Raw genomic sequence first — 143603 nt, 5'->3', positions numbered from 1 at the left:
ACTTTAAAATATACTACTAGGTAACTATTAAGGTATTTTTTTAATACTTGAAATATACGTTGAACTGTACTTTAAACTTGCAATAGACAACTTTTTTGCTTTAACTTTTTGGAGTGAATAAATTCCCTATAAACCTCAAGGCAGTGTATCTGTCGTTGCGCAACCAAAACAGGAAGAGGCATTGTTCTCCCCGGTCACCATCCCCAGGTAACGGTGGAACGTCTGCAAAAGAGAAAGAACCAGCTGATGGAGGAGGTAAAGAAAGTGAAGAGGGAGAGTGATAGAAACCAAAGTAAAACAAGAGTGAACGGACGGACATTCACTCGATGGAGGGCGCTCCGGTGTTGTGTCATAGTCGGTGCCCTTGTTGATATGCGCTTCCTCTTACCACCGGGTCTTCTTTCTACTATATCAGCGAGTAACAAAACCTTGTTACTTATTAATACAACCAGGTGTTTTAACCTGTCTTTTCATGAGATTGGGGTTTCTTTGCCAAACTGGGATTCTTAGGGTTGTTTTTGGCTTTGGACAGTAGCCAGGCTGCTAGTGGTAGCCATGTTGCTAACGCTGCCTTCCACTTTAAGCAGACTTGAAGTTAACTCGTATTAAGTGTCAGTGGACTAGACATATAAAAATTCACATGACGTGATTCGGGGTTAAGAAGATATTTGTTTACTTTGTAAATCTAAATTTTAACAAAAATTGTATTGGATGCCAAAATATTAGAACAATCACAACTCAAATCGACATCCATTCCAAACAAAACACACAGTATTAGGACAGTCTTTCAGATTAGAAATGTTCTGTATAATACTGCATACTTTTCTTAAATACATTTGGATCAAAAGTACAAGTACAAGCCAAATATATTAAATACATAAAAAGTAAAGTGAAAGCATGCGCTCTCATTTTTAGTTTAAAACAAGTATACTAATAGCACACTTGAATAAACTTCCTCTTTGTAAGAGGAGACAGAATGAGATAGAGCTTCTATGTGCATGCAGAAGCATCTGGATTTGATCAGCCTCTGCCTGGTTGTGTGGTCATACAGTGTGTGGTGGTGCACAGCAGAGGAGCCTGATGTGTTTGTATGGTTCATGGCAGCGCTGTGACATAAGGACATCTGTAAGTTGTCCATCTGTACGGCTCTCTGGGGGGTTGCCAGTTATATAAGGATCCTAAAGGGAGCGCGTCGATCAAAGCCGCGCTCGTATACAACCGTGCCTCGCTGGAAAAACACAAGGTGAGAAGATGACGAAAAACAACACAACATGTTCGGAAGCGATGACTCCGATGTTTGTGCTAGTCGGCAGAGTTGGAAGACGTGAGAGAAGTGAAAACAAATTTAAATTGAAAACTGTCCTCCTGCAAAACAAGACGGTCGGGGGAGACAGAAAAATATTTGTGGGTAAAGTAGCCGTCTTCTCCCATGTGTTGAACTGGAGAATAAAATTCAATTACCGAGTTCACTGCTGTCAGTAGGAGCACATGTAAACAGACGCAGGAATGCCAGCCGGGGCCAGGTTAGCTGGGTTAAACATTCTGTGACTCAGACGCAGTTGCGTGGCCTCCCAGCCGCTGATATCTTCACTCATTAATGTGTGGCATGGAGGGAGAACACATGGCAGCAACGCGCCTTGGCTCGCTCGCACAAGTTTATGAAAGTAGGAGAAACCAGACACGCAAACGGATGCCGACCGGCTCGCTGGCCTCTCTGCGATGTACGTCTGGATGCCTGGATGTGCGTGTGTTTTTATGTAAGTGGCTGCTGTATTTCATTTCTTCACATTTATCTGCCCGCGCTGTGGCCTTTGAGGTGCGGCTCTTGTCCACCGGAGCTACAGATGTATGCTAACTAGTAGCAGAGCTCTCCCTCTCTCCCCTCTCAAAGGGTTTGGCCGAGGCCGCCCCACCAAACACAACCGCCCATACCAGACGAGTGCATCACCCCTGTTCGGAAAGAATGAACACATTGCTTCCTAATGTGTTCCCAATGGGTGCAGGTATTTGTCAGTGATCTGCAGTATAATTGGTCTTAAACTAGGCCATGATGCTCTGCAGACGAGTCCTCCCTCTGCTGTGACATCTGCACATTATACAGCAGAGACATAACAGCAGTTTGTAAACACTTGGTCCTGTGATCACAAGTCCAAACTGATGAAAAAAAAAAAAAAATTCTAAATGAAAACAAAGAAAATGACTTTCCAATCATCCTGAAACAGTATCTGAAAACGTTTTCCTGCTCAGAGCATCTTGGAATTGAATGCCTCTTCCCTGGCAGGGTCTGATCCAAACTAGTGGCCTCTATCGCAACAGGGTCGGCACTGTTTGTTCCTTTAACAGTTAGTGACCTGACTCGGTGGTCCCTCTGATTAGAGCCCAGCTGAGATCAGACAGCAGGCTCCGGCAAGAAGACATCAGGAGGACTCCGGAGCCCCTTAAAAACATGCCCTTTAATTATTTTTTTAAGTGTGAGTGAACAAGTGAATGGAAACTATGCAGAGTCCAGCCTCCCTCTGCAGGGGAGCCGGGCTGTTAGCTTGTGGCACAGCGATGGGGTAGGAACCATTTACACATCAGAGGTTTAGGTTGACGCGTTAGTGTAAACACCTTAATCAGGCCGGGACGGGCCAGGTGCACGCCATTGTCCACAAACTAGGTCATCCATACATTTATACAACATCCTTTCATGTTGTTCTGTATCATCTCCTGAAGGGACGAATACGACCTTCATCAGACCTTATGGGATGAACTCACATCACATCTCCTCACACAAACAGTAAAGTCAAATTTTCAAAACAGAAACAATTGACCCAATTAAAGCAGCTGCGTCACCATGCAAGTAAAATAATAATGGTTTTTCATGTTTATATTTCTTGAGGACAACGGAGGGAGGCAGATGAGACTCAGTGTGTCTTGAAATGTCAGAGAGGAGCAGAGCCCGAGCCAAAAAGGGAATTCTGAAAGAGTTTTGATCTGGTTATGAAACGGTCAGTTTAATACTGATGCCTTTATATGACCTATATAAGCAAAGATGACCATCAGCGTGAAGATGACTACCTCTGTGTAGTTATTTTAGTTATTAACGCCTGTGACCAGATCGGATTCAGACTCATCCAGGTTGGATGAGTCATAAAATGAAAAGTACAGTTTTGAGGATGAATTGAGGCGTCTCACAGTCCGAGGAAAGAAGCTGCTCTGTTTACTTTTGTCCACAGGGGTCGCCAGATCAACAAAAATATAATGTTCCTTACAGCAGCTTTAATTCCACTGTTGAGTATTTTTCAGGTTAATCACCCAAGCGTCATTAAATAGTGAAAAATGCAATTTCACAATGTCTTAGAGAACTCTTCAGATTGCTTATTTTGTCTGACCAACTGTTTAAAACCCAAAGAGAAGCTAGAACCAAAAATGTTTGGTCTTTTTGCCTAATAACACTCGCGATCCACACTGAATCCGTTAAATATGCATTCTGATCCGCATGCTAACAAACCATGTTCTCATCAGCTGTACGCTCAAGATCGTATTGGAAATTTAGGCCCTGTTTTACATGACAACAGTTTTGCGTTGGCTTTTTAAAAAAGCTCCATGTTCGTACGACAACGCTGTGAAAATGATCCTCGTGCACACAGATCCGCAAACATGATTAAAAAAGCTATAATATGCGTGCGTCACAGTTTTCACTGCAAATCGCGTATTGCTAGTTTACATTACAATGGTAAAAGTGTTGTTTTCAACAGATTACACTCAAAAGTTTGCATTTTCAGGTCCCCCAAAATGCTGTCATCATGCCAAAACTTAACAAAAGTTTACTGTTTTATGCCAAGAACCATTGTCGTGTTAACAGCGGCAGTAACGGAGCTGTTACAGAGACGAATCGATGTCTGTGTAAAATGTTAAGTCGGCAGGGCAGGACATGGGTGTGATGTTTTGATGACGTGTAATGGGATTTTAAAAAAAACAGCTAGCACCATAGAGCAGGCAATACAAAGAAGAGAAGAACATGGAATGAAAACGTCTGGAAATTGGGGGGACAATGAGGTCCACGAGTGTCTTGCACTGTGCGCAGGGGACGACATTACCTGCCACATCTCAGGGACGGTAAAGGATGGCCCATTGTTAGGCTGGCAAAGAAACAAGAAGTCTCCTCAAGAAGTACCATCAGGTCACCACTGACGCTGCTTGGTTCAGTATAACATTTTTTTTTTCCAAAAAAAATCAAATCTTTATCACGCGTCCAATCTCCTCTTGGGTGAAGCGACGTCATACGGACGGGTAAATCTTCACATCAACTTGCATAAAAGCTATGCCATTTTTTAAACCTCTTCCTCCTGTTCTATGGGCGTGTCTCGCTTGAACTATTGGCTACAATAGGTACTGCTCCATTGGCCCGTAAGCTTTCAGAAAACGTGCAGACGAAATGAAGTCTGAAATCAAGTACAGACAGGGGGCTCTGTCCGTATCTGTATGCATCGATGTTTGATGCGTGTTATGCGTTCTTTGATTACTGGGGGTCTGATGCATCAAGATGAAGTTGGTGGCACTTAATCTCCTGCCTGGTGCCAATAAACCACTGAAGAAGAAGAAGGAGAAGAAGAAGAAGAAGAAGAAGAAGAAGAAGAAGAAGAAGATGGAGAGGGCACAAGGAAATGACGCAAGTCTAACCTCGAAGGATGGAAAATCTGTGGAAAACGTGATGGAAAAATGTTTTATGTATTCATTTGACGAACACATAGATCTCAGATGTTTGTGTTTGCTGAAATGTTTCCTCTCTTCAGAGGTTTGAGTGACGTTTCAGTCCAATGCCTCACGTACGTCATGTTTTATTTGCTAAGTCTGTTTCCACTGGACTTAATTGCATTTTGTTTGTTTTGATCACCAACTTTTCTGCCTCAGCAAAGAAAAACTTTAGATTTTTTTTTTTCCCAAAAAACTGTTGTTTCCACTGATGCACAAAAAAAAAAAACACAAAAAAAAACAAGTGGATGAAAACACGCTTACACAGAGAGACACAAATTTCGGACTGTGTCTCCTTGAAGGGATTCCCGGTGTACTCAGTTGAACTCACAAAAAAATGAAAGCAGCTGGGTGAAGAATGAATCACGTTTAAGAGGGAAATGGCCACTGGGGGTGATATTTAGCTGATTAATTTTCTGCCAAACAACTATTTGATTAAGTTACTGATTGTTTGAGTGATTGTTGAGTTATCTATCCATCCACAATCCCATGAACCTCCCACGGACCTATTTTGATTTCCCCAGAGACAGATCGACACCTTAAGGTGTGCCTGCTTCTGTTTCTGTCACCATCTTCCCTCCTTACATCACGGAGAGTGTGTGGCCCGTCTATCACCCTGTGTCCTTTTTCTTTCTGCCACTCCCTTCTCCACAATCCCTTTCTCCTTTCCTGCTTCCCTCGCTCCTCCCTTCCTCACCTCAGCATCTCCACCGCACACTCTGTCCCGGTCAGCCTCTCATTATTTTTACCCACCAGAATGTGGACCAGCTCCACTTCATGCGAATAGAAAACCACAAGTTTTGTTCTGCCTGGACAGCACCCAGGCTCAAGAGCTGCTTCAGTCTGTTCGCTCGCATCTCCGCTTTCTGGCCAAACTGACACATTAAGAGGAGTATAAAAAGAGGAAGTGAGAGATAATTACTTTTCTGAATCCAAAAATCATAAATTAGGAGCAATCAATCATTTAAATCCATTAACTGGGTGCGACTGAAGGACACCGAGGGGTTGAGTGAGTGAAAACAAAATCAAAACATTCACTCGCCGCTCCATTTTTCTCGCTCAGGATGCTGGCACGTTTCCATCACATTATGAGTCTTCCGGTAACGCTTGCCAAGAAAGCCCACACACAGTAGTGACCAGAGCTGTGTGTGAGATGTACTGTCACTGGGTCAGATCAGGAAGGTGAAGAGGATCCATCAGGACTGAAATCGACTCGTCTTGTTATAATCGACAGTTTAATTCGGTTGAGTTAAGAGATGCTTTAACAAACTGGCAGCACTGACAGGAAACTGGCTGAGTTTTTGGGCAATAGACAACCACCATTCTCCACTCGCACATTGTAGAGTGCTTCTGGTGCTTCCAACTCTACAGTGTACATCTATAGTTATCTCAGTGCTTTTTCATCCCTAACTTTTTGTACATGGTTTTTAAAATATTTTTGACTATTTCGTAGGTGTTTTTTAAATAGCGAGGTTAGCCTTTCAGCTAGCCTAGCTGGCCGCCTAAAAAGCTCGGCATCTACACGTAACAGGAGAACCGTTCACCTTCCTCTCTGATTTGTGATTTAAATCACTTATCCAGCCTGCTGTCACTGTCATCTTTGGCAGCTCTTCTGTACTTAGGTTTATTTCATCACTGGTTGTCCAAAATTTTGGCGCAAAGAGTTTCATTTTTACTGCAAATGAATATCGGTCCCAAATATCTGTTTTCAGTCTCCTTGATTTTGAATAATCTGTATCGGTATCGTTCCTGAAAAAGTCATATCGGTCGACCCGTAAAAGCAACCAGCACGTTGAGTTTTGTGGTGGTGGTCCACAGGAATCTATCGACTACCATCTGATCCACATGAAGCGTTATGCTCATCTGGTAACGTTACAGTCAAGTAACACTTACTAGTTGCTGTGTTAGCTGGAATTAGCTCGACTATGCTAAGGTATGACAATGAAGATACACTCGTGTTCAAGAACACTTCTTTTGAAGAGGAAGTTGGGGTTCTGTTTGAACAAACCGACATCTATTCTGTATAAACCGAATCTAAAAGTGTCCCGGCATCTGACTGGTGTTTGGATTGGCTGATGAGGAACGACTCACAGGGCATTCTTTTCAACACCAACATCCCTGCAAGACACATGGTACTCTTCTCTCTATTCTTACAACCTCTTCAACCATATGAAAATGTGAAATGTGTGCACACGTACAGCTGCAAATTATTTTAAATGTGTTACATGGCAAGTGATTCTCAGTATCCCAGCAGATCAATGAAACCAGCCTTTGCGGACTATAACCATAAGCACAAATCATTTCATTATTGTGTTGGTGTGCTTTTATTTGCCCGGTGACGGTATCAACAAGGTATTTGCTGTTCAGCTCTGACCATGCCAAGAAATACATAACAATGAATAAAGGAGGGGAGAGAGAGGAAGCTCAAATGGCTTTTAAAAGAATAAAAAGGTTGTATCAATTTCCCAAAAAATACATCATGTCAAATGGGCAGGCAGCGCTCACACTTAAAGGAGTTTCAGGTTCATATAAAAAGGGATATGTTTTTCCATGTCATGTCTCATTTGCTTTTTCAACAATCAAAATCAACCCAACTGGGCCAAATAATTGAGTCCAGCCCCGAGTGTGTGAGCGAGAAAGAGAAAGCTGAATTGATTTATGCACTGAAACGTCTATAATCATTGAATAGTCGCTATTAAGTTAGAACAGAAGGCAAGGATTCAATTAAAATGCACCCTTACGAAGTATTACTCCACACAATCATGTGTCTGCGGGTTAACAAGAAACACAAGCTAATAAGCTCTTTAAAATGAGATGAACACTTTCTTCTTGCCTGCAGCGTCGCTCTGCTTTGTTCTAGTGGGAAAGATTTACTATTTGGTTGTTAGTTCAAAGTCGTAGCAGTAAATTCTTCACGCAGACAGGACAGGAAAAGTGAACTGTACCCTTGTTATGACTTGATTTTCCTCTGCTGTTGCCTTTATAGCTGCAGATTAATGTGAGAAGAACTGGAACACCCTTAAAGCTAGGTCCTGACTGTTCTGCACCTCACATCCCATAAAGCTAAATCAAGAAAGTGGAGTTGAAAATTGGATTTTTCAGAGGTAAAGCTCTGAGCGCATGTTGAACACTGGCGTCTGATGATAAGCCCTCTAATTGAAGCTCATGGGAACACTGGGTTCAAAGTCTAATCATTAGGTAAATGGTATATGGAGAAAATCTGGACACTCACTCCTCACATCTACTGCCTGTCCAACCAGGTCTCATCAATCTGTGTACCAATAACACAACTTTATACCTTCATATTGCATGCATTGTATACGTTAAAGTCCAATTTTGCCAGCTAGTGCTACAACAGTTCTTGTCTTCAACTTAGTTGAGTAGAGACATAGTCTTGGGGATAATTGTCATCAATTGTTTAGGCAACAACTGGAAAAGATTACGTTGAGTATGTGGCCGAAGTTAAAGCTCCTGTTCGTGAAAAAGTTGATTTTTTATGTCTTTTTCCCAACGCATCAAATGCTGACGCTTTCGGATGGCGGTCGACCCGACCCACGATCCCAAAGCGAGTTGGGAATGAAACTAAAATATCAACTATCTTACAAACAGGAGACATCAATTCAACGTCTTCGTCAATGTTGAAAAGACTCCCTGAGAGTCTGAGAGAATGAAAGTTTTTGTGACGTCTTCCTTCGACGTCTTTTCAACGTCTTAAAGGGTTGAAGATAACAATTTTTACAACAAACTTCAGCATCAACCTTAACTTTAGGTTTCACACTGGATACAAACACCAGTCTTCTGGGTAAACCTCTTGTGTTTGACCCATCCATGATCACCAACCTCCACCCTATATGGACTTTCATGGGCTTCGTACCAGGTCGCCTGACATTCTTATGCGTGGTATTAGATGCATCCGTTGTCCACAGAACTTGATGGGAAGAACTGGAGCATCACCTGCAAGGACAATCGGACTTTTGCCCGAAGCACTAACAACAACACTAACATTGTTATTGCAATTTGTGTCTTTGTATTGCCTTGTTCTTGAAAGGTGCTATACAAACAAACTTGCTTTACCTTTACACATCACTTTTCGATGGTATAGTCAGACTTTAACCAATCTGGTTACACTAAATGAACGCTCTTCCAACATTTCTGTCAGATTCTCTTATTGCAAAACTGTTTGTCAGATGTTGGGAGAACAAAGATCTGACATCCGGTGGACCTTGTGCTCATGAAACCATATGGGCCTGTGGATGCTAATGAGCACTTTGTCACACAGTGTTCGAGTTGTAACGTCAGCACGTTTTAATGATTCAACGACGAGGCCTGACGGAGAGGCAGAGTGTGTATGAATGGATTACTAAACTGCGTTTGCCAAACAGCTCACTCAACCGCTAACGTTTCTCATTAAAGTCTTCACAGTCGGCTTTGAGGTGTTGCTTCTGCACACACATTCGTAACATGTCTGTTTTTATAAAGGTTAATAAGCACATTAAATAGGGGCACTCATTTGGAATAGTGTGTAACATGAATAAATATTGTGCAAGCAAAGACTGGATAATGTGTGGATAATGTGTTGGGAGTGATTGAGCAAATGTGGGAAAATATCATGGAAAATATTAGCAAATCGGAAAATGTTACAGGTAGTTGGAATACAAGAGATATTATAACAATATAATGCATTCTGAGCTTGTGATGACAAATCTTCCAGAACAACATGAAATCTCACCCTTTACTCTCTCATTTGCTCATTCAGACACACACACACACATACACACCAGTGCGTGGTGAGGATTGTTTCACTAATGAGTTGGTTTGGCTGCAGTTGAGATATGGGCATGAGCGCATGGTGGGACCTCACCCCAGTGCAGTCTGGGAGAGTGTACTGAGTGCACCTAACGCCACGGGCTGCCAAGGTCCTGTACTGACTGATTTATCAGCCTGCAACTGCTGACTGTTGACAGAGGTGGCACGGGGCTGCAGACGGGTGTCATGACCTGACCACAAGCAGTTTGCAGGAAACATCCACGTCCTTAACTTCAAGTTGAACTGCAGTTTGATCATTATTCAGTTTCTGTGAAAAGAAATACAAAGTTCAATGATGCTGCAGCTGCTTTGTGCATTTTTTTCAATACTTTATATTCAAACTGCGTCACATGTGACAACCTGGAGCCATTGTTGCTCGAAGACGCTAGGGTTGAGTGAGTACTCGGCTCAAACGTATGTGCAGGTAATTTACTTTTTACGAGTATCATCCAAGTAAAACGGTCGATATCCGTACTCGTGATGAAGGGAAAAGTTATAGAAAACCTGTTTCATCAGCAAGTCCCCATGCAGAAGAAAAAGGTGCAACAAGATGTAGTTTAAGGTCCAGTATGCAGGATTTAGCATCATCCAGTGGTTTTGTTGCAGCCTGCAACCAACTGAACACCCCTCGTCTCACCCACCCATACTGAGACAAAACAGATTGTCCCTTCTGGGCTACTGTAGAAACATGCTGATGCCAAATGCTGGAGCCTGTGGAAGAGGGCCCGCTCCCTCTGTATAAATAAAAGGCTCATTCCAAAAAAATGACTAATCCTAATTTTTGGGGAGTATCCTCTAATGAAAACAGAATAATGAATATTAATAAAATTTCTGTCAATATTACATTCAAATCCTTAATTTTGAAGTTAACGAATTAATGAGATAAAAATCAGCTCTCCTACACACAGAAACACCTGACTCATCATTTATTCTCCTACTTACCCATCTGAATTCACTCACAGAATGACAAAAAAATTTGGTATGTTACTCTGAGCACAAGCCAAAAAATGCTTACAGCTCTGAAGTGTTGCAGAGCACTGTGCAACACTTCAGCCCTGCTGTTGAATTTCTGCTGTTTCAGTGTCTCAGTATCTCCATGTGAGTAGATAAACATGTCACTTTCTTGTTTGGTCTGAATGAATCAAAGGCCTCAGTGGACAGAGTCAGAGAGAGACGAAGTGAAAGAGACACACAGAGTGAACATGTAGAGGTAGAGTGAGGCGGGTGAGTGAGTAATTACCTGCAGCTGCGGTGCTTAGTTGGGGGGGTATAAATCTGTAACCACATCAGAAATTATCCATAAAATTTACAGCTTAGGAAAACCATGTGTGTGGCTCTTTAACACTCTTTAACCTACAGAGCCGTCTCTTACACTGGCCCGGAAAAAGAGCCGGTGGGCAGTCGGAACATTTACCTCCGACTGCAGCACACGGTGACATATGTCGTATAAATTTCTCAACGGAAAAAAGAGAGATCGTGTTACCATACGCTGGTGAGAACTCGAACACGCTTCAAAACAGGTAAATAAAGTGGTGGAAAAAGCAAAAACCCTGAGCAGCCAATCAATCACTTTAATGAGTCTGTGTGACTTAAAGGAGTTATGAGGACTGGGCATACTACAGTCTCACAAAAAACACAAATATATAAATGTAGGAAGAAGCCAGAGGTTGTAAAAGAGAGAGCATAACTCACTTTCTCACCAGGACTGGAACCATTCACACATCTGAGATCAATTAATCTGTCTGACCATTCATTTACTTCTCAATGAACTCGAAGGTACATGTAGTCCTGAGCTACTGTACTGTGCACGAGAGCCTGTATGAGTGCATGTATGGAGGACATGATGTATGGAGGACACTGTCACTGATTTATGCAATGAATATAAAGAAGCCTGGGTCTGAAAATGGCATCACAAATAGATTTATAATGACAAGGATGTACAAGCAACTAAGGACAATGAAAAAATAGTTCCAAGAGCAACAAATGTGAAAAAAATAAGCCCATAATTTAAACTCGAATTACTGCCAGACTCATATATTCTATCTATTTTTACAGAGGACTGATAGAGAGCTTCATCACATGGTGCAACAGCAATCACCGAGTTCAACATCAGTAAAACCAATGAGCTTGTGGTGGACTCTTGCTGTGTGTCTGTTAGTGCGACGGTTCATTGAGAGAAACATAAAAAACCAGTCAAATTAGTTGTGTTTAAAGTTCCTGGAAAATAAAGCTCATTCAAAGAGCTGCGAATTGTAAAACGTGGATGTGTCGCACACATGTTCAACCCGGCAGCACAGAAGATCTAAACCAGGGTCGCCCAAACTCTTCTTACCAAAAGCAAACACCTATGGCTATGATTCAAAATGGTACTAAGGCCCAAAGTTCCCTTCATACTGGCTTTCTGCGCAAAAAGTCACCTTGCCCACCTTGCACAGATTCTGAAAAATAATTAATGATTAGCTTAAACGTGCCACATGTAATTTTTGCAAAGCAAAGAATCATTAACTTTTTCATTTATCTTGCTGGCAACTGCAAGATGCATATGAAGGGCTTATTTAACAGCTTAGTAAATATTAAACAGGACAAAATCTACATGGGATTGTAATTAGTATCTGCACATCCTCGTCCTGCACATCTCCACCTGAAGCCTGACCTGACGCAGGTTACAGGTCTCAGGCTCAAAATGGTTCTCGGTAAAGTGGCACTAAATTAGGTCAAATTAACATCAAATATAAGGATTGGTGGTCTAAAATAAATAACTACAATAAACTGAACTACCAAAATCACTAAAATGATGTATAATCTAAACTGTATGGCAGTGTCTTTACCGGGTCAGCTTTAGGGGGTGTCCTGTAAATGCATGGGAGTGTGGGACATTTCTGGTCTGATCTGTCCCCAGGATGATCCCAGTGAAAGCATTAAATGGCGTCAGTGGACGGGAGGAGGTAATAAAGCTGTTTATTGTCACAGGTGGGGCAGAGTGTGTGATGCTGTTGAGGTTGTAGGCCCAGCTGGAGGAACCAGCAGTGTTCAGAATGAAGCCCCATCCGGGCCATGCCTGAGGGCCCGCTCCATGATCAAGTGGACATGTTTACATGGGACTACAGTACAGTGACTCCTCACTCGAAGAATGTAGGGCCTTAATAACTTTTGGTTTGATTTTCCAGCAGCTACATAAAAATATATCAACTGTACCCTCCATAAAACACCTCCTAACCCTGTGAACATAAACTGAGTAAGCACATTATTAAGTAGACCCAAACTGCTTTTTTAAAGGTGTCTCCTTGATATTTTGTACAATCTAAATTACACATATATGGAAAATGGGTTTGACACACTTGGTTGCATTAGAGCATAAAGGTGTTGATCATTGTTGAGACAACTGCACAACAATTTTGATAATTCTACAGCCACGCTTTGGCACAGAGTGCTTTAGGATAAATGCAAACATTAGCATGCTAACATGCTCACATTATTGACCGAATTAAAAATCTGACCTCATGATGGCGCTAGAGGAATAGTCAGTGAATCAAAGTTATTACAGTTCATCCTCTTGGGGCCATGAATACCTGGACCAAATTACACAACCATCCATTCAATAGCTGATGACACATTTCAATGACAACAGATAATGTCAACCTGCTAGTGGTCTCAGGGGATTGTCAAAGTCAGTGGGATGCATCCTCTGGGGACCATGAATGTCTGACCGAACATGGGAAATCATGAGCAATTCTTCAGTTATTTCTGTCTGGACAATGATTAAGGTCATTAAAGTTCATCCTTTACGACCTTGAATACATGTTTAATATGTTTCTTTACAACAAACAAAACATGTCACTCTTAAACAAAAATGTCAAACATATATTGGCGCTAGAAGAAAAGTCAGAGGATCACCAAAGTCAGGAGGGGTTCATCCTCTGGGGACCATGAACGTCTGAACAAAATTATTTGCCAATTCATTAAATAGATGTCGAGATATTTCAATGAACAAATCAAACCTTGATCTGCTGGTGACATGAGAGGAAAAGAGGGGGTTCATCCTCTGGGTACCATGAATGTCTGAAAAACTTTTATGGGAATTCAGACAATTTCTGGTATTTTCAGTCTGGTCCAAAGTGTTGGGCCGACCAACGGACCTATCAATAGATTCTTTGATCCTCAAAATAATAATTAGTTGCAGCCACAAAGAAAGAAAAGTGTTCAGTCCAGAGAAAACTAGACTCTCCAGTAATGCTTACCTCTTAATCTCTTCCAGAAGCCATGTGGGTCAAAGGACTGTGGTCTTAAAAAAATGCAGAGTCACAAACTTTCCAGGCCGCATAACACTTGCAGTTGCCGCTCGCTGCCATTTGGCGCAGCAGAGCGCAGCATTACACCAGAAAAGGGAAAGGAGATCATGAAAAAAAAGTCAACTGCCAAGAACCAGAGTTCAAGAGTGACATAAAGAGGAAGCGACTATAAAACAGCTTGTCTTTTCTGCGGTGTGCTATGAAACACTGTGACCCTCTCTGGTGGCCCATCGCGGTTTGCCCCTGGTCAAGCCCCGCCGACTCCTGCCAGACCAGCACGCACTGGCGAGGGACTCTGTGACAGCGCTGCAGTGGTTTCATCCAGTGGGACAGTGGCTAGTTTCCACTTCGAATTCTCCTCTTTCCTCCAGCTGAGCATCTCTGTGCTCATCAGGCCCATAAATCTAGAGTCCTTTCAGCAAAGTCTTTATTGCTATTCCCCTGAGAGGCGTGTATTCACACAGGCACAGTTCCTTGACATTTCCTCATCCTCTCTTCACTCAAGTGACTCAACACCCACTTCAGCAGTTCCAGAATGGGAAGATATATTCCGTTTATGTCTGTGTTTAACTTGACTGGGACTCTCGAGTGTCTGGGTTCACAGAGTTTCTCTTGCTTGTTATCCAGCTGACTAATGCTTCAAGTCCCACAGTACCTCTCATCTTACTGTGCTTCTTGTCAGATCCTCTCCTACCCAATTCTTAATCCTGCTTTTGATGTTTTGCTGCTCATTGTCCAGAACAAATAACTGTTTCTTCTCCCAGATCCTTCTTTTTGTCGTCACCGTGGCCTTTTGAGAGACGCACCAATTAGTTATAGTGGATATTAATTGTAAAGCTATGATGTGATATTGAAAAGCCTGCATGATGGGAACGATCTGCAGTCCACAACCAAAAAAGGTATATGTCCTAAAGGTGCTGACTCGACCAAAAAGCGAGTGGAAACCGTGGAAAAACCCAAATGGCTGGAAACACTTACAAGCCATTCTCCTCCACTGTTTCAATCTACAAATAAACTCCAGAGAATTTTCCAAAGCTGCGTAGAAGTGAAGAGAGAAAGAGAAGATTGGGGGGAAAAGAAAACTGACCTTTAATTTGCCTTTCTCATGCTATGTGCATTTACATTCACATCATGAACAACCTCCCCTGTGATTCCACCACAGACTGCTGCGATCGCTGCAGCGGTGCAGGACAGAGTCTAAAGCACATGTAGGGACAGATAAAAAGAAATCATAATGTCCTCTCCATTAGGAAAACCTTTTAGCCTGTGGTCAATTATTGCATAATATTTATATATAGCTCAGGGTGAAGTGGGTTATCCAATACTGTGTTTTGTTACTCAGTGAAAAGCTGCGACTAGCATTCAGCTTAAAGGCACCTTATCACACGTGAGAAGCAGCGGGCTAAGATCTGATTTGTGAGGAAAACACCACTTTGTCACATTTGGGAAAAGAAAGAGCAGGCTGTGTCTTTTTGCCGTTATAAAGAGTCTTTTTGTACATTATCTAACTAGGGTTTCACCTCACGTCAGTTTTTGAACGGTTAGCTAGCAGGTAGCTCGACAGCTGTCAAGTGTAAAGGTGTGTTTTGTAAGAAAAGTTAATGTTTGAGTCAAAAAGTGCCGCGTCATACTGTTTAGCATTTTCCCCCTCTCCGCAGGTGAAAGAGCTCAGGATGTTCTCTACTTTTCTTCAGAGTGCGTGCACCAGTGCGCTCACTCGAAGCAGGCGGTCCTCTTTGTCTAGTTTAGTAGCTGTCCTGTACTGGACTGTTTCTTCCAATACAGGACACTCCGCTGGTTTCTCAAAACAAAACCTCTCCCGTGGGTGAAACTTGCCAATGATTGACACCATGTGATAAACGTGTTTGTTTATTCTAAAAAAAAAAGAAATGAAAGTTTTGTCGGTGCAACAACGCTGACGTTTATTGACGCGGTCGCTTAACACAGGTCTCAACGCATCCTCACGTGGATCAAACGTACAACTGGTTTATGTCAGTAACTGTTGTAACATACATGTCGCCAAACACGTATCTCACACTCTAATTTGTAGAAAATAATTGCAATCTAAATTTGCAACATTGGTCCAAGAACGCCCTGCCTATGAGATAATTGGACTTCACTCACAGTAGCTTTTAAAAAACCCACTTTTCATTCCGTGCTCTGTCATCTGATGGGACTTTGTCCCCACATGCCATCAAGTCATTCATTTCTCGAGTGGTGTTTAATGTGCAATGACAGTGTCCAGGCTCATACTGTATGTTTTTGGAAGTAAGACGACACTCTCGGCCACAATGAACTCAAAGGAAGGAACAGAGCCTTTTTTTGGTGGGATTTAACATTTGGCATTAGTGTTTGGTAGTAAAATTTGAGAGAGAGAAAAAAAAAGCACCAAATCTCAGCGCCTGTTTTCCCAGTATTTGGAGTTGAACTCATCGGAAAAGTAAGTGGTTGTCTCACACACGTTACTGTGCAACTAACTGTCTTAAAACAATAAGTAAATACATTTGCGGTCTACTGTTTTTTCCTCTCTAAGAATCAGTTTAATCACACAAATCAGTTTGTGAATGAGCTTCAGGTCTCATTAAGCCTTCTAAACTGTCTAGTTTTCCTGACTGTAAAACTCTTTGGCTGTATTAAAGTCTATTTTTACCTCAGCACAGAGTTTAAAGTGACATGAAGCCAAGACTTTGATGGAGATTGTGGATGAATTAGAGGCTAAGTAAGCAAGCTGTAGTCCAATCATTGAATTTCGACCTCATGCTAAGATCTGAACACTTGCCCTGCAGAATGCTGTCAATCTGATTGGAAACTTTGTAGTTGATGTTCAAACCCGACTCTTGTAGCCCGAGACCGCAAGACAACGCTTGAAATCGATGATATTTTTAGTGCGGCTGGAATGAGATTGTTTAAACAAAAATATTTCCAAGAGATTTTAAGAGGTTGAATCATTTCATCCAAAGACATGAAGTTTGGCAGATCAACGTCTGGATGCTAGATCACTTATCGTGTTTCTTGAACTTAAAGAGAAATGACATAATTGTGCAAGAGAGGGAACAGATACATTGCAAAAGAAACACCAAATCAGAACAAAGTCAGCCGTGAAGACACAATAAGATGTAGCGGTAGCTCCTGCTTCCAAATGCAGCCCTCTGTGAAAATATAGTATGAGCTGAGTGAACACAGGCCCTGTTTTTATTGAGGTACCTAAGAGGCTGTTTACACTGCCTGTATAATAGCCAGTAAAGAGCACAAACAGACGAAGGAAATTGTTGTTTTGTCGGTACGTTTCAGACACCTTGATTTTATAGATCCAAACTCCAAGCATGGCACAATAAACAGGGCTTATAAACCATTTAATCTGTGATTAAAACCAAATAGGTTAATAGAGATTTGAATCTTTTATGAGTCTGTTTAATTAAATTAATGTCTTAAAACAATAATAGCTGCATCAGGAGGCTCAGGCTGTACATTCATGATGATAACAGAGGCCGAGCCAAGATTGTATGGGAGGAAGTCGACTGGGCCCATTAGTGCTTTACTAGGGTCACTGCTTGTATCCAAAAGATCATAAACAAACTGTTGAACTTTACACCCCTTCAGAGCGACAAAATAATATCGTATGGTACAAAAAGGTTTTTTAAATTACACTAGTGAAACAGTAATAACAAATAATGTAAAATCTCAAAGGTGAAAAAAACTCAAAGTTTATCTGTGTGCAGAAAACCGCACAACGATGTTAACTTTTAGTGACAACTGGATAATTCAAATTCCCTTTTTAATTATTTTAATGATTGCATTTAAAATGTGACAATATATTTACATCTATGTTATTGTGGTAATACTGACACACTGCTGGCAGATAAGAGATATCATCCAATGCAGCTCAGCATCACGGCAGTTTGTGAAATTGTAATGTATAGGATTAATGTAAATGGGCACGAATTGTCCAATTTTATCATGACTTTCAAGGGACACTATGTAGTTTTGGAGAAGAAATACAGTCTCAGAATTGTAATATTTGCAATATTAATGAGGTAATAAAACAAGCTGTTCTCAGAGAAAACTAGGGTCCCCAGAACACTGTTTGAAGTGAGAGAGGTGGCAGGGTCCGCCATGTATAATCAAGGTAAAACAATATGAAATTCTGTTGTCCTTTAAGGTCAGTTTGTTTATTCAGCCATGAAAACAACGATTAATCAGTAGATTCAGTGTGATCAGCAGATCACTCACATTAGTAAAGTACATGTACACAATTTTTTTTCTGTCTAGTTAAACTGGTGCCACAAATTTGCCCCACAAATCAATCTCAAGCCATCTTGACAATACTGACTTCTGAGGGAAGGGAGAGCCGGAGAGTCCAAAGTGGAGGAAGCTGGCGTAGCTTATTAGCTATGTGTCACGATCCACTTTTATTTAACCTCCTATGTCAGTTTATAAACTGCTCCACAAAAGAGGACTAGTTTGGAGGCAGTTATGAGACAGGAGTCAGGGGTACAAATAAGTGTGAACCTCCTCCAATAGCAACAGAGCATTGAGACAATGCAAGAAGCTAACAGAGCTAGCTTGATGGTGAGCAACTCTGAGAGCATTGGTTTCCAATAAAACGCTTGAAAATCTGATCAAAATCTACAAATGAGAAACCTGCGATCAGAGCAGTTCCTGCCCTCACTTTAATGGGAGACAGTTGACTAGTTTCATTTCTTCTTCTGCACAAGGACACAAAATTTAAAATGAGAGAAATAAGAGATGCACAAAGGAGATGAAAAGATGTGGGGGAAGAATAACAAGTGAAGATGGAAACCTGCAAACTTCGCCAAATGGTCTGGTGTGGTTAGAGCCAGCGTAGAGTAGCTGTTTCTCCTGGTGGTGCTGGGCTAGATTAGCGTCACATCACAGCCTCATGAGCCATGACATAAGAATGCTTATGAAACTCGCACACGCAACACATAGCAGTTGCTTCTGAATGAAACGAGACACAGTAAAATTACTGGAACATCGCGGATACCCAGCCAGTGAAGTGAGCCTGAAATTCCCTCCTGATCGATTTATCGCTTTTTTGGTCTAAACACAAGAGTGAGTGTGTGTGAGAGCTCTCCTGTCGAAGAGCTCTGAGATTTAAACAAAAGCATTTTTGAAAGTTAAGCCGTTTTTCCCGTACAGTCGAGTAACAAGACCTTACCTAAATCTTCTGAATCCAACGAGGCTTAAACACACATGAGAATATGTGGTGAGGGGAATAAAGAGAACAAAGACGAACTCCGTGACCAACTACTGGAATGAGTCTGTGATACCACACTCATGGTGGGAGAACTACTGAAACCCCTTATTTAATTACAGAAATGGAAAGACATCGTGTCCTGTGCTTCATATCTTATTTAAGTATAAGAAGTAAAATATAGTAATAACATAGTCCGGTTCTGCTCCGAGGTTTCTGCCTGTTAAAAGGCAGTTTTTGCTCGCCACTGTCACCAAGTGCTTGCTCATGGTGGAAATGTTGGGTCTGCTATTCAATAAAGCTATAAAACTTTCAGATTCTTCTCTACCGGTTGAGGCTGCATCCTGAGCTGAAGTGTGGCCTGTAGTGAACGTGAAAGGCAGGTCGATCTATACAAGGTGAAACCAGAGGCAGGATGTACAGTACAGTGTTCCCTGCTCTGTTAAGAGTCATTATGAGGCAGCTGAGCTGCAGCGAACCGAACCCCAGCAGCTGTTAAACAGCCGACCAGCTTCCTACTGCAAAGCTGTTTGTTTGCTTGTTCTGCCCGTTAGGAGAAGATACACCCTGTATCATTTCATGCCAACCACCCAAACCCGCTAATACAGGCTTACACACTATATGCATGCAATCGCTCACACACATATGTACACACACACGCTGCACAGATGGCCAAGAGATGGACACACGCAACACAAACATGCTCACGCACACACAGGAAACAAATGTGGGATCGGGACATGGCCGGATTTACCACCAGGGCTTCCTATGTGGACACGCAGGGGCCCGGCATGGCTGTGGGTTCTGGCATGTCCCCAAAGAAAAGAAAGGTCTAAAAATATATTGAGAAAGTGAAGCTACTGACAGGTGTGGGTACACTTCAGCAGCACAGAACATCTGATTTGAAAAGTACTATGATTTATTGATCAATCTGGCTTCTGCGCAGAGATTACGTACATTTTTCAAGGTCCTGTTTTCCTTTTTCCTGTACAACAATGTTAGCAACACTGAACATTTACACCAATCAGCTACAACATTAAAACAACCAACAGGTAAAGTGGATCACATTGATCATCTCGTTACAATACCTCGGGTCCTGGCAGTCATATGGACACCACTTGACGAGCACCACCCATCCACAAAAACTGCTCTGGAATGTGACAAAGAGCTCAAGGTGTCACCCTGGCCTACAAATAACCCAGGTACCAATCTGATCGAGCATCCGTGGGATGTGCCGGAACAAGTCCGATCCACAGAGGCCCCACCCTGGATCGGACTTGACTCTGATCCATCAAGGTATTAACACAAGGCCTCTGCAGGGTGTCCCGAGGTGTCCGGCACCAGGGCATTGGCAGCAGATCTTTTTAAATCATCTGGGTGGGGCCAAAGTGGATCGGACTTGTTCTGGATTGTCTCACAGATGCCCAATCTGATTGGAATATGGGAAATGTGGAGGCCAGGTCGACACCTTGAGCTCTTTGTTACATTCCCTGGGCCATAGAGGGGCGAAGTCACACCCACTCCGGTTTGCTCCATGACCTCCTTTGCACCTGTGGTGTTGCTAGTTTCAACTGTGAGGACAACAGAAACAATCTTCATGACAGCGGAGCAACAATAACACCACTTAGAAATGCTATCGGGGGGCAGAAGTTTTTGGTTTCTACTTTAAAGAAAGAGATTTGATTTGAGTAAATTGAAACTGACAATGCTCGTTACCTCAGTTCACCTTCTCTGTAATGTAACCTCTCTGCCTGTTGAAAGCCTGTGCAAGCAAAGACCCTCACTGATCTTTTGTTTCTAATAATGTCTTCCTCTTTCTTGACATTCTGGAAAAATCTGTACTTAGAAATCAGCCAGTGTCTGGATTTCACACCCTGAAATCTTTCTGGCCTCTTTAATTTTGTGCCTTGGCTTTGTGCAGGAACGTTTGATCAGAACTCTGTGCACAACATCGTGTTCATGTATTTTTGTGGATCATTTTTATTGGGAACAAATTATTTCTTTTTCCTGGAAATGAGGTGATTTGTTATGGGTCCACTTTTTGCTGAGACCCCCGTTAACCCACCAACTGTGTGCACACGTAACACTCCCGTGCACACAGACACACACATATGCACGCAGATTTGTTCACTTTTAAAAAATGCAGTCAGGTTCATAAACATAAAAACTGGCGTTCTTTCACAGACATACTCTGAGACACCCAGAGAAATTTACTGTGAGGACCCCCCACTGTGCTCCAACTAGAAAAATAAAACCATTGAGTCATTTCATACGCGTTGCCCTCTTAGTCTGCAGATTTTACAAAGGTGTCAAATAGCTTGCATTACTTAGTTTTCCTGCTGCAAGAGCCAGTGAGCATTTAGTGCTGTCACAGCAAAACACTGGACGGAGAAGTTTCGTGACTGAATGACCCAAGAAATCGCATCAGTCTCTCAAACATACCTGGTGGTTTAAGTTGTTTGAATATATGGCTGTTTTAGTCACACTCGCACTGTGACTACAGGAGACTGTGATTTTGGTTGATGCTCAGTGCAACAGAGTGGCCAGAGTTGGAAATGTAGGTGTGTATGTATGGTCCTCAGAGGATTTTTCTCTAATTGGGTTGAAAGTTGCAACCTCTGAATGTGTCCCGTTGATTGATCCGTTCTCCCTCCTCGTAACTACGGGACTACTGAGAAAGTGAGGCCAGCTCAGATGACAGATACAGTTATAGGCACAGAACGCCCTTACACAACATAGTTCAGCAGCCATTAGCTCGGCCACCTACACATTATTCATACAATAAACATCAACACCACCAGGATGGAAAAGTCATGTTGACCTGACTGCAGTCTCCCGTTTCCATCGGCCCAGATCTGTTTGTGGGTACATAAGAAAGGCAGCCCGTGTTATCAAAATACAGTATGTAAGACCGGCAAGCCTTTCTTGTTTTTTAAGCTCAGGCTGACGGTCAATAGATTTTCATGTTTGAAACCCGAGTGAGACTTTCTGCTCGGGACAATGAGTAGAGTTTGGTTGCAAAGCAGTTATTAAGTGAATGAGGCTCAGATATTTGAGTTGAGCTCTCTAAGGAGTTTCAGGCTGGGAATAAGGGATTTTTTGGTCGAGGCTTTCAAAAAGAGGCACAAAGGAGGGAAAGTGCACAGCAATTTGTAATTTGTCGTTGTGAATGAAGGTGTGCGAGGTGAAGCTATCGGAGGAGATCAAATTCTTAAAGACCAACAAATATTCAAACAGGGTTTTAGTCTGTTGTCATGTGCAGGTTAGGGAAAGGATTAGCTAAAGATTAGGCTGAATAGAAACAATATCACAGAAGTGGAACAATCCTACTTTTTCTCTGCAGAAATTGATATCGAAGACTTTAAATCCTGAAACCTCCTTGTTATAACTGATGGTATGATGCTGTGATTAATGATTAATGGTTTGGGCTATAAAATGTCAGAAAATAATAGAAAAAATGCCGATCACACCTTTCTCAAAGCTGAAGGATGAGAGCATGAGCGTAAGAGGTCGCTACATTTTGTCAGCACATTAAGAATCCAGTGATTCTTATAATGTAAAAATTACCAGATCTGCAGATAAATCCAGCCATCTTTAAATTTAAAAAAAAAAAGGCCAATCAAAGTCCGACCCTTTCTTTACTGAACTCTAACGTGCTCTGTCCATCTCAGCCTGCCGGTGTTGCAGTGCTGCTCTGCTTTACGGCCGCCTACAGCATCACAATTTCTAGCTGGTCACATCAATTCCAGGAGTTGCATTCTTCACACACCCAAAAATGTAAATTCGGTCATTATCTCCTCACCCTCCATGCTGCTGGAAAGTCAGGTTAAGTTTCGTAGTCCACAAAACATTTCTGGAGCTTCACAGCAAAACAGCGTTGCAGCGTTCTCCTAAACAACTGAAGTAGATGGAGACTTGTTTTAAAACATAAAAAACACCAAAAAAAGAACATAAAGGGGCTCCATACAGCTCGTCTGGAGTAATCCAATTCTCCTGTAGCCCCGAGATCGCAAAACTGATTTGAAAAGACGTTACTGACACCATTTTCTGAGCCGAAATCTCACTGTAGACCCCTGAAGTGGGTCCACAAGCTCGACTGTGTGTTGAGGTGTAAATGGCGTCATCTTTTCCAATCAATCATTTAGGATTGAGGGGCTTTTGAAGACTAAGTTTTCATTTTTGGATGAACTGTTCCTTTAAACTTTCATTGATGTTTTATCAATCATTCAAGCGTATCAACCTACCTCCAGTGTTTGGCTCAAAAACGTTTGGGAAGAATATGAAGTGCCACATTTGGCGGTGGTCAGCTGTTTTGTCTAACGTCATATTCGTATTTAATCAACAGTTATGTTGGTATATTTAAGCGATGTCTCGGAGTTGTTAGAAAACGGAACGGTGTTTTGCTTAAAACAAAGGTGTCGTGTCAGAAAGTGCCAAAAGCAATCTTGCACCGACGCCCAATAAACACCTGCATGTACGTATACTGACCGTCAACACACACTCATGCATATTCAGAATTAGCTGCAGGGACACACATTCAGAGTCACAAACACTCACCTGTCTGTGTGACACCATGTGACGCTGAAGGGAGGTGTTATTCTGTAGTTTTTGCAGTGACGAGCGGGCCGCCTCAGTCCAGCAGCAGGTGACTGTTAGAGCTACTGTACAGGAGAGCGTTTCTACTCAGGTGCACATATTCCTGCAACTGCTTCAGCTTTTACTTTACTAAACAGGTAGGAACTGATCCGTCTAATCTGTTGTGTCTGGACCTGAAATCTGAAGTATGTATGTTGTAAATTGTATAAGACAAGCATTTAGATACTAAAAAAGTGTTTTATTTGACTTTTTATGCAGAAAAATATTAATTGCATTCTCTTAAAAGTATTAAACTAGCTAATGGATAGCATGTATTGACCTCTTTGAACACAACTGTTTATTTGTGTGTAAGGTTAGAAGCTTCTGTTTGTTTGAAAGTGTCAAAAAAATCTCAGGTAACAAGTGATTAAAGGCTGTGGACAGCAGAACAAACAGTAATCTGAGCCGCAGTCTGAAGAGCAGTAATACAACGCCAGAATGAGTAAAAAACAAAACAAGATGTGGTCAAGGTGATAAGAAATGTTTGTGATCACGTTTCACAGTGACATTGCAAACAATGGCTGATTTCAGAGATAACGATGCATATGAATGCGTTTGTTGTATTTTGATTAAAAACAGGTGGAGTGTTGTACGAAGAAGATGTGGATGTTTGAGGCGTTGTCTCTGCTGACACAACACGGCTGACTGTTTCATAAATATGAGACTATTGATCTTTTAAACAGTGAATTATGCAAGGCTGCTGATTCTGAAGGTCATGTTGGTCTTAAAGACAAATTACGGCTGGGCAACATACCGATTTTATATCATTATCGTGATATGAGACTATATATGGTCTTAGAGTTTGGATATCATTGTTGATGTATTTGGTCAAAATATTGTGAAATTGGATTTTGACACCCAGTCCAAGAATTTATGAAGTGCTTTTGAGGAGATTTCAAAATATCGAGATATATATCATGTATCGTGAAAAAGCCTAAAACTATTGCGATGTTATTTTAAGACCAACAAATTCCACTCGACTACATTCAGTGGTACAGATCGAAAATAAAATTAGAGCTGCAATGATGAGTTGATTAATCGATTAGTTGATCTAAAGAAAACTAGTTGCCAACTGTCTTGATGATTGGTTAATCGTTGAACACATTTTTTGTGGAAAAAATGTTAAAAACTTCAATGTTTTCAAATTCTTTAATGTGAAGATTCTTGCAACTGTTTTGTCATTTATGACTGTAAATTAAGAGTCTTTGGGTTTGGGACAGTTGGTAGGACAAAGGAAGCCATTTGAAAACGTCACTTTGGGCTTTGGGAAACAGTAATGGGCAGTAATGACCTGTGCGATGGCCCCTTTGGAAATGCAAGGAATTTCTCTTTTTCTGGTATATGAGTGGCTTTTCTGAGGGCTTTAACATGCTCGTGAAACTTCAAACTTGAAATGTGATGGAAGTTACAAGCAAGAAACACCTTACAATCATTGTTTTTTTTCAAAGAAATTGGGTGAAAAGTGGCATTTTCCCAGTGTAATCAATTAATTGTGCAAATAATTGGTAGTTTCAGCCCAATGTCAAAATCCAGTACAAACAGCAAGAGAAGTGATGGACACTGAATCCATAGAAGTCTACCAGTAAGAGGTTAAATCCTGCGTCTGGTTTAAAGTGCTTCCTCTTTATAAAGCAACGTTAAGCTATTCCTGATGAAGCAAAACAAAACCAAACACGTGCACTGGTTCACTTGGCACTTTGAAGCCTGGATAAACTATTAACCATCAGGAACAGGGCTGCTAAAAGAAAAGACACGACTCCTGACTTGTCTCAGCGCTCCGGCCTTTGAACAAACTGCTGGACATCAGGTGAACCTGTCAACTAGGAAAAAGTCCTGAAACAAGTGGTGTGATGTCGCCAACGCTGCCAAACGCTTCACTTGTGAGAGGAGAAGCGACTAGTTAAGACGGAAACATTGTGCGGCGTTGAGGTTTTTGGAGGTCATTAGAGGTGGCAGAAAGCCCCGGGGCAGAGCTGAGACCAGCGGCCCGTGTACTTGGTTCTGTCCCAGTGAACCACAGATGGGTGGCACAATGTCATTTGCAGTAAGTGAGCATGTAATGGAGTTGTAAGTGCCCCGAGCAGGAGAGGAAACAAGCCAATTGCCTGAGTTGTTTCCAGAGTTCATCTCTATTGTCAGCGTTGGACGACAGACCTTTAGTCTAACTTCAGAGCACAAAGGGACTCTTTTTGATTCAAACCTCAGAAACTATAAAGTATCTTCGCTTTGTTCACAGAGAGTGCAGTGGAAACTTGAAGCCAAAGGTCGGGATGTGTTTTGGTTGTAAGAGGTTGTTCTGTGTGATGTCTTGTTTTGTACACAGAGCTGCTTGTTTCAGGTCAGAAGCTCCGCAGAGTGAATGTGGAGAAAACAGCTCAACCTAGTGGGTCAACACAAACACAGAGAACCATCAGGGCTGACTGAGATGCACTGCTCAGAGGGGGAAACCACATGATACAGTAAACATGATAATTAGTTAATTAGCAGAGCTTTTTAATGCTCAGCGTGATGAACAGAAGAATCCTTTATATTACAGTAGTATGCAGACTGCGAGTAGTGGAAATTCTTCCTCAGTATCTTGAACCATTTAAAAAACATTCAGTGTTGATTAAAAGTCTATTCGAGGCCCGATACTCCAGATGCTATTATGGTCCAAGTCACTCCGATAACAGTTACATCACGTTAAAAAATGCAGAATTAATAGTGGATTAATTGGGTCTTTTGAGGTCGAGTTTATTAGAAAACAAGATTCCGGTGTTCTAATTTAACTTTTATTTCCGTTTTAAAACACTAATTAAAATTCTGGTGGTTATGGTGCCAAATGAAAAGTTACAGGATGACCAAAGTTTTCACATTTCATCCAAATGGGATCAAACCCGAACTCTGTGATAGTCCAAAAGTCGTCAAAATATTTCACACAAAACCACAAACGTCAACCTCATGGAGACAGTGTTAATTCTGGCAGCCATTTTAGATTCAGTCTTATACTAGCTTTCGTCACATTTTAGACATTTTTATCCTTCAGTGTTTTAAAAGTCAGAATCTTTTGTCTCTTTAAACTGATTCAGTCAGGCTTCAGCTTCGTGTTTTTCGAACATGCCAGACAGTTCGATCAGACTGTCGTGTTGGCTGCAGTGGTGGACTCAGGATGCTAGAGGGGCAGGGGCAGAAAAAATAAAAAGGGCACCAGTGCACAGGAGGGGCACTGGAAGGGCACTCTATCATGTTTTAATCATGTTTTATCTACAATCAGGGCTGAACAAACTATTTGTACTTTGGCACTTACCACTTCTGGTCAACTGTGAGGGGTCGACTGACATGGCTTTTTAAGGACTGATACCGATTAATAGAAATTAGCGCGGCCGAAAACCGTAATTGGGGACCTATATTCATTTGCACTAAAAATGAAACTCTTTGTGCCAGTGATGGAATAAACCTAACTATGATCTATAATCAGAAAAATACTGAATATCAGCCCGATAATTGGCCAAGGCCGGTAATCAGGCTACCCCTAGTTTTTAGATTGTTTCGTTAATAAAATGTAACACTGCATGGTGGTGTCAGAGGAAAAAGTCGGTGGATTTTGAAGTTGGTAAGGTGCAACGACTGAGGACCATGAATGAACGTACAAATTTTCAGGTCAGCCCGTCCAGTAAAGATTGAGACCAGTATTGTAAGAATTAGGCAAGAAGATGACTTGGTTAGGGTTAGAAAAACATGGTGGTCTGGGTTCAAATAAGAATGTTACTTATTTAACGTCACTTAGGACTTTTGGTTTTACATCGGACACGAACAGCGGCCTCTTTCTTACTCTTTATTGTAGTTCACCTGACTTCCACCTTTGCTGCTGTAATAATTACAACAGCCAATAGATGTCGCCGCCTTACAAGAAATGTAAATATGGAACATAATAAGCTGCTTTCACAGTCGACCTATATGGTTGTTTTTTGATGAAGATGGGCTGGATAAGGCAGCAGTAAGTTAAAACTGCACTGTATATTGCTCCTGAGGAAATATAGATAACTGCATGTCTTTACACTTTATATTCCCCTTATAAAATTATATCTGCATGGCTGATAACTTGATTGCTGCAGCCACTCAGCGTCTCCTGGTTTTCCAGTGGGATGCTGCGTTTTTCTCCTCTCGTCCATATCAGGGTATTTAGGAGGGGATTATGGGAAGCTAATAGGACGTTATTTCTATGACCTCATGGAGTGAGCTCCACAGTCTGGCAGTGGGGACGCTCGCTGTAGCCAGGAGAAAGTGGAGTCTGTGACTGGAGCCCAGTTCACTCAGTCAGATAGCGGTGATTCAAACCCCATTTGTTTTGGGCGTAGAGGATGCTCTCAGTGGTTTGGCTGTGATTGATCCTTCCTCTGCCCGTGATCGCACCATGACACTATTCCAGTTTCCACATTCATTTTTCCCCTGCTAACTTAGACCAGTTCAGTCCCGTGGCGCTTCCTTTATTGGCCCTCTTACAGTTCTTTGACCTCCACCCAGAAAAAAAGGTCTTGGGCCATTACTTTGGACAAGAGCAAAGCTTTGCATGGAAACATTATTGTATGTTTACAGAGAGTTTAACGTTTCTGGAGTAAAAGACATCCTGCTACGGCACAACAGACTACTGGTCACTGAGAGTTTTAAAGTAGAACAAAAGAAAGGTCCACACTTTTTGATGCATTTACAAAATGTTTGCACATTTGTTGAAGTCCTACTGATACAACACTAGAAAATTGACTTTTATGCAGTTTCCATTTTCTGCTACTTTATTCTTCTACTCCATTACATTTATTTGATAACTGTAGTTACTAGTTACTGTGCAGATTCAGAATATTGAGTGTTGATAGGCCATTACTTGTGACGTTTAACCAAACATAGATATTGTTGTGGGCGGGACATTGAGTGAGACCACACAGTGGTGACTACAGACAGAAAGGATGCTATATCAGAGCCAAAGTATTGCTTTTTGCATAAATTTCATATATCAGCAGTCAGACACAAAAAACACTGATACCAATAATCAGAAAAATGCTGTATATCGGTATCGATCTGTGCCCAGTGTAAATAAGGCCTTTCAAATCAATTTGAGACTTGGATTACGACAGTAGGGAGAAGTTTGTTCACGTTCTAAAACAAGTCTCCAACTACTTCAGTTATTAAGGAGAATGCTGCAACACCGCTTGGCTGTGAAGCTGCAGAAATGTTTTGTGACTACGATACTTCACCTGACTTTCAGTAGGCATGGGGGATGAGGAGATAATGACTGAATTTTCATTTATTGGTGAACTGTTCCTTTAAATGGACAGGGTTTTTGTTTCTAAAGCTGCAGGGAATCAATGGAATATAGGTTTTTGCCACATCTTAAGTCTCCTTTGTTTACTGTACAAGAAGATAAATAATCAGTGGCCTAAAGTGGCACATCAGCAGCAGCCCAAGCGACTGCTGCAGCAGGTTTTGTATCTCCAGGCAACTGCCCCATTATGATTAAATGTATTGACACAGTACAAAGAGGCAGGAAAAAGAAACTCATACATGGTAAACATTCCCAGATTGCTATCTTAAAAATAAACCTCCAGAGCAATCAAAGGGCAGACAAAATATGAAAGAAAACATGTGAATGAAATTATAACCCATAACGGAAAAAACATAACAAGCTGCAACACAACATAGCCTCTTTTTCCCCTTGTCAGTGATTTTTTTTGTCCTCTCACTGTTCTTGTTGTCAACAGAGCGCTGCTCATTATGTATTTATATTAGATACTACAGTCAAAAGAGCAAGAGGTTGGAGATTTCCAGTGATCAGCCAATGCTTCTGAGACACGTAAGACTCTGCCGTTAATTGTTTTCCCCAACAAAAAGGTCGGAAAATGGGCAAGACTGGTTCAGCTGAGTGGCTGTATTCTGTATCAGAGAACAGGGAAGGACCTTTGGGAGTATTGTGAATGATCATTCTGTAGAAGCAGCAAAACATTCTGTAATATTTATTTTGCTTCAAGAGGGATGTAAAAATAAGTGGAACACATGTTTATACAATCCTCGTCCAAATTGGTGCAGAAACTTACTTTAGTCGAGACATAATTGGGATTTCCAGGTCCGATTGTGTTGCAAATGTTGACTCCTGAATCCTCATGTGGGTCAGAGATCAGGCAGACAGCTTTCAGTAGCTGTTTGTTCTCATCTGTCTGCTCCAGCTTTCATGACCTGCATTACTCTAATGACCTCCTCTCAGTGTTTTGGGTCAGTTGAACTACAAAACAGCAAACTTCAAAGCTCTTAGTCCAAATTGACAAATGTTAGAAAGTAGTGTACAGGGACTCTGATCAGAGGCTCATTTACACCTTGGTTGTAAGGTGAAGACAGTTAATTGCAATTGATTACGCAGAAGACCAGGATGACCCAGAAATCTGGGATGTTGGATGGGAAGCAACGTCTGAATTCATAAACCTAAATATCTGAAATCAGACCCAACAATGCCAAAGATTTTCATTTTTTATGGTATTCTGAATGGTTTTGCGTCCAATAAACGTTCTCTCAATTTTAATGGATGTATAGAAAGAAGGATGCCACCAAAATGGAACGCTTCTTGGGGACAGGCGCACAGATTACTGTACAAAAACAAAACTTCACTGTTTTGGGTCAACCTGGATCATATGTTGCGCAGCAAATATATTTTCCAGTGTCCTCTGACTGCTCTGCCTCAATTCTGGATGGATAGCTCTACTTGTTGCTAAAGTAAATGCTAACTTCCCAGCAGCTTCCCAATGTGCATCTCCGAACCATACGCAGCCTCCAAGAACGACGAAGGCCAGTTATAGAGTTTCCTGATTCATGTCAGGGGCCAAGGAGGCATATAACACATTCAGCGCTATTGGTTACTGTAAATGCCAATCAATGTCTATGAGGAGTCCCTCCCTAGATGCCTGTTCTTACAAGAAACACATAACATAACATTTCGAACTCGGCAACCCCCAGTGGTGGCATCAAAAAACACGGCATTGCTTTGACGCAAAGGCACAAAGTCAATGTCAATTATGCCCGATATTTACAAAGTCAGGCTGACGAACAAATTGCTAAACATTCTTTGTTGTCTTTCCTACAGATTGTAGAAGATGCATAAACAATATACATCAGTGAGCCCCGCCGATGACATCACTGTAAAGACTGAGAATGGACCTCGACCAAAGAAATACCGCTACGTACGCAAAGAGGGCAACTGTAACGTCGTGTTCCGGCATGTTCCTGAGGAGTGGTTGCTGTTTGTGACCGACATCTTCACCACTTTGGTGGAGATCAGATGGAGGGTGATGTTCCTGATCTTCGCACTGTCTTACATCCTGTCCTGGCTCTTCTTCGGCATCCTCTTCTGGGTCATCGCTCTCGCTCACGGTGACATCCAAGACCACACGAAAGATCCCTGCGTGTACGAGGTGCGGAGCTTCACAGCTGCTTTCCTCTTCTCGCTCGAAACTCAAACCACCATCGGCTACGGTTTCAGAGGAATGTCCGAGAACTGCATGGTCGCCATCATCGTTGTTACTGTACAAGATGTCATCAGCTGCTTCATTGACACGTTTGTCATCGGAATTGTTGTCGCCAAAATGGCCTCTGCTAGAAAGAGGGCACAGACAGTGGGCTTCAGCAACTGCGCCGTCATCAACCTTCGCGATGGTTTCTTGTGTCTTTCCTGGAGAGTTGGGGACTTCCGCAGGCACCACCTAGTGGAGGGGACAGCTTGTGCCCAAATCGTCTACTCAACAGTGCATGCCACGGGGAAAATGGACGTCACCTACGAAGATCTGGTCATCCAGCAGAAAGACGTTGTCCTGGTCACACCTACAACCATCTTCCATAGGATTGAACCTAGCAGCCCTCTGTACAAAATGAGTTTGGTAGATCTACGGAAAGCGGACTTCGAGCTGGTGGTAACTTTTACCTACACGGACGACTCCACAGGTATGCTGCATCAGAGCCGAACCTCATACATTCCATCTGAAATCCTCTGGGGTCACCTGTTCCAGGAGATGATCCGGGTCAGCAGGAGGAACTACCGGGTGGATTACACCTTGTTCAATCACACTGCTAAAGTGCTGGTGCCTGAGGTCAGCGCAGAGGAGTATGAACTCAAAAAGCAGCTGCGGCCTTCTCCTCGACATTCCCCACGCCATTCACCTAGATCTTCACCCCGACATTCACCTAGATCATCACGGAATTCACCTAGATCTTCCCCGCGCCCCTCTCCAAGGTCTCAGCAGCAAAACCATCACGAAACCCTTCTGAAACCCCCAACGGTAACTGTGGAGCTTGTGAATGATAGTCAAACTGAACCAACTTATTCAACATCTCAAGCTGACAATAAACATCGAGACACTCTGGCTCTGCCAAATGACCTCACAAGTTCAGAAATATAAAAACAGAACCATGATGTTGAAGGTGGCCAGACATTGTGCCATTTCCTCAAAGAGACCACTGCTAAAGGAATATTCAGCACGATCTGAGTTTCATTGACTGTACAAATGTTCAAAGTTGTGACGTTTGTGTTTTTTAGCATGTGATTTGTTTAAAGTGACACTCATGCCAAAATGTGTTTTCTGAGTACCAACCCTTGCAGGCTTGAAAAGCTGCTCATCCAGCACATGTGAGCTATTCAAGGGATTGTTAGCTGTGGTTTTCAAAACAGTGCAGGGTTTACAGAACATGTAGCCAGTTAGCAAGTGCGTGACCAAAAAGCAGCATACCAATACGTCCATCTGTCATGTGACCATCGCCTTGCAGATTGTACTGGTCTTTGATAGTCTCCCAAGACTACATCAAAATGCTCCACTTTCTCATCCCAAACATGGCAGGTGCCGCCTCTTGCCCCATCCTGATTTTTTAAATTTTTTTATTGAGATGATTTCACACAGACACAGAAAAGCTATTGTAGTTTTTGGGAAAGTTTTACATAACAAAATGCTATGAGACGAAGGTCCCAAGGCCCGATACTTGACACTGGTGGGCTGCTTTAAAAACAGTGCAGCGTGGCACACCTGTGAAGCCAAGCTGCCTGTGCATCAGCCTTAAGATTGTTATTCAGGGGGAAAGTGGTGAAACTCCACACCTTGCACTGATAAGTTGAACATATTTCAACTTCTAGGAACAGCTAGAAACACGTGACATGCAACACAATAGTGGAGCGCCTGCCAGGCACCCTGTACCACAAAATAATGGTTTTGCTGGTGATGCCTTTCTAGCAACATGCCTGGGTGTGATCAGCCTCTTAGAGTCTAAAACCACACTGGTGACTCTGTCAGGCTGAAGTTAGGAACAGCAGTGCTTTGAGCTAAATGCTAATGTCAGGATGCTAACATGCTCACAATGACAGTGCTCACTATCTGATGTTTAGCACGTACGTTTACCATGTTTACTATCTTAGTTTAGTGTGTTAGCATACTAACATTTGCTAATTAGTACTCAAAAAGTACAGCAGCTGATGGAAATGACTTGAGTTTTGCAGGTATTTGCTCATAAACCAGTTTTGGCCCAAATTCTACCCGATGATGGTGTGACATGACAAGAAGGAGGACAAAAATGTGTGTCTTGCAATTTAAGGTAATTGGAGTGTGAATGTGACGGATACACAAAATATTAATACTTGGCAGAGTGTCACTTTAAACATTTCAAATTGATTGCATAGCAATAATACAAAACATAGGCTAGTTATTTGAAATAAACTGAAGATATGTTTTAATAATTAATTAGTTGTTTTAAGTTAAGTTGTCTTTATGTTTGTGGTGGTGGTGGAGTCCCATTTGTTTAGTATTCACAGGAAGTCATTCCGTTCACTTATTTTTGTGTGAATAGTATTAGTGTGATGAAGCCTGTTTGTGGTCTTAGTTTTTTGTAAATAACAAATATTTTATATCCTCAAATATGCTGGAAACACAAGAACATTGAATGAGCATCTGTTGTAACAAACTGAGCAAAATGTATTTTCTAATTTTGTTGATATTTAACCTTCAAGCAGATTTTATAAAATATTAAAACTTAGAAGACAACAGCAGTGTCAACAATTTCAATAAAGTGATGTTTAAATGTCTGGTTTACGTCTTGACTTCCTCTAATAATCATGTGTTTGTCTGATGGATCATGGTTCTTGTCAAGGAACAAAAGCTCTGATCGGGAAAATCTCTCTGACGTCAAGTGAGCAGACGGACAAAAGTAACCAGATGCTGCTTCGCAACCTACTGCTGTGCTGCTTTGATGACCGTGTAATCAGGTTAAAAACATGTTTTCTTTTTATCATCTCTCCAGAATAGATCAATCTAAAACCCATGATGTTATTCAGGCACGAGATAATGACAATTTCGATTAACTGTGATGGCCTCATTTCTATCCGTTCAAGTTTGAAGTTCACTGATCTTCTGATTCTGTTAGAGAGACCCTCAGACCTCGTAATGCTCTTTATCTACAGACAGTCCAGTCAGACTGACCCACGACCTTGTGATGGCACTGGGCAGGTGGTTTTCTATAGTATATCATAGCAAGGTAATGGATGCTTTTAAAATTCTGCCAAATATGTCAGTTCTTGTTGTGTAGAACAATTTCTATCAGATAAGATGAGACTTAAGTGGTCCCAAAAGTTTCTATTACAGCAGCACAAAGAAAGGCTGAGATATAAGAACTTATTTCAGCTTCTGAAGGAAGAAATTAAAAAAATTAAATGAAAAGTTTGAGGGGGACTGGACGAGGTACATGAATTTGGAAAAATTTACGCAAAAAGAAATCTCGTGTTTCTTTTTGTTGATGCTGATGTGATTTCCAGCATAGCTTTATTATACAGACAGCAGTGATGGACAAATGTACCAATAAAAAGTCCCAAGTTGTAACAAACCATACTTCCACTCCAATAACAAGTCACAGGGTTGATTCAGACTTGACCTATTTAAAAGTATAACACTGCACTGAAATATGAGTCTCCATCTGACAGAAATACTACAAAGAGGATGATTGTTATTATTTTTTTAAGGAAAAAAAAACTTTAGTTTCTGGGTCAGACAGCAAAGAAATGAATATGATCAGGGCAAGAGGATGCAGCCTTAACCAAACACAGCTAAAATAGTCTGAAGAAGCTTCCAAGTCAGCTAATCGACTGAATTCAACAGCCGACCCACTGGTTAGTCTCATTTTTAGCATCTAGATGCTGCTGAAGAGGAAATATAATATATCAAAGTCATTAACTCTCAGTGCTGTATGTCTATTACTGTGTAGGTTCATGGAGAGAAACAAAAAGTCAAATTCCTTTTGTGTGTTCACATGTTTGGTCAATAAAGCTGATTCTGACAGAACACAGAGAGGCTAAAAATTCTGAAAAACAGATGTTTCACACACGTTCAACTCAGCAGCACAGATGATCTGAACAATCAGCACAGCTTCAAGGTGGACACCCAAGATTAGTGTGACTAATTCAGTATCTGACCAACTGTGAAATATAGCCACAATCTCCCTTCTGTTCCTGAGTTATGGTGTTGAATAATGGCCAGGAAAAGTGTTTTTGCAGAACATTATGATGTCACGGTGAAGTTGACCTTTGACCTTTTGGATAAAATGTGTCATCACTTCATCGTTTTATCCCCAAAGTTTGGGCCACGGCCAACTGTTGGGCGGTGAAGGTACTGCAGGTGGGCTGCGAGGGGTCATTTTACAATAAATAAATACAAAGTTTTCAATTTTGTCATTAAGTTTGAAATTACCATAAAATATTTATATAACATTTAATCAAGACTAATAAAACAAGGGAGTTTATCAAACCTATTTTTGTCCAGTGTTGTGTTTAAGTCCCGTTGATATGTGCGCCATCAACCAATCTTAACCTGCACCGCTGGGCGGCACTGCAGGAAACACAACCCTAACATCGGTGTGTATCTTATATTGCGTCCATAACAGGGAATTATAATTGCATGTGTTTCATGAGTCGTGAGATATGCAGGTTCAAAACTCAAACCAATTCAGTTGTTTCTAAAAAAAAAAGGGAAATACTTCATCTTAGTGTCGTGTGTTGATCAGAGTTGTGAATAAAAGTTTTATTAGGCCCCAGAAGATTTTCCAGTTTCAAAGTTGGCCGCATCATTAATTCTGGGAATAGCTGATTTATCCAGTCAGACACTTCTGTGAATCTTTGTCAAAATTATCCTTTGAATTCTTGGCTCAATACATGTCTTGTGAGGTCACCAAATTTGAGCACATTCTTGAGTCCCAAGTGTTGCGTTCACAAGAATGGGACGACCCGAAAACACAACGCCTCCGGCCACGTTTTTAAAAGCGACAGTCACTTTGATTTTGTCCATTATACTGTCAGCAGCAGCCTTTTGTCGAAGTCTGTCAATCCCCAAACTTGTCAAGCTTCTTCAAAGATCTTATGGGTCTGTTTAGGAGGCAATGACAACATGATTGGTTGTTTATCTTGGAGGACTTGCTCATTCTGCACTGGCTGGGATCATTTTTTGAAAACAGAAATCTCAGCACCAGGTCATTCATTAGTTTAACAGCCTAATTATAGAGTCATTTGTGCCTAAAATGTGGAAAAAATGTCTTATTACATCTTAAATTGATGATACCCACCATAATAACACGTCATCTCAGTCCTCTGATGCTGCAGTGACACAAGTTGCATGAAAAGTTCAGATTCAGAGTCCTCCTCCTCTGTCTCGTGCTGCACTCGTGTGTGTGTGTCTGTGTGTGTGTGTGTGTGTGTGTGTGTGTGTGTGAGTGAGAGGCATTCACTGGTTAATTCCAGTCTCCAGCTCTCCACCTTGTGGTCCATACGCAGCACTGGCGACTGCATGCATCGCTCTCTTTATTGCTGGAAATTGGGCATGGAAAACAAACAGACACAACGTGCACGGTTCACCGACACAGGTGGTTTGGGCTAAATATACATGCTGCTATAAATAACCACGACTAAAAATAAGATACTGAGGGGGGGAGAGAGAAAAAAAAAAGACGAGCAGTTAAAAAAAAAGGCTTTTTGAAAAACACGTCTCTGCGGGTTAATGTTTATCATGAATTAGCGAGCAGGAAGAATGATTTAGTCGATGGCTTAAAGACAACACGGCTTCAGCCTGACCTAAAATTATAGGGCAACAGATGCATAGTCTAAACATCCGAAGCAACTTGATAGCTCAGTGGAGAAAGACAGTCATATCATAATACAGGCATGTAGGGCTTTATTGAGTGAGTCATTCTTTCCGACAGAACACATTTTCCATACCCACATTAAAAAATAAGATCTATAAAAACAGCGGATATCACAGGAATGAGGCTGACGGGCAGTTCAGCTGCACAGGTGGGAACGAGCTCAGAGGGCACAGATTTTTTTTTTTTTTTGATGCCTCTGTAGAAAAAAAAATAGAAATCACTGTTCTGACATGAGTCTCTGGACAGATGGATGTTTTTCTTCCTCAGGCATGTTAAAAGTTGCTTTTCTGTTTTCTGATTGCAAAACTTTCTTGCACCAAATTCACACACTAATTAACCTGGTTGTCTTTCATTTAAATCTATTAAGCAGCAGCGTTATTAATCAGATTCGATTCATGAAGCAATTAACCTAAACTGATGCTTTTTTCAAATCTCCTATTACAACATATCTGGTTTATTTTTGTTTATAACCACTTTTTGAACTCTTTGACCTTCGTCCCCCCCCTCTTCTCTTTAACCCCTGACCAGGGCCGTAGCCACCATTGACGACACTGAGGTCATGCCCTCTCTATTTTTTCCATTTATTAATGATTATTATAAAGTGTTACCAATGTTAATAAGCTCCTTTTAGCATAGAAATAAGTTTAAATAAGTTTAATACATTTAAGTCAAAATTGGCCATATTTGTTTCTTTTCTGTCGGAATCTGAGTCCAGTTTCACTCAATCTGCTGGCACCGATCTTATTACTAAGCAGTTATGGGTCCATCAAATTATGATTTACACTACAGTCTGCAAAATTTTCTCCATGGATGGGGTGGGGGTGGGCATGACCTTAGTATTTCTAAAATCCTGGCTACAGCCCTGTCCCTGTTCCTGATTATTTAAGCTCCATTAAAGTCAAATTCCCCTCCACTACTTCCATGTTATGTTATGCACATCATCCAATTGATCAAACGCACAAAATTACCGCAATAAAAAAAAAACAAAAAAAAAAACACAGTCTAATTGCGGCTGTTTCTCAGTGCGCGCTCCCCTCCTCCCTCCATTGGCCGGGCGCGGAGGGGGCGGGGCCGTGCCGGTGCGTGTTGCTTAAAACGCTTTGGGGGAACTCATCGCGAGGCACATTATCGAGACCGGTCCTCCGGAGATGTGAGGGGAGTTTCACACTTTGATCGGCCAAAACAAATAAAGAAGCGCGCCCGAGGATAGCGGAGGCCAAAACAGGACGTCTGGATTATATTTCAGCGAGCTGAAGCCAACACAGTCCACAGATGAGCAACAGGTAGAGCAGACACGAGTCCAGCTGTTTCTTTTATCGTAAAGTCTGTTAAATGTGAGATGTGGCTGTTTATGTTGGGTTGGTTTATTCTCCATGACGCGCCGACTTCCTGGCTTTTACGCACGACTTCTGTTGCCACAACCCGCCAAAATGTTCTTCTCTGTCCGCTCATATTTCATCTCGCTCCTTCTGTGTTGACTTTAAGAGACATTTCTGACGTGCCGAGCTGGAAATTAAACGTGCATGTGTGTCTCAGTGTGAGGGGTGTGTGTGCATGATTGCATCAGAAGTCTTTTTTTTTTCTTTTCCCTCGCACCTGTTAACATTTGTCGCTGGCATTTGGTGCATTCTCAGAGCAGCTCTGTGCGTCTGGTAACAGTCAGATACTGTTTAATTACACTGTTTAAAACACCAGATTTTATAGTTGTAATATAATAATAGTAAGTAGTAATAATGAGGTATTTATTTAGGGGAGTGTCTGTCTCAGTTTTTCCTACAAAAGCTGCTCATTTTGAAGCAAAAAGTACAGATTTGGCAGGAAAAGAAAAAAAAAAACCTGCTGCTTTGTTAAGTTAAAAATTTACATAACAGCCATCATCTGAGAAAAGATTACACAATACTCAACAATACAGCGTCCTCTGTAATTAAGATCAATGGTGCATGTCATCAGATGCTTGTAACACAAACCACAGAAAAATGTAAAAACCTGGCAGACAAATTGCATCAGCCAGTTTTATTTTTGCAGGTATGAAACCAGAGAGTGACTCAGGGAGTGTGCGAAGAGATTTATTGGTTTCACTACTCTCATGACTCAGAGAGAAATCCGTCCTGACAAAAAAGTAAAAAGTAAATAAAAGAAACCACGGTGACACAGTGCATCAGGTCAATCTAGACTTTGTTGCCAGGACATCCAAAACTAATGAGTGGTGCTGTAGTTGTGCCAGGAGAATCCTCTCAGGACAGCCATTATTGCAGCAGAGCGGAGAAGTCCCAGAGGACTCTGTGAGAGTCAACAAGCTGCACAGCCAAAGACACAGCTCACACTCTCTCCTAAAGCTCCTGGAAGATAACAGGCCGAGTAAACTCAACCTACGAGGCTGACATCATAATGTCATTTATAAACTCGCTGCTCCAATTCTGCAAAGTTGAGTTTATTTCTTGCAAATAAATGCTTTAAATGCTTCATAAAAACTTAAAGTGCAACCTGTTTTTGTGAAAATGTGCACAGACTTGAAGTTGCTTTGGTTCCATTTGTTGTAAAATTGTCACGATACCAGAATTTGAAACTTTGATACGACACTAGTGCATAAAAATGATGCTCTTCAGATATCGAAATAGAAAGAAGAGAAGTCCTAGGCGCACAAAATCTGATTGCTTTTTCCTCTCCCTTTACAAATTGAGCACTACTGGAACAGAAAAGTCACTGAACACACGCCAACACATTTATCGAACGCGGATATCGTTTCAAACACGTGATCTCGAAAAAATATTGGAGTATCGCTGCTTCTGACAGCCGTAACTTGTGGTGCATTTTCAGTTCCTTGCAGTAAACGTAATAAGAAAAAGGATCTGCACATCAAGTTTTGAACTCGATCTGTCAGTTATGTAGAAGCATCAGTTCATGGGATCCTGTAGAAACACTGAAACCCACAATCCAGTCAGAAACGATCAGGTCAGCGCGGAGCAGCCAAGAGAAACAAGTCGACTTTGAAAGTGACCAATAATGGGACTGGAGTGCAATTACAGGGTGGCCTCTCTCAGTGAAAGTTGAACTGTTAGATCGGGGTTAAACATCACTGTTGTTGTTTGTCATAGCTCGATGAAATATTGTTGGCACAGGCGGCCGAGCTTCACTGACACTGGGCAGAAAGTTTTTAAAGGTTTTTCTCAGGCTGCACACACGCCTGACTTCACAGTGATGAATTTATCAGCTCTGACATGTCGTGTTTCTCTGTTTTTCTAATCTATCTGGAGCTGGTTTGACTAACAGTCGTCTCCTGTCTCTGTTTTCCTGCAGCAGATGATCTTGATGAGGTCCAGTCAGCTGGTGAAAGAGGAGTGACCACTTCATCCTCCTCTTGTTGCACTCCATCGAGGGGCCAGTGAGGCTGAAGTGTCCCTTCAGCCCACCTCACTTTGTCACCATTTCATCTCCGAGTTGGTCCCCCAGAAGCGTTTCAAAACTGTTTCTCCAACGCTTTTTCCAGAAACTCAGACTGTTTTCCAAAGCAGAAGCAGCACAGCCCTCCCAGACTGAGGTGATGGGAAGCGTGCGAGCCAGCCGCTACAGCATTGTGTCATCAGAGGAGGACGGCATGAAGCTTGCCACTATGGCAGTACCCAACGGCTACGGGAACGGCAAGAGCAAGGTTCACACGAGGCACCAGCCGCAGAGCAGATTTGTAAAGAAAGACGGTCACTGCAACGTGCAGTTCATCAACGTGAGCGAGAAAGGTCAGCGGTACTTGGCTGACATCTTCACCACGTGCGTGGACATTCGCTGGAGGTGGATGTTCATCATCTTCTGCCTCGCCTTCCTTCTGTCGTGGCTCTTCTTCGGCTGCGTCTTCTGGCTGGTGGCCATTTTCCACGGGGACTTAGAGAACAATGCCCAGAAGTGCGTCTCCAATGTGAGCAGCTTCACGGCTGCCTTCCTGTTCTCCATTGAGACTCAAACCACTATTGGCTATGGCTACAGATATGTGACAGATGAGTGCCCTGTCGCCGTCTTCATGGTGGTTTTCCAAAGCATCGTTGGCTGCATTATTGACGCCTTCATCATTGGTGCCGTCATGGCAAAGATGGCAAAGCCCAAGAAGAGGAATGAGACTTTGGTTTTTAGCCACAACGCCACAGTGGCCATGAGGGACAACAAGCTCTGCCTGATGTGGCGTGTGGGCAACTTGAGGAAGAGCCACCTGGTTGAGGCGCATGTGCGGGCACAACTTCTAAAATCCCGTACGACAGCAGAGGGCGAGTACATCCCCCTTGATCAGATGGACATAGATGTGGGCTTCGACAGCGGAGTCGACCGCATCTTCCTGGTCTCCCCCATCACCATCGTCCACGAGATTGACGAGGACAGCCCCTTCTACGACATGAGCAAACAGGACCTGGAGAACTCAGAGTTTGAAATCGTGGTCATCTTGGAGGGAATGGTCGAGGCAACCGCCATGACCACGCAGTGCCGCAGCTCCTACGTCGCCGGCGAGATCCTCTGGGGCCATCGGTTCGAGCCGGTGCTCTTCGAAGAGAAGAACTACTACAAGGTGGACTATTCCCGCTTCCATAAGACATACGAGGTGCCGAGCACCCCTCTGTGCAGCGCCAGAGACCTCGCAGAGAAAAAATATATTCTCTCAACCTCCAACTCCTTCTGCTACGAAAACGAGATGGCGCTGGAGAACAAAGAGGACACGGACGAGGGGAACGGGGGCAGCGTTGGGCCCGACGGCACCCAGACAGACAACATCTCAGAGAACGAGCACAGCCAAGCCACGGTGCCGCTGGAGCCCCGGCCTCTGAGACGAGAATCAGAAATATGACTGTACAGACCTCAGACCTCACATGAGAGATTCTCTAAAATCACCTCTCTGCTCCAAAAGGCACAACGAGCCGAGCTGGGCCTTGGGTAGAGGACAAGCCGAACGGTACTGCTGTGGGAAGCGGCAAGCTTTAGGACTTTGTATGTAGGAGTCTGTTTGAACTTTTACTACATACAGTATGACAAAACACAGCACTATGATGAACCACGTGCATATTGCAGGAAGAATTCTCCAGGAAGTCCCCATGAATGTGTGCTCAGTGTCTGGTGACTGCAGGACGACGGAGAGGGAGGTTGTTGTTGAGATGACTTGAAAACTGCAGGCATGTCTCAGTTTCTCTGGCCGGCATGAACAAGACGCTGTCAGAACGGTGTTTTTTAGAGTTAGAACATGTTCTCAAGTGCTGCTAGTTAAACTTTTTCGTAGGACACAACAGGTAGATGTCTGGAACAAAGGTACAAGTAGAGTATTTGTTCACGAGCTGGTCTCACAGCAGACATCACAGGAGTCGAAATAAACTGCACCAAAAACTTCCTTGACTTGTAGAGAACTTTTAGGACTTTCATCTGACTTGACAGCACTGATTTTTCTGATCTTCTGCTTTAATCCTTTGCTGTTATTGATCTGAGAGTCTGTTCATTGCTGGTCGGACCGATAGAAACATGCCTGCTCGTGTCAAGAGATAGAGCAGGGTAGTATTAACGGCATCAAACTGACAGAAAAATCTAATTTAAAGAGAGACCGGGGTAACACGAGAATCTGAATGTTCTTAAAAGTGCTGCTATAATAATGTTGCTTTTTTTTTTCTTTTTTTTTTTTTACGGTTGATAAAAAATGCCAAAGAGTATTATTATCATAGTTACGTGTTTCTTTAAAAAAACAACACCTGGTTAGATTTGGTACAAAGAAGTAGAACGTTTAGGGAGTTTTAATGAGGTTTGTTTTTCAAGAATGTGTGTACAGTTTATCAGTTTTTTTTTTTAAACGTCGATCATCGTTATCTTGAGCCACTTCATCAAGCCTTAATCTGGAGAGTCAAACGAGCGAGAAGATGTGTGAATCAACCAAGGTGGCAAAGACTTTAGTTCTGTAATAATTCAGTCACATCTCGAGGATTTTTTGGATCAACTTGAACCAAAAATATGAATTTCTTTTTTTTTTTTTTTTTTCTTAAAGCCAAACCTGCTTTAAAGGTTATAAATATGAAGTGGTATGTGTTCGCAAACTCCTTTCTAACGTCTGACTCTGATACAGTGTTATGATCGGAGGCTGTTTTCATGAAGAAATATCAAATCTCCGGTAAAACATCTTCCCTGTTTGCTGTATCATCAACACTACTTGAGTTTTCATTCTCTGTTTTAATCCTTGTTTTACTCGAGAATGTAAGATTTGAGAAAAAGCCTAGTTCAAAGCCAAGTGTACTGTAACCCCGGCATATGAAGGTGTACTGCACAAAATACAAATTTATATCTTGTATCTTTTTTTTTTCTTTTTTTTTTTTTAAAGAGAAACAGTGACTGAAGGCCTCTCGGCTCCACAGATCCTACATGTGTAAATACCTCCCTTCCTCCCTGTTGCAGTTATTTTGTATCAGTCTTCCAAATGTACTGCAAAACCATGGAATGTACAGATTTTTGTATTAATATTATTATTATTATTATTGTACATGATATTATATTGTTCTTTTTTCAATAAAATGTCAGTGGACGATCAGAATCACTGAATCTGTGTGGCTTGTCGAGACTTTTGCACTCAGGTTTGAGGAAGTTTTCACAAGATCAGATGAAATTTGCATCAAACTCAACAAAACATGAAAAATGGAAATGTGGCTCAGATGAGACTTAGTTTACTTTTGGGATTAATAAAGTTTGACACGTAACTTGCCTTTAAAAACAGCACAGCCCAATATGGAAAGTAGCAGCAGGGCATTTTTTAACACTAATATTGACTCAAGCATTGTGTTTCACTGACATTTTGGGGTACTGAACTTGAGTACTTCCATTGACAGACACATTGCTCTTTTTACTCTCCTACATTTATTTCACATATACTTGCACGTTACCTGATTTACAGGTAAAATGTGATGAACAAGTACAATGAAGCACTGTAGCTGATGAAATTAGCTGCAGCTCAACCAGCTGCAACATAAAAATGCTGCTCACATGTTCATGTTTTGTAGCCTTTCTGCCACCTATTACTCTTGATACCCTTCGACACGAGGCTGCTAATACTTGCCAATACTATTTCTATAGAACTGTTTTGCTACGTTGACTTTCGTAAAGGATCTGAATACTTCTTTCAACACTATTAGTATTAGAGCCCGGGCAATATATTAGTTGGCAGATATCAGCATATCACAGATATATCGGTATCGGCGTGTATGTTGTCTGATATGCATCAATATAAAAACTTATTTTTAAGATGTAATATTGCAGAGTAGTTAGATGTCATCCTAGACAGTTAAGTTTATTTTTGGGTTACAAGTTTATTTCCGTTACAGGAATCAGCAGCAACATGTTCTCACAAGTCTGAAGTAAAAGTGTTAACTGTGAAGATTAGAGATTGGTGACATTCGCAGGTGATAATTATGCTTTATTTTTACATCTGACAAGGAAAAAGAAAAAGTCTCACACCGAATACATAAATCCAATCACTTCGACAGGACGTGTTTTTGATGGCAAAACACCTTTGAGAAACTTGGTAAAAGTGTTACTGTTTTGAGATACAAGATTTCTACCAGTCATCTGCCAGTGTGATGTCACTTCATGCTAAATGTATGTATGTATATTTCTCTCTGAGGTGCAGATGGAGTATACACGTAAGTACCACCACCTCACACTATGGAGGTATTTGAGTATTGCACCAAGTTACATCCCACCGCTGAGTACTGACAGGAGAACAGCAGCAGTGTGTTGCAGTGAACATCTCCAGCAGCACTGTGTTGTACCGAGTTGAACCGTGACAGTAAGCAGCTGCCTCGTCCTGCGTCCTTCACTGTCGCAGGACGGATTAACACCCTCTCTGTTCTCTACCTCTTGACATACATTGTGTACATCTGTCTCTCTGGTCCTTGCAATGTCCATTGAAGTGTTTGCTCAGTTTCACAGGTTTGAATCCAGTCAGCGGTGAAACTTGAGTCACATGGCAACGAGTCTATCAACAAGTGTAAGTGTTGTTTTGGAGACGTATGTACCCTGGTGAGAACACTCAGTATGGCACTGAAATGGTCAAAAGCTCCACTAATCACTCACAGACTGTACGAACATTCAAAGCTAACGATATTAGCATCAGCCTCAGTTGTACTTTGTGGTAAGTGCTAATTAGCAAATGTTAGCATGCTAAACTAAGATGGTGAACGTGGCAAACACACCTGCTAAACGTCTGCATGTTAGCCTCGTCACTGTGAGCATGTTAGCATTTAGCTCAAGTATGGTCTCAGAGAGCTGCTAACAAGGCCGTAGACTCCACGTAGCTGTGTGTGTATGCTGCAGGGAAAATGCCTCAAGTACTTTGAAAGGATTGAAACTTTGCGGTGGATTTTGGACAGACCGTGCGCACTGTGCCACAGGAAGTTGGCAGGGAAAAACAAAATTTCTTGCTGGCCCGGTTCGTGTCTTGATATCTCCTGTTAGCGGTGGTGTTTCTCTTCGTCTGCCAAGAAATGCATTTCCTTGTGTTGAACACTGGAGGCGATCATTTGTAATTACAGATGAAAGCGACAAACTGTGTGCGTTCGCCTTGATTTAAGAAGCATTTAGTGTTTCAGTTCAATCTCAGCGCTTTCGTCAAACTTGCTTGTTCTTGCAAGCAAAAATATAACTAATCCTGGTCTTTTTTTTTCTTTTTCCTGGATAGTTTTAACTCTCAGGTCGAAGATAAGGTCCACATTTATTACATCTGTACATGAAAAGCAAGTAAATTTCAGTCAGGATTCACTCTGTGATCAATAACTGTATACAAAAATAAATGATAAACATCAGGATTTGATTCTAATTTGGGTTAAGTATCGGTTCTGAGAAAGCAGAGAGAACGAGGAAGCATTTTTTCTCATGCTGGTTATATTTTGTCTTCCACAGCTCTACCTCTCCTCTTCAGCTGCACAGAGAGACAAAGAAAAAAATCTGGACGTGAACTCGACTCAATGGAAAATTCCTCGGTTTACCATTAAGGAAGACTGACACTAATGTCAACTTCTGGAGTCAGAGCTCGAGCTTTGAACGTGATGCTTCTGTGTGTGTGTGTGTGTGTGTTCCATTCATCTGACATAAAGCAGTTACGGTATCTGATTCATCTCGATCATGAGTCACAGTTGTTTCAGTTGGTTATTATAATCAGGATCTGTGTTTCATATTTCCTCAATGAGACATGCTTTAAACCACAACAGTCAGTCCAGTACAAGATTTAATAAAAAAAATACAATAAAACACAACACAGTGGCAAAAAGAAACTCACCTTATTTATTTATATTTTGGTAAACAAAGCCTTTTTTTTTCCAACCACAGAAGGTGGCACCAGTTTGTCCCTAAGGGGCAATGCTGGTGGGAAAGTAGGGAGCGACTTTCCGGTCACACCATTTAATATTGCATTTATTTATTGAATTATTAATTTAAAGTTGTGAGCAGGAAAGGCACATTGAGGTTACTTCCTGCCTCAGGGGGAACAGTGCGGCAGCTCGTGGTGCTGTAGGTGACCGTCTGTGTTTCTATTGTGCAGCTCGGCTCGCTCCCTGTTTATGAAAACAATAACAGTGTATCAGCGCAGTAAACATCCAAAGGTAAATGTTAGGCCCACTCCCATTATTTCTGAGTAAACCCCTGAGATATCAAGTATCCAAACAGTTTACTTCTTATCACTATTTATTTGTGTTTTATACATCACGCTGCACAGCCGTGTTCAGAGCCGCAATCTGGAAACAACAATGTTGGAGCTGCAACACAAACACAGTCCGTGCTCCTGAACTATAACCGGAACCTCTGGCTTTTATCGGAGCTTCTGGGAACCTGACGTTCAAACGGGCTCAGCTCTCGTCCAGACCTGTGATCCTCGGAGTGTTTTGTCTTTAGCTGAAGCCAAGTCTTCCTGCTTCACACGGACCCCTGCTCAGCCAGACAAAACCATCGGCACACAAGGCGGGCGGCTCGGAGCTGCTCTGACGTTCCATATAGGAATGAGTGCCGTTTTAAATGGATTACAAAGAGTCATTACCCATTGGGACAAAGAGGAAACTCTTTCCAATTGCAATATTATAATAGTAATGATGACACTTTTAGAGCCTGCTTCATTACATCAATTGAAAAATGACTTTCCTTTTACGTACGCAACGCTTTCAACAACAATAGGAGCATAATAACGGGAACACAGATATTATCAGGTGTAACCCAGAAACAAAGACAGCAAAGGAGTGCAAAACCAGTGCTTCAACTGGGCCAGTACTCTTCAGTAAGAAGTACCAGCATGTTAGATTTCTGTCCAACTCAGTACCTTTACTACTTTCTGATTAATATATTGTTAGCACTAATGGTGTAGTCATGTTATTGTGAGTGTTTAATGCTCATAAAAGCAACACAGAGGCGCAAATGTGCATCTGCTATGCAAGTTACATGTGGACTAGTGCAGTTAAACAGCAGACTTAAAATGGGTATAATCAATGTTATGTACTGAGATTGTATCAAATCACAATATGAAAACAATGTGACAGTTTCAAAGTCTCACTTAATAGAGATGAACCTCCAGACATTTAGAAGCTGAACCTGAGGCTCCCCGTCGGCTTCGCAGAACTTTTACAGGAGTTTCAGCTCATTGTTCATCTCACAACTTTACTACCATTCACTCCAACGACTTTTATAGAGGCATTTAGCAGCTGAAGAACCAGGTGTTGGTGGACATGGTGGAACCAAAAACAGAGCTACAAGAGTGAAATTGGACTTGGATCAGTTGACATAAACAACTCCAAATTAATGATATTGCTGTCCCCATAAATGCTGGACGTTTAAGTGGACAAAAAGAGAGAACAACAATAACACCAAAACCACCAAAAATGTTATTGCAGGTTTATAACTATAAATAACTACCCTACAGGCTACACTGTTCCTGATTTGTGCTTGTCAAGGCTACAGCTGCAATAGCTGTATCCGACAAGTTTCTGAAGCCGGTGGAGATTATTAAGAGTGAAAACATCTGCGTGATTTGCTGTTTGCTCATCTTGGTGGCCTCTTTCTATCACAGTGATTTAAAGAAAGAACAGTTTCCCTTTCCATCCAATTAATTATTATGATATCTGACAGAATGTAACAGGTTTCAACAGAATTTGGCAGAAAGTTTGGTCATGGGCCAAGAAAATAATTGGTGAGCAACTGATCATTTCAGCAGTAGTATTTTGATGCAGATTCAGATGTAGATTAAAGATTTCTAATCATTTCCTTCTTTGACTGCTTTGTAACTGTTTTAAAGTACTTCAAGTATGCCTAATAATTTCCAATAACACATTTTACAAATACCACAAATAATAGCGTAATTCTCTGAGAGGTGAGGAACTCTCGTAGTCATTTTAATGATAATAATAACAATGGAGAAGGTAACTGCATCCCAGCCACGTAGGCCTGCAGAAAGCTGGTGGAATTTTCCGAGGAGCTGACCATCCAGTGGACCTGAAACGCCTCGCTGGCTCTCGCTGGAGCCTCACTTTGAAGCTCAGCCAACTGCCGTTGACCCGGCTTTGATGTGACGCCAAACACTGTCACCGACGGAGACAAAACCCCTGTCATCAGACGCCACATAATCGTTTTCTCCTGAACCGTAACCTCTGCAACATTCATCGAAACTTTTCTGCTCATTGTTGGAATTTTTCTGTGTGTTTCAGATCCTCATGCATGAGTCTTTGGGCCTCTGGCATACTGCGAAGGTCTGCTCGCATCGGTGGCATTATTTGGCAAAATCCAGAGCAGTGGGGGTGACAGACGGCTGCTTTGTTACATCTCTGGTTTGTGTTGTCAACAAACAGGTCACAGCCAATGTCAAAGAGAAAACAAACTCAGTCCTTGCACCAATTACATAAAAAAAACAACTACAGAAGCTCTCTGACCTGACCTCTTCCCTATTTAAAAAACACCTTCAAGAACAGACTGTAGCATGTGTGCGTCAATATACAGCTGTCTTCCTTTAAATAGGTTAAACAAAGGGTCAGTAAACAATATGTTGTTATGTCACATCTTGAATAATTCATTCCATTTCCTCCTCGTGTGCCGTCCTCTTTGAACGATGACCAGATGAGGTGTCTCCGTTTCCCGCATCTGCTCACTGGCAGCGACTCCACAAACAAGCGAATGATTTCACACTTTACATGAAGAGAATCAAACATATACGAGAATATGAAGGCAGTCGCTTCCACATCTGTAATTACGATATCTAGTCTGCTACAACATTGCTGGCAATATGAATGTTTTTTATTTTTTAGAGCAAAACAACAAAAAGAGGCATCTTTTACCGAAATATTAAGTTGGAGATCGCTTCTGTGTGGTCTTGCATCAGTACATGAGCTGCTCATACAGGTTACTTCCATGCTTGTTAACTTTACAGTTCAGTCGATGGATTTATTAGCTGAGCTTTTGAAATAATCCTAAATTCACATATCGACTGTCTTGAAATCCTTTGTTGCGCACCGACCAGAGTCTGCTTGGTAGCGAACTAAGACCCATCTTTCCAAGCGGTCTCAGTCTGGTCATTTGGTCCACGTCAACTTAATTTTGGATCATTTTGGTCCGAGGCTCTCCCCTGGAATCTGTTTTGCAAACTGTATTAGCCCTACATTTGACCTGGCACATGCGGCCTTACCTTGACCTTCCCAGTGGTGGTGGTAGCCGAGGTTAACGGGACACTGGGGGGGTGGGGGTCACATTAGGGCAGCAACCTGAGCCTGCAGGGGGGCTTTACTGTCTGACAAATGGGGTTGTCCTCATATTTAGCTCCGAGCTTTCAGCAGCAGAGATTAGCCTCCTCGTCGCTGACAGACGAGGAGAAAATAAGAAACATGTTGGGATACAAAGCTGCCGGTCAGCTGTGATTTGTGAGGGGTCCCATCAGACAACAAGCAGGCAGGGAGACATGACGTATGTGTCTAAAACAGATTCAGTCTCTGAATGGTTAAAGACACATGTCCCAGTAAGGAAGGACTCGGTGATGTGTAGGAACATGGGAATTAGGTGTGTTGCCATGAACGTTGCGGTGCATTGCGTTGGGTTGGGGCGTGTTCGCGCGTTGCGTTGCGTGCGACTTCATTACAGCAAGTCTTTTTGGCTGTAATAAGGAAAGCAAAAATAGAGTATAAGTCATGAACAGGAAACAAAACCAGGTTTTTTTCCAACCACCAACAGCCCCAAAAGAAGCAGAAGAAGAAACAAAACCTTGATCATCTACAAGAGACAAATGGAGCAGAATCAGCTGATCAGTCACGGGAGCTAAATGTCTGCTTCGTCAGATTCTTTCACATTTACAGTTTTTCAAAACAAGGTAAGAACCACCTCGAGCGAGCGGAAAAACTTTCTTGCGTAATTGAGGATGTTTCTTAACATTTTTGCTGACGGAAGCACAGCTACTGACAATATTTGAACATGTAATTTAACGTCTTCTACAAATTAAATAAAGCCATCATATCAACACTAAAACACATTATCGCATGTAACGTAGACATTGAAAAAGTCTGGGTCTGTCTTTATCAATAAAACCAAATTACGAGTGGACTGTATCTACATTAGTTACCACAGAATTGCTTCTTGCCAATGTGATGCACTGTTTTCCTGAGAAAAGAGTGACGATGCCAAATGTCAGCTGCACAACTCCACTGTCTTTTAACCTGATGTACGTTTGTACTGCATGTTGTTTTTTATTGTATGTCATTTTTGTGCTGCACCTTCTTCCCTATCTCCGAGACAAATTTCTCCCTGGTGGAGACCAATAAAGTAACCCTAACCCTAACCCTAACTCTGGGTGTTGCACTCTTTTATGCACCTTGCCCTTAATGTACTTTTTTTGAAGTTTTTTTTTTGGTGAGAGAGTTTGGGAACGACGTGGAACAAATCTTCCTGGTTAGACTTGAAACACGTTGCAGTTCATAGTTGGTACCCTATGCCTGAGGGCTAAACAGGTGCTCCCAAAGTTTAATCATTTTCAACTCTGACCTTGTTCGTCGGTGATCTTTCAATGTGCCTCGTCATTAAGATTGGCTTTTCGGTCTTCTTTGTGTTTACTAGGTTCATTGTTTTGTTTTCCTCCATGCTAACTGCACACCTTGGGGACATAAACTCACATCACACTTTAACGTCCTTCTTTACAGTGAGCACAACGTCATGAAGAAGCTGACTATACCCTAGGAGCTAGTTTCAACAGTCCGTCTACCATCGTCTCAAATGTATGAAATTAGAGAATATTTTTCATTCAGGTTTTATAAGTCAAAGAAAATCTGCTGAGCCTGCAGTAGCACTCATGTGTAGCGTGTCAAATACATGAAATTCCTGGGATCTAAGCCCATGTTGCACAGAAAGACGTTTCAGCATATTGCTGGTGTTTCCACTTAAAATGATCATTTTACAGACGTTACAGCATTGCTGTATTCTTTCTTTGTGAAATGAAGCCACGCTTTCGACTATTTCTTCCTCTCTGCCCCGACTCTTCAGCAGTGTAGACACAAATATTTGAAGTGGTTGTTCTGCAATGTGCAACGGTCATAAAAACATGTCAGCACTGATGAAAGGAATTGATAAGCCTGGAGGCGTTTAGGATTTACCATGGACAGTCTCCAAGTTTGTTTAGTGCTCCTTACATAATCTAATCATTCCAGCCAGAACCAATCTAGAGCAGCCGTGTGTTATGACCGACATTTCAGAGGTAGTTGTGTTTTCACCTGTGTCTTTGTGTTTTTTGGTTGGTTGGTTGGCTTGTCTGCAGGATTACACAAAAACTATGGATTTCCACCAAACTTGGATGGAGGATGGGTCTCGACCCAGAACAGACCCGATTTACTTTTGGTGCAGATCCAGATAAAGGGACAGATCCAGGAACATTGCAAGATAGAAACATTTTGTAAATTTACAAGCTAATACAAACAGTGCTGTTGGATCTTGGTGGAGGTATCAATCTACTGAGTGGCATTGTGACCATGCTGAAAGGTTACAAGGATGTTTTCTCCTACAAATTTCACAGCAATTTGTAGCAACTGTGTCATTATTATTTACTCCCCTTTTTCTGTTTTCAGAGAACATCAAATGTGTAGTAAAAGTTTAACAACCCATCATCCATTAGGTTCACCTGGGTGAAGAATGCAGCATTACGGACTCTGTGTACTGTGGAATAAAGGTTTCCGAGTCAAAGCACCACAGTTTGTTCAACGAATTCCAGTTCTGATCCTCCTATTATCCGCTTATAAAACGTCCACTAGAATGTCAGGTTGGCAAAAAAGCCAAAGAATGTGAGTGATGTGAGTGGCAGCGTGATGTAGCTGTGTAACGCCACACTCATTTGGTCTTTTGTGGTGGACCACAACAGGGTGACAATGTTTTAGCGAGGGTGACAGGTACACGTTACGGGTTAATAATACGGCCTGTGGTACGAACACAGATCTCTGCTGCCTCATCCCACTGATAACCCCACACAAACACACACACACACACACTCGCACACGGTAACGGCCAATTAGGATGCGTTCCCATCATCATCACCATCATCATTACATTCTCGAATCATTTGGTCAATTCAATCCGGCCTCACATGTTCTTTTTATAGAACATGACACGTCGGACAAATCAAATTTAGAGAGCAGACTTTCTCTCACAGGTCAGCTGTGGTGAAGGAGAGCAGACCACAACAACCATGTGCAGAGACCAACATGAACACAAACAGCACACAGTGACATCAGGATCACATGCTGGGTACATTTTTGGTGTTTAGTTTGATTTAAAAGTCCGAGCCAATTAAATCAACAACCCTAAGTGTGTCAGAGCTGAAGGAACCAGTTTGTCTTAGAATACTTAATTAAGGGTAATAAACAAAGATGTTTGTATGTTTGTGTGAGAGAGAGAGTATGTGTGTCAAGGGGAAAGGGAGGGTAAAGGGAGGGCTTTGACCTCAAAAAACCTTTCTTTCAATCAGATGTTCACAGGATTAAATCCCATTTTTGACACCATTTAAAGTCATTGTTTTTCAGCAATAACTATTTGATGCACACTTCTCAAAAGTAGTTATGGATAGTGGGATATGGGTGCATGTGCATGGATATTCAATAAAAGTCAAATGAAATGTGTCGCATTGATTTTTGGGGACCAAAAATATTCACAAAACACAAAATAAAAACACAAATAAATAGCTGTTTCCTCAGTTGGAACAACAACAGACAATCAAGAGTTGTGGAGGTGGAATTACAAAAAGGGAAGTCATCAGAAACAACAGAAAAAATAGCACATAAATGGCAACAAACATGAATGAAATCTGTACTTAAAGAAATTTAAAAAAAACAAACATATTTGACAAGTGTTGAGTTTCCTGTTCCCCAAAACCACTACCTTAGCGTTTGTGTTGCCTGAAAATGATCCAGAGGATGGATACGTCAGTCACTGATGATTGTTTGGGACAAAATAACCCCATCCCTATTCTGGAAAGAAATTATGTAACATGAATAAATGAATGTTGCGAATGAATAAAGTGAAAGAAAACAGCAAATCAGGACGATTATCCGGCTACACCCCACCTCAGCAGGAGGATGGAAACACTCATCATGATTTCACTTTCAAGGATCATTAATGACAGACTCCTACATGAAGTATATTTAAGGTCAATGGCTGATGTACTGCGAGGGATTGCGTGTACGACAGTGTTCATTGTCTTTGTTCTTTGCTCCTCCTAAATTTGGACACCGACAGTCGGTACCGTATGTGGCAGCTGCTGGGCAGCTAAATCACATTGTGTAACGTTTGATGGCTGGAGATCTACTGAAGAGGGGACTTAGACGAGGCCTTGGCACAGACTCAACTCACCATAACTGCGCTGCCAGTGGTACCCACTGGAACGTAGCTGTTTATCATATTTTGGCTTGTGACGTCAAACGCAGTGGCTGGACTGACATTACACAACCTGCTGCTTCTGCCATGAAGCTTTTAGCTCCTGTTATTCTGCTGTCAGTGGAGATTGTCCCACTGTAGTGAATGTTGATCAGAAATGTGTTCTTTTTCTTATTTTACTGGGAATAAATGGGACATAACTGAAAGAAGATTAAACAAGCTAGGTTTTTGTTTTCTACTGTTATGGTTCCAGCCATCGGTTCCATCTTACGATGAGCGTTAAGTCAAGTCAGACAATGAAAACTGAGTTTGACGTGTTTTAAAATGGCCACTGTGGGATAAAGCCCTTCCTCTGATGCCATCCTCAGGCTCAGTTACATGTTTGCCATGTTAACAGTGGAGCATGTTAGCAGTGTCAGTCACAGGGCTCAAGATTACCAATGTACCGTGGTCCTGGGGACATGTATAACCATCACCTATGAACCGAGCTAGGACTACAACAAAGCAAGTCTTCTCATGCTGTTTATACAGTTACCATCACTGGCTGGCTACTCAGCACAAACCTACAACAAGGACGAAATATAGGATGGAATAAACTGACTGCTGAATGGCGACGCATCCCGTTTTCCCTGATAATGCAACATTGCGAACAACTAAAACTTTTTGGAAATTGGCAGGAGGAGAGCTGGTTAGCTGTTAGCAGCCGGTGGGCAGCAGAGTCCTATGGTGTGTTAGGCTAAGGGTCTGACCGCTAACGGAGCTAATAGCTTACAGTTAACCTATCTAACAGTAACAGAGGTAACAGCTAACAGAGCTAAAAGATTACAGCTTGCAGATCTAATAGAGCTAACAGAGGTAACAGCTTAAGAGCCAATAGCTTAAAGCTAACAGAGCTAATAAAGCTGAGAAGGCTTTCAGCTAACAGAAACCCCTTTTACACTGCCTTTTCAAGGCAGGAATATCGCACCTTTATTGGAGGGACAGTTTCATTCCGCCTCTGATCCGCTAGCAGACGTAGTAACAGAGCTGTAAGGCAATGTAGAGCTGAACTTTCATTGCTGCACTGTTGTGGAAGCTCTGTTTAAAAGGGGTTAGAGTTAACAAAAGGTAACAGCTAATGGAGCCAACAGCTTACAGCTAACGGATATTATGGAGCTGACAGAGCTTACAGCAAACTGAGCTAAACACACAGCAGGACTGAGAGTTTCTGTTCAGAGGAACATGAAGCATCAAACAGTGAACTGCAGTTTAATGTTACAACACAACAAGTTTACAGTAAATAGATGAGTAAGTTTTGAGGTAAAAGTACTTTGAGTGCTAAAACTTAAACAACTATAGATGATTATTCCCATCAGCCTAAACTTTACAATGAGTTTAATGCTTTTTCTTGGATTTTCCATCAATCTAAATGATGTTTCTGGTGTGTGATGAGCATTAGAGCTTTACTGGTCTGCTAGCAACTGGCTTTTTTGAGGACGGTTATGTCTAACATAGAATTAACTTCATAGTGCGACTCAGTCATCGTGCGTCATATATGAGCAGAGAGTTTCCACGAGGTTCACGAGTTGTTTCAGACAGTCACATGCCAACCTGCTGCCCCGTGCATGAGTTGCCATATTGCTTGACCGCTATATCACGATGTTTCACACTATTATACCAGCTTTGTCTCCACATAGGGGTGTCGTCGATTCCGGTTTCAGAATTAGGAGGGATTACTCAAAGGATCTACTGACTGTTTGTTCAGGGTTTACAGCTGATATGTGACTCTTCCTCTTCTGGGCGGTCAATTTGCAGAGTGAGTGGTTTCAATTTGACCAGAGGATCTATCTATACCAAGAGGGCTTTTTGGCCTGAACACGTGTCTATCAGCATCTTGTTAACGTCACAGTGCTTAGTTCAACTGTTTGGTGGGCTAAAAATATGTTTTTCAAGATCTGGGTTAGGATGTCAGCTCACCTAGTTCTTATGGGTTAAACCTGAAAGACAAAGGTCAGTTTTAAACACTTTCCTTGATGTTGTCTAAGATGTCAAGTTCTATTGCGGGAACACAAATGCTCAGAGCTCTGGGTCTCTTCATCCCAGAGCTTTTCAGAGGGCTCCGGTTGTCGTCAGCGCCATACTTGGATGATATACGTCTCAAAGAAAGCCTGCAGTCATCTTCTTTGACTTTACAGGGACATGTGATAACACTGCAGGGTTAATTCACAGGAGTTACACCGTCATAAAGGATAGTTTATCACCCCCATCCACAACCTCTGGATGTCAACATTACAGTACATGATGGAGGTCAACTCTGCGGATCGCTGCTGCAGACGGTCCAATAGACGCCATTAAGTTTTGGTGCGGATCCGGACAAAGGGATGGATTCAGGAATGTTTTCTGACTTTCTGTTACACTGTAAGTTAGGGGTGTTTTTTGACATTTTCGTTAATTTCTCACAGATTAATGTATGGATCTTGATGAAAATGGTGGCTGTTGTTGAGTCCAAAAGGGACTGTGGGCCTTGGTGGAGGTATGCACTCTACTGAGTGCCATTCTAGTCATACATGTGGCTTTAAAAATGACTATATAGAATATACCTTACAGACTTGGTATGGAAGGGGCTCTATGCAACAACTTGCAATTCAAATGCATTAATCACTTTTTCATCAGCCATATGTGAGTAGATTGTAACATGACGTGAGAAATTAGACCTTACCCGTCTCTCACAAGCCTGTGGACAATTTGTTGAAATTGTTTAACGCTCCCGGACTGTGGATTTCTTTGAGAAGGACTCAGGTCAGGGTCCGGGATGTGAGGATGTGGCTTTATGCATGTTCAAGTGCCTCGTCTCAGCACTTCTCTCTGCTTAGCTAACAGAGAGCAATAGTAGCTAACGTTAGTCCACGTTAGCGGACTCCATTTCAAGTCCACCTTTTACAGATATTGAATGTGTCAAGCATTTTGTTGTTACCATGACAGTTAAATATACAATGGTGTTTTCATTCAGTGCCAATCATGTGAAGGATTTTTCTTTTTCTAATGAAAAGAAAATAACCTGACCAAATTACTGTGTCAGGTCACTGTCCAAAACAGGAAGATGGGCAGAGAAAGATTGAATTATGCAGAGTGATGCTTATTGGATTAGCTGACCGGTGAAAAGATTGGGATCAGTGACGAATTGAAGTCTTTAGACACGTAGAAAATTATTTTCAGCTTCTCAGACATGAAGACTTCTCTGGGGTTTCCGCTGTTGGAGTGTCCGATTGGGCTCTTGTAATTAGGGCTGCAATTAATGATTATTTTCACAAAAAAAAACATGAAAAATGCTCATCATGATTTCATAAACTAATCCATTAATCGACTAATTGCTGCAGCTCTACTTGTGATGAGCATTTTTGTTTACACGTTCCAACTGATTAGTCATAATATAACTGGAATATGAATCAGCAGTTAAAATCATTAGCTGCAGCCTTGGAACAGAGCGTGATATGACCTGATATGTGGATCAAATGACCAGCCCCCTGGCAGATTAATTAAAAAGAAGCATCACTGTAACAACACATCACGCATGACGTGTTTGGAGTACATTCTCCCCTACAAGCGAGCGCACAAAGTCAACAATTAGCATTGAGAACGGTAAATGCAGAGCTCCATGTACAGTGCTATTCATTTTCATTTTGTCAGGAGCGCTCGTGGCTTTGTTAGCATGGTGATTTTATCGCACAGGATGCAAGATATACAAAGACATTGTCAATGATTAAATGGACACCACAGAAGCTCGGGATAAGGCTGCATTGCTGTGTGTGCCAGATATCTACAGACAAACAGAGAGAGGGATTAACTATTCAGAGTGAGTGAGGAGTGGACGGGGAGGGGGGGTTATTCACTGGTCAGTGTGGTTAATCGGGGGACTGGGGCAGAGAGGAGAGAAAACAACAGCTGTGGGCAGGATGGGATTGTTTCAGAGAGGGAGCCTTACACTGGCAGAAGTCTGGCAGCCACTTCGCTTCTCTCACCTTTTCTGAGAGCAGCCGCATCCTGGATACATTACTCCAACTTCTGCCTGACCTCAAAACGCTCAAAGCATACAATCAAAGTGTGAAATGGTACTTTAAAGGGTCAGTTCCCCCAAATTACAAAAGGATACTTTATGCTTTACCTTGAAATTATGCAAGCCTGCAGATAGAACACAGATTCCAAATCAGGACGTAAAACGTATTATATGCGTGTGTTCCTGAGCCCATGTAGTATCCATCCTTGATTGTGATCGACTGAGCCTTTCAAGGATGCCCTTTTCATACCCAGTCATGATACTATCACCTGTTACCAATGAACCTGTTTACCTGTGGAATGTTCCAAACAGGTTCCAAATTCAGAATATGCATTTATTTACAAAAATCAATGAAGTGGATGAAAAAAACATTACACATATTGTCTTCGTACCATTTTCAACTGAGTACATGTCAAAAGGGATTAGCAAGTTTTAGTTATTAACACAATGTCTCAACTTTTTCAGAAACGAGGCTTTAGTTCCGGTTTTATGTGCTGAGGTTTTGAGATTTTACTGAGATTTGATCATATCGTATGAGATATTTCAAATAAATTCAATGGTTGGTGCTCAAAGGGCTGGAAAATTTAATTTGCAAACGTTGCATCTTTCCAGAGAAGTTTTCCAGTTGCTTTGGATAATCTGCAGGTCTTCATGGTAGTAACTGTAAAGTCAAACTGCAGAGCTTTCATATAGAGTTCCACTTTGACTCAATAATTTGCAGCGCCGATCAAGTGTCTACTGTACTGACTTTCAAAGAAACAGAGAGCGAAAGCAACCCAATTCCTAGAATAAATGTCCATTCCTGTAAATCACGGATATGTCGCAACTTCACGTTTTTTAAGGTTCAGTTTTGGATCTTATGTTGTGACAATGCTGTGCTTATGCTCTGGTTAGGTTTAGCCACAAAAAACAATTTGTTAGTGTCGGGAAAAGGCCATGTTTTGGCTTTAAATGCCTGGTTGTGTCGCTACAAACACGGCTGGGAATTGTCCCAAGTCTTCTTGGTAGCCACTATCCACTGGTTTCTCACTTACAATGTTGAAACACAGTTTTTACTGCTTTGGCAGCCTTCACCACAATCCTCTCCTTTTTCCGAAATGAAGGTCTGCTCATACACATTGAAATGTAAATGTGATGACACATATTGGAGAGATGTTAATATGATATGTATGATACTTACAATTTCTACCCTATCTGTACTTTGCAGAGAAGTTAACTTCCAACATTTTATTCTGGTGACTAGGCTGAGCGAAAGGTCATATTACCTGCCAGCATCCATTTTTAATTAACCCCTTTCTATTGGAGTATAAACTGCTTCAAAAAAGAGGCGGTTGTGAGACGGTACAACTACATTCCCTCAACTTAATCAGTCCAGTTACTGACATGCAAACTAGGGCTACAACTAATGATTATTTTCATTATCAATTATTTGTTTAGTCAGTGAAATACTACCTGCAACAATTTATCTATTTTCAACATATTTGGCACTTAATCAATTCACTAATCGTTGCAGCAAGCCCTTTTGTCCTGCAGGTTATTTTGGCTGGTTAGCACAAGCATGTTAGTGGTTAGCTCACCACCACAAAGGCTTGGCAACCAACCCCAGGATAATCACAATGTCACCAACCTCCCAGAGCCAACTGTATTGTAAGGATGCATGACAGAATTGCATTTTGCCACTTTCTGATGTGACATGTTGCTATTTAGTTTTTAGTTTTTTGGTGATTTGAGGAGAGCAAAAGAAATTCTGTTCACCTTCACTTTTACAGTTGAAGTTTCTGAGGTAGAAATCTCAAAGTCTCAGCACATTAAACTGTAACCATCGGTCTTTGAGAGAAAAATGTAATCTGGATAAACTGACTTGAGGGCCAAAAAACTGAAAGAATACTTGCCTTGTTCAAGCATCATAACATGAATTAAAAGCACAAAATATGTCACATGCTTTGGTAAGTTGTCATAAAAGTATCTTTGGATCCCTGCAGCACACCCTGCACTGTATCTGCACAGGAGACTATGATGCATTTTCTTTAGCTCGTCCCCCCACCTACTCCACCCGCTGTACCCAGTTGTTGCTATGGGCACACAGCCTGGAGTGGGAGGACGCTAACAACCAACCACGTCAGCTCTGGGTCCACACTCCCCTGAGAGAGCCAGCTGAAGAAGGAACAGGTAGCACACAACTAGATGAGTTACACAGGAACAGAATAAAAGAATTAGGCTGCCAAAAATACCTGGCTGGTTCGTCATGTATGCAACATGCTGAGTGTGTGGCTGTGTGTTCTGTCTGCAGGGTGCAGTTTGAAAAGACAGTGTGATACTTATTGTGGACAGCCTGTAAAAAGATTTGGTTTGATGAAATGAAAAGTAAGTACTGGAAATGTATCGATACGTTACAGTAAATAACTTAGTGAAGAAACTGTGTGAACTTTAATTCCTGCAGGATTTGGTGGAGTTAGAGCTGGTTGAGTTCGCTTCACTGCTGTGCCAGCACTGGCCCCCTGCCAAACCAGATTATGTCATCACAATTATGCCTAAAAACCAACAGATTTCTGCTGATAAACTGTAGATCAAAAGATCTCCTCATTATTCTCACCACACAGCTTACATTTTATGGCTTTCTGGTTTTATTTGAATTCTTTTTTACGTCAAAAAAAAAAAAAAAAAAAAAAACTAACAAAATTTTGGTGGTTGACCAGCTGTTGAATAAAAAGGTCCACTACAGCATGAGTTGATTTGGGTTTTGTTGGTTCTTTCTAATTACATTTGTAGTTGATTATAGAGTTACAAAACATTATCATTATGCAATGTTTTAAAGATACAATAAGAATGAATTTTGCATTCAAATGTCCTAAAACAACTAGACCTTTGTAATATATTTTGCTATATTTTGAGTTGTGTACTTGTATTAATCTGAATTTTTCCAACAATGTTCAAATCAGAAAAAATCCATTTGGTCCCCTGTTGTTACTTCCAGGATATGGAAATTAGCAAATAATAAAAGTTACCACGAATAGATAAAACTTTAAAACGTGACCCTGTCTATGAATATTTGTGCCTGAGTCACTTCAGATTTTCATTCATTCATTTTCATCAGTGAGTCTGACCACAGGAACATTTGTGTTTATTAGCGTTACTCATGCAATGTTTATTTGCCCCAAACAGTAACAAGATTACAGTACAATAACAGATTATTTTACAGTACACTAGCCGTAAAAAAAAAAGGTTAGTGAGCAATGGCTCAAACCAAGAGTGTGTGTGTGTCTGTGTGTTTGAATTCAGGTCAACTCTCAGTGAACTCAACACTCAGCAGAGCCTCTGGTTCTCTCTCTTCTTCTTGCCCTCTCCTCTCTGTAACGTTACACTCATGAAATAAAGCACATTCCCCCTCCAGCTCCAGTCAGCAGTCAACATTACAGAACATCAACATCCAACAATGGAGGTCACCTGTGCGGATCCCTGCTGCAGTCAGGTTGATAAACAGGTGTGAAGAAGTTAAAACGTAATCTCTGATTATCTCTCCCATCAGTTAATGGCTCTGAATCAGAGCAGAATTTGATGTGACTCTGGGTGTTTATTCCTCCAGAAGGTCTGGCTCTAATCCAGAGTTACGAGCCATCTTGAAGCAGCTGAGCAGCGGCTCTTGCAAACGTAGATTGACGTCCGACCTGAGCTGCCAACCCAAAGCTTCAGATCTAGCGATGAGACTCACCAATCAACCATCTTTATCCAGAAAGTTACATTTTGTTTCTTTAAGCTGAAATGCCATATTTTCACCAATTTCATAATCATAAATTCAATGTGTTTCAAAAAGATACTTTTTAAGACCTCACCTCGGCATTCATCGGCATTGTCTGACGTTGAATAGCAAGAAATTAATCAGATGAGAAAATAGTGGTTGGATTAATCAACTTAAAAAATAATTAATAGGTTCAGTTGTCGTGTTCACAGTTTAATGCCCGGATGAAAGACATTTTTAAATAAGTTCAACTACTCACTCTTCACTCCACCTAAAAAAACAATCTTACAAAACGGGAATTCCCTGTCCGTATTTATAACTGCCAGCTCATTTATGAAGTATGATTTAGTTTGAAGGGCTATCTGTGGTGCTCTGAGGCACAGTAGCTTCATTAGTCTCATTGATAACCAAAGTGTACAGAAGGAGGGTGGAGGACGGAAGTGTTGTTATTGACCCGATGGATGAGATGCTTTCTTCAATCAGAGGCGTAATTTATTTCTATCAACACCAGGGCAACCACTGAAGAGCCATCTGCTAAAGACAAATCTCCCCTAACAGCCAAAATGTTATTATATTACACAATGACCAAATTAGTGCTGTAATTAGGACACCATAATAAAATGAATTAAAATTAATCAGGATCCTCTTTGAAACGTTAAGATATGTAGTTCAAGGGAAACTGGATCAAATAAATAATGTGAATATATTTGCATTTTTGGGAGCTATTCCAATGATACAAGTACATTTGAGTATGAAGGCTGCATGTCGCCGTCATTGTCAACAACAGTTATCAAGTCATTCTTACAAAAATCAGATGATTCAAACTGATCTGATGCAAGTTTGGGCAGAAAAACAACCTGGTTAAGGTTAGGAAAAGACTGTGGTTGGGGTTTAAATTACTAACTTTGTAGGTCGGAGAACTTTCCTTCTCATGGTTAACGAAAAAAGAGTACGAAACAGTCTCTTCAGATGAAGGTCTGACGGGGGTTGTATGCTTCAAAAAAGCGCTTAAAAACTAACCGAAACTCCCTCTCTCCACACCTTTCTGACATCGGAACCAAAAACCCAACATTCAACTTCATGCAGCAATTGTCCAGCTATGTGAAGATGAGGAAGTAAGAAGGATTTGAGCTTTCCTCTCAAGCTCTCTTTTTCATTCCTCACATGTGGATGCTACTACATAGTGCAACACTATGAACGCCTTCCAGGAAAGACGGTCTGAAAATCGGGTGTGCAGGTTTTAAGGTTAATAGATGCAAACTAGAATGGCAAGGCCCAGCAGTCCCCTTTATCCGCATCAAATAGTACTCACCTAAAAATACGCTGTCCGTTTATCTGGATCCACACCAGATGATGTCTATTCTGGGCTGAGACTCATTCTCCATCCAAGTTGCGTGGAAAATTAGAGGTGCATTGTCGCAACCAACTGTCAGTCTCAGGTCACATGAGAATGTGTTAAGTCTTTCTGCTGCCTAAATTATGTTACCTTGCATGGAAGCTGCTGGATTTGCAAGATTACAAGAACACACGAGAATCCAGTTCCAATTGGCTAACCTGTAAGGGATAGCTCCCACAGTGGACATGGTATTGCCAAATCTCTACCGGTGGACACATTTCTCATATCGTCCAACCCTAACACATGTGATGACCAGATTGCATGTCACATTTACAGCATAACAGTATACAATTAGAGGTGTACTCTTCACTGGGCTAACGATGCGATTACAATTCACCTGTCAAATGGACGACAGGTGAAGTCTAGACGCAAACCGTGAAAACGGTCAATTGTGAGTCCAGTTCATGCTTCCCAGCAAGTTCTCAAAATCGGATACATGCCCAAAGATGTCTACTTTTAAAATACTGGGTTTTTATATAGGCTGCAAATTCCTCGTTATGCTTCGTCTCTGCATCAATGCAAATCTGCTGAAGTCTTCATCGCAATCCAACTCTGAATCACAAATCTTCCCCTCCTCTACACAAAATAAACTGTTGCTTTGACTCTGAACATTAGTGTTTCACCACCTGCTGTTTGTAAATACTAGCCTTCAAGTTTATCAGTTTGGGGCAATAAAACTAGAAAGTTCTTTCACACCCTGTGAAGATTTCCTGGAAAATTGAATGAATTTCAGATCCTGTTCGCAGTTGGATCACATGGGCTGTGCACACAGGATGATGAGGAAAAACCTGCTGTTAGGTGTCCATGTACACCTCCGCTAAAGAGTTCACAATAACAGGTCCGGGGTTGATTAATGCTGACAAGCCCTGGCTTTTTATGGATGCTAATGGTGCTGTGGTGTGTGTGTGTGTGTGTGTGTGTGTGTTTGCCACTGTCCCCCAGCCTGATGCCCCTGCTGTTGCTGCTGCTGCCTGGGTCCTTAGTCACTGACTCGTCATTTTGCAGCTCTCGCCTCTTCCATAGCAACCAGTTGCGTGTGGACTCGGGTAAACACATCTTCCACATTCTTGAGTGCGATGTTGAGAACATTTACTGATGGCTAGATTTTAACCACATTATCTCTGTGTTGATTAATGCACTGTTGTATAAAGCTTTATTAAATCCTTAGAATGGACTGTACCATCAACAGTTATGTGTTGATGCATTATCAGGCTTGTTATGAGGGTCTTAACTTGTTTCATACAGTGTTGTACTTAAAGTCCTCTTTGTTATGATCTAAGTGCTCCACATCGGTGAGGATTCTTGATTAAATGTCAACTACCAGCATGCACCGTGTGGTCCCTGAGGTCACATACAGGTCCTCTCCAGCAAAAGAGACAAGGGAATCCTTTGAAAGCCTTGGGGCCTTTAGAGTAGAGAGGCCCATCACATCCCAGAGGTATTAGATATAGTAAACACCCTGATCTGAACTCTACACAAGAGGAGGCTCATCAGGTTAAAGCATGTTTACTGCGATTATGGATGATGACTTTTGAATTCCCCCTGTCCGTCAGCCCACCAAGCATTTACTGTAAATCAAGAATGCAATAACAAGACTTAAACGTCTACTGTCTACTCGTCATGAAACCAGCAAAAAGTTCAAGCCTCAAGAGCTGAAGACATGTTGTTCCATAAATTAAAATGATTGTACGGTAGCCATGTTAGGACACATCAGGCTCAGCTTTACATTGTCAGACCGAGCTCAACAGTTTGAACTGAACTTCAAAAAGGTGCAATCAGGTGTCAAAGTAGTTTCAAGTTCTTGCCGGTACTACTACATCAACCTTCATCGCTTCATATTTGAAACAGCCAACCACAAAAATGTTTTGAATTTCTTGGCTTCAGTTATTAATCGTTCTTGCCCGATGTAAATGACATCCATAAAGTACCTTATTTGGTTGTGAACAAAAATCAAAAGTACCAGAACAATAAATCAAACGCACCCCTTTTCCAAGCGCTGTGCAGGTTTTTGCAGGCAGCTGTTGTCCCCTCTGCATACCAACACTCAACCTTTTAGTGGTAGAGTCGGTGTAGACCGATTATCAACCCTGGCCGTTTATTGGGGCCGATATTCTGCTTTTTCAGATTATTGGTATTGGTGATTTTTCTGTCAGATTGGCAACATAAACCAATTTAAAAATGTGCTACTTAGGCTCTGATGCAGCATCCTCTCACACAATGTCCTGCCTACAATAATATCTGACTGGTAACACATCTACAAGCCTATAAACACTGAATAATCTGAATCTGCAAAGTAACTAGTAACTAAATTTATCAAATAAATGTAGTGGAGAAGTGGTATAAAGTAGTGTACTCAAGTAAAGTACCTCAAAATTGCATTTAAGAACAGTACTTGAGTAAATTGTACTGGGTTAATTTCATCACTGGTTGTTCAAAATATTTATTTTTACTGCAAATGAATATCGGCCCCAAATATCAATTTTCAGTGTTCGCTATTTCTAATAATCGGTATCAGTATCAGTCCTGAAAAAGCCGTATTGGTCGAATCCTAGTACTTAGTACCTGACAGTACCGGCCTACTTTCACCAAAAGGATTGACTGTCAAAGGTTGCTTCCCTAAAATCAGAGTAACCGCTAAAACTGCTACTCACTATACGCTCTTTGGCTGTAGTTTCAAATGGCCATTAGCTAGTTAGCTCAGTTAGCCATGCAGCTAGTGGCCCTATTAGCTGACTGGCTTGGAGCAAAAGAGTAGTACTGGTGAACACGGCTGGATTGTGACCAAACACGGCATCAGCGTGTGGCTGCTGACTCAGTCTTGTTAACATTGTTTGCTTAAAAATAACTTTCCCTGCAAAAAAAAAGCTCTGTTACCCTTCAACTACTTTTCCTTTTGGTGTCTCGGCATTGTGCTTTTATAATCAAGAAACACAACACACATTTGTACTGTAAGACACTGTGAACATTTCGCAACATTTCACCAACCTTATACCAACCTGGTAATTGTGTTTCTTAGATTATGTTATTTGGGGCCATACAAAGCTCTGACAATCCATGTTAGTGTGAGTCTCACAGTGTGTGTGAAGGGCACTTGGGGAGGAGACTCTCAGCTGAAGAAACAAACAGCTCTATTGATGACAATAAAAGGAGCTCTTTCCTCTCCTCCTTATCTCAGGATGCATCTCATGCCTCTTCTAATACCTGCCATCCTGATTAGATGTGGAAAAGAAGCTCTGTGCCATCCTTCCTCTGCTAATTGGATTATTTGGATTGATCGTCCTTAGATTAAATTAGATACTTTTTAAATAGATGGATGTTGAGTCATCAATGGTTAGTGGAATTTCTCAGGCAGAATGAATGACAGCATTACTACAGTCAATCATGTCAACTGTGAGACATTGCATTTTTTTTTCTGGCAACAACAATTCAACTTAAGTTTTCTTCTTCTAAAGTTTAACATCATCTTGCATGTCAATGACTTTTTCACAACACGTTTCTGGTAATGTTTCACAATAAAAGCCTCATTAAGAAATGGAGGATTTCTTTCCACTGAAACTATAGAGGGCTTATAATTTGAAACAGACACAGGAAGTGTTAAATTTATATAAACAGCGTAACGCAGTAACTTTAACGGCAAACCGGAGCAGCAGATTGAAACAAGGCTTCACACTGGCCACAAAAACAGCGTTTAATGCTAATTAGCTGCTGCACCACTTGCAACAACTCGTTACTGATGTTTTCTCTTGTGGACTTCAGTCTGAGTAGTATAGTGGCACTATGTGCACAACTCTCAACTTTAATGCATCATATTAAACTCTACATTACCTGTGAAGCTGAGCTAATCTGCTAAATAGCCACATACTGTTAGTTCTCTCCACTTGAAGTTGCACCTGACAAATGCCAGTTCAGTCTACTGGCACAAAATCAAATCGGTTGAGGCTCGTACATCGGAACGGTGCGGCAAAACTTGAAACTACAAACCCCTATCAGAAGAGCTGCACAACATCTCTCACTTTTATGCAATTTCATATATTGGAAGGGGGGAGTCCGGAGGTCTATCAAGAGCCACAGACACATCTATATTTTTTTTTGCAGGTGCTTTGCTAAATTTGGCAGTAAAGACCAAAAATGTACCCAGACTGCTATCTAGTTCCTCTCTCAGGTGCATCAGACCCACATTATGCAAGTCATAGTAGTCCCTTAACACCATAAACCTATACCAACCATTTTTACAGAAGTCATGTATGTGGCTGGAAGCTTGACATCAACAGTGGTTTCTCTTCTCTATTATATTTTTCCTTGGTCACTGGGTTTCATAAGGCAGAAACTATTTTGGAGGATCTGTCATTGTTCCTTTGGTGTCAGGCCGTTGTTTCCGCATGTTTATGGAAATGAACCAGTAGGCCTCCATCAGCCAGTCAGCCCTTTGTACAGTTTGATCTGGGCCGGTTGTACTTTTCCACTTGTCCCAGGGATCAGTGGTTAACCTGGGATACATACTTTAAAACCACATGAGGACATTTAAAAACGACAGAGGCAAAATATCTTATGTGGCTCTTTAATTCTGAAAGCAGAGCAGACCTCTCAGACTCAGCAGTACTGATCATCATGTGCTCTTTGGACTGACACAAATCTGTAAGGAAGTAAATGAGGAAATACCCCATGAAGACTTGGTTCGTCGATGGCCAAGAACAACCACTGTGGTTGGCTGGAGTTCTGTAGCTGTGGATCATTGTACATGTTGCTGAGTCACTCAAAAGCAGAGGGCCTCTTGACTGGCAGGCTGTCAATCGTAAGAATCAGTGGTGTAAGTGAAACATTATCTTTTACTGAAAGTCAAACTACAATGAAATGAAGAAGAAGAACAAAGTATTAAAAGTGTATAAAATGGAAATATTTTTAAGTAAATTGCCTCAAACTGGGGGTTACATACAGTCCTTAGTTAGTCTCCACTAATGGTCATGGGGTCATGGTCCGCAGCAACAAACCTGATGTGTTAAGTAGATCGGATGAATGGTTTTGAGATATGCAAATAACAGACAGACAGAATTTCTTTGCTTTATAGTTAGACTAAGTAATTAAGGTGTTTTTAACAAGGTAGGTAAGTACAACCACAGCGAAAAGCTTGATTTATGCTTCTGCGTTGAATCTACGTTGTATCTTTGGCGTAGCCTCTGCGTACATGCATGGCCTCTGCAGTAGCCTGACTTGCACCTACCCAGGAATGTAATTGCACATTGCAGCGACCCAGACCGCAACAACTGTGACTGGTCGGCTTGGAAGCATTGCATTTTCCAGCTTCTCCTCCAGTGTTTAGCGGCATTGATATTACAGGGGATTGTAACCTATAGTTTCCCCAGTAAACACACCACCCTCTTCAGTTGTTGCAGTCCCTCCTGACCGGCCAGCTGCTGCTCTTACTGGATTATACTTCTCCTCCAGAGCCTTTCTTTGCTGCCAGAGTGTCTCTGGGCTCGAGAGCCGCCCCTCCAAGAGCAGCCCGGTGGCAAACACTGCCTTGCAGAAACCCAGCAACGTTCAAGCTCAGCCTGTTGACTCTGCCTAGACCAGAGACAGCTGTGAGCCTGTGTGTCTGCTGAGTTACCTTATTTAATAATAAAATTATTAACAGTGATACTAATGTTCTCTGTTCAGCAGTTAATGAGTACAGAGACACTGACTACCGCCTGCAGGCTCTGTGGTTTAGCTCGTGTTGGTCAGCTCTGTTCGGTGTCCCACAAACCTCCTGAAGCGTGTCTACATGTGATCCACAGCGCTGTCACCAGAAACAGGGTCAAGCCTTCAGCTTCACAGCTCCATCTTTTCTTTCCTCTTTTTTTGTGTGGGGAAATTCTATCTCACAGCTTCTTCTGTGGCTTGTACTTATCTGAAACGTGATACTCTGTGACATTGTAACACTGTCTCAAGGCACATTCTGAGGGACAACTGCAAGCTAGCACAATATGGGAGAGAGAGAGCTTTGGGAAAAAAATGGAAGAATTTAAATTGGCATATAATTTGATTTGTTCATGCTGAACCCAGGTGAAGGTAAACTCGAGCTCAGTCGAGGCTACTAGTGTTCATTGTGAAAGCTTTATCTTACATTTTAAATCCAGAGGCATACATTTATTTATTGATACATTTATACATTTATTTTTTATTACTATTTTCTTTAAAATCGCTTAGTTCCTCCCAGGCTGAAAATTAAGTTAATCAGAAAAGTTAAAACTTTGTTTACTTTAATAAAACTTGACACCCTGAAGTCTATTTCTAATTCAGCATAACTTTGCACTGGTCCTTGCACGTGCCTTGTGGTTCCATGGCTGCTCCTCTGTTACACTAAAGTGGATTAAGGTATATGTAAACAGCTCATTCTGTTGAACGCTTCACTGGTTTTCCTACGATCAGGTGAAAGACTGAGAGAAGAGCTTGGCACTAGCCAGACCTGCTGTGTAAGCAGATACAGTGATTCTCACGTGAGGATTTGAGCCGGAGATGGCGTGAAATAAAGACTTAAAAGTAGTTTTGAACTTGCACAAGACAGCTGACCTTTGACCTTGTGATGCTTCACCTGTTTGGACCTCCCTGCTCTGATGTATGATGTTTTCTGTGATCGTGGGAGTCCCAAACTGAAGTCAAAGATGAGCTTTGTCTGAGTCGTCCAGGGTGTTTCTCGGTTCGCTCCTTTTGATCTTTATGACAAATACAACAAATACTTCCTCACAAAAAAGCTAAGTTGAGATCTATGCCAAATCCCCAAACAAATGTATCTACCCAGACTAATTTGACAAAAAAATAATGGACATTGGTCAGTATTTTGACTTTATAAATTCTGGTGTGACTGAAACTTGAAATGTCCAACAATTTGCCATTACCAATATCTCTGATCTCTGATCTCCCTGATTATACTCTGGTATGCACAGACTGTGTCAAAAGTAAGAATTTGAAAAATGTTGCTATTGGACTTACTGTACATCATCCAATATTAACATTCTAGTTTGGCCATAGTCAGGTTGCAAACGTATAATCCTGATCCATTTTCTTGGTGGCCTTTGAACAACCCAATATTAATTCCCAAAGTACAACACTGAACTCGAGCCAGATCGCATTGAACCTGCACTTACCCATATTAGGTCAAAGTTAACAGAAACATTTTCAACTCATCACATTTAGAAGTAGCTATTTTTGGGATGATCGAGGAGACATTACATTAGCCCAAACGCCACATCGCGACACACTAGCCTGGTTTGTTCTGCCCAGGCTGCACGGTTTGTATAAGTGGTTATTGGCTGCAGCTTGGTTTCATTTAGTAGTTTTCTTACTGCATGATCAATACAAATTTTCCCCCAAAACTCATCTAGAAGTTATTTAAGACATTTTAAGACCTAAGGACTTGTCGGTACACTGATGTAAGATGACCTGTATAGTAACTGTGGCCATCATGTCAAAATCAACACACAGCTCAGCCCCATTCCTGCATGGAGGGGGGGCTCATAGAAGGGTCATACTATCTATCCTCGCTAACCTTTACATAAAATCAACTCTATTACAAGAGGATGAAAACTTTATTTTGAGAGGCTCTTTGATGAAGTTTCGGGTTGCGGCGCAGTTGTCCTGCCCTTCCTGCAGCAGCAGCGGTCAACACACTCCCCTGGAATCTTTGGATGACACTGGAAACGGGTCAGCGGAGTCTAAAAACGGACATCGGCCCACCAAAAGTCATTGTCTCCCGTCCGTCACACCCTTTTTCCCCTCACACACACACACACACACACACACAGCTGTTTCACACGAGGAACATGACAGCTGGTTGTGGGGAACGTGCACGTTACCGAGGTCAGAGGAGTCAGTGTGGAATAACTGTGGGAAATCCCGGGCAGGGAAGTTCTGGAAGTGACGAGGAGCAGTGATGGTTAAAAGTTTCTGTCAGCTACTGAAACTGTAAAGATTAATGATCGCTTTATTTTTATTTCTCTTTCTGTTTCGTTATCTGAAGTATAACGGGCATTTACATCACAGCCACTAAACTGCACAAGAGTCATTACTGATTGTCTTCCTGCCTTTGTTCAGTCTCTGCTAATTAATCTCCAATTTTTCCTCCTAAATGCACTTTCTTACTGTAAAAATTGCTATGTAAATAAAGTGTTACTATTGTTTTTTTATCATTATTAATCATTTTCTGTGTTAAAAACCAGCACAGACACTCCAAACATTCATATTTTCAAATGTAAATCCACAACAAGAAAAAATGTTTTTTTTCCTTATATGAACAATTAATTTATCTTTCTGACCTTGGAAACAGCAGTTGAGAAAAAATCTCACCATGAGGTTCGTTTAGTATATTTGCTGGAGTTTTCCATCATATCACAAGATCTCCATCACCAGATGGAGTTTGCGAGTACAAGTACATTTGTCTCGTTACAAAGAAAAGATTCAAGATTTTTTCTCGAAATATCTAGGAGAATAAAAATACAAAGTTCTTTTTTTACAGTGTAATTAAGTTACTTTTAATGAAAATGGAAAACAATCATGTTTTAGCCCCAGTTTACAAACACTTACTTTTTTATGATTGATTAATTAATAATTAAGAATTACTTGACCAACCAACAGTCCAAACCCCAAAAACTCTTCATTTACCATCATACATGACAAAGAAAAGCAGCAAATCCTCATGTTTAAGAAGCTGGGATTAATGTTTCACATTTCTGCTTGACAAATTACATACTGATCAATAATGTATTTAGTATCAGTTATCACTGCAACAAATGACTACTTCTTAATTAATTGCTAACATTACAAAAGTTCCAAATCCTCATTAAGATTCGTAGAGCTCAAGGTAACACCGTCAACTTCCTTGTTTTGTCCAACAAGAGTCCCAAAGAAACTTATATTACATTGGCAGACACTGTACACACGTAGAAAGGAGCAGCTGAGTATCAAACTACCAATAAGTCACTCTCTACTCCCTCAGCTGCTGCAGACACCAAGGTACAAGGGTTGCAATTAACAATTATTTTCATTATCCCACGGCTCAAAGCGACGTCTTCAAATTTCTTCTTTAGTCCAACCAACAGTCCAGAACCCAAAGATTCTTCATATACTGTCAGACGTGACAAAGAAAAGCAGCATATCCTCATATTTAAGAAGCTGGAACCAGCAAATTATGTAACACATTTTCTTTCTAGGAACTAATTGATTAATAGACTTATAGTTGCAGAAAAAGCACTAAATCAAATTTGAGAAGCTGGAGAAAGTGACTTTTACTTTATAAATTACTTAATATGCTAACATGATTATCAAAACTGTTTGAGTAAATAAATTTGATTTGCAACAGCAATGTTAGTGTTTAAGTACTTTCCCATCAGACTGTGTTTGGCTCTGCGTGACTTTATGTTTTAGTTTGGTGGCTCTCATCTTCCATGAGCCGTTCAGGGCCTTGAATATTTCCATGGTGGACAGCTGTGATCTAAATATACTGAGGGACTTCCTAACTTCAGGAAAAAGATAGAAGGAAGGGCCCGAATCAGATCCTCTGCAAGTTTCCTGTAATCGCGTCCCTCAGTGACTAAAGGAAAACACAGAGTGAAAACAGTGGCAGCATGCAGACGGCTGAGGTCAAACAGGCCACACACACTTTAGGTTAGTGGAGGAGTTTCCTGTTTATTATTTAGCTCTCAGCCTTCAGGCTGCAGCCACACCGTGATCTGCTGTCTCAAGGCTCTGTACACCTGTCTGACTCACATTCCTGCACTCGACAGCCTCTCCACACTGCTGCACACACACTCACACACAGTCTGTTGTAGCTCATGGAGTAGATATTTCACCACCACTGGTGCTGATATGACACACCCCTGCTTTAGGATAAATATATGCATCTGAATGTGTCAGTCAACAGTAGTATCTGTAGTATCTGTAGAATCTGTGCTGATGTTATATAAGCTCGACCTCAGATGATTTCAATGTGCCTGTTTAAAGGGCACGCATTCTAATACTGACGGTTGTGGCTGCAAATATAAACAAAAGTTGGGTATCACACTCAAAGGGTAAGTGACTGTGGAAAATAAAGAGAAAGTCCTCTTCCTATCAGATTTTCAGACCCAAATAGAACTTTTAAGAGCCTTTAAGCAGTCATTAATGCTTTAAAACTCATACAGTGAGATATTACGACTGTCACAAAAACTTGATATTAAAAAAGGAAATATTAATATTGTGTAATATATATGATAATATCGTCTGAATAATTTAGAAGATGTTCAGCTTTGTGCATCTTTTGTTTGTGTCCATCTGGTTGCCTTTTTTTAAGTAATTGAGTAGTTATTTAGTAATTGTTCTCTTTGTCCACTTTTTTTTTTCACAGTTATGGTTACAGTCTCTCTCTGCCTGCCTACACTCGTATTTGGAGGGCCATTTATTTGCCACCAAAGAGACAAAACACACACAGTAAACAAACTCACAGATAGATTCGATTACAAGCACTGTTTCTTTTAAATTTAGGCGGATATCCTGAGAATATCTTTATCGTGAATTTGTTTGGCCACGGTAAATGTGTAGAGAAAATCTGATATTCATATCATGACAATCCTAGTAGAAATACAGTGTGGAAATTCTCTGTTACAAGTAAAAGCGCTGCATTCAAATTTTAAGAACAAAAGTATTTAAACAAACTATACATAAAAAGGTACCAGGCGTTGTGGAGAAGGACTGCATGATATGGTTAAAAATTGTGATTTTATTTGACAAATATTATGATTGCAATTTGACTCACTGTTAATAGGATATATCAATTTTGCATCGTACTTTCCACTTTCCTTGATAAAACTTTTAAGTGACATTTGTTGGGTTCTAAACCCAACAAACATGTTTTATATCATCTGGAGAACAAGATTTGTAGGTCAGGACATCTCTGCAGCTCTACAGAACGTCATCATAATGCTGTTTGTCGCACAGTTTATCAAAAACTGCAGCTTCTTGCGATTTGGATATTGCAATTAGCTATAATGCAATTTCAATAAGATTTAAATTAATTGTGCAGCCCTTAACAAACGAAGCATTTGAATGAACTTTGAACTTTGAGCTCAGATTAATGCGTCTCTCAGCGTTTCTCAGCTCAGTCCTCGTTCTCGTGACAGATTGAGATGAATTGTGTGAAAGAGGTGCTCTGGGTCGCTCTGGGGACACCCTTGAGAGGTGTCGTTGTGCGGTCCGTGACGCTTTCTCCGGGAGCGGGGAACAATAGGTGGAACCAGCTGCTGTGGGAGTCGGTGTGACTCAGTGGAGGAGCTGTTTACAGGCGCTTGGCTGCTCAGCTCAGGCCGGACACCGGCCTACGTCAGCTCTCACACAGTTTATCGCAGCGCGGCCCTGCAGAGCTGCAGACCGGTGTGTGTTCGGCGGCTTACAGGGAAAGGTCAGCCTTCATCACAAGGTCTCCACTGCTGCAAGGTCTCCATATGACACTCTGAATACAATGAAGTTTATCTACAGCGTCTGCTTGATGGATATGATGGAAATATATATAAGGTGCAGATTTTGCATCGGCAACATTTTAGGCCTGAGACTCAAGGCTCAGGGTGCAACGAGTTGGTCTGAACTCAGGTCAGATTTGTTTTACTTTCACTTGGAAAAAAAATGTTATGCCTTAATTTTGCATGAATAATGAAATAGCTTTGATTAGGATGCACTGATAAATTTGAACTTCAGTCCGCTCTTCACATTAATGATGATTTTAGAAAATAAAAAAATTGGAGGTCCAGTGTGTAGGATTTAGGGGGATTTAGTGGTGGAAATGAATTATAATCTTCATAATTATGTTTTCATTCTAGTATAATCACCTATAATCATTGTGTTTTTCCTCCTCCTCTTCAACAGAGTCCACCATTTTGCATCGCCTTGTTTCTACAGTAGCACAGAACGGGGTGAGGCAGTTGTATTCAGTTGGTTGCAATCGGCGACTCTCTACAAGATGCCACTAAATCCCAAACACAGTGGTCCTTTAAATTATATCAAACTAATTCAACTAGTTCTAATAAACTGTTGCAAACTTCTATTGTATATTGATTTTTGCATAATATAAGTTACTGACACATTTTTGCATAAGTACCTGACATGACCATATTTTGATTTTCTGTGATATATATTGCAATATGAAAAATTCAGGATTTCATTCATCAGAACACTTAAATAGCTAAATAGCTCTATTTGGTGAGAATTAATCAGTCTAGAATGATTAGGGTGATTTTGTAGAGTGCATTTCATCAAAGCAGGCCCTCTTTTGTTTGATAAACTATTCCCTGTGTATGCAGAGCTTGCATGTCAAATTCCACGTATCCAACAACCTTTAGATGGAGGATTTTTTTAAAAAGTTGTTTCAAATTCAAATTGAGTGTCTGAAGACTCTTAAGAATCATTACACAATTATGCTTTTATATCTTTATTATATCAGTGGCATAAATGTTCTTAAAATGACAATAATATTGTTGATCACAATTATTTCTAAGACAATAACCATAAATAAACATATTAATTGTCTAATGAAAGAAGTTATCGAGACAGGCCGATGTGTTCTAATGTTTTCTATGATGATCATTTATAAACTTAGTCACTTATACTCACTACAGTCAGTATTTCTGTTGTGCATGATGTCAAATTTGACCCTGACTGAACAACAAAATTAAACATGTTAAAATGTTGGATTAAAGCGAGCCTGAGTAAAGACTGCAGTGCACTCTTCAGAGCACATGGTTGCTCTTCCTCTGTGGTAATTTTCCCACAAAGAAATTACTGTAATCTCTTTTGAAACTCTTCTCTTACCAAATACTGGTTTGGCCAGCAGTTGCAGTTCTCTGCAGCTCAACTCCCATGATTCATAGCTGTCCTCCTGACCTCTGCCTGGATGTGTTTGTGTACAGTTTGTGGACGGGCAGCTGTCCCCGTTTCGTGACAGGTAAATATTGTATTTCACCTTCCTCTCAAGGGGTCGATTCAAATATAGTTTCTTTTAAACGAAGTAAACAACGCGTGCCGCAGATGCTCCGGCTTGGGTTACTCTGTTTTGTGTCTCCCACCTCACCTATTAAAAGACCGATGCCCATTAACGATCTCAGGGGGGAATATTGAGATATCTGCACCTCCTGTTGCAGTTTTCCACGTCTGTAATAACTTTCACACTGTTGGTGAATCAGCAGGGATCAGATTTTTCCACCTCTGGTGATTATTTGGGGAAGGTCGGGTTTGGCACTGAGTGGTAAATGTCATGTCACTCACACAGAAGTGATTATGAGCGTGAGCTTTGACTGTGGGCTGTATCCAGGCTCAGCACAGAGGATGCTGAGTCACTGCTGGGTCAGTGAAACCAGGAGGATCACACAGGAAGAAAGGTACCGGGGCAGATTTAAATACAGTTAATCAAATTTGATGCTTCCTTTACTGAACGCTGTTGGCCGATATCTGCCGAGCTGGTCTACGATGATGTCTACAGCGAAACACTGATTCTCCACTCAAGATTACAGAATAGGGGCGCCGATTAGCTCAGTTAGTAGAGCGGGCGTCCCATGTGCAGAGGCTCTGCCCTCGCTGCAGCGGCCCGGGGTTTGAGTCCAGCCTGGGCCCTTTGCTGCATGTCACCAAACGTGAAAATGGCATACCCTGACAATGAAAACTATTTTATAGAAAGATATTAAAGGGATGTAGTTACAATTGATTGGCTATGGTGAAAACCTGCAAACCCTAAATTGCTTCCAAAATAAGGTTTCACTTTATGAAAATTTAAGGGAGAGTCCAAGTTTCACTTTTATGACCAGCACTCCACATCCCATGATGACTGACTCATCATTTTCCATACAGAGGTGCCTTTGTCTATGTCTATTGACAATTATCTCTTTAATCCTGCTAATATTTACAGTTTTTTTTAAATGTTCAATGTAACACTGTGTGATGACATTGGGGTTAAAACCAGCAGTCTTAATGGCAGATTAAAAGCCATCAGTCAACATTAGCACGTCTCTCCTCACTTCTATTTGCAGGGGGCACAAATACGACAAGACAGATGCACTGACCCCGGCACATGCAGAAGGGTCTGGTCTCTGAGTAGAAATTCAGTAAATCTAAATTTAACCCCTTTGCTTCTATTTTCTCTTTAACAAGGGGAAACTCGCAGCAATCAGGAAACCTGATCGGCCCCGGGCTTTTCGGACGGAAAAAACGTGACAAGTCAAAGCAGCAGAAGGGGAAAAAATACATGATCTCTAGTCTCTTTTTATCCATTCAGCAACTTCCCTTTGATGTTCAGTTTTTACCCCGAGCCGCAGCCAATTGTGTTGTGTGGTCTTGAGTTACACAGAGGAAGAGCGAGTGGAAAGAAAGAAGGGCAGGAGACACACGATACAATGGAACCACGAGGGGAGAAACTGTGAGAGGCTGCCAACATCTCCGCTCTGCTTCCCCTCCTCATTCACCAAAACAGTCCTGATCTGAACCACTCGTCTGGTTTGTCTGCTGCTCCAGCCACAGTGGTAGCCCCTCACCTTGTTTTCCCTCGTTTTTCTTGTGTACTGGTTGAAAAATACTTTGCTTTCATCTTTATATGCATGAAAAATTTGGTTCCTAATCATGATGAATGAGCAATTTTGCTCTTGACAGCGTAATAGTACATTCATTTGCAGTTTAAGTGTGTTCTAAATGTGTTTCATTAACCTATTGATCCAATTTTCTTCTCTGATTGGTTGCTTTGAATATATGACACTGTCTGGACTGAAGTTTGGTATGAAAGGAACAGTTCATCCAACAATAAATACATAAAAATGTCATTATCTCCTCACCCTCTCCTTGGAGCTTCACAGGAAAACAGAGTCGAAGCATTCTCCTAAACAACTGCAGTAGCTGGGAAACAAAAAAACAATTGAATTTTTTTTTTTTTTTAAATAAAATGGCTCCATGCAGCTCGTCCAGCGTAATCCAAGTCTCTGGAAGCCCTGAGATCCCAAATTCATTTTAAAATACTTTATTTACACCCTTTTTAAGCCAAAAGTTCAAGTTTAAGCCAACTTGTTCTCTTTTTTTCTCCATTTTCTTTCATTTTCAAAACAAGTCTACAGTACGAAACTTCGCCTGACTTTCCATCAGCATGGGGTTGAGGAGATACTGACTGAGTTTTCATTTTTAGGTAAACTGTTCCTTTAAAACAAATATGAAACAAAAACACAGTAAGTGAGACAGTGAGTAACAGCTTTTTTAAAATTGTTTTCTTACTTTTCATGTTTTGACCAGTAGCACTATTGAGCAATGTTTTAAAAGGTGCTAATTTGGTTAGTTTCATTCTTGCACACAAGGATGTGTTTGCACGAGCCTTCGGTTCCAGACACAGTTTTTAACATATTCAGCTGACGGCAGCAACAGTAGTCATGTACCAACAAAGGCAGTAAAGAAAAGGAAATCGATGCTATAAGAACGGTGACAGTCAACCAGACCGAGAAGGTTATAGGTCCAAGAACTAAACAATGTCGCAATAAAGCTATATAAAGCTAAGGGAAGCTGCAGATTCAGATGTTCATTTTCTGTAGATTCAGCACTATGAGCGACCTCTGTTATTATAATATAATTATTATAATTATAAGTTATATAATTGTTATTATAAAGAAACATATTACAGCCCCTATGAGGGGTCTTCATCAAAAATATTTCTTTATATTATTAATTTAGGATGGAAATTATTGTCATTATTATCAAATATTAAAGCAGCTGCAAGGAACTTTCCCTTTGTTGATTCTGGCGACCCCTGTGGACAGAAGCGGTAGGAGCACCACCACCTCTTGGAATCTGTATTAAATTGAGACTGTTTCATAACCAGTTAATATTTCCTCGTAGTACTTTTAATATCATTACTGGCCTCAAAAATCCGGTTATCAGTCGGTCTATGCTGCAAAAATTACTTTTTTGGGTACTAACTTGTGTTTTTTTTATGTTCTACATTTAAATTTGAATGTTTTGAAAAAAAGTTCTATATTAAATTAGGTTGAGATAATGAAAAAGCCATGTTTACTGCTGGGCTGTTTCCCTCTGTTGTTCTGGTTTTAAATGATTAAAAATAAACTCAGAGTGAAAACAACACTGGCTGGTGGTCCCCTGTGTTGGTCACGTGTTCCATACCATCACGTTCAATAAGAAGCAGCAGCCTATATAGGTTACCCCTGTAGGGGATGTGGGCACGCGACAACTCTTAAAGTTTGTCACTCAGTACTCTGTTTACATTTTAAAGCCTGAGGAGTTTTATTGAGGCCGTCGACCCACTTTATGCAGTGATACTGTGCACAGAGCTTCAACCGAGTCGTTCAGTTTGACCTCTACATTGTCACTTTAAGCACGGAGATGCCTTGTTGTTACCGGGTAGAGTTTCTTGTTCAGAACAAGGCCCGGCAGCATTGTGATGAATAGTTCTGCAGTGTAGTTAATCCTCAGTTCCTCCAGCGGCCCTGAACCTTTACAACCTGATGAGTCTGACGGCTTCTTTGCACGTCAGTGTCAGGTTGGTCACACTCACTGTGCTGTAAATCATCTGGGTGAAGGTCGACATGAATCGAGAATGTTCACCAGATATTAAGTATTAAAGGGGAATTAACATATCTGTGATATTCAAATACAATACAGGCAGGAAACTCCTGAGGAACGCAGTCAACATTTAACATCCATGCTTCCACTTCTCACTCCCAGCTAGGATGTGCCAGTATCAGTTCAATGCTTTAGTTGCTCTTCTCTTTAACATTATTATATTAATGGAGGCATCATACAAATTCAGAAATTTGATTTTTTGAAATTTGAATTTTTCTGACTTTATCCCGGTGGATAAAACACATTCACCAAAAAAACTGGAAGAATCGATGATTCTGCGTACGACTGATCATGTTGATAGATTTTCGACTTACGACATCCCTCATACTATAAAAGTATAAACCACTGAACAGCTTTTTGAAATTTTAGTTCTGAAACGCTTTTAACCTCATGTATCTTTTACTAAACCAGCCTTCCTGGGTCATATATCACCAATAACTGACTCAACATGCGCCAACAAACGTGAGGCTGTTTCCAGAAATCTGTATTTGAGCTGCAGCAGTTTGCAGCAGTACTACAGCAGAGTGTGCTGATGAGCACTGCAGCAGGTGGCCAAAGAAGAAGGCCAATTTTTGTCATAATAATTTATCATTAGCCTTTTATTTTGGCATCATACACATAAGCGAACACACGCTAAGCAAAGCACACAGATTGGCGACTTACAGTAATACATGTTTTCTCACTAAACCACAATCAGAAGCCCACATCTGTGTGATCTACTGGTGCTGGTACACCTCAGACCAGACAGGATGATAAATCCAAAGCCAGAAACTGATCCGATAACCTGTACCAGCAGGTTAAAACATGTCAAACCTACACTGTTGTGATTTTGATAAAGATGACAACCTCCCCAAGTAGATAATATGTAGATCAGTAGCCTGTCAGTACTGGATTTTGATTTTTAAAAGAAAAGAAAAGTAAATCAAGCTGTCAGATAAACAAATAACTTTCTAATAATATGAAAATATGAATGTGACCTCTTCGCCAACGTCTGACAAAAGCCATGTTATTTCCCCAGGAAGCCGTACGAAGCAGTAACACAGTTACTGTATATGAACAGGCTTATCAAGGCAGCAGACATGTTGACATCCATACAGCACAATAAATACAATACAGACTGAACCGACAAAAAAAACATCTAAATAAAAATAACACCACTGCACAAACTCATTTCAGCCCACAATAAACAAAATAATGTGGCATGTATTTATATTTCAACACTAAAGGTGTTCAAATAAAGGCATAAATTATAAATAAACTGCAATACAGCAGCCAAAATAATACAAAAAAACTAGCTTTAATCAGCCACAACAACTAAACAAGTCATTATTGATACACTAAAATGTAAAGGCAGCAGCATTACTTCATATGGATATATACTAATATCTACTAAAGACTGATAAATCAACACAGACTGGTACATTAAATATCAACATAAGCAGTAAATCCTTACTTTGTTGTAGTTAGTTAGCATCAGGTTAGCATCCACAGCACCAACCGGAAACGTCCATCACCAGCATCCAGCCGCCGGACGGACACAAGATGGCGGCAGCAGAAAAAAGGCTCCAACATGGTGAATTCCTCCAACATGATTAATTCCTCCATGAAATCGTCAAACTGATGACGGACTAGCTTGTTTATGAAATGCTACATGACGTGTATCAACAGGTGGTAAACAGCGTGACGTCAGCGGGCCGAACGAGTGGGCGGGGCGCGCAGTTTGAGCTGGCCCGCCTGATTCCAGAGGGTGCGTTTGATTTACGTTGTGGAGTGGAGCGCGGAGACAGTGGTGGAGTTACATGTAGTGAGAAATGACTGCAAAGATGTCTATCATTTAGCTGATTCATTTTCTTTCTATCAATATTAATCTTCCAGTCGAGGCAGACTAACTGTTGCCGTACAGCTATGAGATTAAAAAATAATAATAATAATATAGTAAAACGCGTGGCTACTCACATGATCGAGCTCTGACACGATCGAATCGCACATCCTCTTTACGTACCTTAAGTGCATGTTTGGGATGGAAAGTTTAGGTAATTGCTTTAATCGATTAATCATTGATAATATGAGAAATATATTGGTCCTGGATACCTACAGGGTGTTTTTCACAAAGGTAGAAGCCATACTGGTATCTGGTCTTAGTGATGGAGGAGTTACTGTTACACATCTGCAGAATCTCAAGGCTGCACCTCCAGATGCTGCAGGCTCTGTGATCACTATTCTCAGACCCCACACATGCATGCATGCTACCGAAAACCTGAAGACGGTCAGTGCAGTATGTATGAGTGGAGGAGAGAGTAATGCAGGGTGACACGTAGACCAAATCCAGGTGTGACGCCGTGACCCTCAGCAACCTGCAGGGTGTCACCCTCCTTATTGCACAAGAACAATTTAGATCCTCTTGTTCAGAAAATCTTGTGTTTTCTGAAATCGTTTTTTAAGAATGGGTTATTATCAGAATTCTTTATATACTGTAAACCAATGAAAGGAAAGTGAGAGCCTGTGGATCCAGAGTTCATGTTGCCCCCACTGCAATTTCAGACATCTGCAGCATCCAGTGTTGTGGACGCTCTTCAGCTAGCGTGTAAAAATGATTGATGATAAACAGAGTGACGGAGGGGGAGCCTGGTATGTGTCGTCTCTCTTTAGGGCGTGTGAGGTGGTTTGAGCCAGAGGTGAGATAGCCACGGGATGGTTAATAACAGCTGAAGCTGTCGGTGCCAATCGGCCAAACAAAAGCCAGTAGGCTGGTTTCAAGGGATGTGGCCTTTGGCGGGAGGGGGTGGGGCGCGTGTTTGGCACCGGGTCACATCACGTAGGACCGCTGTGGACCGGACAGACAGGCCTGAACAGGTCTGAGCAGACCATCAGGAATAGACGAGGCTCAGAGGATCACTTCAGGATTCACTGCGCTGTCACAGACCTTTGTTACCTTTGCGAGCTGATGATATAAAGACAGACAGGATAGGAAGTGATAATAATCCATTTTTCGTAAAAAATTGAATCGCAGAGTTACCGTCTGTCTGCTCTTCCTCTGCTCTACCGAAGAAAACAAATATTTTAAAGGTAATTTCCTTGTTACATAGAAAAAGGCTCGTTGGTCAGTTTCGGTTGCATGTTGCACCATTTTCTTTGTAATAAACAATAAAACAATAAAACCAGCAGTGACAGTGTCATTGATCCTTGCCCCCATTATAAGTTTTCTCACCACAGGTCAACAAACAGCTTCCTGTACCAGATTATTTGGAATTTTTGTTTCCCTTTTGGGTAATTTCCTCCAATTGAATCCCTGTTTATCAGAATAGTGGCCACTTGTGGATTTCACAAATGATTTGCTTCTGGAGAACGGCTGCGACAGAAACACCTTTCAACAGTATGATAGCAATATCACAGTTTCACAGTGTTACATCATTATGATGATAATAATAATTATTATAGTAAGAACAACTATTTAAGGAACAAAACGAAAGTTTGGGTGAGGGTGACACGCAGCAAGGAAGGACAAAGCCTCTGTACATGGGACGCTTGCTCTACCAACTGAGCTAATGGGCACCCTGAAAATTACTTTTACTTTCAGTGGTTAACCACACAAAAAGTAAAAGTAATCTAACTACTTCAATCACAGTGCAAATATGGATGTAGTTACTGAGAAATATAGTTACTACCAGTTTAATTACATGCAGTTCACTCCTCCCCAACACTGCGTCTACTGAGGCTACGCAGATCGCTGTGTCCTAAATCGCACTGCTTTCATAACAAAAAAATAAACACAAATTAGAAAACATTATTTCTGCAGATTAACATCGCGTTGAAAATGTACAATCTTTTTGAAGGTATATAAAACATGGGACAGATTATTGGTTAAATCCATGTAGTAGTTCGTAGAGACGGAACCAAACACAATGAAGCTGCTTTGCTGATGATCTAAAAATAATCCTTAGCTTTATTAAAATCTAAATTGAAAACCTTACCGTCTTCCTTTGTGTTTGGTTGAAAGTTGCTTTATGCACTTTAATTCCCTTTATTAAATCTGCACTGTCACTCCATAAATCCATTTCTGGCCTTTACAAATGTTTTGCCAATTTGTATTTAACTCAATATTCTTAAATCTCATTTTATTCTATTCCAATTCATTTTATTTAACCTTAAATGCTTTTACTTCGCCTTATGACTACTGGCTGTTTTTCTCTGAGCACGCATGTGATCAATCATGTGATCGCTGGAGAGCTGCTCATGTTATTCCTACACTTAACTGTAAGAAGTACGAAATCAATTTAATCTAGTGAAACCTGAAAGTTTCAAACTTAATTTTAATCATGTTTTTCTTTCATATTTGCAGCGTCGACTGCCCAAAAGTCATACCTGAGTAGAAGTGAATATACCATAATAAAATATCACTTTGGTAAAAAATGAAAGTCACCTGCACAAATAGTGCGTGAGTAAAAGTCTCGAAGTATCTGATTATAAATGTACTAAAGTAAAATTGAATTATATATATATATATATATATATATATATATATATATATATATATATATATATATATATATATATATATATACAATGTATGTGCGTATATACTGTATTCTATGTGTTAACCAACTATCAGCTCCAATACTCATAATTTTTCTGATTATCAGAACCTGTGTTTTCTTTTTTAAAATCAATACAGTGAATTAATTGTAAAATTTGCTACTTTGGCTCTGATGCAGCATGTAAGCATGTAAGTCCAGTACTTGAGTAAATGTACTTTTAATGCTGTCTATCACTGAAAAGGGCTGCAAAAATGAAATTATCATTATTATTTGCGTTGCATTGTTGAACGTACTACTGTACTTGGAACTTTTAGCTGTCAACAGGTCCGATTCTGAAAATTAAATCTTAAAAACCTCTATGAATACAGGTCCTGGACCAAAAACTGCTCCTTTAGGCCAAACAGATTCAGTCCACAGAGGAGTATTTGTCCAGATCGCTGGAGGGTTTAAAACATGCTGCACTTATTATTTCGATTTTGATGAGCCTCATCAGATCACTGTCGGGCTCGGTGTGTGCAGCCAGGACGTTGAGGGCTCAGGTACGGCCGGCGACGGGCCAGGAACAGGCTTTGTTGCATCACAGATTTTATTCAATAATTTCATAACGTTCAGTAATCTGATGTTCTCGTGAGTTTAATAAGCCGTCCATGCTGCCCGTCAGGAGGGGCCCCATCGTGTGTGTGTGCAGGAATGTGCCTGCTGAAATGAAAAACATGAATTTTCCATTGAGGGGTTCGAGGACCTCTATAGGAGGGGAGAGGCAGCCTTCTGGGGAGCAGCACTGTATAGTTTCCACCTGTGGTCGGTTGTGGGCAGGTTCACATGTCAGGAGGGTGAAGTCTCAGTTTCCCTCCATCACTCTCCCCTCCTGCCCGCCCTCCCTTGTTGTTTTGTGGCGTTGGAGGTGGCAGCAGGAAGCATTTGTTGTGCACAGGATGCCCCCTAAACGCACCGCTCCCACTCGGCTAATAACTTTAACACTTCTTCTTCCCCTCACAAACGGGACATGTTCACTTCCTCTCTGGCAGCCACTTCCTCTGTGGTCAGCAGGCACGACGTTCACTCTGAGTGTGTGTGGTCAGACTGGTCCGGTAGAGCAACACTGTCTTATGCAAGCTGTGGCTCCTCGGGGACAAGGAACTATGTATTATCCAACTTGGTTCTGTTTTTACTCATCTTCTATTAATTTACACCAGTGTAAGTCAGCAGTAATGGGACTCATGGAGGCTCTTCTTTTTGCAAACAATGAGTCAGATGAATGGTTAAAATTCAGGAGAGCAATGGAGTAAAACAGCGTTGCAGCATTCTCCTAAACAACTGAAGTAGCTGGATAAAAAAAAATTCAATGGCTCCATACAGCTCATTCAGCGTAATCCAAGTCTCTGTTTTTCAAATGTTTAAACAAGTCCCCATCTACTTCAGTTGTTTAGGAGAATGGTGCAACATTGTTTTACTGTGAAGCTCCAGAAATGTTTTATGGACTACGCAACTTCACCTGACTTTCCATCAGCATGATGGGGAGGATATAGTGACTGAATTTTCATTTTTGGTTGAACTTTCCCTTTAATTCCCTATACTATTACTATAAATAAATATAATTTAAAAGTTCTTGGATCAAAAATAGAAAGCAGCTGGACGCTCCACTTGTTGTATTTATCATTATTTGGCGATTGATGATTCCACTTCCACTGATTTTTCTGTAAGGGATGGGTCCAAAGCATTCACCCCAAAACAATTCAATTTGGTCTCATTTTTAAAATGTAGAAAAACAAAGAAACATGATTAATGATTCACCAATATATCAGCCAAGCTGATGAATTATTTAAAGGTAAATAAAAGCAGAAATATCAATTTATGTCACATTTAATAAATGAATTTATACCTACATTTATCTTCTATTTTATTATTGGTGCATTTAATAACATATTAATTCATTTATTGGGGCATTTATTTGGCAGTTTTAATCCTCCATACAAATATCTATCTGTGAAAATGAGCATGTTTTATGTTCATTGGTTTGTCTCATTATATTTGTATTAGCGCCTTGATTGCCCACATGTTCTGTTGTGTGACAGGTGTTCATGACAACATTCAGACACACATGACATGGATTCAGGCACGTAACGTAGAATTTTGAATGAGCTGCAGTAGTTTCATGAGCCGTTCTTTCATTTCCAACTCTTCCTGCACTCTCTTCCTTTCTCGCTCCTGCACACAAATAATAACTACAGGAAGGAGTAAAGCTGGGCAACAGTACCAGGAAGCATGTGATCTACTGTACGTGATTCCAACACTGCAATATTCCAGGATTTTTCTTTTTGTTTTATTTTAAGGAATGCCCTCTCTTGCAAAACTTCCTTACTATACCAGAAACATGACACGAACCTGAGTCACAGTCAGCGGTGGTGTATTTTAGATTGAAGCCGGGATCAGACGCGTCTCAGTGATCACGTCTCAGTCATCACAACAGGATCTGATCAGCTCTCGTTCCAACATTTGAATAAAAAAGATGAATGGATTTGAAACCTGAGTGTGTCAGAGAGGAGATGACTTGTATGTAGATGAGCAGAGAGGCCAGAGATGGAGGAAGCACCCCTCCTCCTCCTCTTCCTCACCCGTCCTCCACTGATTCATCTCTTTCCCACTTTCTACAGAGAGGAGCAGGAAAACCAGCATAAACACTTCTGGGATGGGGGGAGGAGGAGGGGAAAGGAGGGGCGGGAGGTTTACAGGATGTTGTTTGAGTTTTGGATCCTGTTTTCTTTCTTTTTCCCAAGGAGCTGCTCTAATGCAGGTGCACAAGCAGACTAACCCCCCCCCCTCCACCTCCACGCCTCTCAGACCCACCCTCACTCCCTCCCTCCCTCCCCCCCTTCTTGACCAAATAAGTACAGCTCTTCCCCCTTTTTTTTTTGGTGACGTCCCCGCTCCACACAAAGCCTTTTATTGTTGCACCGACTTTTTTGGCTGCACCGTTCTATTAGCAGCCTGAGGAGATTAGGCAGGACGGAGGGATCAGAGATTTTCGTGCAGACTTTTTCAGGATGAAAACATCCATTTGTCAGTCATATCATCCACAGAGCCGGAGGCCCCTGAGCGGCTCGCTGCTCTGCTCCAGAGGCCTTTTCTTCTCCTGCTGCACTCTCGGAGCAGAAAGAGCGGGTCAACTGAGGCTTTGTTGGATGATCGTTACAGTGAGAAGCTGTGGGGCTCCGGAGGTTAAATATGCATTAAGGCCCCACATGTCTGCAGGCAATCTTTTTCTTTTTTTTCTTTCTTTCAACATAAAAGAAATTCTGTTTCTGGCCTCGACAGGATGTAATGGCTGCTTTTGGTTACACTGAAGCATAAACGTCAAAAGTTTAATGAACATAAAAACTCAGAGTCCGGCGCTGAACCCAAACCTCACATCCCCCCCACCCCCCAAAAAAAGACTCAGAGGCTGCGTTTCATTATAAATCATTCTCCTGTTTTTAAGTGCGCCGCTCAGTAGAGTTTCCATGAGATCATCAGCTGTCAGTACGGGAAGCCAGTCGCTTAAATTCTGAAATTCAAACCAGGACACGGCAGCAACACGGCAGGCTGCGGTGCTAACAGAACCTGCAACAGGAAAACTGTGAAAAAAAAAAAAATGAGGTGTGTGTTGGGGTGGAGTCAGGAGAGAAAAAGCTCAAAAAGGACGTCAGCGCAGCAGGAAAGCAACACGTCCCAGAGCTGATGATTACTGGACTGACAGGTGTGGCTGCTGTTTGTTCATAAAGACCAAATCTGTAATCCAAACATCGAAGTGCGGTGTTAACTTGACCCATTTTAATGAGGGATGAAAATAAAATATGCTCCGTAAGAGTTAACAGTCATCATGCAGTGCAGACTGCATAACAATAATGTAACCGACAACACAAAAAGATGCATATGAAATGTTCGACGTGTTGGATAAAACCTCTCAAGCAAGTGTCAGAAGTCTGGTAGTTGATATTCATGCTGCGTAGAAATGAGTGGAAGTCAACGGCTGCCTAGAAAAGGTTGGAAACATGTTTACATTTTTTTTGTTAAGCTTAAAAAAAAAATTGCTAAAACTTGCTGACACTAAAACACTATTCTGCTCTTTAATACATCTTCAGGGATTTAAAAAGTTCTGATGATTAAAATGTAAAAATCAGTGATTCAAAGTTTTCACTTCATGATGTGAGCTTTTGTTTATGTTTACATTGTTTAAATGCTCAGACATGTGTTTTATTAAGACCTTTATAAAGATGTATTACACTGAAATTTGCCTTAATTACCCCTTGTGCTTTATTTTCTGAGAACCTACTTAAAGCTATTTATATTTATAATGTCTGCTGTCAACCTCTTATATAATCAGATTTGTCTGTTAATAAAATAATTTGCACACGACCTTTAATGTTAACAAATGTTACCATCAATTTGAACTTTCCTTCACAAAACACCAAAACGTGCATCAGCAATTTACACTATATTGTTATGCATACTTTTTTGTGTCTTTAAATTGCTAACCTGTAACTCAAAAAACATTTATGCTACATATACCAGTACACAAGTAATAATGTAGTACTGGGGTCAAAACGTCGGCATGTTGACGGGCGTTGCAGCTGGTATGGTTTCTAGTTTATTGTTATTTTCATAATCAGATACAGTTTTCTGCATTTTCTTGCCTACTCATATCTGTAAATAATTCAGCAGTTAGAAAGTCAGAAAAATGACAGACTGGACCTTTAATATGCAATGCAGTGTTGTATAACAGTGAGACAGTAAACAAAGCCTGCCTCTGCTCACAGTCGGGTAAAGTGCCGCATCTCTGAAGACAAAAAGGAAACTCCGATGACGTTGGAGCTCGAAGGAGAAAACACATTTTCAGAACATGAAAGCAGCCGGTTGTAGTGTCCGTAAAAATAAACAGAGCAGCATTCCTGTGACACTGAATATTGGCGGGCATTTGGAAGAAGCTGGCATCTCCCGGACCCCTGACCCCCGGCCTGCAGAGGTGGCCTGATTTACACAGAGCGGCCGGAGTTCAGCGGCTGACGGACAGTCCTCGCAAATAACATACATAAATGTGTCACACTTGGGGATCTTATTCCACTTTCTATGAATGCAGGATGGGGGTTTTTCAAACTGTGGGATGAACTTTGCTCCCGGAGGTCTGAGCGATGGTCGTGAAGGGGAAGGAAGAGGCTATGTGGAGCAGCGCGGACCTAAAAATATCTTTAAAGTCTGAGTCTAAGAATTGACTTGAGGAGGGAGGAGGGATGTGCGTCAAAACACACTGTATATCAGAGCAGGTGGTGTGTGAGAAAGCAGCGGTAACAGGTAGTTTGCTTTGTCGTGTTGCTCCTCACACGCTCGGCCAATCATCTGTCAGAACACTGTTTAGGTTCTCTGGGGTTTGTTTGGCTTCTGGGAGCCCCTCACGCTCTCATCTTGCTTTTGTTTGCCCGGCTGTGCAGGAGATTCTGTGTTTTTATTTTCGTTTTTTTTTTTGCACGCTATATCCTCGTACTGTACCAGCGCGGAAGTTCAACGGGTCCAGTTCCCGGCCCTGAACCGCAGCGCTGCGGAGCTGCTGCGCTACGTGATGTTTGTCTGGCCCTGCAAAGGAGAGTTTACTGACAAAACACATCAGCCCCAGCTCTCACACACACAAAGACACGAAGACAATGAACCCAGCGACTGATTCGCTGATAGGTGGATCCAAACACACCTCCATGTTTTAGGTTACAGGTTTGGTTGAAGTGTTTGTAGTTTTTTATGTTAAGTCTGGGAACAAACGTGTTGTTTTAAAACAATGTTGACATCTTTCAGGGACCTGTTTCACTCTCAGGTTTTCTCTGCGATATCTGGACGTAACACAGAAAGAAAGAAAGAAAGAAACAACGAGAGAAAGAAATAGAAAAAGGATGACAGAGAGAAAGGAAAAGAAAGAAAGAAAAACAAAAAGAATGAGAGAAAGAGAAGAAAGAAAGAAAGAAAGAAAGAAAGAAAGAAAGAAAGAAAGAAAGAAACAACGAGAGAAAGAAATAGAAAAAGAATGACAGAGAGAAAGGAAAAGAAAGAAAGAAAGAAAGAAAAACAAAAAGAATGAGAGAAAGAGAGAGAAAGAAAGAAAGAAAGAAAGAAAGAAAGAAAGAAAGAAAGAAAGAAACAACGAGAGAAAGAAATAGAAAAAGGATGACAGAGAGAAAGGAAAAGAAAGAAAGAAAAACAAAAAGAATGAGAGAAAGAGAAAGAAAGAAAGAAACGAGAGAAAGAAATAGAAAAAGAATGACAGAGAGAAAGGAAAAGAAAGAAAGAAAAACAAAAAGAATGAGAGAAAGAGAGAGAAAGAAAGAAAGAAAGAAAGAAAGAAAGAAAGAAAGAAAGAAAGAAAGAAAGAAAGAAAGAAAGATTAAATGCTGGAACTCCTTCACATTAAAATAAAATATGGCCATTTAAATGTTAAGTTAAGAATGAAAGAGAAAAAAAAACGTAGCCTCTAAATACAAAATTCTTCATAGCCACACGAGGCGGTCACCTATCGATCACTTGGTCCAAACTGAATTATCTCAGTGACTCTTGCTCAAAATCTTCAAAGGATGTTTTTAAATTTTAATTTAATCACATAGTTACATCTCTCTCTCCACAGCGCTGTCAGCGCCAGTCACAATCACTGGCTGGGGACCACCTCAGATGACTGTAACTTAATTTATTTAATTGAGCAAGTGTTGTTCGGAAGTTGTTGTTTCCGTGAACCCTTTCTAATGTCATACTTAAAAATATGTACTAAAAAAAACATTGATGGAAACAGGACTAATGGCTGAAATCGCCATCATCACATGCTGGTATGACTAACTGTTAAATAAATAAATAAATCACTTTAAATAGCAATTTTCTAGGTGTGCTGAGGTGAGAAAGAAGGCCAGGTTTTCTCTCTCTTCTCTTCTTTTTACATTTTTTTACCCAAATCCTCCTCTTTAGTTCTTCGATTGATTTTATCTTTAGACGCAGCCGGAAGCCATTTTGTACGTCCCTGTTCCTATAAGGCATACTGACCCCTTCAGTCTTTATAACCTTTGACCTCCCAAAATCAAAGAGCAGCTGGAACAGAGCAGACACTGAGCATATTGTGTAAAAATACCTCTTTTTTATTGAATTTCCATCGTTACAATTGCACATAATCAGTTTGAGCAATCTAAAATATTCATAGAAATTAATTGAGCTCTAAATGAACAGTCATCAGTCTTTAGCAGAGGCTTTAGAGATGTGTAAATATACTGAGAACTTCACTTCCCGTGGGGGGGGGGGGCGGCGAGGCACTGAAGCCACGGTGACCCTTCCCCCGAAACCCACCCGACAGCAACCAAACACCCTCGTCCACGTACAGTAGCATCTCTGGATATTCTGATAAAAATCATCCCCGCCCCGAATAAAAGAACACAACACCGCAACATCAGAAGTCACATACAGCTGTGTGTACCAGCAGTTTACCACCTGCGACAGAGAAACAGAAAAGCTCCACGGTTCACAAGTCGGGTCGCGGTCGACGACCTCGAGAACGCTCGAAGCGAGGAAAGTGTTGTGCGATAGATGGGGAAAGCGTTCAAGAAAAACCTCAGCACGGCTCACACACACAAACAACAGATTTACACTCGATATAATCTAGCGAAACACAAATCTGTTAAGGGCCGGAAGCGTTTCGACACGACATCTTTGATTCATCCGCTGACACATTTTGAGGATGAGGAAGAAGGTGAGCTGAATTTCCTCTGATTCTCTCACAAGACTCAAATCCGTATCCGACCTTCAGACACTTTAAAAAAAGCTGCGGTTTGTTCCAGTAACAGCCGCTTGCCTACTGGATGTTACAGAGGCATCATCCAGAAATATGCGCCTGTCGTCGGGCGCTCGGATAAACTCAGAGGTCAAGAGGGGAATCATGATGGGATGTGACAATAAACGCCTCGCGAAGGACAGTTTCCACTCGGACGTCCTGCCCCCGTTCACCCCCAGTGACAGAAGGTTTACTCAGCAGGTGAGCACGAGCCACAAAAATAGACCGGCGGACGGGAATTCCCACACGCAGGCAGACGTGCTCACACAGAAAAAAAAACACAAAGCCTGAAGTGTAAAGAGACTGAATCAACAAAAAGAAGCTTTTTCTTGATGCAGGTTTCGGGAGCAGGAGGAGGGTGATGACTGTTTTATCTGTGTGACTCGCTTCATTATCTCCACAGAGAGGAGCAGCGGGGTAAAGATAGCACTGCCCTCTGGCCCAATGTGCACACACACACACACAGAAAAACGCCACGTGATGAGTGATTGGACTCAACTCTTTTCTCATTACAGCCTGTTTAAAAATTGAATATGAGTCAACTGTGAGCAGAAGTGTTGAGCAGGAGAAATAAACGGTGAGCGAGGAGTTAGGAGGTTCTGAGTGCAGCTTCGGGGAAACTGAGCATCAAATATTCTGAGTTGTTCGACTCAGGCGGCAGAATAAATGTCGTGTGGTACATTTCTGCAAACCTCGGATATCTTTAAGTTTTACATTTCAATTTTAAAGGTACACTACGCAAGTTTTTCACAGGCCTGTAAATGAACAGATACTGAGCTCGTGAGCTAACGTGAGCTTTAAAATGTACTTTAAAACCACATGTTGACATTTGTAGTCGTTAACATTAGAGCAAAACAGGCTTGTAAGTAAGAATACAGGACTATATACCGATAATGTAGCAAAAAAGTTGAACACACAACAAATGTCAATATGGGTCATAATAAGTTCATTTTAGTAGTGCACTTTTAAGGTTACATTTTCAATTACATGTTGTGAACGCTGTGCTTAAGGTCCGGTCAGGTTTAGGCACAAAAACACTCGCTTAGAGTCAGAAAAAGAAAAAAAAAATCATATTTTGAGTTAAAATATCCAGTTTCTTGTCCAAACGGTCGCTAAATTTACCCGTTTTTGTTGATTAAAACAGAAAGTGAAGCAGCACATCCTCATCAGAAAAACGACAAAAAAGATCGACTATGAAAAACATTTCTTGTTAAACAGTGACCTCTAGTGGCTGGAGTAGTTATTACCGTAGCAAAGGAGGAAGTGCGGGGAAGTAGTATAAGAAGTCCTCATTGGGAGGAAGTTGGAATGTACAACACAACATTTCATTCTGGCGAAGTTAATATCTGACGAAACATCACTGTGAAGTACTTCAGCAAATGATTTCCCCCTTTCAAAATATATTTAAGGATACTGTAAATTCTCAAATAACTGCAGGAACGTTGCCTCACTTTTCAGTACAACAACCCTTGCAACTCCTCACTTCCTACTTGAATAAAATGCATTCCATCAAATGTGTTGGTCGTGTACTTTTTTGAGTGAGATATAAAAGTACTTTTCCAAAGGTTTGATAACTTAGTTGTTATTTCTTGCTTCTTCTGGAACTGCATCAACATCATGAGCCATTTTTTGATTTTTTTTTCCAGCTTTGAGCAGCTCCTCAATCTCCTCTGTGCGTTTTGGGAGAGAATCATGTGTCAGACTAAACTCAGAATGAAGCTAAATTAAAAAGCAAGCTGACGTTTCTGAGAACATTTCATAACAAAAAATGAGTTACTGCAATCCAGCCTGCACTGCCCAACCTGGAATTGTATTTGCTAAATTAAGTAAATAATTATGATTATTAACTTAATGTACTTTAACATTTATCATCTGCAGATTTAATCCAAGCTGCATATTAGTCATAAAAAATTAAATTAGATTAAATATTAAAGAGAAAATGTTTTACATCATATTTCTGTTTAGTGTTATGAAATCTCGCCGGAGCAGCGAACATTTTACAGACTCTCCATCTGTGAGAAGCTCCTGCTTCTTGTTACACATAGTGTGAAATTTAACTCGCAAATGAAGCTAATTTGGCATGTATACTGATATTGATAACTGAAGTATTTAATTTAGTCTGTTTGCCACTGTACAAGCAACACAGAAACCTTCTTCATTACCAAACCTGGTTGAAATTACTATGTATTTAATTGTTTCAACTTTGCCGCACTTTCAGGTTAAAGGAACTCTGTGGAGTTTTTGTCCACTAGTGGCACTAGTGAGCAATATTTTACATTAGTAGCAGACAGCAGCAACAACAAAGCGTCTTTAAAAATAAAATAAAAGCCTCCTTATGTGAAGAAAACACTGATACCATCTGAGAATTTACAGTTTTGTGATTTCATTTAAAAAACTCAGAACCTCATAACTCCAAACTCTCGAAAAAAAAAAAAAAAAAAATCCAGAAACATCTTGCTGCAACTGAAAGTGTCCACGAACAGACTGCAACTTTTCATGGTCAAAACTGTGTTTCTTTCTCACAGTAACACAACGTGACGATGTGATATGGCTCCTCGGTACAGTGCAAAACATCACAGCAACATGCAGTGTCAGTGTGTCCCCGGGAGGACGTGAAGGACAAAAAACAGTGTTTAAGCAATCGTTCACAGAGACGGAGACAAAGTGTTTCAATGTAAATGTTCACCACAGAAATGCATCGTCAGGCACTTAAAGACATACAAACACTACGCACACCTACACCACTGCCACGACGCCGTGCATGCGAGCAGGGAAAACAGAGGGGAGCGTCTTGTTATTTTTCAACAGGTCGGCTGCACGCGCTGTCGCCCTCCTCCTCTAACCGTTTTCTACCGCAGCTCTTTGGTCATTTTCGTGAAAATGATGCCTAATATCCGACGAACAGAGAGGACACGTCGTGAGATCCTAAGGGTGTTTTCCAGAGAACCTGTGACAGTCAAATGAGGAAAAGTGTGACTTGAATTTAACTAATTTCATCATGCAATAAAACACTGACTGCAATTAAGTTCCTCAAGTGTATATTTCCATCCCTGGCACAAGATGTACCAATTAGGGAGCTCTTAATGTCATCATTACGATGGCTGTCAGAGTGTTCTGTCTTAAAGGAAGAGTTGCAAAAAATGGCGAAACGCAATCGCGTCCACCGTGTGTCACGCAGCTGAATCAGCTGTGGCGAAATATTTTGTAACTGCGATGGGTGGCTCATAATGGAGGAGGACGGAGGGAGACAGTTTAGTGCAGCTGGTAAAGAGGAAGCTTTATGAGCCGGACTCGTTGAGGAGTCACCTGGAGGATAGTGAGCTAAAGGCCGTGGAAGCAGATCACGGTGTGAAGGGTGAAAGGAAAAAGGTTGGCAGCCTGCCTACAAAACAGGAAACTGTGGGGAAGGCGTTCAAATGACAGAGAAGTTTGTTTTTGAATGATGGATCATTGTTGTTTTAATAAAACAAATGTTAACGAACCTCAGAGAAAGCCTAGTGTGGTCAGTTAAAGGCTCAATCTGTGATTGTTTTGTGTCACGACTGTAGTTACTGTGTGTTTAAGGACGTTTTACAAGGTGAAAATATGTCAGCGACATGTTTACAGCTCGTTCTGCTGCCCCCAGGTGGCCAAAAACAACATGAAGTGTCCTTAGAAACTGTTTGGAAAAGGGCAAAAAAAATCCTTTGTCTATCAAGGTCTATCACGGTCTAACGTCAACCAATCAGATCAACAGCAGGGGAGCGCTATTGGTGAATCAGACTCAGTTCAGTGCCGTTCTCTGCTCTTCTCTCAGTGAAATAAACTCTCCAGTTCTGCTATAACTGATGCTACAGCAGCTACGCTAACCTCTTGACGAGCAGTGTGATGAGTTTAAACGTGAAGTTTTCAAAGATTCGCTCCACTCTTGGATTTCTTAAGGTTTCCCATCGTCTGTGATTAACTGTACCCTGCTTCATTGCTACAACAAGGTGTCTGTTCCCAAAATGGCCATGACGACTAATAGGGGTTTTCCGTACACATGTGCAGGCTAATTTGACCCGGCACGTCAGCCCAGCGTGACAGGGATTTGCATTTCCATTACAACGAGACTCCTCGCTTGTAGGTTTGTCTTCGCATTACTATCGAAGAATAGCTGCTAACAAAGCTTGGCTAATTTGGTGGCAAACACGTTTCAATTCCTATAAATCCTTCACAATAAAAGTCCCCTGTAATTTATTTCAAACCTTTTATTACGAAGCAGCAAAATCAGGAAATGTTTGGCTTTCACCGGCAGTAACAGCTGAGAGCGAGCACGATGAAGCACTAAAAATGAAGCAGATCTCTGAGAGTATGAACAGGGAGTCTGGAGAGAAACTAGAGTTCAAACCACAGACTGAGAGATGAACACCCACAGACTTTTAAAAAAATGTCTTTCTCTCAGGTTTTGAGTTGAGTCTAATACAGGCTTGCTTGAGGGGTTGGCTGTGGTCTTGAGATGTCACCACAGCGCTCTTAGAGGCGGGTGGGAACATTTCAACCCACTCTGGAGAAGGTTCATGTTGGGTGTCACTCTTGGTTTGACTCTCATTTTACATGCATATATTAATGTAATTTTTTTTAACGTAGGAGTTGGTCAAAGTTCAGTGCAGTGGTAGCATCCGTGGGCTTAAAAGAAGTCATTTAGGTTCTTCCAAGTCTCCTTCACATCACAGATTGAGCCTTTAAACAACAATCAAACAACTCCAGCACAGCCAAAGCGACTAAAAATGGACTGAAGACAGAAACAAACGCAGAAAAACATCAAGCGATAATCCAGCAACAAAACATTTATAGGCAACAAGATGATGTAAATGTTCTCCTGCCACCCTGCCACAAACGGTATTCAAGTTTCCATTTAGTCATTAGAGTAGTACTTGCATAACAACTGAAGGTGTCGGCAGCTCGAAAAAACCACCGCGAGAAAAAAAAAAAAAAAGCCAAGAACCAAGGCAACGACAGATGAGTACAAACGTGTAGGAGCAGAATAAATACTGACGACGTGGAGCTCCGTCTACGACAACACAAACGGGAAGTGGACGCCATGCGGGGTGTGAAGGGGAGGGAGAGGAAGCTGACGGAGAGGCAGAGATCCCTGCATCATCCCTCAGGACAACACATTATTTTCCTTTTTCTATTGAGAGGCACATAGAAGGCAAGTTACAGTTCAGAAGCGTTTTACGTGTTTGAGCCAAGGAGAAGAAGACGACAGGAACACACACACACACACACACACACACGCACACACACACACACACACTCTCACGCACGCACACACACAGATAGTCTCTTATGGATCGGTCAAGTCTTCAGAGGGAGATCAGCAGTCGTAATAAATAAGAGAAACTGCAGTAAATATGTCAGGGGGAAAAAACAAAACAAACAAACCTGGATCTAAATAATAACAACAATAATTAATATAATATTAACAATAATAATAATAATAATAATAATAATAATAGTAATAGTAATAATATCCAGTTCTTCTCATGTGGAACATGGAGTGGAGAGGGTTGTGATTGGCTCAGTACACACAACAAGGAGAATTATGGGCAATCTTCTCCCATGACTGACCACAACGTCAACACACACACCTCACTTTAGTGCGTGTGTGTGTGTGTCAGGTAGGGCTGCGGGAATTCAATCTCAATTTCACCTCGTTAACTACCTCTGTGCAGTCTCATTACAGTCGTGTGCTAGCATCAAACCACACAGACAGAATCAGGTGTCGCAGCGATTAACTGCAGGGTTGTGCGGTTGTGAGTGTTTGTCCGTGGCATGTTTGTGCGACAACAAAGAAGCGTGCTGATCCTACTGGTGATTATCTGCACCGATAGGTTAAAAAATAATAGTTAACAACTAGGATGTGAGACGTATCATTACGCGACTAGCCACTGCAACGTGAAGTCAGGTTGAATTTCTCCAAAGTTTGTGTTTCAGCTTTTTCGCTGCAGCCGGTGGCGTTTTCTTTCTGCGCCCTCTGCAACGCCTTGTTCGGTCTGAATGGGGCCAGGAGCATTTATCAGGCATGCGTACAGTGCATTCAGAACATGCATCTCAGTTGGGGTTCTTGCCGCCGTTTGCGACACACGACCTCTTGCCTGCTTAACCAACAGTTTGTAAGACTAGGATAGAGACGCATGCCCGAAGCATGAAGATCACAACGCTGACCGTTTGTTGAAGGAATGAAAGAGGGAGGCTGTGTTCACACGGCTGAACATATCTGCCACTGGTGGAGAACCGTTCTCCATCTTAGACGTGATAAACAGCATGTTAGGGCCCGTTAATCAGAGTATGCACTGCTGCATGTAAATGAATAATCATTTCATATATACGTCATGTAAACGTTGTCATTCCTGTGATTACACTGAAAGGAAAACATTTCTGTCCAAAACTTTTAACTCCGTCTGACCGGGCCTCGACACAGTGACAGAAAAGCAAAAGCAAATAAATAACGAGTCAGAACCGAGGAAACCGATGCATCCGACCGACGCTCTGACAAAAGCATTTGAAAACTAGCCTCTCGTCGGCTAAACATATAAATTGCATCGGAACCCCCCGAGAACTACGTAAAAATCCTGCCACAACATAAATAACCCAAACTTCTTTCAGATCAACTGATGAGACTGCAGAGGAAACTTTTCACTCATCATCTCAGCTCCCAAAAAAAATGTCTAATTTCATCCAAAAATCGTGCAGCCCTACAAACACACACACACACACACACATCATGCACCAGCTCACACACAAACACACCTACACACACACTCACAGGCAGCCAGGGCCCAAACCGTGTAGTAGACCTCTGCTGTAATCAAGGGAGAGCAGTTGAAGTGCAGTACCTATGTGTGACCACTAGGAGGGCCTTGAAGTGAGGCTGCAGGTCTACGAGTGTTCCTCACCGCCGTCTGAGCCCGTTTTTCACCCACAGATATATTCTGTACATGCAGTCAATTAATAAACCGATGCAACACTTGCTTTGAGTATACAAACATTTAGATTATACATAGATAGCATTATATCATTCATCTTTTTTTTTTCTTTTTTTTTTATAGAATCTGCACCTCTTTTCACTTTTTCAGCAAAAAGAAAAGAAAAAGTTTGACCGTCGTGACGTTTTATCTCCACGCACGGTCGACTGACTGATGTTTGAGTAGTAGGCGGTGCACAGAGGCGGGACATAATCGAACCAAAGAGGGAGTTTTTTTGCATACAGACATCGTTAAATTACTCCAGATTACGTGTTGCCTCCCCCCACCCCTCCCCTGTCAGGTGATGTCACGTGGATGGCCAGGTGGGGGGCGGAGGACAGACTCCTCCTTCCACTCCGTCAGCTTCTCCTCTGGTCCTCCGTCGGTCTGATCGTGGAGGGAGGGGTGAGAGTACGGCGAGGCAGGTACGAGGGGCTGCGATTGGTGCTTTTTGTTTGTTGGTTTTCTTGTATTTTTTTTCCGTCTCCTCCCTCCTGTGCGAGCGCGGCGACTCAGTCCCCCAGGATGACCTTCACAAAGCTAGCCACGTCGGTTTCTTTGGCCTCGTGGGAGGTGAAGAAGGGATGTTGCTGAGGAGGGAAAGAAAAGTCAGAGTGCAATTAGAAATCAAAGAGTGCAACCAACGAATATGTTCGTCAACGAGCCGATTAGTTGTTTAGTCTATTAAATGTGTTTGTGTAGGGCTGCAACTAATGATTAGTTTCATTGTCGATTAATCTGTTGATTATTTTCTTGATTAATCGATGATTTATTTGGTCTATAAAATGTCAAAAATGGTGAAAATGGCTCAGATGACGTCCTCAAATATCCTTATTTGGTCCACAATCCATGATTATTGTCATAGAGGAGGAAAAAAAACAGAAATATTCACATTTAAGAAGCTGGAATCAGATAATTTTGACTTTTTGTTCCTTTAAAACAATTACTTATACTACTTAATCAATTATCAAAATAGCTGGAGATAAATATTTATTGACAACTAATTGATTTATCATTGCAGCTCTTGTGTTATGACAACTGATTTATGTACTGAAGCCTTGCAGCTACTCATAAGGAGGGGACGTTCATCTGGATGGAAATAATGGTATTAGTGCACCCTCTAGTGTCTGATTAACAGTATTACAGGGTGCACACAGGTAAAAACATGCATGTCATCTGTTAGAAAAGCACAACAATGAGATTAAAACAGCAGATTTTTAAAAGGTACAGCACTCACCATGAGTTCTGTGTAAGTCGGCCGCTCTTTGGAAACTTTCTTTAAGCTGCAGAAGCAAAAAGCAACAACAACATTAACTCACAGCTACATGAGACTCATTACTGACACTGACGCCTTCAGTCTCAAAACTCTGCTTCTACTTCAGAGCGGCTAAAGCAGCCATGTCATGTCATGTTGTTTTGGGAGTCACACGCAATCAACCTATTCAGTGGTTTTGCAATGAGGGTGTGTTGGATGATGCGGGATGACCATCGCCAAAACTGTGCCATCAACAAGTTACCTGCAACTCCACGTTAACTCCTTCTCTATTTATTTGTAAAAAAGAAAGTCAGGGTGAACAGAAACCCAACCAGAACTAAAATACAACAACATATGATTTTTTCCTCCTGAGAAAGCATCCTTAAGAAGTATGGAGTTAGCTTCACTTCCTCAATTGGCACAGTTATGCATCAAAGTTGTCCGGATCAACCAGATTCACCACTCTACAACAGAATCAGTGGCATCAAGGAAATTGAATGCATGACCCACAACAATGTCAGCCATGCGGACGGGACATAAAAACTGTACACAAGATGAGTAACTGTCAGTGGCAAAACAAAAACCAGCTCCAGTAAATGAAACCTGATCAAACACTGGAAAAGGTTTACATTCTTTAATTTTCAAAACACACATTATTTTCCTCATGTGCTGCTTTGCTGCAGCAGCCCTTTTCACACTGTGTCTTGAACGCTCTGTTTTAGCTACAGAGTGAGACATCTCGCCTCTGTTCAATCTTTGGTGAGAGTTGCACATACGCATTACTTAACGGGCAGGATGCAGCCGATCAGAGGCAGAGTAGGGCGGGTCATTCCGAGCAAGGTAGTGTGATCTAAAATAACGCCGCTACAGCATTAGCAACTGTATGTCTGCTGACTGACTGGAGTGCATATATTTTATAATAAATATATAAAAATATATATTTATATAACATCTGTTACATAGTGATGCACATAAGTTACGGAAGTAAAGGCTCGACTCCAAACCAGGCGTTTCAGGCAGTGCATGAGCAGTGTTATCTGTGGGAGAGAGTAACTCCCTTTGGCGTGGACTTTTTCACTCTCCAGACCTTTTACATGCACAAAAATGCTCCATAACACAAAAAAAGAAAAGGCAAAAACCCAAAAAGCATAATATGACCTCTTTAATGTCTCAGGAATCGAGATGAGATTTTAAACACTTTACATTACAGCTTATAACTGCCAAAAACACCAGAAGAGCGATGACTCCTGTAGAGTTACAACAAGAAAAGTTTAGCGAGGTGGCTAACAGCTAGCCACACAAACGCACGGATGACTGGAGTGGACGGTGAACGAGCAAAACACAAGTTTTATCCTTCATCACACATATAAATCAGATAAATGCTATAATGACATGTTGCACCTTCTCTCTGATTGTATACGATGGTGTTGGTGAAGCTGCAGCGTAATATCAGCTGCCGTTATGAGAGGAGTGAGGACTCTGTTAGTGTCCACAGACTGCTTCCTGATGTACTTCCACTTAGTACAGAGGAATAAAGATGCATCTTGGTGAGACAGACACATTTCCGTCAGTTTTCCATCTCCAATGCTTCTTGGCTGCTTTTACACGCTCAGCGTTTATGATATCAGACAGCCATCTGATCCACTGCAGGATGCATTAAATGGTGAAGTGCAGCTGGGGCCACACACTGTGAGCTGAGCTGAAGGACTGAGCAAGACCTTGTTAGCACTGTTTATGATCAAATAATGATTTAAAGACCGAGAGATGAGGTTGAAAGCTGTGGTAAAAAGCTTGTGAGTGACCTTGAGTTAAGTTGTGAGGACTCAAATATAAAACTTTTAGGAATTCATTGATTTCCCTGTACTTCCTGTCACAACAGCCACTTGGCCTCACAACAACAACAGCAACAACAAAAGAATTTCATAATGAACTCAATCTGATTAGGAGGGAAGTTAACTGAAGCCCACCCAGCTGGGATCAACACACATTTCTGTCTGATTCATTGGGGCTTTGTTGAAGGGGCACCACGACTCTGCTGGCGTCTCGCCTGAGCAAATCAGCCTTGAGTGGCTTATTGTGTGAAAGAGAAAGAAAACACAATGAGAGAAGTGGAACTCAATGTTTTTTCTGTGAAAGCTGGGACAAAACATGAGGGGAAAATGAAAGACGCACCACAGAGAGCTGAAGTCCACGAACTCTGGGGAGAACTGGTCGCCAGGAAGCTGGGGCGAAGGTTCTTCCACCACCTGCTTCAGCTGCTGGAAGGGCGTGCCCCACGAGTCGTACGGGAAGCGCAGGATGGCGAGCTCGATCTGAGGCGCGGGGAGAGAAAAAAAGAGGTCACTGGAATGCGAGAACATCAGCTGTACGGGCAGAGAAGTATCTGTTTGGTCATCACAGTGCAGGCATGTCACTGTTGTTCCTGTGCAGACTGAGTTACCGTATCTACAGTCTGGATTCAGTTTCTACACCTGATCACCAGGAATGAAGAACGAGAGTCACAACGCAGCTGAGAAACTTTCATTTTCATTTCAGCACGTCGATCATCACTTCAGAGTTTATCCTCCGATTTTTAAACCAGTGGTGCAATGTAACTGAGTACTCAAGAACAAATTGCGAGGTACTTTTACTGGAGTATTACCGTCGTGTGCATCTTTATCCTTCTCTTGCATTACATTTGCAGATGTATGAATATATATTTATGATATCCGGTATATCAAGCGACTGACTTGCCTGACTGTGGAAATCATAAAAAAGAATTAAACGATGATGGAAGCAGTTAAGTACAGAGTCGTCTCTCTTCCTTCTCTTCTCCATTAAGGGTTGCACATGTGCAGCACTGATCGGACACGAGCCAGAGAGAATGGAAAAGTGCTGCAGTGCAAGATAGCATTTCAATTATCCTGGAAACATTGTTGATATGCAAGAACTTTTTTTTTCTTTGCATCGACACTACACTGTGTCCTTACTCTGATTCATTTAGTTAATTAAAAGGTAAAACATGACAGTTGACTTTTGTCTCTGTTGTTATTAAATAGCAGCTGATAAATAATTTATAAGAGGGCAAGTGGAAATTGACTTTGGGCAAGACGATTTCTGGCTTGGCAAGAGAAGCAAAAAAACATCCACGTTGGACCCCGATGTTTGTGATAAACTTAAGGATCTTTTACGAGTTGAGAAAATTATCCACCTTCTGAAACTAAATAAAATCTTTTAAAACCTTCTTGGATCAGCTGGAAAATGCATCGTCACAAAGCTGAAAACAGGCTGTTTGTCAGACTTTTTTACAAACATAATGATCTTACAGAATATGATGCATTGCTGCGGATTAAACTATAGTCAACGGTATATAAAGTAGTTAAAATGAGCTCATCTACAGCGACATACACATTAATGCAGCAGTAATATTAATCCAAAAAACCATCAGATGACTTTTAGTAAAGTTTCAAAACAAGTCCCCATCTACTTCAGTTATTCAGGAGAATGCTGCAACACTGTTTTGCTGTGAAGCTCCACAAATGTTTTGTGGACTATGAAACTTCCCCTAATTTTCCATCAGCATGGAGGTGAAGAGATAATGACACTTGTGACATTTCAGTTTTTTGGTGAAATGTTCCTTTAATACTAAAATATGATCAAAACATATTGTGATATTTCATTTTGTCCCCATGGCCCAGCCCTTATCAGGACATATTTACATTTATGTAACACCAAATGGGGACACTCCGAAGTCCAAATCCTAAAGAGAAGGAGTCCAGATCTGAACCCACTCAGTGAATATCTTTCTACAGAGCAACATGTTTTTTAGACCAAATGATTTAAACCAAACTCTTCACTGTGCAGCAATTTCAGTATTCATTGCCCAATTGGCTCTTAAGTACAGCTCTTGAGGAGTAAAAGACTCCAAAAATCACCCAGAGTGTGCTTCATCCGGCACGCTGATTGCTCGCTCTGCCTCGTCCAGTTCTTAAGACATCTTGGAGTTAAAACATAATAAAAAAAAAATAAAAAAACTCCCTCATCACTCAGAAATTCATTATGATATTCTGAACCGTTCTTTCCAACTCCGTCATTTAGAAACCTCTCTCCTCTCCCCATCAAACATTTTGCCCTCTCATTACCATTCAAATGACACTCGAGCTGGGACATTTGCTGCTCTCCTGCAAAAAGCCCAAAGCCAAAGGACGAGCCTGGTTCAGATGAAGGGAAATTACCAGAGATGGCTGAATCCTTGAAGCCTAAATATTCTCTGGTCTGAGTTGGAAATGTGCAAATGAGGAAGCTGTGAATATTTAACAACTCATAATAAAACGTCTAGACACTACTTCGTCTAGAACGCCACGTTGCTTTTTTCGTCATGGATCATTTTTACCCTTCAGATACACGTAGTTTCCCTGCAGCGATGAAGACTTTGAGATGAAAATTAAAAGGCTGATTTACCATCGTGATTCCTAAACTCCAGATGTCCGACTTGACGTTGTAACCCTTCTGGTTCGTCTCGGGGTTGATCCTCTCCGGCTGTGGGACACAAGGACAGATGATGTCACTCATGGCGGCGGTTGTCAAGGACGACCTGCACACATCCTAAACTTCTTGTACACACACACACACAGAGCGCGATGTTCCCTGAGCCGCTAACCTGGCCCTAAAAGCCACTCAGCCAATCAGCAGCCGAGCAGACGCGGTTAAAATATAACCGGCCTCATTAAACGTGTGGATAATAATGAGAGACGGAGAGGTGGACCTCAGTCACAACTAAGGTTTTAACGCAAGACCAAAATTGTGATATTGAAAATTGTGCAGTTAGGTAGCAACATTAGCATTCATTTGGAGTCATTTTTGCGTCCACCTGATGAATGTATGTCCAACATTCACTCTCTTTTAGCTCTGTTTTTGGCTCTTCAGCTGCTAAATGCTCCACTATGTTCACCAGCTAGTCAATACACATTCCCGTCGGTTAATCCTGCTTATCGACAGTTGACGGCCATAATGCGTGAAGAAAAGTAGCAGTGTGCCGAAAAACATCGGGAGGAAGCAAACCACAATCTGGAAAACATTGATATAAACAATGAACAATGTAAATAATTCAGAATATTGACTCAGCAAATATTTTATGAGGACGGAACAGGATGTCAGGATACATTTTGCGAGCACAACTCAATATAAATACAACTTTGTTGTCAAAAACTCCAAAGGGCACCTTTAATGCTAACAACAGCATGCCAACATGCTCACAATGCCAATGCTAACATGCTGATGTTTAGCAAGTATACATAACTGCTTAACTTTATTATACACTACATTTGGGATGCCTGAATGGCAACTCATCCAATTATTGTCGAGATATTATTCGTCGTACCTTAGCTTGTTGCTTGAGCTACCAAACAAACATTCACCAGGAGAAAACTGCACTGCTAACGTCTGCTCGTTAGCCACAGCACGTGGAGGACCTTTATATCTAAAACAACTTATTAGTCAATTAAATGCTAGATTAATAGTTCCTCTTTCTGCAAGGCCACTGCCAATAAATGTTCTCTGTCCTTGGCCGGTAAACTACAGTTAACTTTAAAAATGAAACTTTCAATTACAGCACACGGATTCAGACAATTTGGTCTCTTCCTGCTTACCGCCATGTAGGGTTTGCAGCCAGCGTCCATGGTCTTAGCCACGGAGTCGACCAGGTAGCCGCTGATGCCGAAGTCGCACATCTTCACCTGGCCCTGAGTGTTGATCAGCACGTTGGAGGGCTTCACATCTGCGACGAGAGAGGAAGAAGAGTTTTAGTTTAGTGCACCGACACGTGACCGCTTTCTCAAGAACTGTCTTTAACGGCCACAGTCACACTCACGAAGCAGCTCCGCGGTCGCTGGTTAACGCACTTGGTGACTTTATTTTTGTGACTTGTAATCTGTCTGAACGATGACTCAGAGTCTGATGCAACAGAAGCCACACAGTGGTCACAGAGGTTTGACACAGGAAGGATTAACCCTTTAATGACAGAGCAGTGTTTGAAAGGTGAAGCTGTATTTCAGCTGTTCATTCATCATTCAGCCGATTATGTCAATTATTTATCCATTACTTTCAGATAATTATTTAATCTGCTCTGCTTGCTTGTTAGGTAGTCTTCACGCACTCTTTATGGCAATAACACCTAGTGTAGTAAAAGTAACTGTTGCAGCTGACTCACTCTGTGGGTGTATTTTTTGAATCACTTACTCCTCTCTAATCGCATCTGCAGAAGCACCCCCTGGGGTACGAGTACTCTTGGTTGGGAATCTCTATTGTAATCCATCAGAGTAAACCAGAGTGCATATTAAATGTGAACGTTACAATATTTTTGCATGATTATGCAGTTTAAAGGAAAAGAAAAGGCAACATGGGGCTTATTTTTGCAGTTTCATGGTTCGTTATCAGTCAGTTATGACACAATTGTACTCACCAGGCTAACTGTGAGAGCCAGAGAACGAGCAAGAAAAGGTTTCAAACAGGTCAACAGTTTATCACGATGATCTTAAGCCGAGGGTGGCACACTTCTAGTAACCAAAAGGATCTTATTTTTTAACAAAAAGGTCTCTCTCCGTAGGCACTTTTAATCGTCATAACTTTGGCAGTCGCAGTTGCCCCAAAGGATTACATGCTGTCATTGAAGCCATGTCCCGGCTGCCAGCTGAGGTGATGTACTGGACCGATATGTGATGTACTATACCCAAAGTATAAATCAGTACTTACCTGTTCAACACTGTGATCGACCTCAAACATGTCACACTACATCGGATGTCATTTAATCCACTGTTAGTACAAACAGCAGTGCAGCTTTAAATAGAGATTGATTTTAAAGGCGATGACGTCACTCTGACAAAAATAAAAGCAGACTAGATGTTCACTATAATGGATTACATGACTCACGCTCGTATCAAGAGGAACCAATGGCTGCGTGGAAAAAGACCTGGAAATTCATGTAACACAGCAGCATGTGTGACTGAAGGAAGGAAGGAAGAAATAAATACAGGAAGAGAGAAAGACAGACAGAAAGAAAGAAAGAAAGAAGCAGCTCAGCGCTGTGAGTGTTGATGCATCACAGAAGTGGATATCGACTCTTAGAGCTCTAATGTTTCCTCTCAGGCTCTTACCTCGGTGTATGACTTGCAGATTGCTGTGCAGATGCTCCAAAGCTTTTACTATCTGTAATAACAAAGCCCATTAATAAGCAAATGAGAGTTACATAACGAGCATGTGTCATTAAGCTAACATCGGCTGAGTGTTCACAGGATGTATGTCACTGGGAATGAATATTTCATTGTTCACATCGTGGCAGCCAAACCCACCGAGACGGCGATCTTTCCCAGGATGTCCTCGGGGATGCTCATGCCCTTCTCGATCACCTGCTTGTAGAACTTGTCGAGGGAGGTGTCCATCAGCTCCATGCAGATCCAGACGTCGCCCTGGCAACCAGACAGTCAGATTTGGAGAGAGATCAGGGAAAGAAAATTACAACAAACAAAAGCAACCAGGACGCGTTCCAGACGGACGGGAAGCGACAGATCCTCTTTTAGTCACGGCGAGGAAATCCTGAACATGCAGGAAGTTAACTGCATCCGAAAATCTTCAGAGGTGTTTGTCACGATCACACACACACCGGTGTTTTGTGTGTCTGTACATCAGTAATGGACACAGATTTAGATGATAGATATGAAAACATTACAGCAGAGGAAATATAAAGACACAAAATTACATGTAAGTTGTTCTGTATGCTCCGTTTTTACATGTATTTGACTTTCATTCTTCAGTTTTTACTGTTGAGGACAAAACAACACATTTGAGGACGCCATCTTGGACATTTTTGACTATTTTCTGACATTTTAATAGACCAAACAACTAATTGATTAATCAAAAGATTAATCGACAGTGAAAATAATCATTAGTTGCAGCCTATTCTACATCTTACCGATCCTGATACCATCTATAGGTGTGTAACGTGTTACCTCTCTGAACAGTGCTCCGTAGAAGGTGACGGTGTAGAAACAGTCCACCGTCCTCATGGAGATGTCCAGGTCCATGAGCAGCCTCTTCTGCTCCTGAGTGTTCACTGTGGCCCGAATCCTCTGAGAGAGGACAGGAAACAGAAAATATATATCGTTCAGAGCACTTCAAGTGAAGAAGAGCAGAATATGTGCAGAGTTTTCTCCTTGTGCTTTCTTTGTCATTTCCTCCTCCGTCTTGCTTGTGCATTGCTTGAACGGCAACGATACAGTACGTTTTTTTATTTTCAAATAATCCGATCCAAAGCTCGACTGAAACTGAAGCTAACACAAAGTTTTCATTCGGTAAATTCAGTGCATGTTTACCTAAACGACCTGCTTTCTCTGACGAGCCGTTTCTCCTCTCCTGCACTGATTCACTCAGCTCAACACTCAACTGTCAGATTTTAACAATGAATATGAATGCTGGGAATAAAAATACGACATCTCCATCAGTTCACACCTGACATTATGATGCGTCTCGAGTGACCACTTCTCACTTCTCTGCTCCACATGCAAATAAGTCATCACTGGGACGAACAGACGTGATGGTTTTTACACAAAGAAAGACATATCTTCATGTAAAACATTTGCCGAATTAAGGAGAAAGCCCAAAAAATTAAGAATTTGTCAGAAACAGAGTTTCACAAAGTGAAAGTAAAGTTTCTCCTGACTCAACAACTCACAAAATTGAGGGAATTTTAAAGGGAGTCTGGGGACTTTCTCCAAGAAGTAGCCGATATTGGTCACCGTTGACTGTATTTGGAAAATTTGACATGTTTACTGTCAATAAAATTTCACTCTGTGCAAGGAAACAAACAACTTCATGTTTTGCATTCAATGCTGAATTGACAAGAAGGCAAGGACGATTTATAATTTGTCGCAGCAAAACTTTGCAAAGTTTGCTAAGTTTCTCCTCACGCAACAATCCTTAAAACACGCAATTTGTTAAGGGAGTCTGGTAATATTGTGGTAACTAGTTCTTAATGTTGCAGACCCGCCCTCCTCTCACCTTCACAGCCATGATCAGGCCACTGGGCACGTGCCTCATCTTGTCCACCACGCCGTACGCTCCTCGGCCGAGCTCGCCGATCTGCTCCAGGTCATCGGCCTTCACCTCGAAGTTCTGCTCCGTACACAAGAGGAGAAGACAAGAGGTGGATACAAACAAAACAAAGTGTCAAGAATGAATAGAGCTGTGATGACGGAGACTCAAGGCAGGAGGCAGAGGATTAAAGCTGTGAGAACAGGTTGGTTAAGAACATGTACAGCTGCACTGCAAAATGTAAAGAAGCTCTAGGTTCTGGAGATCTGCACAGATGCAGGACTTCAACCTTTTTTTTTTTACATTATTCAAGAAAAAAAGATTTACTTTGAATTCGGGCCAGCAGAGAAAAAGCAGGCGTCTCTGCCAATGGAAAATTCCACTTATTTGATGAGTTTAAACTAAATATTTTTACTGCCTGTTGGCCAATAAAACACATTCCAGTCTGCCCACAATCAGAAGTGTTCGATTCAGCCGTAATGTTCAGCGGGCCGTTCTTTACAGCTGACAGAGCCTTTATTATTAAGCTGACCTGTGTGTTGAGAGAGAGAGAGAGAGACCTGACTGAACCAAAAATACACCGAGAGGAGGAAACAAAGTAAACACGAGGAGTTACGTAACAGTCCGAGGTAAGACAGAGAAATATATAAAGCATGAATGAGACCGGGAGAGGTGCACAGATGAAAGTAAACATGTCCAGATCCAAAGAATAAAAGTTACCTTCTCTCCGATGGTTACACAAGCCTTCGAGTCCAAATCTCTGGGGGGTCTGAGACACACACACAAACACACACACACACACAAACACACGTTTTATTACACACAAACAGGTTCAATTTGCTTCATGAGGAGGCAATTGCAGTGAAACAGAAAGTAAATGTCCTGAGGATGAGATGAGGAGCAAAGAAAATACAAATAAACACAATAAACTACATAAATGAATGGACACTGTCACTACTACTGTTTTCTGGAGCTTTCAACCACATCTCATGGTTTTCATCAGCAGTTAGTTTGCTGGTTTCGTATATTGGACTCAATGCTGCTCATAACGAGTGGATGAAAAACATGACATGCAGTTAAAAGCTCAAGATAAAAGCTGGTAAGAGGACTTTGAGTTATAAAAACTGATATAAAAAATAAAATAATAATAAAAAATGTAGTACATTTAAAAATACGCAAAATATTGTTTTCTTTTCTTTTTTCTTATTTATATATATTATTTCCATTTGTGTTTTCTATGTGTTGTATAAGCTACTGGATGTCTAAAAAAAATACTTCATATGAAATTTATACTCAAAATACTTAAATAAAATAAGAAAAATCAAAATTTTACAAAATGTAGTTTGTTATATTGTAAAATAACAATAAAAAATACATTAAAAATATAACAATATCTGTAATGAATAAAATAACAGAATAAAAATCTAAATAAAAAATAATTAAAAACTTTAAAAAACTTAATTAAACGTAACCTATATGATTAATAGTATAAAAGCCATTGGGGCCTTTATCTCCACACAATGTGTAATAGAGATGAACGTGTGACACTTCATATGAAGCTGGCTTGAAACCAGAACGCCTCTGCTGCTGCTGCAGGTTTCTCAATGGACATGATTCACTTTAAGACAAACTGAACGTTCAGGTGTTCTGCAGCTCAGAAGGATTTCAGGCTCTGCTGCAGTCTGAGCTTCATGTTAACGAGACCGAAGAACGTTTCAATGAACTAAATGTATAAATAATCCCGTATCAAGACTTATTATGTAAGTATTATTATATTCATTTAACATGTGCAGCACTCTGATCTGGTTTCAGACCAGCCGGGTCAACAAAGGTAACAGGTGATGCGATGAAGAGTGATGTTAAACTTACACTGCGGCGGGAGGAGGCTGCTCAAACGCCTCCTTGGGGAGCTTGAGCACCGGCTTCCTCTTACCTGGAAACACACACAAGACACAGAACATCGTCAGTAAACTGAGGTTAGAGAAAACTAGAGGCCATTTTGTGAGGGGATCACACCATCCAGGACGCACATGTTCCCGTTCGGACCCGACCAGTACTCAGTAGTCATCTTTATCGTCACTATCACAAGAGACCGCGGCCATCTTCAACCTCGGCCTTCATTCTGATCTCAAATACACGCTTTGCTTTGGGCCAGACGTTTAAAAAAGGGCTGCACAATATATCGTTTTTAGCATCTACATTGCAACAGTCACTGCGGTATGTGCAATGTCAAATAGGGTAAATTAACTCCGCTTCTTCACACTTTCGTTTAGGTTTCTCGTGTTTTTGTGGGCACTCAAGCTGAAAGTTCAGATTGTGGCGCTTGATAAATTTGAACCATGCTGCCACACACTCGTTTATCTGCCCTTTTAGTGGTTGTTACCATGGTGACTTCCTCCTACTGTGACGTCAAATGCGTGGTCTCTATACAGTTTTCAAGTTATCTGGTGATAATGTATTTTTTCACATCGCGATGTATAGAGCAGGAAACCAAAGTATCACATTATCAGTTTGTTTTGTCCTTGACATCTGTCAAGGTACTCAAACTACTTGAAACTTTGGCGTGTGAAAGCGTTGATATTCATTGTATATATATAAAGATGTTGTATTACTAGCTGTATTATGACATTCAGTGGTTTCATTCCATCAGTAGATATTTGTACTCTGTTGACTTCAAGGTTTTCTATTTGTCTGATACCTATTGAGCCTGTTTTTCATTGTGTTCTGGTCCTTTTTGAAGAAAATCCATGACATGAAGCGGGAGGCCCGAGGTGAGGTGGCGAGGAATGACCCATTTATGAAGTGCTTTGGAGGAGATTTCAAAATGTCAAGTAAATATGGCAATATAACATGAAAATACTGCAATATTTTAATTGCCCGTGGACTCAATAGCATCTTACAACATCTGGATCCTCTGAAGGATAATCAAATCAGCTTTTCTGCAATATTGAATCCATTTGATTCCCATATTGACTCATTCAATAATTTTACTATTTTAAGCAACCAAAGCTGGTAAATGGCGAAGTTATAGTTAATCATTCACAGTTAAATGCTTTATAAAGCACTTATTAAGCAAGTGTTTACTGTAAAGCTGCAACCGATGTTCATAAAACTTGACAGATGCTCAATAAATGGTATGTAAAGCATTTCATTGTCTGTTAAAGGTGAAATAACCATTAACTACATTTTAATTAACTATAAATCAAAATCCTTTTTTAATGATGGTTGATATTAAGTGTCACCCAACAGCTTTACGTGACTTAATAACTTTCTAAAACCTCTAGACTGACGTTTAGATTTAAAGAATCAGGGCTGCAACTAACGACTGTTTTCATTATCGACTGAACTGCTGATTATTTTCTAGATTTGTTATTCAACTTTCCAGACGACTTTAAATTGCTTATTTTGTCTGACTGGTGGTTTACATCTCATACACACTCAATTAACTGTGATAGAAATCAGAGAAAAACAGGAAATCCATGAAAAGAGAGTAAATTGCTGCAGATTGATGTCCTCGGCTCTTATTTAATCCTCTAATGTGACTCATCTGTGTGTGAAGCATCTGTGCGAACCTCTGCAGCAGTTCAGTCTGAGAGGAGTGAAAGCAGAAGACCGACGAGACTCCGGAGAGGACGGACGCTCTCCCTCCCCGGCAGCAGCCGAGCATACCACAAGATGAAAGCATACTTAACTTCTTAACATAGCTCAGGATGAGAGATCAGTTGATCAGACTTCATCCTGGTCAACCTTTTACTCTCCGCTCCCCTCCAGCTACAGCAGAGTTCACTCTGTAAACCTGATCGCATCGACCCTCTACAACTAAAACCAGGACCGAAGCAAACATTCAGAGTGGCTCGGTGCCACATGTCATCTTCCATGAGGTTAAATAACGGACTGCATGTGTCTGCTCTCCGGTAAGATTCAGTGTCAACACACTGATGACTGGCTGCTTCTGTCCAGAGCTCCCAGCAGCCATCAGGCTCTTCAAAACTCCCACTGATGCAAAAATGACTCAAACTTCCTGCAGCCATCCGTCTAAACAAAGACCAACACAACACTTCTCATGTATCACATCCAGTCTGCAGCTTCTCTCCTACATTTCCTGTTGATATAGCAACTGCAGCAGCGACCGCAGCTCCATCTCATCACTCACACTTACGGTGGGATGCAGCGAGTGACTCCAGATCCTGACTGAATGGAACAGGCGCTGAGAGCAAGAAGAAGAAGAAGAAGAGGAGGAGCGGCCCAGGTGTGCTCGCTCCATCTGGAGGTGGTGCACTGGCGGTTTAACGGCCAGGCGCCTTGTTAACAGGGTGTCACCGGTTCCTAAGGGTGTGTTCGTGTGCATGTGTGTGTGTGTGTGTTGCCATGTCTCCGGACGGCATCTGGTTAAAACCTCCTCAGACCAGCTCGCAGCAGCTGAAGCCGGTCAGAGTTTGTTCAAGTGAACGTACATACAGACGTGGACACCTCCTGGACACCAGGAGGAGGAGCAGCCATGTTGGATCTGAGGTGTAACAACTGGTTTCTTTTTCCCGTAAATGTTCTGAGCAGCTGATGCACAAAATTTTAAAGGATAAGTTCAAATTCAGTCATTATCTCCTCACCCTCATGCTGATGGAAAGTCAGGTGAAGTTTTGTAGTCCACAAAACATTTCTGGAGCTTCACTGTTTTGCTGTGAAGCTCCAGAAATGTTTTTTTTTTGGTTGAACTGTTCCTTTAAGGTGATATTTAAAGTCACCTCACTGTGCACCACCCTCTGATGTCACGGCCTGCTATTAAAAGTCAGAACTGAAGGTGTGTCTCCTCTGAAGACGCGGGGCAGAGCCAGAGGAATAACTGGAATTTCTCACATTGCTGCCTTGTGAGAAAAAACACAAACACATGACACTGTGGACAAATCTGTCAGTTGGAACGCTGTCCTGAAGGGATATAACTTAGACACACACACCCACACCCACACACACACACACACACGTTGAGTCCAGCGTGTCCTGGTTGTTCAAACAGTGCAGGGTGTGACGCTGCTGTGCTATGCGGCCCTCCACCGGCGGCCTCCTGGTCTCCACTTTCCAAAGCAAGCTTTGTTGCTCTAAAATGTCAGTTTGAGCCCCTCCTACATGCATTTACACAGACAACAATAGTAACTGGAAACCAACACTGTGCTAACAGCTCCATCACAGCACACACTGAACACACTCAGAGAGAGAACACCTGCACCGAGTCTGCACGACAGCCTCTCACTGCTTTCATTTTGTTCTAGAAAGACTCTGCTGCATCAGTAGACTGAACGCACTCTGATAGAGAATCACGCCGACTGGATGACGGCAGGAATAACTGTGTAATATGTAAAGGGAGACACACTCATGACCACCAAGTGAGAGGCATTTAAGTGTATCGTGTTGCTGCAGCGTCGCCTATAAGTGGCAACGGAAACATGGAAACACACTGAACAATCATGTAGAGTCAACATGTGCGTGTCAGCTATCGTCTGTGTGGCCACAGCTGAAAGATCTGACATGTTTAAGGAAAACCAGAAAACAACCAAAACGAAGTATTGTATTGTCAGTGCTGATATAAATAGTGGATTATTGATCCTGCTTTTCTCTCTTTTGCATCACTGAAAACATTGAAAATTAAGCTTGTGATGGTAATTTTTCCACCATTTTTGATAATCGATCACTTATTCATAAAAGTAATCAACAGATTAGTTGATAACATAAATGTTCATCAGATGTTGCCCCAATAGATGAAATTTGTACGAAGCCTCAAAAGTCATTTTGGTAAAGATTTTTGTCCAGGGCCAGTGGGCGGAGCTAAAGCGTTTCAAAATCGATACTGAAAATAATCGTTAGCTGCAGTCCTGATGTTTTCCTCGAAGACAAACTACATCATAAGGAAACTTTCTAAATGCTTTTAGACAAACTGCAGTGTTGTTGCAGCCGGAGCCCTCGGCTGCAGCAGTGTTGTGCATTATCGCACTGCAAAGAACGCGTGTGTTCATATTTTTGGTGAACTGAACTTAACAGTTTGCAACTAATGAATGTGAGCACCGTTAACCTGAGAGTTGACAATGCTCGAGTAGGTGTTAATAAAACGTGTAAGGTTTTATATCCAGGAATCGAAGCACTGCAGCTCGAGTTTGTTCCAATTTATTAGAAATCCAGTGGTTGAAATTTCAAGGAAATCCTGTTAGTAATGCGAACTTTGAACAAGCTGTCGTGAACGTGCACGACACCGACCGTATGTTTGGACGTTTCTGGACTGATATTTCTTTTTTTACTTATCAGCTGACACAAACATCAGCACTGACATCTAATATCTCCATGTTGTGGCCCTGCCGATGTCCCGCTCCAGCTCTAATTCACACAAACGTATCTCACGTCCAAAATCCAAACCACAGTGTGTTAAATCCGAGTTCAATGTTCAATGCAGCTTCATAACTGCATAAGAACTTGTGACGGTAACGTGACACCGGCTGCTAAATGACAGGTGAAAGTTATGTAATGTAAATGACCCACTTTGGTTTAGTGCAGTTTTGTTTTGAGTTCTGAAGATAGATGTGGATTTACTTCCCCTGAACCTGCTGTACAATATCAACAGTTCCTCTTGTCCTGTTCTAACTTTCACTGAGATCTGATTTCTGACAACCTGCTCACCAACCGACCGGATCAGAAAGCAAGGCCGTGCTTGCAGCAGAAGTAAACACAGATTCCACATTAGCAGAAAGGATTAATAAATACGTTTTGTCCGACGATCGACCGCAAACAGAACAAAAGATTCATTTTGTGATTACAATGAAGCGACAGCATCCTTTCTCTTCCTCCATGAGAGCGTTCACTGACTGAAGAATCTGCCTGCAGTGAGATCATGAGACAAGAGGCAGCATGCTCCTCAGAGGGAAGGAGACAGCTCCAAATATTAACATGCACAACACATTTCAGTCCATGTTCATAAACACACAGGAGAGGCTCTGCAGGAACACTGAGAGCTGCAGGCTCAGGTCTGTATGTAAAGTGCAGTAAGTCAGAGGTGGCGGGTATCGGTCTGCTGCATGTCACGGGGGTGATGGACGCCATCCAGCAGCCACGCATGCAAATCAAAGTGACGTGCAGCTGGGGGCTGTTTGCAGGAGCTGCACGTCGAAAAACCTGCCGCTGACCGAGAGGAAACCACAAGGAGAGTAAAGAGAGGTGTAAGACAGAGAGAGAGGAGGTGGTGGGGGGTCGGAGGGCTGTGGATTATGTAACATCTGAGGCTGGCAGGAAGAAACACGAGTTCTGCTTTGTATCAGAATACAAAGCAATGATGGGAAAGTGTTCAGATCTTTATCTTAAAAAAAGAAGCAATGAGAGCTGAAATAATGAGCCGATGAATCGATTAAGTCGGTCGACAGAAAATCAATTAGCTGCTATTTTGATAATCAGTTCAGTCATTATTTATGCAAAATGACTTCAAGTGTTGGCTGGACAAAACAAGACTTTCAGAGACAACACGTCCTGCGTTTGAGGCAATTTCAAACAGTATATGTACGTATGTATTATGAGATAAACTAAAGACAGCGCCACATTATTTTAAGACCGCATCAACCAGCCCTGCAGCAGATCCCCATATTTGAGGAGCTGGAACCTCAGAACAGATCGCTCAGTGACTCAGATCGAGGGACTGTGCTTTGTTTTCAGTCTTCGGTCGAGACTAAAGTATCCCAACACTAATTATTAAAAAGATTGACATGAAGACTTCTTAAAAAATTCACGGTACTGTCTGTCTCTCGCTGTTTTTTTACATTTTAAAACATTGGAGATGATGACGAAGATTAATGGGTGAACTGTTCCTTTAACATGTATTGTATCTGGTTAATATGGAGCAAATTTGAACTACTAGAACACTGCATCATATTTTATGCAAGTACAAGTGCAATAACTCCCTCTGAAAAGCAGTGAAGTAATATGATAATACTCAAGTAAAAGTACAACCTCAGGTGGTGCTGAAGTACAGTTAATGTACTTAGTTACTTTCCACCGAGCTGACTGGGAAACATGATGAGCGACCTAAAAATATCCCATTTCAGATGTTCTCCAGATTATGTTGCATAACTCAAACACACAATTCCTTCCTTTATTCTTGCTGAGCTCAGCATCACTCTTGCATACTGTGGTAGGCAGTGTGGGTTAATTAAAAGCAGCAGTACATATCATTCCCGCTGATTTGCAGCACATGAGCTCAAGTATGCAGCTAGATGCCAGAGAGAGGCCACAGGAGATGGGTGTCTGCGCTCCCAGTTTCTGCCACACCCGATACGAGCATGCAATCAGCCTCGGCGTGCACGCGCGTCACTTTGTGAGCAGTGAAAGGAGGAAAATAATGCTGACGGTGAGGTTTGCAAGAGCAGAAAGCCTCGGTGCGTGAGGGCAGGTGACGGCCGGCCTGCCCGATAATGAGCCCCGGATGCCCCGCTGCTAACCCACACATGCACTCCGGCCGGAATTCCAACAATCCCAAGAGTTCCTCAATGGAATTCCACAGAGCCGGAGGAAGACAGATCAATCACAGACGGTGGGAGGCAGCCGACCGCAAACAAGTGACACAAGGAGGGACAGGAAAAGACAGCAGCAGAGAGAGCAGCACAGAGGGAGGGAAGGGAGGGGGGTCTGGGAGCAGAAAAGAGATTTGAAAATAACTCCGGCCGGAGCTGTCGGCTGTTTGGCCCCCTCCGACCGCTCTGGCAGGTTGTGAGATACTCTACACTTCCAAAGATGGCAGCTCCTTTAGGTTACAGCTGTTAGAAAGCTCCTTTGGGAATCATGTCGTCACCGGCTCACGCTACGCTTCCTGCGAGCTGGCCTCGACTTGAAAGAAAGCGGAGTGTTGGGTTGTTCGGCCTCAGACCAACAACACAGCCTCCACCAGGTATCTGACGGGTTCATCTCACATCGGACGCTGTAGTCCGTGTCGCTTCACGCTGTACTCATCGTAGCAGCAGTCAATGGACGTGATTGCAACAAATGAAATAGCCATCAAACCGGGGAAAAAAAACCCCAAAAGTCTTTTCTAGATCCAGTGTTTGGACTGTCTGTTCATGGCTACTGTAGAAACATGGTGGACTCAGGCTCCCAGGAGGATGACTCGTTTGACTGTCATAACTGGAGCCATTCGGTCCAAAAAATTCGGAAAGTCTAGAAGAGCGGTTCAATTATTTTATCCCCATTCAAGTTAGCCGGGCCTCCATCGAGGCCCAACAGTCCCCTAGTCTAATCCAATATTGAGTAGATAATACGTAAATCCGCTAGATCCAGTTTTTTATTTGGATCTGCATCAGATTGTACTCGCACATAGATTTTTTTCATCCAGGATCCATGCAGTATTCCCTGAGAAATGAATGAAAGTGTCTAAAAACACCCCCACCTTCTCACAATGTTTAATTCCAGGATACGTCACTTTATCTGGACCCATGTCAAAAGTTAATGGGGTCTATTCTGGGCCGACACACATCCTCCATTTGAGTTTTGTGGAAATCCGTTCAGTAGTTTTATTTTTGTAATCCTGCTGACAAACCAACCAACCAGCAAATGGACACAGGCGAAAACAAAACCTCCTTGGTGGCGGCAATAAAATATTCCGCCGTGTTTTTAACAGGACTCTTTTTTTTCTGCACACACTTACAAAGACACATGAGCGAGAACGAGTTGCCAATTTACCGAAATACTTTTTCTCTCCAATCACTGCTGAGGTGCTAATTGGAGCTGGCGATGAGTTGTTTATATTCAACACGAGCAGAAAACAGAAGTGAAAAAAAAAAAAGCCAACAGGTGTAAAAACTGCTGACGGTCGGGTAAAGTCAGCCTCAGATTGCTCTCCTGTAATTACAACAGCTTTAAAATTCAAGCTGAGAGTGCAGCCACTTTCCCAAATCACCACCTGAGCGTGGAGAGAAACGTCGGGGCTGACATACATCCAGACAGTCATCAAACGCAAGCGTAGTGCAGATATATTTAACGGCAGAGTAATTCTAGCCTCGATCTTTATATCATTTACAGGCAATTAAAAGCTGTCATATAAACAGAACAGCTGCAACTCATCTGTTATCAAGAGTGAAGGGCACATGTGGATCAGATCAACTTTTCGATCCATCTTGTATAGATCGAATTACTTGCATCCTCGTTCCCATTCTCATCACATTTCAGAGGTATAATCGGAGAAGCTGCTGCCATCACGACCGTGAGGGTGCTCCGGGTTGAACGGAGATGCACAAAGCACAGTAATATCTCCTGATTGCAGTTTTGCAGAACGTAGCAGTGCACGCTTCCACAAGCCCCGTGCATATGGAGTGCATGCTGATTTTCGATAATATGCGTATTTAACCTCCTCTATGTGCAGTGAGGGTGATGTTCCACCATGCTTCATCTCTTCGCCCAAAGGAGAGGTGGAAAAGAACATTAACTGCCTGCATTGAACAATGTTTAACATACATTTTAAAATATAAAAAACCCTGATAATATTTCAATATTTATTTATTTTTTTTTAACCATACACACTATTGGCATCAATATGCAGGAAAAAGTATGTCAGTGGTTTCACCTCATTTAAAATCAGGTCAAAGCACACTTGTTTACATGTTTACATACATGGGTTTTTACTGTAACTACTAGGTTAGATTAAAGGTAATGAAAATACTCGGTTAGGTTTTGGAGAAGATCATGTTCTGGGTTTAATTAATAAGTCAGCGTTCACACGGGATGGAAGCAGCCATGATCCGCAAAAATAAAAATTATTTCTGCTTGACGTTCCGAGTGAGCATCAGGCTCACTAAACTCTGTTAACCTTATTCGAACAAAGCGGTTCTGGCGCTGGTTCGGAGCCAGTGCCTACTCTGGAACCAGTTCTTCAGCGTTTCGACAGCCAAAGAACTGGCTGTCAGCCAGAAACTCTGGTTCCACCAACACAATGGCACCGACTGTTTTCTGGTCCAGAACAAATAACCACTTACGTCAGGGGCTGGGGACGGGGTTAATCGTGACCAAGGACAAACTAAAACTGCTTATGATCGCCATCTTTAAAATCCCAGAGCTAGTGTAGCAGAGAGATCCGCGAGAGAATAAACAAAAGATTTTAACTATTTTCACTCATCGAGGCAACAGTGGTCTGAGGACCAGCCATGTTTGGATGCCAATGTAGGTGTGCAAAGCCAGGAGCAACACTTGTAAAGAGTCCACTATAGCTGTTCCATGCAATGCTGGGAAACTGGAGACGTATACTGCTTATTAAAAGGGTCGCAGGTTGAACCAACTTTGAACCAGCACTAGCCCAGAATCAACGCTTGGTTCCAAAAGTGAACACTGACGTATTAATTGAATCCAAACTTTGATGTTTTTCTAAACCTAACTGAGTAGTTGCCTAAACCTAAACAAACTGTGCGGGAAAACTGGGAAAATATTTTTTTAAATACCTGAAAACTATGAATTCACAAAGCCTAACAGTAAAAATCCATAAAAACGAAACTGATTACACATGAAAGTCATGTTCTTGATCCATTCATCCAACAGAACTTACTTTATCTAAAGCAACTGAGCATCTTTAAATCACCTAAATGCAGCTTTCCAAAAGGTTGTTGAGCAGAAAACTTTTCATAGAGCCACCCAAACGGTCTCACAAGGCCGGTTGTCACTTTCAATGCACATAGATGTGAGACCAAATGCACAAACTATTGAAAAACAACATACACTCAGAGCATGGACTATAGTGGTCACGGAGCTTGCCAAAGCGTGCACTGCTACGTCCTGCAAAAAACAGGAAATACCAAGTTTTTAGGGAGACCCAACTGCACAGATGTCTGTGACAAAGCTGAAATAAAGAGGAATTGTTTAAATGTCCTCAATATTGTTGCTTGTTCTCGCTATCAGAGAAGTTGCTGCAGTCAGAGAGCGTGCATGCTTACTCAGTCAACCCCCCCCCTCGCAAAAAAAAAGGGAAGTACAGTTCGTGGATCATCTGAACAATGCTCTGAACAATTCGACTGTTATTGCAGCAAAAAAAGAGCCACTACAGGCCTGGAACCGGACCAACAATTGGCCCGTCGAAACAGCAAATTTAGTATCCGTGCAGCTGAAAACGCAGCCTCCATTTGCATGACAAACGGGACATTTGTGCAGGGGCGCGAGGGCCGGGCCCAGGCAGCGGGGGGGACACGAGCTGGGAGGGCCGCTGTCACGCTGCCATCGACCAGCCGAGCACACTACAGCACTCAGCACAGCACAGCACAACACAGCACAGCGCACAATGGGGAGGGCAGAAACTGACAGGGCAGCACTCGAGACGGAGACGCAAGACTTCACATGCTTCTGTGCCAAATGATATGAGAATAGACGGAAACCAGCAGCAGGGTGAAGTGACTTAGCTTAGTCTGGTAGGATTTACATAAAACACAGAGTGCGATGCTTATTTTAGCTTTGCAGATTTGTACTCATTTCCTTCAGTAAGTTAAACTCCACTTTTGTGTTGTGCTTTGCTCTGTGCAGTGCTGCAAGTTACAGTTAAAGCAGTCTGGATCTTTTATTGGCACCAAACAAAATGTGATTATTACACCTCGAATCAAAGACTGTCGCAAGTTGGTATCAGGTTTTGAATATTGTTTTGTCATTGTTTCATCAGATTTAATTTACATTTTGCCAATTACAGACCATTTTATGTAGTCAAAGTTCCACTAGAATTGCTTGTGTTTAGAAAATGTACTTAAATTGAAGACCGTTGGTTTCTTTTCTGCAGAAACCTGCTTGAACTTATATTTTTGAGTACTTAAAGACAGTGAGTACAACACATATTATCATCTCATTACATTGATATGGCTAACATAGCAAACAGTTGTCTATTTGCACATCCAGCAGACACACATGATAATAAAGACTAATTAAAGTCTGATTTTCACTCTCCTTTTAGCTCCTTTTTGGCCTCCACCAGCTCAGAAAAAACTTTTTGCTCGTTAGCTGCTAAATGCTTCACTGTCTTCACCAGCTAGTTGCTAGTTTTGTCAGGCTGCTGTTTGGTGCTGAGCAGGTAGTGTACGCTGGGTTTATTGCCGTCTTTTCAGTCAAAAAAGTTGCATGCCATAAAACAAAAACAAGGTTTAAAAGACACCAAAATGCTCAAAACATTTTTTGTCACTTTCAGCCTGATCTTTCACATTACACAGACCAAAAAGTCAGGTATCATGTTTCAGAGCTGCTACTTTCATTCTAAATCCAAACTACTTAAATAAAAACAAAATAATGTTCTATCTGTAATGATCTTATTGACTTCAAAGGTTCCCCAGTGTGAAAGTACAACAGGCCGTGTCTTTTGCTCCAGCAGTGAGTGTTTGTAAAATGCACCGTCACCCTGATCTGAGACCTGTTGTCCTGTCAATAAAACTGTTGTTGCTCCTGTTGGAACAAGCGCGCCATACTGAACAGACAATCACAACACCGAACCATCTTAGTACTGTAATTTGTGTGTGGGAGCATTTTGGATTCAACACCACCGGTGGAAAAAGCCTGCACAAAGGCACGGCTGCTTCACGGTAACGTTAGCTCAATTCCCAGAGGCAGCGAAGACACCGAGAAAGAGCGGAGAAACATAAATTCTACACTATCGTTTAGGATTAGGTTTCCTGGGTTGAGTTCAAATTGATTGGAAGAGATAATGTTAGAACTTAGGGTAACATTATCACAACAACAAACCTAAATCAACTATTAGCATGGCCATATTGGAAGTCGGAGTAGAAAGAAAGTGATTAAAAATGGGAGCAGGTAAGCTAACGTTATGAGGCAGAGGAGCCATTTTAAATTGACAAAACGCATTTCTATGATATAGTTTGAGATTAGGCTACAAGGAGTCAGTTTTTAGTGTAACATCACAACAACAAATCTGAATTGACTGTTAGCATTACTATGTCGGAGTTCAGTGTACGTGGTTAAACCAGCGAGCAGCTAAGCCTAAATCGGTTTGATTAAAATGAATTCAAAGTACATACACAGTTCTCATAAGTTCACCTGTAGTTATGATAATTTTTCTGATTAATTAAGCAGCTATCTATTATTTTCTCACTGATCATTTAATCGGACAAGAATGAAAAAACTTTCCCCAAGCCAAAGATGACACCTCCAAATAACTGGTTTTGTCCGAACAACAGATCAGAAACCGAAACAGAACAATTTACGATGACAAAACACTAAGTAAGCAGCGAATCCTCAAAATGGACAAGCTGAAACCTTGATTTGACCTAATTCAACCCCTATTTTCAACTTATCAATTATGAGTATGACTGCAACTAGCTGCCGATTATTTGCTCCATTTATTGTTCGGTCTGCCAGAAAACAGTAAAAAGTGTCAGACACACTTTCCTAAAGCTCAAACCGATGTCATCAGATCACCCGTTCTGTTCGACCACCAGTCCAACACAAAAACAAATTTTGAATTTAATATCACATAAGCAGCAGAAAAGCAGCAAATCCTCACAGATGACAAGCTGGAAGTGGGGAACATTTGGTATTTTTACTTTTTAAAATTCCTTCAACGAGAGCTGAACAATTAATTGGAATATCATCAATTGCAACATGGCCGAGTACAATATCCAAATCACAGAAGCAGTCATGTTCTGGTGAAGGTAAAAAGAAAACATGATGGCTTGGCACAAACTAGGGTTGGTGAACCGAGGTATGAAAACAGATGATCATCATAATGTGTACGTTCGCTTGTTTACTGCATTAGTGTTGTTAAAGGTGCAATATGTTATAGGGATGTACAATATCTCGGACAGATAAATTATCGGCCCAATAAAGGAAAATTTACATTGTCGGTTATCGGCAGATAAAGAAATGAACAAATACGGCCACTGTATATCACAAGAGTACCCGCTAACTGCTGGTAACTGTAGCTCTTTTTAGCGAGGTAGCTCAGTTAGCAGTGCTGGTAGCAGTCGGGACTGTGAGCTCAGAGCACCACGGGAGTGTTGGTGTTTACACTGCTAGCACAGGCGCTTTGGACCTGGCTAGGATTAGCTGGTTAGCATGCTAACTTCAGTAAATATCTCTGCGGCACAACGCAAAAGATGTTCTAACGTCAAAACTGTCTCATTGCACCCTTAAAAAAATTATATTTCAAGTTTATATTGAGTTTCGTGTTCGTCAGAGAATAACATTTTGTGAACTGTGATATTTTCTGAGATGGTTATCGATACGTGAAATTATCATACTGTTGCCAACCTAGCACAGTCTCCAATTAATGCCACATCATCATAATTTCAGTGAACATTCAAACTGTGACGTGTAAATGATCATTTACACTGATCACAAATCGAATCACAAGCTTAAATTCAGTCCAAAATAATTGCAATATGATTTTTATACCACAGCGTGCAGCCCAAACTTAACCTACAAATCACTTATCAAAATAGTTGCAGATTATTTTTCTTCCTCTGGATTAACAGAGAAGAACTCGTGTCCTCACACAGCTGCAGCTGATCCATTTCTGTGGCCTCGAGGAGTCTGACAGAGGCAATTTTGTTGCCAGCGCCATTTTGTTCTTATTTATTGAACTCCAGAAAAGTCAAGACAGAAACTTCGTCGAGCGAATAGCTCACCGATGGATGAATCGATCGCTCCTGTCAGCACTCGACCTGAGCACGACTTGTTTTTCTGCTTCGTACAACGTGAATGAATGACAGCAGAGACCTACTTCTGCTGTCAGGAGAGTCCCAACCCGACCCATTCATCTCCAAACAATAAAAAACAAAAAAAAAATGTGTGTGTGCATTATTCATCACAAGATGAACTGGCTGCAACAAGACAGTTCCTCTGTGTAGGTGGGTGGACAATTGACTGTAGCAGATAAACAGTGTGAGGCTGTGACCATCAGGGGCTCTCTCTCCTACCTGTTCACTCCTGTACAGCCTCTGACTCTCTCTCTGTGTGTGTGTGTGTTGTGTATGTTGTGCAATGAACCAGCCTCACTTTGGACTTCTTGGAAAACACGGTACAGGGAGGAAAAACGCCTGAGCAGCTTTCACTGCAGCTGTTTTTCTCTCTGCGAGCTGCGTTTCTCTGGTGAACTTCAGAGCTGTGTGGCTGCAGGACGTCTCTGCACGGCCCCTGTTTGCTGCTGCACGGTGATCGAGCTGGGGTCAAAGTGTCACATGCATGCTTTTGTTTTGCACGCTGGGGGACAAAGCTGGACATCAGTGGACTCTCAGCCAGGGGTTTTGGACGGAAGCTGCAGCTGACAGAATGGGACGCTGTGCTTTCTCCCTGCTCTTGAACTCACCACCACCACCACCACCACTTTAAATGCTCATTTCTATTATTAGATTTTCCATTTTCTATCCCATAAATCTGCAGCCAGCGAACACTCAAAGTTGACAGCTGCAGGTTGTCACGTCACGTCACCAAACCAAACGCATACATGGCTCTCGTTATTTACCTTGAGCAGTGTGCACCAACTCGTGCAGAGTTTATTATAAAGAGTTGCAGTGTCCTTGTCTATCTCGTGACTATTAAAGGCGCCCTGTGCTCAACATCCAGCCTGTGCGCCGCTAATAACGTCAGTGTGAGTGAGTACAGACAGCATCGTCTTACCAGGAACTGTGCAAAGGGGAAGATCTTAAACAGGAAATGCAACTGACCCCTTCTAAACCGTGTAACTTTAAAATGCACCGGCCGAGCTCGAGCTGCAGCCGTGCATGTTGCAGCCCGTGCAGCCGTGATTGCATGTCGCTAGTTGTGCACGGATCGGTGTGATATTCTTACCTCCCTTCGGCTGAGACATTTCCCCTTTGCTTTGATGAGGGGGAGGGGAAGCACAAAAGACTTTGCCTTCTTTCTCACTCCCTCCCTCCATCGCCCTCGCACTGGAGCTTCAGCGGCTTGCCTTTTTGCAACAAAGATGCAAAATACAAGCCTCGATCTTCATGCACTTGGAGCCTTTTTGCGTCCGGAGCGTGCGTGTCCGTGCAAGGAGCGCTGGTACAAGTGCACGGCCCCCGCAGGCGTCGGGAAAACAGGTAATTCTGCAATTGCACTGCAAAGAATTCTCCGCAGCACTTACATGATGGGCCAAGGCTGGCAGCTGAAAGCTCCTAACTTGGATCAGTGTGAGCCCCTGCGAGAGAACGTTCTTCCTGCTTGGAGCGCGGAGGACGCTGGGAAATGTAGTCCTGGCGGCGAAGCAGCGAAGAGCAGCCAGTTTATTTACTTCTCTTACTCCCCTGACTTCAGAGAGGAATACTGTAGTTTACAATACATGTATTTTGCATTTGTTGTATTTTGCAGATTAATATTACGTTAATAAAGTAAAAGTAGTAATACCAGTTTAATAACACACCCATGCATATAAAAATATAAAAGCTACATGTACTCTAAATATGAAAATGTAAAAGAAATTACTATACTATAATAAATTATTTTAGTAGAATATTATAACAGGTGCATTAAAGTGTAACTATTTGTATTTACTCAAGTGTAATTTTAAAGTACTGCTACTTTATGCTACTCTGTTCCATCTCAGAGAGCGATATTGTGCTTGTAATACAGTAAATGTACCCTGTATGTACTCGCACTACAGCTTTAGCTATCAGATACTTTACAGACTGAGATTTTACTTTAAAAAACACGTGACCGATTTATAAAATATCCTTCGTTATTGTGTCTAAAATGTAAAAAACTAGCGGTCGATACTGATAACGATTATTAAAAAATCGAGGCGAAGGAAAGCCAATATTTGGGACGATTTTTTTTCAGGTACTATACTTCAGTATTTCCTTTTTTCTGCTTCTCATACTTCCTCTCCACCATATTTATTTGATACATTTAGTTACTTCTTTGCAGATTCAGATTATTCAGTGTTTATAGGCTATAAACTGTGATGTGAATATTGGCCCTGGCCAATAATCAGTCTGCCCCTATAAAAAACAACCGAAGAGAGATACAATGGCTTCTTACGGTTTTTCCGATGTAATCCAAGTCTCCAGAAGCCCTGAGACCAAATTAATTTGAAAAGACATTTTTTACACCCTTATTAAAGCATGAATCTTCACTGTAGCTGCTAAGCTAAAAGCGTTAGCATGCACGCCATTTGAAGTGGGTGCGTGAGCTTGACTGCATGTCGAGGGTGTAAATAATCCGCATGGGGGTGAGTAGATGATGAGATCATTTTTAGGTGAATTTATCCTTTAATCTGTAAGGAATCGACAATTACAGCTGTCTGATAAATGTACATATCGAGTACAAAGTACAATATTTCTCCATGAGATGTAGTGAAGCATTACAGTAAACTTACCAGACTGTTCTACTTGTTCTAATACTTGTCTTTACCCAGTTAGTCATTACATCCACATTACTGATGTTTACTTATCAAAATCCCATTGTGTTAATATTTTGTCAAAGTACTCATAGTAATCCCTGTATCCCACGTATTTGATCCAAATATTATGATATTTGATTTTGTTTTTCAGTCCGAGCATTTATGAAGTGCTTCAGAGGAGATTTCAAAATACTAAGATATACAGAGCCCAGCTTTTATGGAGCCGTAACAATAATCCTATAACAATAATATATTATAGATTAACACACTTTTACTTTTTAAACTAGTTCATTTTCCTGACAGTACCTTTATGCTTAATGCAGGAACTGTGCTTGTAATAAAGTGCCTTTGCAGTTATTCTTGTTGTGTTTCTCCATCTTGTGATTTTATTATTCTGTCTTCAACATTTATTGCCCAGAGGCTGGACAGATCCCTCCTCTACCTTTATTTATTCAGGGAAAGTTCACCAGTGTTCTGTACTGGAATGCCTTGATCACTTTAACAGTTACACATTCACACCTGGAAGTTGCTCAGTACAACCACAGACTGATCAAGCTTGAGGGCACTTCAGTGGTGGTAATGAGTGAGCGGGAACTGCTGCCTTCCACTTTCCCCAAACAGATTTATCCTGCTGGTCCAGGGATTTAACCGTCAACCCTCCTGTCTCTACCCTTTAAGCCAACCCGGGCAAAAACAGGGTTTTCTAAGTTTTCCTTAGCTGTATCGACTGTTCAGGGATAGAGGGTGTTTTGTGTCACATCAGATTATAAAGCTTTCTGAGACAAACTCATTATTTTGAGATGTATAAGTAAAACTTGAATACATGCAAACTGTGTGAGGTGATGGAAACATGAACTTGCGCAACAAAAAGACAATTTTCAGTTCACTTTTAAAACTTCAGTAAAAATCTTTATTACGAGGTAACATTGATTAATGCAACAGTGAATCTAGGTAATCAATGACATCAATGAACTAATGACAACGTACTCTGACATCTACTGTGGAGTGGAGGCTTATAAGAGCGGCGTTGTGAATAAATGACGACTAAAGTAAAAGAAAAACGTATAAATGTGCCTGTCGGAGCACCTGAAGTTCCACAGGATGAACAGTTGCTGCCCAGAAAGAGCTGATTTAGTGATTTACAGGTCAAAAATGTCTTAATGAGGTTTAAACTGGGAAACATTTGGATGGAAAGTGATTTTTATATGTTAGTTACATCTAACTATTGTTTCAACATCTTAGTCCTAACAACATGACAACATGGTGTCTTTAAAATGCTGTTTTTATGTAACCTAAATGTCAGAGAAAAAAAGAAGCTTCTTAAAATTCAGCTCAGTTTTAACTTATCTACACGTAGTTTGGCCTGCAAATCTCCAAATCAGTGCTTACTGGGGGATGAATGACAACTGTAACCCCTTCATTGTAATTGGGGTGTTATAGCACCAATATTTAAGAACAAGACAAAGACAGTGTGGCAGGAAGCGTGAAAGATAAAGCTGGTGATGTTCTATATTTTCTTGTAGTCGACAAATCCCATGAAAACACCAAAAATGTGTCAGCCGGTCAGTTGATTCCTATGAAGATGAAAATCTTTAAAACCACCCCACAAATTCTTAAACATACTTTGAGGAACTTTTAACTGGTTATGAAACTGAAACTGAAAGCTGGATACTGATGCCTCTATATGACCTACATATGCAAACAAGAGCATCAGCAAGAAGATTGGCTATTAACTAAGGAGTCTCACTGCCTGAGGAAAGCAGCTGCTCTGTGGTCTGGTGGTACGGCAATAAAACAGAGTTTACTTTGTTTCAGCATCGTCATCTTTTATCCAAAGGCACCTCCAGAATCAATGAAAAATTAAAGTGTAGTAGCTTTAAACTTCAGCTTTTCAACTTTACTCAAACAGCAAAAAGCTTTGGATTTCTGGCAGGACATGGGAATAACAGCACTGGATCAGGAGTTGGAATTGTTTATCTGCTCAGTAGTCTGGTGGTACAGCACTTAAAGAAGGTCTACTAAAGAAAAATAGCATTAAAAAAAAGGTATCAAGAATCTACACTGCAGGGGGCAGTGGTGCTCGTACCACTTTTGTCCACAGGGGCCGCCAGAATCAAAAAAGATGAAAGTTTTAAGTGGGTTCAGTCATTTCTTAAGTTAGACACTGTTTGGTGCCACATTTGGTGCTTTAGTGAGTATTTGGACCAGCAGGACGTGTATGTAGGACTGAGTCAAAATAAACCAGTACCAGGGGCACAAAGTAGCCATCCAGGGGATGCTTAAAAGTGGGTACATAAGTTCAGTAGGTGGGTAAGGGTCCTGGATGGATAGGATGAGGGGCCTGGAAGATAGCCCAGGGTTGGACGCTGGCGTTGGGGGTGGGCTGAGAAGCTTGTCTGGTCCTGTAGAGAATAGGTGGAGTCTGTAGGTGGTGTCAGTGTCTGTGTTCGTAGTGTTTTTGGACAACACTTGGACTTTGCGATTTGTTGACAGTAATGAAAATATAGAATAGCACCAGACTTTTCCTTTAAGAAACATGTAATAATAACGATTTTACACTCAGCATGATTTACAAAATGCTCTCAGACAGTCACGTATTAGTTGCCCAATGAAAACAGCAGTTGAGACAAGACAGATGATCCAAACATCACACCCGAGGAGGATTCAGATCTACGTCCCCGTGATGTGATATGAGTGAGATGTCGCTTCAGACGGTTGGATTGTGTGCGGCGATGTGGAGGGTCAGATCTTAGTGGTAATGAGGGTTTGGTACAGCGGCTTCACCACAATATGGAGGAAGAGGGAGCTGTCGATGAGATATTCCGATGTCCGGCGATACAGATCAGCTTCGGCCAAGAAGTCTCCGTTCTCCTCCGTGCTCTGGTGGAAGTTGTAGACGTGTTTCACCACCACCTTCCCCTGCTGATGAGCCATCACCAGCACCGTCTTCTGGAAGTTCACCCCGGCGAAGTCTGCACTGGACGTGGCCGGTGTGATGATGATGCGAGGGCGCCCTCCCTCCACACGTGTCGGCTGCATGGCGCCCGTCTCCGTGTACATCGGCCTCATGCTGAGGGGTAACCAGCGTGGAGAGAAGAGGGCATTCCAGGTCACGCGTTTGCTGGAGTCGTGGCCGCTGGGTCCCAGCTGCGTCTGGAAGCTTGTGCTGCGGTCGTCTCGCGTGGGGTTGTTGATGATCCAGGGCGACCCCCACAGGGGAGACAGGTAGTTCCTAGGCATGAAGAGGCTGCAGTTGACGTCAAAGAACTTGGCCATGTGCAGCGGCGATGCAGAGTGGAACTGGTAGGACATGTACAGCAGGTCGCGCACCGACTCCTGATAGCGAGCCAGGACTGCTGACTGTGTCTGCAGGCGGAAGAGCTCCCGTGGCGGCATCATGGCGTAACGCACAGCTCTCAAAGCGTTCTCCGCTGTCAGACCGTCCGGCTCGTTCTGAATGATCCAGGCCTCCAGCGCCGCAAAGAGCTCCATCTCGCTCTGCAGGATGAGGTCGGAGCGCCTCAGCAGCGACATGAGCAGCTGGCTGCTGATGGTCACCCACTCGCCGCTATGCAGCACCGACGACAGGTTCCAGGCCATGTACTGCAGACAGCTGTCCCTCAGAGTCAAGTCCCCGGCCTGCAGGGCGTACTCGTACCAGCCCGCCACGTGGCCTGTCGAGGACTCCCTGGCCAGATTTTGGGTCATGTACTGGGTGATGCCCTGCTGGAGACCTGCCACCTGATACTTAGAGGCCAGTTTGTGTAAAGGTGTGGCCTGGTCCAGACGCAGAGAAATCTCTCCACAGTACAGATACCTGCTCGGAGAGAGGAGAGGTCAGATGTTGGGTTAGGGTATTTGAAATAGAACATGCACCTGTTCTTTGCTTACTTCTGTAAAATGAACATATATGAATATAAACATGCTATTTTTCTGACATATAGACACATTATTTTAAAGCTGTAATAAGTTATTTGTGACCACTAGGGGGCAACGGAACGCCAACATATATAGTTGTTATAGGCGCTAACACAACATATTTAGTGAAGGAAACGAAGGACCAACAGCGACCTCTATGAAGGATTTAATATTTAGAACAGCAAATATTAAACAAGATGGTGCAGTTAGCTGTTGAGCTGTACTTTATTTCTAAAAGCTAAGCTAAAGCTAAGCTAAACCCCCCGCAGTTAGAAAGTTAGACAGAAACATGACGTTTCAACATATCTGTGATGTTTTCAGAAACGTGTAATGCCAACATTTATCTGGCAGCTGAGTTTAATTCACTGTAAAGGCAAAATGATGAATGATGAATAAGTTTTTTTTCCTTTTTCATTTGATCTATTGCTAATATGAAAATATTGATTAGTGCAGAGTCGTGTTTCTCCTTTTTCCATCATTGTCTCAAGCAACCGTCAAGCAGCTCCTCACAGAAAAGTTACAGGTGAAAAACAATCTTATTTTCTGTGAAAAGCTCCAGATTGTGATGTGCAGAAGAAGAGTTTGTCAGTCTAGTTCATTCTTTGGTCAACCTCATTAACATTTTAGAGAAAAATAGATTTTATTATCGATCGCCTTTGCACTGCAGGCTCCACAGTGTCTTACTGCTACACCACAGGAGCTGCTATTGAGCAACCCAGCAGTTCACTGATTGATCAATTTGTTTTATGTTGAACTCATCATTGATTGTTTGTCTCAGATGGAGGGCTGCAGTGCACAGTTCACCCCTCCAGAGGGCGTGATAACTCAATCAAACTGCTGATTGTGACATCCACTCATATGGAGATGAGAGATTCGCCTCCTCCTGTCTCATCACCTGATGAACTTGTCAAACACAGCAGCGCAGTCGGAGCTCTCCTTCAGGACCAGCGTGCTGCCGTTGTGGCTCAGCAGCATCTCCTCGAACACGTGGCTCTGCAGGGAGAGCACCAGCGAGTGAGCCTGGATCACCTTCACCTCGTCGGCGTTGGGCGTCTCCACCCTGAGAGACACGTCGCTGCCGTTCCCCTGAACCAGCAGGGCCTCCAGACGCTGCACCACGGTCAGGGAGTGGCTGATGGTGTCCGCGCTGCTGCTGCTGCTGCTGCCACCTCCGTCCTGGGCCGCGTCGACCCTCAGCATGGCTGGTGGAGGAGAATAAGAGTTATAAGACTGGACAACAAGTAGATATAGGTTACACTGAAACATAAATACTAAACTGCACAGAAGTTGCATGTCAGTTATTTTATCGGGGCAGATTGTGGGTCAGTATCATCCAAATCCATGCCATCGATCAGTCCAGCTGCTCTCGCTGTCTGGATAATGAGGGATTGTGGGTCACGTTTAATTAAAGCTTTGTCTCAGCTGAGGCGGTTGTAGCACACCACCCCTCCTCCACCTCCTCCCCTGCAGGGATCCGAGCCCTGATTCATATGAGCGGAGTGCGGTTCCTCTTTCTGATTCATGATTAATAGCTGGCACTTCCTTTCCAACAGATAAAAACAGAACCCGACACAGTTGTGATGTTTCCTTTAAAGCTCAGCCTTGACTACAGATTGTGGTGCAGCCTGTTCTCATAGCAGTAGGTCGTCAGTCAAAGCTCTGATTTGTTTTCACATAGGTCTAAATCTCAGGGGAAGCGAGATATTTAAATAAAGAGAAAAATGTTGTCATATTTTGGATGAATACATTTGTAGTATTTTGGGAAACTGTGTCGTGGTAAACAGTCCGTCAGCTTTTACATGTCAGATCCAGGATGTAGACCTCTGAGGACCTTTTTAGGGAAAGAATTTGCATGGGAAGAGGACTGAATTTTATGCAGTAATATAAAAGGAACAGTTCACCCAAAAATAAAAATCGCTAGTCATCATTTCCTCCCACCATGCTGACAGAAAGTCAGTTGAAGATTCGTAGTCCACAAAACATTTCTGGAGCTTCACAGCAAAACAGTGTTGCAGCATTCTCCTAAACAACTGAAGTAGATGGGGACTCCAAGTCTCCAGAAGCCCTGAGATCCCATTTGAAAAGACATTATTTACATACTGAAATCTTCACAATAGCTGCTAAGCTAAAAGCATTAGCGTGCACCCCATCTGAAGTTGGTGCGTATTGCGTGAGCTTGACCATGCATCAAGGGTGTAAATAACATCTTTTCTAATCAGTTTGGGATCTCAGGGCTTCTGGAGACTTGGAGCACAGCAACACTGTTTCACTGTGAAGCTCCAGAAATGTTTTGTGGACTACGAAACTTCACCTGACTATCCATCATTCAGGTTTGAGTGAACTGTTCCTGTAATATTACTGCATTCAACATTCAACACCCTCCACATGCAAATCATTTTTGTACAGTGCTTACTGGTGAAAGCTATAAATTCAGGTTATCTACGTCACATAAAAGCTTCCTGCTGCACTAAAAGCCAAAGTAGTGAATTTATAAATTAATTTATCGGCAAATGGACAAAATCAGAAAAATGCTGAATATTGGATCTGATAACCGGCCAGGCTGACGATCAGCAGACACATAGTAATCAGTATATACATATATGTAAAGATATGTATAATATACATTTACTTGTTGATACCTTTGTACATTTATTGCCAGGAAATAACTTTTACTGCTTTAGGTAACTCTGATATTATCTTGATTTTGGAGGCCCCTGTGGACAATAGTGGGAGTGTTTCGACCGTCAAACCCACAAACTATAATGTCAAAAATAGAATTAGCCAAATAAAAATCTCCTCCTGCTTCTTTTTAACTGGCAAACGTACTACTTGCTGTAACTTTGCCTGGGTAAGTGTAAACACATGGACCCGGTGGCAGATGTGAAGAAAACTAAATGGTAAAACAGTCTTCTCGCTGATGGTCTTGTTTGCTTATGTAGGTCACATAGAGGCATCAGTATTAAACTGAGACTGTTTCAATAACAGTTAAAAACTCCCTGTAGTGGCTTTAAGTATTGTTCATATGAGTGACTTATGTTTTAACCCGCTAATCTTTACTTATCTTTACTATCTTAATCTTTACGTATCTTACTTTTCAGTATTTTGGGTGAACTGAGCCTTTAAAATCAACTACTGGAACATATTTTTTATGAAGCGAACTCCATCTACAATTACTATCATTAGTTTAAAAGCCAAATCAAACTCTCCTTTACAAGGTCGCCTCTGGCCTTCACACGCCGTAATCATCATATGAACCAGACGCAGCTCACTGAAACTCAAATCAAAACTAGTTCAGACTACAAATTATCCAGCACCATCCTGCGTACCTGCAGCAGCTGCTCCCAGGTGCAGGCACAGAGCCACAAACAGCATCCTGGCGTCTTGTTGCACCATCTTTTCTTCTTCTGCCAACCTCACTGCGTCTGTACGTCCGTCTGCTGTGGAGGACGAGGGGGTCTGTGTCCTGTATGTGGGACAAGGGATCTCCTCGACACATCCGGCCCACCACACACACACACACACACACACACAGAACCTCATCGATCGGTGGGTGGAAACAAGCCTGGGCTGCTGATTTTGACTTTCCTATCCTTGGGTATTAACGCTTGCATGACATTGATTGATGGAGATTGAGTAAAAACACAGATATTTGGTGTGAGAATGAATCCGTGCAAAAGCAGTCTTTATTAACAGGTTTATTTGAGTCGTTTCAGCTGTTTTAATCGATGATATCTGCAAGAGCTGAGGCTCGATAATGAACTAACAGTATTAAGCATTAATCAGTGGTTACAGACTCCACATGCAGCTATGTGTGTCACTGTGTTCACCCAATTCAGCTCGTGCGTGACACAGCAACACAAGCAATTTATTCACAGCTTCGGGCCACAGCATCACATCAGGGGGCAGTAAGTTATACGATCAATATTCCTCTGTTAATCATTTGGGCTCGAATCCTCAACAGTTTATTGAAAATATGCAAATTCACAAAGCAAAATGTCAGTGAGAATGAGCTGATATCCGTCCTGTGTGTGATGTGTTTCGTGGTGTCATGTCAGCGTGTGCCTGCGATCACGTGTGTCAGAGTCGATGGTGATCCCGCAGGACGGGTTCTTCTCTCCCGGTCTGACTCTGGATGGATTTATGTCACTGCGTCTGGCTGTGAGCCAACAGGTCAGTCCTACTGTGTGCAAAGGCACACTTCACTTAAAGGAGCAGTTCCCCCCAAATATGAAAGTTCAGTCATTATCTCCTCACCCAAATGCCGATGGAATGAAATGAAATGTTTTGTGGACTACAAAACTTCACCTGACTTTCCCAATATGGAGGGGAGGAGATGATGATTGGATTTTCATTTTTGGGTGAACTGTTCCTTTAAGGTTCAGCTTGAAAAACGTCAAATATTACATTTACAACCACATGTTTGGAAGTAAGAGTTGCTCAGTGTTGTTCCAATGTTTGAACTTCTGGCCTTTACTTCCTTTAATGTTTATTTCACACAAATTACAAAGAAACTCATATTTGCTCCTTTACTTCTGGTAGTAATTGATCACGATAGTTTTGGTTTTGTGTGTCCAGATTTTTAGATATTTGTGACATTTCTTCCAATGCGAGGGACAAAAGTGGGTGGACTTTCATTAGTGGCACTCACAGGATTGTAAAATTAAATTTTGATCCAATTTTCAGTGGAACTATTGAAACTGTCTCAAAACATGGACACATAAAACCAAAAGCATCTGCCTGACTTCATTCTACGAGAGGTTGGTGAATATGTGTCTTTGTTATCTGTGTGAACTCACCCTCTAACGACATTATGGTGATGCTGCGTCATTTCCACGCCTGGGTGTGTTTCACCACCTCATCAAAGTCAATCATCATCCATCAACTGTAAAGACACACACAGTTGTATTAACATGTCATGTCCACTGGAGGTCAGACAAGCTGCACGTCAGCAGCAGTCCAGCCGATAAACTGTATCTGAGACAGATAGCAGCTCCTCACTCTGAGACATCACAGACACGAGCATGTGAGAGCTAATGCGAGTTATTGTTCTTTTTCAAAACACATTTTTAAATCATTTTCTCTGAAAGACAAGACACGCAATGTAAATGCAAGACAACAAAAAAATATCTGAAAACTTTAAATAAAAAGGAAACAAGGAATACACTTTAAAATTGTATGATTAAGCGAAATAAATTGCACCAGTTAAAAGTACAGTTTGGTTGTAATATTCATGCATATACATTGTAATTGCATAAGAGGTGGTGAATGTGGTAATATGACAATATGCAATAACTTGAACGCAGAGTCATGCTACATAAAACAACCTTAAATAAAATGATCTGAGTAAAGGAAGAAAGGAGCAAGGATATGAGGGTTAGATCCATATCAGCCAACAGAGTTCAGACTTTTCTTGCTGAGCAGTAGGGCACAAGACAACATACAATAAACAGTATTCAATAATAACGTGCAGCTTGTGGTGAAAGAACAACAAGAAGAAAACATTCAAACACACAAACCAAACAAAGACTCTTCAACCTGAGTGTCACCTGCTCCACCATAATAAAAAAACAAAGAACGTTTATAAAACTGTACCACAAGTCTTGAGATTTGTATTTCTTTATTCATTTATTTTTTAGAAATCAATAAAAACCAAGACAACAAGGGGATAATTCTTCAGTTTTCCTCTTTTTTGCACGAACAAGCTCCACATCATCTTCTCTCTTGCTGTTTTGTGGACTTTACTCACCAATAACTTGGCAGTTTTGTATCTTTATCTAAGAGTTTAAGCCTCAGTCGTTTTGTTAATGCGCGCTGATTGTTTCGTCCATTTCAGACCGAATGCTGACTGATGCTCTGTAATCGCATGGAATGAATACTGAGGAGGTAATCACATAAAAAACATTTGAGCTTGTTTGTTTTACCAGAAACAGTCAAATCCAGGTCTTAACTGAGCGAATGATGAAGCACCAGCGCCAGAGACTCACTGCTCTGGTATGATTCGAAACAATAATGATGAAATATGGCATCAGTCGACGAGATAACCTCGAGATATTTCATGGCAGAGTTTGTACAATTAACATGAGAGACCAATTAAACAATCCGGTCCGGTCACAGAAAGACATGGGCGAGAAGGGTGCCGAGCCAGAGGCCGCCGTTTGAGGCGGCGTTCAAACATTCGGAAGAGCGAAACAACGAGACGTCAGCTGCGTTAGCGGCAACAAAGCCAGATCTTTTGACGGGACCTCGAGACATTTTCTAGCTGTGATTGTTGCGAGTGAACCAGGTATTTCAAGCCAAAACGTGATCGTGTTCTCGCCCTTACCAAGTGTGTTTTGAGCCTAAACCTAACCAAAGCATGAGCACAGCATTGTCTCAACTTCAAACTGAAAATGGAACATAAAGAAACGTAAGGTTGATGGTAAAGGCTACAGAAAACACATGTAAGTGTACAACAAATACATAAATACAGCTAAGAGAAAGCAAATCTATGTTTTTAACCTTTATTTGCACTCAAAAGACAAAAATACCACTTTTACAACTGTGCTGAGTTCAAACTTTAAAAACAAGATTCTGAGATTTTCGGCAGGATTAGCCCGTCAGAGAGAGAGCATGAAGTCATGATGATAGTGTCCGATCGGAGATAAGATGACCGCGTTCGTCTGGAGAGCTGCTCGTGTTTCAGCCGCGGAGGCTCTGATTGGTTGAAAGCTGCACAGAGTGACAGTTTGGAGAGCTGAGGTTATGGCAGCCGTCCAGACTGAGGTGGCCTGACAGAGGAGCTCTGCCTCGGCATCACTTTATCTCTCCGCAGCAGCAGCTCCATTAGCTCTTCCTTTCTCTTTTTTCCAGTCACTCCGGCTGCACGGGAAGATTTGTTTTTCACTGCTGGTTGTTTTCTGAAGGACGAGCTGAATGTAGGGCGATTAGACGCTGACTGTAAATCTGGGTTGCCGAATGATTACGCAGGCGTGAAATTGGCTCCATGAGTTATTCGTCCTCTACAGAGATGGTCATTATACGTTTAATTAAAACCTCCTGGTGTGAATCTACTGTTTGTTGTCAGAGGTGGGAAGCAACTAAGTACATTTACTCACACATTTATGGCAATGGGCGACTTTCTATCCCTATATTTATCTGACGGCTGGGGTTTACTGGGAGGAAATCATTTCAGGTTAAAAAAGTTTGATTTTTAAACTTAGACATATTTATTAACCTGCAGAGGAGCATGAGATCTTTCACTGGTGTCCTTCAAAAAATGACTTGTAAATGCTATCAATAATTTAAAGGATATGACAGAAGTAATTCTGTTTATTTGTTATGATCAACAAATCCTATAAACCAAGAATGCTTTAGTGTCTCACATGTTGGTTTTTGTCTTTTCATGGGATTTATTGACAGTAAGAAAAAATACAGAATATCAGAAATATCTTTAACAGTGAAAGGAACCAATTGTTTTTTTTTTACAATGGGTAGTTTTTCCTCCAGAAGTCTGTGTTTCACCATTGAAATTAATCCCTCAATGGTGGAGTTGTGCTTTCTATTTTTACTTATTTAAAGGTAAAAGAATAAAGAAAAGTAAAAGAGTACTTCTTTAAACGAGGTGCACTGGTTTAAGTATGCATGACTCTTCAGTGCTCACCACGGCCATCGTCAAGCTCTACCTTTATTTTCAGCCCAATCGCAGGAATAAATGTTGGCAAAGTTAAATCTTAACGTTTCTTTAGGTTCAACTTTCAGTTTTGGCTTAAAACTACCTGGTCGCCAAAAGCACAGCTGCTGACAATGGCCCGACTTCCCATCAGAAATGTCAGTTCTCACGGCTGAAAATTGTGCCAAAGTCGAAACTGCGGTCGCTGGCTTGGCTTCCTTCTCACCTGTAACTCCATCACTGTCGCCTCCACATGACCTGACATTAAAGTCAGCTAGTAAGAATGTGATGTGACAAGTTTTGTGGAAATCCTGATTTTCCTGGTTGAAATACCAGTTGTTCCTGGCAGAGTTTGTGGTGCCGTGCCGTTGTTCTGGGGGCTCATTAGTCTGATTCTCTGTCATTTCTTTCCCGCCCAGATTCTGTGAAGACATGGCTCTACTCCGCCTCTGATTGGCTCTGACCCTGACATTTTTATCAAACCCTATAAGGCGGTGTAGCGATGATGTATTTTTGTAGTCTAACCCGAGTCTGCTATCACTAACCAACAAAGTTAATTCTTTGATTCGACATAACGTTAATTGTCTGGCTCAGTTTTTAATGTTTTGACCTGTCAATGGCTACATACAGTACATGACATCAGTGCCAACCACGAAAAAAAACCGGATGCTAAAGCTGACAGGTCTCAGGTTAATAGCATCATTGTTCTTGTGCTGCACGGCAGAGCGAGCATTTGAAGGTACAAATTAAAGAGTCACAAAAACACAACTTACTTTTTAAGGAAGCGTACTGCCTCTGTGACACGCTCTGGGTTTTTTTAAGGTGATTCGTGTCCATAAAAGGAAGATTCCTGTTGACCGTGGTGATGAATATAAACTTCTGAATCACTCTCATAAATCAGAAAACATGAAGCTTTAATCCGGCCTGATCATCATTTATTCCCTCCGCATCATCTGCCTCCAGTCTAACAGGTCTGATCAATGACGAGTCACGGCTCCGTGTGATCGTCGATGGCCGAGGTTTCATTGTTAGCCTGAGTGACCCCCGCTGCAGCGTCAGGTCGGAGGTATAACACTGTACGTCAGATGAACACATTAACATGATCTGCAGCTGCAGGGTGAAGGAAGCCAAGCTGAGTTGAAGCGAGCTCACGTAGGCCTCTGGTTTGTAAATGGTTTGTCAACAGTTGGAACTGACGGATGAATCACTTCTTTAAATCTGCTCCCTTTAGTCTCCTGTTTGCTTTGGAGCTGCGCTATCGTCAACAAATTTGCAGCCGTGAGACGTGTTTTCTCGAAGGGTTTAGCTAAATTAAGGACACATTTGTCTTGTGCAAAACAACAACTCGGCTCCCAGATCCACTGATCTTATTTCCTCGCTGGTAATTGCGTTAGTTTCAACTGCTGTTCAGAATACATACGAGAAATTAGGAAGCTGCTGCTGCTGGATGTCGTTATTCTTTGGTTGTTGCCTGTTGTCAGTGTGTGTGTGTTTGTGTTAACTCGTGCTAATCACGTTTTAAGCAGATAATCATAAACACACATCACGGGGACACATCGTCTGTTTGGGGACAAGAAGTTGGACCCCACGAAGGACCAATATTTTTCGGTTTATCCCTCTGAGAGCTCAGTGAAGCCGGTGCAGACGGCAGCCAACACCAACAATCTGTCCCATTACCATGCTAAATATTGCCTGCGAGGTCTGTGTGTAATATGTAGAGATAGATTTTATTTTTAAAGAAACATTATGAAGCAACACAACTGTCGTAAATACAAATCCCAGGTTTCAATCACAATCTGTGAGATGTCAGGTTCATTCTAAGCTGCTGACGTTCGCTTAAAATGAACCGTACATGCACGACTGTTGTGTGGATCAACTTATCTGACCTTTAGGAGGAAAGTTTAAATAATGGGTTGATTGGATGTGTGTAGACTGTGTTTCATAAATGATCTGTCAAACTTATGGATCTGTGTTGATTACGTGAGTATTTCTTGGAGAAACAACAAAACCAGAGGAGTCGTTGGAGATGACTTTGATACAGGGGAGCAACCGTGAAAATCGGGAGTGCTGGCAGGTTTGATGATTACTAACTTGTTTTTTCCTGAGCTGTCAGCAACATATGGTGGTCCTCATCATCATCAGTGGGTGCAGTTAGCTGCTTTCTCCAAGGTCAACAGTGAACTTTCAAGCTGTGGTTTCTCCAGAGATGTAGTACTTCTTCTTTGTTGTCAAAAAGCTCCTCGGTTTTCTTTGTGCATTGAACTGTGGGACAACAGTTTCTACCAGCAACAGACTCAAAAATCAAGTTTTAATTCTTTAGTCTGCATAACAGCTGTTTACAGTTTACTTTTAGCCATGCCGAGGTGAAATATCTCAACATTTACAGGATGGATTGGCACTAAAGTTCGTACGGACATTCAAGGGTCGCCACCATCAGGGTGACATTTGTGGTTGGACTATTGTCTGGATTATCATTAAAACTTTATTTACACATTCCTGCCCACATCACGAGGAATGCAGTAGCTTTGTAGAAATTAAATATGCACTAATAATGCACTTTATTTTCTCTTTGTGAAGTTTAATTGGCCGTAGCATTATAAAGTCACCTTAAACATGACCTGTTCTTGGACTTTACTTGATTTAATGCGATCAATTGAGGGTTTTATTCTTCTTCTATCCTGTAAATTATCGCTGTTTTTATCTTTATTCTATCTTTTTCTGTGAAACACCTGTAAAATCTTTGTTTTAAAGCACTTTGAGCTGCATTTCTTGCATGAAAGGTGCTCACAAATAACGTTTATTATTATCAGTAAAAGTGCAGTCAGAAAGATAATATTTACAATATTAAAGGTGCAATATGTAAGATTTTCACTTGAATTTTAGCTTCAAAAACTGAACTAAAATTATCAACAGAATGCGAAGAAATAACAGTTTTGCATTATGACGTCTCTGTGTTGTGTTGCAGAGATTTCTACTGATGTTAGCACGCTAACTAGCTAGCCCTGGCCAGTCCCGACAAACACCAACACTCCTCCATCGCTCCAAGCTCCTAGCTAACTAGCTAACTAGCTAACGGCAGCTCCAGTTACAGTCTGGTGATATTCTGCCCCCCTTTTTGTTTTGAGTATGACTGCAACAGCTGGCCAATTCTTACATATTGCACCTTAAATAGGTAACAACACAAACTCTTAAGTATTTATTTGATGAATATCTTTCATAACTTAAATAATCTGTCCTCAGAGGGAAATAAGGTCCCGAAAAAGCAGTCAGAAGATAGATTATAAGATTATTGTGTTTAATTAGTAACGAAAATCAATCAATGAAGATGTTTCATTTAAGATAAAAGTTTCCTCCCCAAAACTACATAGCACATATTTAATATTACCTGTTGCAACGATGCAGAGGACTTCTTGTATTCTAAAGTACACTATGGCAATTAGTTCTTAATAAATACAGTATGTTCAGTACAGTATGAGATTTGGACACTGCATCAGCCTGCATACTGACACATTTTTGTATATTTATTTTGTCACTTTTCCAAAAAGTGAATATGGAGTTTGGAACGCAGCCGGAGACAAATTTCCACTTTTATTTCCTGTCAGACTGAATGAAGTTTTCCATCAGTTTTTCCTCTTTTCTCTTTCTTCTGATCTCCTCCCTCATTCACCTCATCAATCCCTCCCCTCCCCTCTCCTCCCCTCCCTCACCCTCCCCACATCTACACTCCCCTCTGCTTCATTTTCTCCCCTCTCCCTCTGCTCACTCGTTGCAGTGATGTACCGGCTGCCTGGACTCCACTTCTCCTTCTCCTCCTCCTCCTCCTTCTCCTCTTCTCCGTCCAGCGGCGATGTCGGGGACTCTGTAGGAGCCTCTGGGGGAACAACGGCGCAGAGGAGCGGCTGGATCGCAGGTGGAGAGTCGAGTGAACACTGGATGTGAAGGTAGGAGTGAGACTGACCATAGAAGGGCAAACAAAAGCCAAAGAAAACTCAGTTTGTTCTGAGTGTGTGAGATGCTTTTTCTTGTGCAATCAGTTACAGATCATGGACTTCAGATGTTGGTGCAAGAAAGAGTTATTTAAGGAAACTAGAAATGAGCCTGGACTTACTCACACAGTGAGTTGTTTCATAATTGACACTGTCTTGAAGTTTTATTGGAATATTAAAGAGGGGGAAAAAATGAAAATTGAGTCATTATCTACCCACTCTCATGCCGATGGAAGACAGAATCCAGAAGTGCATCTTGGCACCAGAAATTACAGAAAATTATGATGACAAATGTGTATTGTCTTAGAGGAGTCAGGGGCTGAAATAAGAAAACACCTCAAGTGAATTCTGTTAAAGGAATAGTTAAAAAAAAAAAGAAAATTCAGTCATTATCTTCTCACCATCACACTGATGGAAAGTCAGGTGAAGTTTCGTGGTCCTCAAAACATTTCTGGAGCTTCACAGCAAAACAGCGTTCTCCTAAACAACTGAAGTAGCTGGGTACTTGTTTAAGTATGATAAAAAACAACCAGAAAAAAAAAACATCGGATGGCTCCATACT

At 41.6% G+C, this 143603-nt stretch overlaps 4 protein-coding genes across 4 annotated transcripts; 2 read left to right on the top strand and 2 right to left on the bottom strand.

The window, feature by feature from the left end:
• Nucleotides 1–30794: 30794 nt before the first annotated feature.
• kcnj16a (potassium inwardly rectifying channel subfamily J member 16a) lies at nucleotides 30795–32093 on the top strand. Its single transcript, XM_073490136.1, has one exon. It carries the CDS (start codon nucleotides 30795–30797, stop codon nucleotides 32091–32093), a length of 1299 nt encoding a protein of 432 aa, XP_073346237.1.
• Nucleotides 32094–40356: 8263 nt separating this feature from the next.
• Nucleotides 40357–42189, top strand: kcnj2a (potassium inwardly rectifying channel subfamily J member 2a). The gene has a single exon (XM_073489669.1). The coding sequence runs from the start codon at nucleotides 40400–40402 to the stop codon at nucleotides 41681–41683; it is 1284 nt and encodes a 427-aa protein (XP_073345770.1). The 5' UTR covers nucleotides 40357–40399; the 3' UTR covers nucleotides 41684–42189.
• A 56492-nt stretch (nucleotides 42190–98681) lies between these two features.
• On the bottom strand, nucleotides 98682–126188 carry map2k6 (mitogen-activated protein kinase kinase 6). The gene is made up of 12 exons (XM_073489799.1): nucleotides 125938–126188; nucleotides 111031–111094; nucleotides 109882–109930; nucleotides 109129–109242; nucleotides 108081–108200; nucleotides 107424–107540; nucleotides 107229–107280; nucleotides 105726–105853; nucleotides 104539–104616; nucleotides 102271–102410; nucleotides 100081–100126; nucleotides 98682–99433 (listed from the first exon to the last, which is right to left on the bottom strand). Exons 1-12 carry the CDS (start codon nucleotides 126026–126028, stop codon nucleotides 99356–99358), a joined length of 1077 nt encoding a protein of 358 aa, XP_073345900.1. The 5' UTR covers nucleotides 126029–126188; the 3' UTR covers nucleotides 98682–99355.
• A 4043-nt stretch (nucleotides 126189–130231) lies between these two features.
• btbd17a (BTB (POZ) domain containing 17a) lies at nucleotides 130232–143296 on the bottom strand. Its single transcript, XM_073489177.1, has 5 exons — nucleotides 143261–143296; nucleotides 142763–143008; nucleotides 134734–134863; nucleotides 132303–132609; nucleotides 130232–131306 (listed from the first exon to the last, which is right to left on the bottom strand). The coding sequence occupies exons 1-5, from the start codon at nucleotides 143294–143296 to the stop codon at nucleotides 130232–130234; spliced, it is 1794 nt and encodes a 597-aa protein (XP_073345278.1).
• Nucleotides 143297–143603: the final 307 nt, after the last annotated feature.

Source organism: Pagrus major, chromosome 20, assembly GCF_040436345.1.
Source record: "Pagrus major chromosome 20, Pma_NU_1.0".
Classification (NCBI taxonomy): domain Eukaryota; kingdom Metazoa; phylum Chordata; class Actinopteri; order Spariformes; family Sparidae; genus Pagrus; species Pagrus major.
The sequence above is the reverse complement of the archived record's forward strand: the minus strand, read 5'-3'. Positions and strand labels throughout refer to the sequence as shown.

What these genes read in the sequence shown, in the direction of transcription:
- kcnj16a (XM_073490136.1), top strand. Translation starts at nt 30,795, where the DNA reads ATGCATAAACAATATACATCAGTGAGCCCCGCCGATGACATCACTGTA.
- btbd17a (XM_073489177.1), bottom strand. Translation starts at nt 143,296, where the DNA reads ATGCACTTCTGGATTCTGTCTTCCATCGGCATGAGA. An exon ending in GGAGTGTAGATGTGGGGAGG is followed by an intron (nt 134,864 to 142,762) that starts GTGAGGGAGGGG and finishes TACAGGACACAG; the next exon opens with ACCCCCTCGTCCTCCACAGC. An exon ending in GTGTTTGACAAGTTCATCAG is followed by an intron (nt 131,307 to 132,302) that starts GTGATGAGACAG and finishes CTCTCCGAGCAG; the next exon opens with GTATCTGTACTGTGGAGAGA.
- kcnj2a (XM_073489669.1), top strand. Translation starts at nt 40,400, where the DNA reads ATGGGAAGCGTGCGAGCCAGCCGCTACAGCATTGTGTCATCAGAGGAG.
- map2k6 (XM_073489799.1), bottom strand. Translation starts at nt 126,028, where the DNA reads ATGGAGGGAGGGAGTGAGAAAGAAGGCAAAGTCTTTTGTGCTTCCCCT. An exon ending in ACGGAGCACTGTTCAGAGAG is followed by an intron (nt 107,541 to 108,080) that starts GTAACACGTTAC and finishes TCTGGTTGCCAG; the next exon opens with GGCGACGTCTGGATCTGCAT. An exon ending in GGAGTTTAGGAATCACGATG is followed by an intron (nt 102,411 to 104,538) that starts GTAAATCAGCCT and finishes CCCGCGCCTCAG; the next exon opens with ATCGAGCTCGCCATCCTGCG.